The sequence below is a fragment of the Salmo salar genome, chromosome 01 (genome assembly GCF_965601325.2).
Source record: "Salmo salar chromosome 01, fSalSal1, whole genome shotgun sequence".
Lineage (NCBI taxonomy): Eukaryota > Metazoa > Chordata > Actinopteri > Salmoniformes > Salmonidae > Salmo > Salmo salar.
Window position 1 is genome coordinate 77,687,460 of NC_138291.1, and position 104,072 is coordinate 77,791,531.

At 42.6% G+C, this 104,072-nt stretch overlaps 2 protein-coding genes across 3 annotated transcripts; one reads left to right on the forward strand and one right to left on the reverse strand.

Annotated features, from left to right (window-relative positions):
- Positions 1 to 20,700: 20,700 nt before the first annotated feature.
- Positions 20,701 to 83,552, reverse strand: LOC106613040 (semaphorin-4G). The gene is made up of 16 exons (XM_014214923.3): positions 83,424 to 83,552; positions 67,561 to 68,061; positions 39,691 to 39,839; positions 38,971 to 39,033; positions 38,580 to 38,678; positions 38,148 to 38,241; positions 37,758 to 37,871; positions 37,266 to 37,420; positions 36,138 to 36,313; positions 34,894 to 35,038; positions 33,419 to 33,641; positions 33,094 to 33,209; positions 32,743 to 32,897; positions 32,399 to 32,460; positions 27,044 to 30,123; positions 20,701 to 22,066 (listed from the first exon to the last, which is right to left on the reverse strand). Exons 2-15 carry the CDS (start codon positions 67,694 to 67,696, stop codon positions 29,015 to 29,017), a joined length of 2,796 nt encoding a protein of 931 aa, XP_014070398.1. The 5' UTR covers positions 67,697 to 68,061; positions 83,424 to 83,552; the 3' UTR covers positions 20,701 to 22,066; positions 27,044 to 29,014.
- On the forward strand, positions 42,894 to 44,771 carry LOC106613051 (tubulin beta-4A chain-like). 2 transcript variants are annotated; one of them, XM_045722591.2, is made up of 3 exons: positions 42,894 to 42,950; positions 43,100 to 43,208; positions 43,691 to 44,771. In XM_045722591.2, exons 1-3 carry the CDS (start codon positions 42,894 to 42,896, stop codon positions 44,749 to 44,751), a joined length of 1,227 nt encoding a protein of 408 aa, XP_045578547.1. In that variant the 3' UTR covers positions 44,752 to 44,771. The 2 variants fall into 2 exon arrangements, with proteins under 2 accessions (XP_045578547.1, XP_045578548.1); XM_045722592.2 differs by lacking the exon at positions 43,100 to 43,208 and adding an exon at positions 43,448 to 43,550.
- Positions 83,553 to 104,072: the final 20,520 nt, after the last annotated feature.

Consider the following 104,072-nt stretch of genomic DNA (forward strand, 5'->3'; position numbering starts at 1 on the left):
TTTAGATGGCAGTTGTGCAATTTAGTTTGTGTGTTTCTTGTTTGAAGTTGCAATAGTACAATAATCAGGTTATCTTCTTTATAAGTGTGCTATTCTATTTGTGTAATATAGATTTGTACAATTTAGATTTATTTGTGTTTTTTATTAGCAATAGGGTAATAGTGTAATAATTTGATTCTCTTTTACATTTGTATTTATATACTACAATTTGTTTCTATTTGTCTTTGTTACTTTTTTTCTATTTATGAGTTATTTTTGTGTATCATTTTATATTTATATCGTTTTAAATATTATAATTATTTATTTGTGTTGTTCCAAATGTCTGAATAAAAATTACAGTTAGTGCAGATGGTGTTTTTTGGAGGGGAGGGGGGGGGGGGGTTCATCCAGGGAGCCATACAAGCTAGAACCGCCACTGCCTGGAGGGGTATAAAAAAAGGTGGATGAATACAGAAATGAAAGACTTCTTTATTCTCCAAAGGCCACCACTGTGCTAATTTCAACCAAAAACTGCCTGATCTTTACATAACAAAGGCTTCAGTAGAGCCTCATGACAAATGACACATTCTTCCTGTAAAAGTAGCCTGACATATTTAGTCAAAGCAACATTAGAGGGAGGTAGAAGTGAGAAATGGGCATAGATTTTTTTAAACTGATATTACTTCATAATATTTCATATTAAATGTTGTGTCATGTATTTGTACACACTGGTTCACACTGCTTTAATGCTTCACTATATGGCGTTCTGTAGCTTTGTGTAGCAGAACGACCACCCTGTGTGCTAGTACCAAGTCTACCAACAGAGTTACTGTCCTTCACATCACAGTGTGCAAATGATGAGTCCAATTTCTTTACTTTGCTCATTTTTGCTGCCTTGTAAAATACACTTTTCAGATAGCTTATAAAGGATGATGCTTGTTCCCAAGCTAAAAAGGGCCATGGTTTGCGCCATGATAAGTGAGTCATTAGTTATTTGACCAAGTATTGATTGTGAAAGAGGAGAATGTTTGAGAAGATGCCTGCTGCAATGCAGCTATATCACACTGGGCCACGCATCATTGAGTCTACAGCAACGATAATAAATGGACACAAACACTCTGTCCCTCACGTACAGTGAGGGGAAAAAAGTATTTGATCCCCTGCTGATTTTGAAGGTTTGCCCACTGACAAAGAAATGATCAGTCTATCATTTTAATGGTAGGTTTATTTTAACAGTGAGAGACAGAATAACAACAAAACAATCCAGAAAAACGCATGTAAAAAATGTTATAAATTGATTTGCATTTTAATGAGGGAAATAAGTATTTGACCCCTCTGCAAAATATGACTTAGTACTTGGTGGCATAACCCTTGTTGGCAATCACAGAGGTCAGACGTTTCTTGTAGTTGGCCACCAGGTTTGCACACATCTCAGGAGGGATTTTGTCCCACTCCTCTTTGCAGATCTTCTCCAAGTCATTAAGGTTTCGAGGCTGATGTTTGACAACTCGAACCTTCAGCTCCCTCCACAGATCTTCTATGGGATTAAGGTCTGGAGACTGGCTAGGCCACTCCAGGACCTTAATGTGCTTCTTCTTGAGCCACTCCTTTGTTGCCTTGGCCGTGTGTTTTGGGTCATTGTCGTGCTGGAATACCCATCCACGACCCATTTTCAATGCCCTGGCTGAGGGAAGGAGGCCCCTCCATCGTCCCTTTGATGTGGTGAAGTTGTCCTGTCCCCTTAGCAGAAAAACACCCCGAAAGCATAATGTTTCCACCTCCATGTTTGACGGTGGGGATGGTGTTTTTGGGGTCATAGGCAGCATTCCTCCTCCTCCAAACACGGTGAGTTGAGTTGATGCCAAAGAGCTCCATTTTGGTCTCATCTGACCACAACACTTTCACCCAGTTGTCCTCTGAATCATTCAGATGATCATTGGCAAACTTCAGATGAGCATTTATATGTGCTTTCTTGAGCAGGGGGACCTTGCGGGCACTGCAGGATTTCAGTCCTTCACGGCGTAGTGTGTTACCAATTGTTTTCTTGGTGACTATGGTCCCAGCTGCCTTGAGATTATTGACAAGATCCTCCCATGTAGTTCTGGGCTGATTCCTCACCATTCTCATGATCATTGCAACTCCACAAGGTGAGATCTTGCATGGAGTCCCAGGCCGAGGGAGATTGACAGTTCTTTTGTGTTTTTTCCATTTGTGAATAATCGCACCAACTGTTGTCACCTTCTCACCAAGCTGCTTGGCGATGGTCTTGTAGCCCATTCCAGCCTTGTGTAGGTCTACAATCTTGACCCTGACATCCTTGGAGAGCTCTTTGGTCTTGGCCATGGTGGAGAGTTTGGAATCTGATTGATTGATTGCTCCTGTGGACAGGTGTCTTTTATACAGTTAACAAACTGAGATTAGGAGCACTCCCTTTAACCTCTTACATCTAGATGTTCCGCTAGCGGAACACCTGCTCCAATATCCAATGATGGGCGTGGCGCGAAATACAAATTCCTCTAAAATCCAAAAACTTCCATTTTTCAAACATATGACTATTTTACAGCATTTTAAAGACAAGACTCTCGTTAATCTAACCACACTGTCCGATTTCAAAAAGGCTTTACAGCGAAAGCAAAACATTAGATTATGTCAGCAGAGTACCCAGCCAGAAATAATCAGACTACCCATTTTTCAAGCTAGCATATAATGTCACAAAAAACAAAACCACAGCTAAATGCAGCAGTAACCTTTGATGATCTTCATCAGATGACAACCCTAGGACATTATGTTATACAATGCATGCATGTTTTGTTCAATCAAGTTCATATTTATATCAAAAACCAGGTTTTTTACATTAGCATGTGACGTTCAGACCTAGCATACCCCCCGCAAACCTCCGGTGAATTTACTAAATTACTCACGATAAACGTTCACAAAAAACATAACAATTATTTTAAGAATTATAGATACAGAACTCCTCTATGCAATCGATATGTCCGATTTTAAAATAGCTTTTCGGTGAAAGCACATTTTACAATATTCTCAGTAGATAGCCCGGCATCACAGGGCTAGCTATTTAGACACCCACCAAGTTTAGCACTCACCAATATCAGATTTACTATTAGAAAAGTTTGATTACCTTTCCTGTTCTTCGTCAGAATGCACTCCCAGGACTTCTACTTCAATAACAAATGTTGGTTTGGTCCAAAATAATCCATCGTTATATCCAAATAGCGGCGTTTTGTTCGTGCGTTCTAGACACTATCCGAATGGTAAATAAGGGTCGTGCGCATGGCACATTTCGTGACAAAAGATTTCTAAATATTTCATTACCGTACTTCGAAGCATGTCAACCGCTGTTTAAAATCAATTTTTATGCCATTTTTCTCGTAAAAAAGCGATAATATTCCGACCGGGAATCTGTGTTTCGGCAAATAAAGGGAAAAACAGAAAGACGGGGGCGGCCAGTGCACGAGCCTAAGCCCTTTGTCCTCTGATAGACCACTTAGCAAAAGCGCTCGTGTGTTTCAGCCAGGGCTTTGAATTACGTCATTCAGCTTTTTGCCGCCTTCTGAGAGACCATGTGAGCCGTGGGAAGAGTCACGTTAGAGCAGAGATCCTTTGTAATGGATAGAGATGGCAAAGAAGTTCAAGAAATGGTCAGACAGGGTACTTCCTGTACAGAATCTTCTCACGTTTTGGCCTGCCAAATGAGTTCTGTTATACTCACAGACACCATTCAAACAGTTTTAGAAACGTTGGAGTGTTTTCTATCCAAAGCTAATAATTATATGCATATTCTAGTTTCTGGGCAGGACTAATAATCAGATTAAATCGGGTACGTTTTTTTATCCAGCCGTGAAAATACTGCCCCCTAGCCATAACAGGATAACAATTTTTACAGCACTTCTGGGCTGTACAGCGACAAAATTCAGAACACCAAGTCAGAACCGTAGGATAAATACAGGGGGCATATAAGCAGACAATGAAAACTCTTACAATATTTGATGATGACATTTTTCTAAAACAGGCTATAGGCTACATGTGCACCACCAAGTCAGAACAGTAGGCTAAATTAAGAGGTGAAAATAGACCAAAGTATTAGGGTGAGGCACATGGGCTGCTAACATCGTACACAACATACACTTAGTATTACTTTCTTAGCTACAGTATGCATATCTCCCTGGCATATTACATCATTTATGTAAGAGATTGGTATTTTGCCAACATCTATTTAGGCATATTAAAACACTTCCGTCTTTTCCCGATTATGAGTATGATCCGATCCAACTATGAACTGTCAATTGCGGATACGATTACGAATATGAGTATGGTCAGGTCGGCACAGCCCTACTTGTGTGGTGTGTGTGTCTTTCTGTGTGTGTGTGTGTGTGTGTGTGTGTGTGTGTGTGTGTGTGTGTGTGTGTGTGTGTGTGTGTGTGTGTGTGTGTGTGTGTGTGTGTGTGTGTGTGTGTGTGTAACTGAGTTAAACCTCTGTGGAGAGTCCAGTGGAAGATAAACACACAGAGAGAGATCATCTCTAATCCTGGATTGAAGCAGGATCCTTTAGCTCAATTAAACTTCTCTACACACACACACACACACACACACACACACACACACACACACACACACACACACACACACACACACACACACACACACACACACACACACACACACAGACAGACAGACAGATATGCAGGATCCTCACATTCACATACATCACATAGACAAACTTACTAAAATATCTTTGTCATCTGTCCCTCTGATCTATATATTTGTTTCTGTGTTTTATTTCATGTGATGTTACACAATGTTAAGTCTGTTTCCAGTCTGTGTTTTATTCTTAATATTATTTCATTCCACTGTAAACACTCTGCTGGATGGACAAACAACTGTTTTCCACTCAGGAACAATGACAGCAAGTTACACACTCAAAATGTCAACACAACACAAATACACAAACACGCGCACACACGCACGCACGCACGCACACACACACACACACCGTGTGTTTAACTAAGAGCAACAGTTAAAAGTGTTGTCTCCACTGGGGCCTGAAATGTACTTTCCTTCCTGCTGCACACCCAGAGAAACAATGAGCCACATTTAATCTGTGGTCCTTATGTGTGTGCGTGTGTGTGTGTGTGCATCCCAAGATTATTATAGTAAACTGAAACTAAAATGAAAACTAATCATGAAAATAAATGTTTAGTAAACTGATATGAAATAATGAACAAACCTGTTTGAAAAACTAAAACTATACTGAAACTATTATCTTTCACTCCAAAACAAATTAAAATAAAATAAAAACCATCATGAAATATCTACACTTTGGACAAAAATCTATTGGGGTTTTCCATTGGGTTTTCAAGACTTTGGGGGGTTTACAAGCTACTTAATCTGGCCCCGGTTTCCCAAAAGCATTTTAAGGCTAAATTCAACGTCAGAACCATAGGATCCTGGCAGGTAAATGCGGCCAAGCGATGTTTCAAACAGGCCTAGCTTTGTGTGTCACTATCACTAGATATCACTAGCTAACAGGGAAAGAAGCTAGGTAGCTAACTTGATTCTAACTTGATGTATTACTAAAGTTAAAAAGCATTAGATTGGTGTAAACATGAGCGACAGAGAGTTTCGTTTCACCATATTTTCACACCAGTCTCTGCGATATTCCTTTTAAATCCAGGTCACATGCAGATTGACTTCATAATTTAAACAATCTAACCATCACTTTATGTATTACTATCCTCCATGTGCAGGAAGTGACATCCCAAAAAACAAACACAAACTATAAACCCAAGTGGCTCTTAGCCTCCCACACATGCTTTCTATCCTGAACACAGAAAAAAAAGTGTTACATATGGTAATAGTTAAATCATATATACAAATATTTGTATCAAACTTAAACTAAAGAAAAACTAGCAAATCAGGCCTGAAAAATGCATATTTGTGTAAACTTCCTCATTTTCCCCCTCCCTCCCTCCCTCCCCTCCCTCCCTCCCTCCCTCCCTCCCTCCCATTTCTCATTACTAAATTAACCACCGTGAGTAGTAAGGCTGGTCCATTTGTCCTGGCTGGCTGTATGTGAAATCCCTCCCATCAAAATGATAGAAATGTAATCCTCAAGCAGCTCGCCCACACAGATGTCATCCAGCCAGCCAGCCAGGCTAAGAGAGCTTTACTAAACTTTACTAGGGTCAAATCAAAGCATATCAAATTTTGTTGGTCACGTACACATATTTTGCAGATGTTATCGCAGGTACAACAAAATGCTTATGTTTCCAGCTCCAACAAAACAATGCACACAAATCCCTAAAAATTTAAAGAAAGACATCAAGAAATATCAGCACTGGAATATAAATCTATATGTATATGATGGTGTGTATAGACATTATGGACAGTATATGAATAGAAAAGGTGTACAGCAGTAGTTATATAGGATGAGCCTTGACTAGAATACAGTATACACATATGAAGTGGGTAAAACAGTATGTAAACATTATTAAAGTGACCAGTGTTCTTGCATGCAATTCACTCGGAAAGTAGTCAGGCCCCTTGACTTTTTCCACATTTTGCTTTGTTACAACCTTATTCTAAAATTGATTAAATAGTTTATTTCCGTTATCAATCTACACACAATAGCCCCATAATGACAAAGCAAAAACAGGTTTTTATTTAAAACATTTAAAAAAAGGAAATATCACATTTACATAAGTATTCAGCCCCATTACTTAGTACTTTGTTGAAGTGCCTTTGGCAGCGATTACAGCTTAGAGTCTTCTTATGTATGAAGCTACAAGCTTGGCACACCTGTATGTAATAAATGTAAATGTGACACACCTGGATGTAATAAATGTATCACTAGTCACTTTAAACAATGCCACTTGATATAATGTTTACATACCCTACATTACTCATCTCATATGTATATACTGTACTCTATACCACCTACTGCATCTTGCCTATGCTGCACGGCCATTGCTCATCCATATATGTCCATACTCTTATTCATCCCTTTACACTTGTGTGTATAAGGTAGTTGTTGTGAAATTGTTAGATTACTTGTTAGATATTACTGCACTGTCGGAACTAGAAGCACAAGCATTTCACTACACTCACATTAACATCTGCTAACCATGTGTATGTGACCAATAAAAAAATATTTTATTTTATTTGGGGAGTTTCTCACATTCTTCTCTGCAGATCCTCTCAAGCTCTGTCAGGTTTGATGGGGAGCGTCGCTGCACAGCTATTTTCAGGTCTCTCCACTGTCTCCACCTTCTAGCTCTGGCTGGGCCACTCAAGGACATTAAAAGACTTGTCCCGAAGCCACTCCTGCATTGTCTTGGCTGTGTGCTTAGGGTTGTTGTACTGTTGGAAGGTTAACCTTCTCCCCAGTCTGAGGTCCTGAGCGCTCTGGAGCAGGTTTTTATCAAGGACCTCTCTGTACTGTGCTCCGTTCATCTTTCCCTCAATCCTGACTAGTCTATCAATCCCTGTCGCTAAAAAACATCCCCGCAAGACGCTGCCATCACCCTGCGTCACCCCCAGGTTTTCTCCAGACTTGACGTGTGGCATTCAGGCCAAAGAGTTCAATCTTTGTTTCATCAGACCAGTTAATCTTGTTTTTCATGGTCTGAGAGTCCTTTAGGTGCCTTTTGGCAAACTCCAAGCGGGCTGTCATGTGCCTTTTATTGAGGAGTGGCTTTTGTCTGGTAACTCGACCATAAAGGCCTGATTGATGGAGTGTTGCAGAGATGGTTGTCCTTCTAGAAGGTTCTCCCATCTCCACAGAGGTACGCTTCGTCAGAGTTACCATCGGGTACTTGGTCACCTCCCTGACCAAGGCCCTTCTCCCCTGATTGCTCAGTTTGGCTGGGCGGCTAGCTCTACGAAGAGTCTTGGTGGTTCCAAACATCTTCCATTTAAGAATGACAGAGGCCACTGTATTCTTGGAGAACTTCAATGCTGCAGACATTTTTTGGTACCCTTCCCCAGATCTGTGTCTCGACACAATCCTGTCTCGGAGCTCTACCGACAATTCCTTGGACCTCATAGCTTAGTTTTTGCTCTAACATGCACTGTGAACTGTGGGACGGGTGTGTGCCCTTCCAAATCGTGTCCAATCAATTGAATTTACCACAGGTGGACTCCAATCAAGTTGTAAAAACATCTCAATGATGACCAATGGAAACAGGATGCACCTGAGCTCAATTTCGAGTCTCATAGCAAAGGGTCTGAATAATTATGTAAATAAGGTGTTTGTTTTATTTATTTTTGAAATACATTTATGAACATTCCTAAAAACTTGTTTCACTTTGTCATTATGGGATAGTGTGTGTAGATTGATGAGGAATTTTTTCTCTCCATCCATTTTGGACTAAGGCTGTAACATAACAAAATGTGGAATAAGTCAAGGAGTCTGAATACTTTACAAATGTGCTGTACATAGGGCAGCAGTCTCTAAGGTACAGGGTAGAGTACCAGGTGGTAGCCGGCTAGTTCAGGGCAGGGTACTGGGAGGAGGCCGGCTAGTGGTGACTATTTAACAGTCTGTTGGTCTGGAGATACAAGCTGTTTTTCAGGCTCTCGGTCCCAGCTTTGATGCACCTACAGTATACTGTCTCCACCTTCTAGATGGTAGCAAGGTGAACAGGCCGTGGCTCGGGTGGCTGAGGTCATTGATGATCTTCTTGGCCTTCCTGACACCGGGTGAATACAATACTGAAAGAAGAGAAACTATATAAGCGACTCTTCTACAGGCAGTGAGGTCATCATACCATACTGAATACAAAAAAATATACATACTATGTTCTAGGGACTGACAACAGAGAAAGCATCCCGTCATTGGGATTTGGGAGTAGGGTGGATATGGTACTATAACTATAGGCAGACTATGGACAAGTGATTTGAAACATATACTGAACAAAAATATAAACACAACATGTAAAGTGTTGGTCCCAGGTTTCAGGAGCTGAAATTGAAGATCCCATACATTTTTCATACGCACAAAAAGCTTATTTCTCTCAAATTTTGTACACAGATTTGTTTACATCCCTGAGCATTTCTTCTTTGCCAAGATAATCCATCCACCTGACAGGTGTGGCATATCAAGAAGCTGATTAAACAGCATGATCTTTACTCAGGTGCACGTTGTGCTGGGGACTCATCTAATAAACCACAGCAAGATTGTTGACCTGTTGTCTCAATAGTATTCTGAAGTGGCTTCTCTCCATTTTTCTCCCCCATCTTGTTTTTGACTACTCTCTAGAATAGCCAAGCCACATATGAACTCTAGTGGAGAAATTGTAGAACTGCAGCCAAGTGTGATTCTAATGGAAAATCAATAGATGGCGGAATTATCAAACAAATATATTGAGGAGACAAAGTTTATGGGGCTGGACTGTGACTGCACCCAGCTACACACACAGCCAGTGTAACAGGCTGTAGGGTCAGAGGTGGCAGGCATCAAAGATAGACTCAGTAGGTGGACTGGAGGCCGGGTTATTGACTCACAGTCAATATTTGAAGTGCAAAGGTCTCTGATTCACCCCTCTATCTGTCTCTAACACCCTGTCTGCATCCAAAATGGCACCGTATTCAGTGCACTACTTTTGACCAAGGCCCATAGGGCTATGGTCAAAAGTAGTGCACTATACTGTATAGGAAATAGTACAGGGAAAATGAGATAGGGAATTCTGGGAAGATCTCAACTGTAATATCTGAAACCAATCATCAATATCTCAATATAGACCACTATGTCCCCATATTAAAACACGTAACATTTTAGAGAACTTGAGATACATTTCTTCATATTCAATGAAAGACCATTGTGGGGAGAAAACCTCCATATTATTACTATTTATGATCCAGCTAGCTCTCACAGTCTCACGTCAGAATTAGATGTTCATCCATATTTCTCAAATGTCAAATTTCAAAGTTGTTCCAAACATCACATTTCGAGGTGTTTAAGGTTACGTTTAGCCATTAACTCAGAAATCCTAAGGTTAGGTATTAACTCCGAATGGTTAAGGTTTAAGGTTTGGGATAGGCTTAAAACAAAAATCTAAAAAAAGTATTATATCACTGGATTCAAACAGGCAACCTTTGGCACCACAGGCAGATGCCATCCACCATCGCCGTCTACAACGCCCTAGCAAAAATGAAACATATTTGAAATTAAGAGTGTTCCTGGTTGCCCCTAGTGACCGGTTTCTATGTCATCTCCCGTCGTCCTCAGACATAGATGGACGTTGAATACTGGCTTGTATCACGGGTGACCTGGCTGTATGACATAGAAGTCTACACACTACACAGCCATGTCTCAGTGCAACTGATCAGCATAACAAACACCATTCTCTTGACACAGTGTTGCCTCTAGCCAAATCTCAGTTGAAACTATGTGGTAGGACTAGACTACAATCAAATGCCCATCTAGATTGATGTGTTGTTATCTCAAAAGAAGATGGCAGTAAAAAGTGTGAGCGGGTGTGATGTCATGACAGGTGTGGATGTGTACAGTGACGTGTCGCTAAGAGACCTAGCCAGGGGTGTGACCTAATAGTCTAAATCAGGGGTGTCAACTATTTTTGCCCTGGGGCAGATTTCAGTCTTCAACGAGGTCTGGAAGATAGCACTGAAAATTGGTTATATTTCCTCGCAGTCAAAATTGACAAAAAGTAGTCCTCTATCGTTTTGGGAATTTTTTATGCTGTCTGACAGTCCATTATCACTTCTACACAGTTCCGAGTTCCCCTTTATTTTTTACTCAAACCACCCGCGGGCCGGATTGGACTCCCTCACGCTCCAATCTAGTCTGTGCATTCACCTAGCCTGTGTTTTCAGAGCAGTAAAAAAATAAGAGTAAACAAGGAGAGGAGAGACGAGGAGAGCAAGCCACTTTAGACTTGAGATGCAGCCCAGTATTTCCAGTTTGTCTAGATTCAAGAGTGATTAGTTGTCTGACTGCGAGACTGTGACCTGTTTGTCTAGAGAATTTGTGTCACTCAGACTGGTGGTAAGCCTCCAACTGTATAATTTGACAGACAGATACGTGTTGTAACATTTTCAGTTTTTAGGACATCACCATCAGTGTTCTAATCCGTTTTTTTTTGTTCTTTAAAAGAAAATCTGGAAAAGTTCCGGAATGGTCTAATTTTCCCCAAAATTAAGATAAAGGCTTGATTGACAGGAATGTGTGTACGTGTGTGTGACAACTGAAGCGTGTGTGTGTGTGCGCGACGGTGCGTGCATGAGTGCGTGCCTGCAAAAGCGTGTGTGCATACGTGCGTATGTGTGTGTATGCGTGCATACATGCCTGCGTGTGTGTGTGGGTGACAGCTGATCTAACAACAGAAGCGCGTGGCTGTCTAGGAGTTAAACCGGTCATGGAGGGAACAGGGAGGCGTCTCTTGGCATGGCGTGCTACAGCCACAGTGACTGTTTGTTTTGTCCATCGTTACACACTAGTCTTTGTCCAACCCACACAAGAACAGTCACATAATTTCCAAGCCACTTCTAAACAAGTAACAACATTATAACAAATGTCACTTTTTATAAAGGAACTATAATCAATAATACAATGACATGCCCTTTAGCTACACAGACCCCCTATGATTCCCTTCACACTATAAGGGCACAAGGCGAGACCCAGATGCCGACACGGGAGGCAGATGGTTTGAGTCTCTGATATTTGTTATAATTCAAGGGGTAGGCAAGAGAACGGTCGTGGACAGGCAAAAGATCAAAACCAGGTCAGAGTCCAGGAGGTACAGAGTGACAGGCAGGCTCGAGGTCAGGGCAGGAAGAATGGTCAGGCAGGTGGGTTCAGAGTCCAGACATGCAAGGGTCACAACTGGGAGGACTAGCAAAACAGAGAGAAGGGGAAAAAGCAGGGAAACCGGGAAAAAACACACTGATTGACTTGACAAACAAGACAAACTGACAAAAGACAAGCAGGGAACACAGGAATAAGTACCCAGGGACTAATGAGAAAAACAGGTGACACCTGGAGGTGGGTGTAGACAATCACAAAGACAGGTGAAACAGATCAGGGCGTGACACACACACAGAAAACATTAGATACAAAATGTAGATACAGAATGTCTTGTTTCTCATTGACTTGTGTGTCACAGACAGGTTGTTGCCTGGGCTATATCTATAAAGAGAATCCCAGGACCATGTTTTCTGGTGCAAAATACATTGCCCTCAGGCGGAAAATAACAAACACATGGTACAGGTGAGATTAAGCAGGCCTTCTCGAGAAGACACCCCACCCCATAGCACCCCACTATACAGTTTATACTGAGCAAAAATATAAAAGCAACATGCAACAATTTCAAAGATTTTACTGAGTTACATTTCAAATAAGGAAATCAGTCAATTGAAATAAATGTATTAGGTCGTAATCTATGGATTTCACATGACTGGACAGCGGTACAGCCATGGGTGGGCCTGGGAGGGCATAGCCCCACCAACTTGGAAGCCAGGCACACCCCCCGGGGAGCCAGGCCCAGCAAATCAGAATGAGTTTTTCCCCACAAAAGGGCTCTATTACAGACAGAAATACTCCAGGTAGATGAATTATCTTGGCAAAGGAGAAATGCTCACCAATAGGGATGTGAACAAATTTGTGCATAAAATTTGAGAGAAATAAGCTTTTTGTGCATATGGAACATTTCTGGGATTTCTTATTTCAGCTCATGAAACATGGGACCTTCACTTTACATTTATATTTTGTTCAGTATAGGATCCCCACTGGTCACAGGTGCAGCTCGTCACCTGTGGTCAGGAATAGAGGGAGGAGAGAGAGGGATCAAAGAGAGAACAAATGATAACACTAGAGGGTGAAATTATGAAAGTAGGAATATTATTCAAAATTCTTGAAATATGGATTATAATATTGATCAGTAGAATAAAGGATAAACATGAACATTCATACATATATACACTTTCTCATACTCAGCCCGCCTTTCTAGATAGAGATGGCAGGCACCCGGTGAAGGCTTCCCTTTGTGCACACATATATTTCTGTGATAGCTCTGTATGCTACTTGCAGATGAAATGTTCTGCTTGTTTCAGCAGTATTGTGCTTTAGTAGAGCAGAATCTGTTAAGTTTGTCCCCTGCTGTTGGAATTAACGTCACGTTAATGTCAAATTAGTCACAGATACCTGAGGTGCACTGCATGAGTGTCAGTGTGTGTGTGTGTGTGTGTGTGTGTGTATGAGAGAGAGCGAGAGAGAGATGGTGAATGCTTGGTATTGTAGTCAGGTTAAACCTCAATAGTAGATGGTTCATTCACACAGACCCAGCTAGTAAATTGTATTATTGACACTGACCCATCATATACAGGTAACTTCCCATATAAAGGAAACACCAACATAAAGTGGAGTGGGTAACAGGTGCGCTATCTTGCTTTATTAGCTGACTGCTCTGCCATATATGACAATGACTTCAAACGAAATCCCAAGAACACTGGGAAATGGCAGCACTCCAAAATGTTTTCAAAAAGATACAAAGAAACGCATAGTGGTATTCAAAACATTAGTCAACAAACAGTTGTTACAAAGGAAACACCAACAGAAAGTGGAGTGTGTAACAGGTGCCCAACCTCACTTTATTAGCTGGCTGTGCTGCCATACAGTGCCTTCAGAAAGTATTCACACCCCTTGAATTTTTCCACATTTTGTTGTGTTACAAAGTGGGATTAAAATGGATTTAAATGTAGTTTTTGTCAATGATCTACACAAAATACTTGGTAATGTCAAAGTGGAGGAAGAATTATCTTTAATAAAAAAAAGGAAAATAAAACACTAATATATCTTGATTAGATAAGTATTCAACACCCTGAGTCAATACATGTTAGAATCCCCTTTGGCTGTGCTTACAGCTGTGAGTCTTTCTGGGTAAGTCTATAAGAGCTTTGCACACCTGGATTGTACAATATTTGCCCATTAGTCTTAAAAAATGTGTCAAGCTGTGTCAAGTTGGTTGTTGATCATTGCTAGACAGCCATTTTCAAGTCTTGTCATAGATTGTCAAGCCAATTTTAGTTATAACTAGGTCACTCAGGAACATTCAATGTAATCTTGGTGAGCAGCTCCAGTGTACATTTCACCTTGTGTTTCAGGTTATTGTCCTGCTGAAAGGTGAATCTGTTTCCCAGTAACTGGCCGTGATTGGGAGTCCCATAGGGCAGTGCACAATTGGCCCAGCATTGTCCAGGTTAGGGTTTGGCCAGGGTAGGCTGTCATTGTAAAGAAGAATTTGTTCTTAACTGACTTGCCTAGTTAAATAAAGGTTAAACAAATAAATCCCTGAGCTGTTTCCTTCCTCTCTGGCAACTGATTTAGGAAGGATGCCTGTATCTTTGTAGTGACTGGGTATATTGATACACCATACAAAGTGTAACATTAATAACTGCAACATGCTCAAAGGGATATTCAATGTCTGTTTAGTTTTTTTACCCATATACCAATAGGTGCCCTTCTTTGCGAACCAAGGGAAAACCTCCCTGGTCTTTGTGGTTGAATCTGTGTTCGAAATTCACTGCTCGACTTAGGGACCTTACACATAATTGTATGTGTGGGGTACAGAGATGGGGTAGTCATTTAAAAATAATGTTAAACACTATTATTGCACACATAGTGAGTCCATGCGACTTATAATGTGATAATTTTACTCCTGAACTTATTTAGGCTTGCCATAACAAAAGGGTTGACTACTTATTGGCTCAAGACAATTCAGCTTTACATTTTTTATTCATTTGAAAACACAAAATCTCAATATAATCAATTTTAAATTCAGGGTGTAACACAACAAAATGTGGAAAAAGTCATTGGGTATGAATACTTTCTGAAGGCACTGTACATGACAATGACTTCAAATGAAATCCCAAGGACATTGGGAAAGGCTTCACTCAATTTATTTATTTTCTAAGACAAATAGACTTCACCTCATTTCACCTTTCTATTTTAGGCTGGGCATGCTAACATGTTTAGGCAGTTATGCCTTCATCGGATCATTGGGATGTGCCAAAGCTACAGTTTTTTTATGCAATTGCAAAGGTGATAATTACAATTGCCCAGACCTGTGTGAGGGTGGTGCATAGTGGTATTCAAAACATTAGTCAACAAACAGTGACATTATACAGTATATACAAATACATATACACATATGGCTCTAAGTAGTGTTTTGCCATAGCATATTTAATATTGCCAGTGCAGATAGCTGTTTTATGTTCAGATATTCTTATTTTTAAAGATTTTTTTGTTTGGCCCACATACTGTAGGATTTACCACATGGGCACGTAAGAATATACATAATGTTGGTGGAGTTACAATTGATGAACTGTCTCTGGTAGAACTTTCGGCCAGGAAAAGGGTGTGAAGTATTTACAGTTTGCTGTGTTGTTACATTGAGCACATCTTCCACACTTATAGTTCCTTGTAGAGGTAACCAGTTTGAATGGTCAGGCTTTTGGAAAGAATGGACGAGCGTGTCCCTGATTGAGCGTGCTCCTCTATATGAGAACAGAGGGGGATTTTCCGCCAGAGGCTGGAGCATCCTCACTGGGCACATTTTTTATTTACTTTTGTATGAGTTGTCAACTAACGTGAAATCATTGTAAAATCAACAACAAAAAATTACTATGTAATTGGATTTAGGTTAAAAGTTGGGTTAAAAAATTACAAAATGCCCTCATGTTCTAATCCAATCAGTTTTACAAGTTGATTCAATGTCAACACATTTATTTTTGGGGTTGAAATATGTGGAAACAATGTTGATTGAACCAGTATTTGCCCAGTCAGTTTGTAGAATAGACTATTGTTTTGGGATTTTTGATTTTGTTTGAACAATGACTGAATTCATGTTACAATGCACAGCCGTGCCATGCTGTTCTTTTGGGACTTCTGAGCTAGAAGTGACGGTCTGGGCATGTCCTGAACCTGGAGGTGGGCACGCTTGAGGATTGGTCTAGAATATCCTCTGGAACCTGTGTGTCAGCTCTTTGAGTGTAGAGCAGTTGCGACTCATGCGTAGAAACTGGCCAGTCGGGATATCTGTTTTGAGATGTCACGGATGATTACTATTGAAGTGGAGGACAATATTTCTCTCTTGGTTTCTGATAGATGGTAGTGTGGATTTTGATCATCCTTGAATATTTTCAGATCTAGGAAGTTGATGCTGTTGTGGTCACTTTCAATAGAGAATTGGAGGAAAGTCCTTGTGTTGTTCAGATAACAAAGTAATCAAGATTCTCTTTAGATAAACACCAAAATAAAATTATGTTGTCAATTTAGCGCTTCCAAAACGTAATATGGGTAAAAGGGTTATTGTCTTCATTGGGAACACGAGTACATCTGAATCAATTGACAGTCATTTAAGCAGTTGAGTAGATATTGTGTCTTAAAAAGGATGGCAACTTAAAAAACATATTTTTCTGAAAAGAATCTATGAATTTCGAAAGGGGGTCTGTAACTGATTCAATGCCGTTGATAATACGCCTGGGTGGAGGGTGAGCAGGGTTCTTATGCACTTTCAGAAGGACTGGGGTGACTGGATAGGTGACTTTTAGGGATTTGTGCTCACGCTTGGTGATCCAGTTTTGGTCAAATGCATGTTGTAACAAACTATCAATTTCTGATTTTATAGAGGCAATAGGGTCCAACATAAAGTGTCTTAATAGGGCGTTGGGCAACCACAACCCACGAGAACAGCTTCAATGTGCTTTGGCATAGATTCTAAATGTGTCTGGAACTCTATTGGAGGGATGCGAAATCATTATCCCATTATTTGGTGTTTTGTTGATGGTGGTGGAAAACACTGTCTCAGGCCCCGCTCCAGAATTTCCCATAAGTGTTCAATTGGGTTGAGATCTGGTGACTGCCCCACACACACACACACACACACACACACACACACACACACACACACACACACACACACACACACACACACACACACACACACACACACACACACACACACACACACACACACACACACACTTTAAACCTTTGAGACCCCTCTTTCAAAGTCACTAGCCATGGTAGCCAAAATAAGGGGCAACTGGGCATTTTTATACATGACCCTAAGCATGAAAGGATGTTAATTGTTTAATTAACTCAGGAACCACACCAGTGTGGAAGCACCTGCTTTCAATATACTTTGTATTCCTCATTTACTCAAGTGTTTCCTTTATTTTGGCAGTTACCTGTCCATCTCTAATGGTAACTCTTTGCAGATTGGAAATAACAAACGTCTGTGCTGTGCTTGCTTACAACAATATGACTCACACAGCCTTAGAACCTGATTAACAAGCAGTGTTTGGGTTTTCAATGGAATGATGTGGCAGTACTGGAAGACAATGATATATCCAGTGTATGTAAGTGTCAGAATAATGAGTATGTATTATGATTATGAAACCAGAGGGTGTGTCCTCGCCTAGGTTGAGATGAGTCACAATGTCATCCTGGCTTTGTTTTTTGACACTGTCTTTGTGGCAGAGCCATCAGGCTAAACTACCTGAAGATGCCGGAACGTCTGTGCATAAATTATTTCTTCATTTGTGTGCATGTATAGGGTAGGCTACTTTCTAAATGTAATCCATTATAGTTACTACTTACCTGTACAGCATTTGTATCAGTAACATAACTTTGGATTGCCCAAACTCAGTAATGTAATCTGATTACTTTCCATTACTTTTGGATCATTTTCCCTTAAAGAGGCATTAGAAGAAGACAAAAATGACCAATCAAAAGCATTTGGTGTGTCATCATAGGGGTCTTTGACTTGTGGCCAGACTTGCCCAGGAGGAACAAATTTAAAACTGCACTATGCAACTTTTTGGGGCGACCTGACCAAATTCACATAGAAAAGTGAGTTATAGACCTGTCTTTTTTTTTGTGAAAGCAAGTTTAAGAAGTGGTAGATCTGTTCGGTGCACTATTACTATGCTTCCCAGTCTAAAGTTTAGTTTTTGCGTCTTTTACTTTCGGTTTTGTACACCAGCTTCCAACAGTTGAAAATATTATATTTTTGCCTATGGAAAATATATTTCACAGCGGTTTAGATGGTACACTGATTCACTACAATATACTTGCTTATTTTGTCATATAAAAACAGAAATTAGGTGAACTATTAGAATTTTAGCAACCAGGAAATGGCAGAGCGATTTCTGCAAAGTGCACCTTTAAACTTCCGCCTTTTTTCAAAGCCAAATTGAATGTCATTGAGAACAGAAAGGTGTCTGTATTTTTTCACAAAAATAATTTCTGGATTTAAAAGCAATCCAGGAAGTAATCTAATTTTCCAAAAGTATCTGTAATCTGATTACAATATTTTAGATGTAATCTGTTACTCCCCAACCCTGTGTGTGTGCATCTCTTTGTATGTTTGTCTGTGTGTGACAGGTGAAGCATGTGTGTGCGTGTGTGTGTATTGTTTAACCAGCTCTCTCAAGAGACGGCTATGCAACCGCCCAAGGCCCTAGCCTTAGGAAAAGCATAGAGAACAGGGAAAAATTAGAGATGTGAAGGATAAAAGAGATGGAATATTCTACTAATTATTCTGAATCACTTTTAGGACTTTTCACCTGTTCAACCCCTCTCTCTCTCATCTCCTCTGACTCTAGGAAAGGGTCCTAAAATACTCTCTCCATCCATTCCTTAGGGATCCCTAGGTGGTGAATATTTTTGTTATAGACTAGCACTTACACACCTGGTTCAACTAAAAAAAAATATGACCAAGAATTTAATTTGCTGAATCAGTTGTGGTGGGTCGGATCAAACCTTTCAAATAGTTCAGACTAGGACTCAGTATAACTGATGTCTAATCAGTCCTAGTCCTAATCACTCTGAACTACTTTCTGTTATCAGTCTTAGTGAGTTCAGTCTTAGCCAAGTTCACAAGAAGTAAGAGTGATATTTCCCCACTTCTCTGAAACATGGATTGTGCTTCTGGTAAGAATCTTATCAAACGTGCAGGTAGAATGTTATCCTTGAAACCTGGAGGTGAAGAAACCCTGTTTAGAAGGTAACTAAGAATCTCTCCCTCACAATCTCTCTCTGACAGTCCTGTGAGAACTCCATGACAAATTAAAGACTGGTATTGGATCTTGATCAGTAGGCACAAAACATAAGAAAACAGTCCAAAATGGTACTATCTGAACTTGTTTGTGCTCACCCTGATGTTGCAAAATATTTTTCTACAGTGTGCCCTAATGAACACGACCCTCATGTGTCAGAGTTTTGGGCAACATCAGGGTGAGCCGAGTGTCGGTACAGCTTCTCTCTGACCAAGGAGGACTGCTGGCTCACTGTATGGTGAGCCACCGGATAGGGTGTGCTTTACTACGAAACAGTGGAACATTGAGGTTTTCAAGATGGGTTCAAGGTCCAAGGCATTGAACGTAATGATTATGTGTGACTGTGCGTGCATGCCTGCATCTGTACGTGCATGTATGTGTGTGTGTGTGCATTATCTCAACAAGAATTCATACGGTCATACTGCCCTTGTTCGATCCAGGTCTTCTCCATACCTTTCAGTGACTCCCTCTACCAGTGTGATCCCGCAACAAGCAGAACAAGCCGATCCTGTTGGTCTTAGATAAACAAAACGTTCATTATTACATCAGAATTGGTGTGGTTCTGTTGCTGCTTGTGGTACTATAATTAACCAGTAGACTACCTGACAGTATCATAACGTAAGTCTTCTTAGGAGACATATCGGTCTCTGGGTGACAGGCACACATGGTTGCACGTCTATGGGTGACCGACTTATCTGTCCTGTAGTTTTGACACATGTACAGTACATTCTATGACCTATTTCCACAACTGAGTTATTGTCTTACAGGTGCTGTACAGCTGACTTCAAATTAACTATCCCCTTTAAACTCCACCAGGGTGGAACATTGGTACAGTACTTTAGAACCCCACTGACCTGGGGAATCTTTTCTAGATGTACAAATGTAGTCCGTTTCAATCGCTGTGCTTTCTCTTAGCCGCTGCCTTTGGCAATGTCTCTAGAACACTGAATAGATCGACAGAAACACACTCTTCACTGAGTCCCCAAATGTCCTCTAAACAAGACTAATGAGACACACGGTTATGTTTTCAACCGTGATGTTTATGCTTCCCAGAACACAAACAGAACCACCTTGAGACAGCAGCCCTGCTAGCTGAGTATGTGTATGTATAACACAATGTAGCCAGAGATTTGTGGGAGACGAGGCTGGATGCAAACCAAGTCATTTAATAGGAAACGGGCCTAGATGACTGCCTCTTCATTACCACTCTGTAAACATCTGTCAGTGTTGGTCCACCCCAGGCAGACAACACTCCAGAGACCTGTGCATCACTCTAATACTTTACTCATGATGTACCCCTCCCTCACACTGAGTGTTTGGCAATGTTAACTGGCTGGCTTGTTGAGCCTAGCTGATGTAAATCCTCAGGCCATGTTTCAATACCTCCCTTCCTATCTTCCTTCCTTCCTTCCTTCCTTCCTTCCTTCCTTCCTTCCTTCCTTCCTTCCTTCCTTCCTTCCTTCCTTCCTTCCTTCCTTCCTTCCTTCCTTCCTTCCTTCCTTCCTTCACTACCTCGAAGGTCACTGATTCACTCTGAACTGCAATACAGGTCTAAAGAGAGATGAATATGGGCTGACCAGAGCACTGTGTCAGTTATATACACACAAGCAATGATAAACAACAGAAGAGGTTGAAACATATTGTTTATTAGAATTTCAGCTCATCAAAATGAAATGTAAACGAACCAGAAGTCAGTGAGCTGCTACTCAATGTGTTAGTGAAGCAGGAGGACATCTTGTTGTGTCTGCACTGGACATATTACTCAATGTGACATAAATATGTAGGAGGGAGAAAAATAAGGAGAGAGAGACAGGCAGACAGAGAAAGGGGTAGAGATACTGTATAAAGCAAGAGAGTGTGTGAGACAAAGCGAGAGAGATAGAAAGACAGACAGAAACCATTGGTAGATACAGTATATGGAGCGAGAGAGAGAGAAATACAGAATGCTGTGGATGTTGCTTAACAACCCGTGAGAAACTATCTAAACAAACCCACATGAATCATCTGTCACATTTTATTATTTAGGAATTTAAGCCTTATAGCTACGGTGGTATATTCTGTTCATCATGCTGTTGGCTAACCTACCATGCTTCTACAACAGGTTTCCCCAAACCCTGGCCATGGAGAGCATCTGGATGTGCAGGGTTTTTCTTCAATCCATCACTAACATACCTACTAAACAAAATCAATTCATCATGGTCTTCAGTCTGACTCTGGACCATAATAAGTTGCATCAGCTGTGTTGGCGCTGGGCTGGAACGAAAGCCTACACTACTCATAAATCTCCAGGACCAGAGTTGGAGACCCCTGTTCAACAGTGTTATTAGACTACTTGTGCAACACTAATGGACTGAGACCCACATCAGAGCCTCTTACAAATGGCTTTAAAACAACAACGGCAATAGAAGAGCAACTTGGTACAAAATCACAATATAAATGTTTTTCTTCAAAGAACATAGTGGCACTAATAGTGCAGTCCTTTTAGAACCTGACAACAGTTTATGATGGTCCCCCATCCTATTAGTAAGCATCCATGTTATGATAGTTTGTCATCTTTACAGAGAGGGCTATAGAGAGGGCAGAGTAGTTTGAGGTGAAGACCAGGACCATTAAATGCCACTTTCCCCAGTTTGCTCCTGTATCTTGTGGTGAACAGCACAGGTCAGGTTGCAGAGAGTAGTTGTACTGTACCATGACCTATATTACTTACTGAGGTATCCATGTCAACTCCAGTTCTCAGGTTAAGATGGGATAGAGCAGTGAAGTGGTTGTAGAAGGGAGGATTTGACTTTTTCCTCACTCACTCTGTCTTCCAATTGCACTAGAGCTGTGTTTGATTCCAAACGGTGACGTTATAGTGACATTTTGAAGCTACACTATTCCCAGTTGGCAAGATCTTCATGTCATGGAGACATCACACCATATTTGAGAATGGCTGGAGCAAGATCTATTTGAAACAGACAGGCCCCAAACTAGATGGCATCTCTCAGGTCTGTGGAAGAAAGAGACACATCTGTGAGTCAGAAACAGAGATCTACATTCTGGGTTCATTTACTGGTGTTGTTTTGCGTCACCACCCAACAGGGCACAAACTGGTTGAATCAACGTTGTTTCAACGTAATTTGTCAACATATTGTTATGTGAAATCTACGTGGAAAATACACTGGATTTGATAAAAGTATTTAACTTGTTTTGAGGGTGAAATTTCAACCACAGGAATATATAATAATAGTAACAAAATTTCAACATAGGCAAACCTTGTATAAAATATGTTGAATTTGTACCTTCAAACCAACATTGTACCTTCAAACCAACATTAAAACTACAGGCTGGGCAGCACATCCAACTGGAGAATGGGTCTATCTACAGCTACCCTTGGGTCTCCCATCAAGAGCGGTGCACAATTGGCCCAGCGTCGTTCAGGCTAGGCCGTCATTGTAAAGAAGAATTTGTTCTTAACTGACTTGCCTAGTTAAATAAAGGTAAAAAATAATATATTACTGTTCAAAAGTTTGGGGTCACTTAGAAATGTCCTTGTTTTTGAAAGAAAAGCTCATTTTTTTGTCCATTAAAATAACAGCAAATTGATCAGAAATACAGTGGAGACATTGTTAATGTTGTAAATGACTATTGTTGCTGGAAACGGCTGATATTTTATGGAATATCTACATAGGCGTACAGAGGCCCATTATCAGCAACCATCACTCCTGTGTTCAATGGTACGTTGTGTTAGCCAATCCAAGTTTATCATTTTAAAAGGCTAATTGATCATTAGAAAACCCTTTTGCAATTATGTTAGCACAGCGGAAAACTGTTGTCCTGATTAAAGAAGCAATAAAACTGGCCTTCTTTAGACTAGTTGAGTATCTGGAGCATCAGCATTTGTGGGTTTGATTACAGGCTCAAAATGGTCAGAAACAAAGAACTTTCTTCTGAAACGCGTCAGTCTATTCTTGTTCAGAGAAATGAAGGCTCTTCCATACGAGAAATTGCCAAGAAACTGAAGATCTCGCACAACTCTAACCAGAACAGAAAGAGTGGGAGGCCCCGGTGCACAACTGAGCAAGAGGACAAGTACATTAGAGTGTCTAGTTTGAGAAACAGATGCCTCACAAGTCCTCAACTGGCAGCTTCATTAAATAGTACTCGTCAGTCTACCCGCAGTCTCAACGTCAACAGTGAAGAGGCGACTCCGGGACGCTGGCCTTCTAGGCAGAGTTGCAAAGAAAAAGCCATATCTCAGACTGGCCAATAAAAAGAAAAGATTAAGATGGGCAAAAGAACACAGACATTGGACAGAGGAACTCTGCCTAGAAGGCCAGCATCCCGGGGTCTCCTCTTCACTGCTGATGTTGAGACTGCGGGTAGACTGACGAGTTTCAAAATAAAGTTATTTGTTTCTGGCTATTTTGAGCCTGTATTCGAACCCACCAATGCTGATGCTCCAGATACGCCTATGTAGATATTCCATTAAAAAACTGTCGTTTCCAACTACAATAGTCATTTACAACATTAACAATGTCTACATTGTATTTCTGATCAATTTGATGTTATATTAATGGACAAAAAATGTGCTTCTCTTTCAAAACAAGGACATTTCTAAGTGACCCCAAACTTTTGAACGTTAGGATATATATATATATTATTATATATTATTATTTAAAAAAAATAAAAAATCTTGGAGCTAAGCCCTGATTAGCTATGATATTTATTTCACCTACTATTTCCAATGTGCTATTGTGAGAATGATTGTTGAGAGATCGCCACCTAAAAAAAAAAATGGATTGACTGTTGCCACTTTCCCCAGTTTGCTCCTATATCTTGTGGTGAACAGCACAGGGACATACCGGTTACAGAGAGTAGTTGTAATGACATTGACCTATATTACTTACTGAGGTATCCATTTCCAAAGGTAATAACGTCAAATAACAAAAGTAATATTGAATTATGTTTGGTTGACAACAAAATATCACCATTTAATGAAATGAGATGTATCTACTGCTTGGATAGTTCCATCTAAGCCACTGGTTTGATCCCATTCTTTAACTATTCTTTTTGGTTGAGTTGGAGATGTGAATCCAACATAGTATTTGTTTACTTGTCAACAAGTTAACAGGCTATTTATTGTATTTCAAAAGTGATAGTGAATTGTGTTTGGTTGTCAACGCAACAAAATATCAACAGGAGATCTATCTTCTGCTTGGATAGTTCCATCTGTGCCACTGACTTAGTCTGGTTTTACTTGCAGTTTGTCTACAAATGATTCATTGATATCTTGGATTCACGTCTCCATCTCAACCAAAAATCTATGTTAAAGAATAGGACAAAATCAAACCATTTTTTAAGTTTAATTTGATTCCTTCAATTTAGATTTTTGTTTTTTGTAAAGTGAAAAATCTGCATCTCAGTGTAATTCCGTTACCATGGAATTGCCCTAACACATCCATGGCCACATTTTGAGGTTACCGTAACTAAACATCTCTTCCTATGTAATTCTATAAAGCGTGCATGTTGAAAACAGCATGCATAGGTCATCACAAGTCTGTGGAGATCTTCACAATTGCTATAATAATCTGTGCAGAATCTCTAACAGCATTGATCACTTGCACTATGTACTTTTTATGTAATCTCAACTGCAATGCAGGTCATTTGGTTCTGCTACAAAATGAAGCACAGTGATAACACATTAATCTTTTGTATAAATAAACAAAAGATCTGACATTGTTATTCCCATTTGAACTTTGCTGTGCTCTTAAACGGTTGAATGCGCAGTGATAGACATTTGGATGACAACTAAACCAAAAATCGAATTGTTTTTCCATTGGAATTTGGTTGTGCTTTTAGATGGTTGAAAGCATAGTGATAATACATTGGAAATTCAACTAACTTTTGGCTGTCTTATTGAATGGGTGAATATACAATAGGTTGTAATCTCATTGATCAACGTAAACCAAATATTACCCAATTATCCACGTTGAAATGACGTGGTGTCCCCAGTGGGCAGTAGCCACGGGAAACAAAAATAACTTGCATAAAAAAAGGATGAAAAAGGTTAAAAAAAATAAAAAAGATGAAAGCTAGCACAGCGCTATAGATAGCATCACAGCTGTCCCTGTGTGTATGAAGCGGGCTGTAACTCTTCAAACGTATCCTCACGTCATTTGTAGATCCCAAATCTTGATTTAAAATAACCCCTTTGGGAGTATAGTTTACCTACCTAACTAAATAACTGTCACCTTGTCTCATCACTCCTGGGTATATTTAGAGACTAGCTGAATAAGGCTTAATGAAGGCTTCTCTAATGGAGGCTTCTCTAATGGAGGCTTCTCTAATGGAGGCTTCTCTAATGGCTTGTGTTGCTTTTTCTTTCTTTCCTCTCATCTCCTCCATCAATGCCACAGTCATGTGACGTTTGGTCTCCAACCAGCTATAGCCTTTTAGAATTTACTGCAGCATTCAATTCACTGCTTCTTCAGCCCACATCACTGACTCACATTAGAGACCTGTCCTGGCTTGTTAGATTCAATCATACGTGGTGTGTGTGTGTGTGTGTGTGTGTGTGTGTGTGTGTGTGTGTGTGTGTGTGTGTGTGTGTGTGTGTGTGTGTGTGTGTGAGTGAGTGAGTGAGTGAGTGAGTGAGAGCGAGAGAGTGCGTGTCTGCATGTGTGTGCTACTTTCCGTTTTCAGGGTCTAGAGGTATAAGAAGATAATTGAGAACTGAGAGTGTGCATCTGAAATAAATCTATTCAGGAAATCTCTGGTGGAACTCTCTCTCCCCTCTTTCTCTCTTCAATCTCTCTACAGAGAGGTCAGGTGCTCTTGCCAGGTTCACCTGCTCCAATTAACTAGTGCGTCTCACAGAGGAGAGACAGAACTCTAGAGATCAGTGGTGACATGGAGAAAATAGATGAGAAGAAGAGAAAGCAAAGGAGAAAGGACAAGATGAGGGAGGAGGGAAAAAAGATAAAGAAAAATGTGTGAGAGAAAGTGAGAAAGGAGATGGTGAAAAAGGGAAAAGACAGCAAGTGGAGAAAGAGAGAGCGAGAAATGGAGAGCATCCGATTCAGAGAATGGTGAACAGTTTCATCTCATGTCCTCTTCGCATCCTTCACCTGGAGCCGCTAGATTTCTTTACTCTGCTTCACTAAAATCGACCCCCTCTACTCTACCCTCTGTATTCCTAACAACCAACACTAAAAGAAAAGAGGAGAACTGACTAGAGCAGAGCTCCCCTGGATGTCACTATCTGGCCACCATATCAGTTTTGCTGTAACACAGGCTGCAAATATAACTAATCCTAGTTTGTTCTTACCTTAGTTCCCTCTCTTTTAGTAGGCCTATACTGCCCTTCCATTTAACATCAGTGCTTTTATGGGAGATTGCAATTTGTCTGAGTGACTGTATATAATTGTTTAAATGCCAGTGTTGCCCAACCCTGGTCCTTGTGTACCCCCAACAGTACACATTGTTGTTGTAGCCCTGGACAAAGACACCTCGTTCAGCTCATTGAGGGCTTGATGATTAGTTGACAAGTTGAATCAGGTGTGCTTGTCCAGGGTTACAATAAAAATGATTACTGTTGGGGGTTCTCGAGGACCAGGGTTGGAAAACACTGGTTTAAGCAGCTAGCTGGCAGAGTGCCTGTCTTGCTCTATCTGTCTCTATCTGTCTGTCTCTGTCTTTCTCTATCTATGTCTGTCTATCTATGTATATCTATCTATGTCTGGCTGGCTGTGCCTGGCTGTCTATGTATGTATGTATGTATGTATGTATGTATGTATGTATGTATGTATGTATGTCTGTCTGTCTGTCTGTCTGTCTGTCTGTCTGTCTGTCTGTCTGTCTGTCTGTCTGTCTGTCTGTCTGTCTGTCTGTCTGTCTGTCTGTCTGTCTGTCTGTCTGTGTGTCTGTGTGTCTGTCTGTCTGTACAACCAACAAAATACCAGAAAGCAAAACTCAGTCTGCTTACCTCAGGTGTGTAGCCTATAAGTTGTTATGGCCATGAACCGGAAGTGATGTCTGATCCTCTGTGGCTGAGCTGTGATGTCATGGTAGAGTTCAGAACTGGGAATTTTGCCAACCCCAGTTCAGACACATTAGTTGGAGTTGGTTAGGAGAAAGAGAGTCAGTAGTGTAGGGGTGCTGCTACTCCATTAGCTCCAACTCAGTTGATGGTGTGGTCTCTTGACAGGGTGTGATGATGTTGAATCTCCCATAGTCCTGATGTGCTTGTAGTGTCCATTGATTTGAGTACATAATAACCAATGAATGTCTGAAGCAAATGGCATTGAAATTGCATAAAAACTGTTAATACTGTCATATTTCCTATCACAAATATAATGTTCAAAGGGTATTTTCATTGGATACTCTGTCTTGGGTTAAACGTTGCTATATGTTAATAATAATACTTGAATGTGGTTATTACATTTTGTGTTACCATTGTAATCAATAAAGATAATTTACAATGAGAACTTCTAAGAATAAAAACAAATACACTTTTCCCCTCAATGTTCTAATATGAAACCTGCTAAAAAGGTGTAGAGCACACCATCTTAAAACACATCTTGTCCCTCCATCTTGTCCCCACATCTGCCTCCATTTTAAAACACAAGTCAATTCAAGGCCATTGTCACAATTCACAACAACTTCATAATCCCATGAGCCTCTTCTTCTTCCTCCTTTTCCTCCTTGTTACCATGGTCTGTGTTGAGACTTCACAGTGTCCCTGCCACTTGTGTCCTGCCCAGCGAGGAACCTTATTCTGGGGCTGAGATCTGAGGCCTGCTCCCTGAATCACCCCCTCCAGGGCTAGTCTTTTATTGATCCAGACTGAGCCGTATTGACTTGATCTGGGTTAGCTCTAGCCTGCTAAGTTTTGCAGAGTTGAGGTAGGTTCTCTCTGTCTCTTCTAGGCAGGCTTATCTTATGTGAGTCCTCACTGTAACCCATGGCTTTGGGTGTCAAACAGGAGAAAGCGATACAAGAATAGCTCCTAGGAAGGTTGAATATTGTGCAGAAATCTCCTCTTTTGAAACATAGTTGTTATTCCAACACACATGCAAGCGACTCATTAGATGTGTGCCCATTTTCAGTGGTGCAAAAACTTTAAAAAAGGCCCATTGCAGCCGTTTTTATATCAATATCCAATCATTTCTAGGTAACAATTAAGTACCTTACCTTAAAATGGACAAAAACTGCTTTTTTAGCAAATAACCATTTTTCAAGCAAGACTTTTGTTAGGACTGTCTGGGAGTGGTCTGTGTGGGGAGGGGAAAACTTAAAACTAGCTGTTATTGGCAGAGAGGTTAGAAACTCTCTTTGTTATTGGTCTATTAACTAATTTACCGCCTGGTGATGTCACCAGGCAGGCCGAAACTCCCGCCAATGCAAACAGGTTGATTAGACGACTGTATTTCCAACTAGCAAATATCAGGAAATAACACTGATTAAAAAATGTCACACTTTTACAGTGTTAGTTTCATCAACTGTTGTACAATATTATACAAAACACAGGTAAAAAGCATTTTGACTGCACTGGGCCTTTAAGTAGGACAAATGGCAGGCTATCTCCCTCTCTCATAATTCAGTTCAGGCTAGCTGCTGTTATATAGACTTGCCTAGAGCCCATTTACTCTGTGAGCAGCATGGGTCATCCACAAATGATCTCTACACACCTCGGTTTGGGGCCAGTTTCTCAAGTTCCTCCCGATGAGTATTACTGTTCTTGACGTGGAGAAAGAGATAAAGTCAGAGCCTTACAACAGGCCCTTCAGCATGTAATGACCGAGTCATAGGTTCAATTGTCGCTGGGGCCACCAATACAAAATGTATGTACTCACTGATGTAAGTCGCTTTGGATCTGCTAAATGGCCTATATTAATGTCCCAGTTCAGTCCTCCCACCTCAGGGGGAGCTACCTCCCATACACAGATTCCCTCTACTACACAGAGCTCTCGTCCGGTTTGGGCAGCAGCTGTGTGTGCTTCCTCTTCTCTAGGATCCTGTTGAGTTCCTCAGTGAAGGAGTAGCAGAGAGGAGAGCTGCTGTCTGCTTCACTCTGTCTTAACAACACGTAGCTGTTACCGTGCATCCTCCGCAAGACACTGGGTAACGTCGCCGATAGGCCGTTGTGGCTGGGGAAGTCTTGCAAGTCACACTCTGATTGGTTGAGGGCGGTGTGGGGGGTCTGAGGAGGCGGGGGGAGAGGAGGGGCAGGGGGTGGGGGGTCCTTGTTGGGGGACGACTGGCCCTCCCCAGGGACGATCTGGAGGAAGCCCCCTTCATGCGTGTCACCATCCCCCGGTTGTTTGGAGACACCGTTACTTTTACAGATCCCATTCCCATTACAGTGGCTGGAGATGGTCTTGAGCTCTAGGTGGGCGGAGCTACTGTGCCGTTTCTGATGCTGCTTCCTGTGTTTTTTCTTCCTGTCCGCGTGATTGGCAGAGGCGGCGGCGGCAGCGCGGAGAGAGTACTTCCCCCTGTGGCCGCCCCGAAGACAGAAGCCCACGTAGAGGAGAACCACGGTGAGAACCAGACACAGACCCCCCAGGATGGTGATCATGGACAGGTACATAGCCTCCATGCTCCTGGGGGAGAGCAGCTCCGAGGTGGGGGGGAGATGGGCCGGGGGAGGGGGTAGCAGGGGCCTCTCTGAGGAGGGGGGTGTGCTGGGTGGAGGGGGGTCAAGGGTGGATGAGTCAGAGTCCCAGGGGGTGTAGTAGGAGTAGTCTTCCTTGGTGGGGTCCATGGGCGGGGGAGGGGGTTGGGGTTGGGGCATGTCTAAACGAACTGTCACAGAGTACGTAACCACGGCGATCCGGATGCCGTTCTCGAGGGCGTGGCAGGTGTACTCGCCGCTCTGCTCAGGTCGGGACTCAATGACCAGGAGGCCATCGTTTCCCACTCTGAAGCCGGAGTCCAGGCCGTAGCCCTGCAGCTCTGACCCGCTCAGAGTCCACACTGGGGTTGCCAGGTTGGAGCCGAGTTCACACTGGAGCAGCACGTCATCTCCCACCATCACAGACCGGCTCCGGTGCTGGACCAGCTCTGAATGAATGGCAACACACATACAACATGAGTATCCTCTCACAATAAGACTGATATACTGTTATGGATTTCAGAATAGACACTAAAAGGCCCAAGACATTGTACTATGTGTTTGGGAGTTATATGCAACTTCTATACAACTTATCAGACTGCATATACAGTGAGGGAAAAAAGTATTTTATCCCCTGCTGATTTTGTACGTTTGCCCACTGACAAAGAAATGATCAGTCTATAATTTTAATGGTAGGTTTATTTGGACAGTGAGGGACAGAATAACAACAAAAAAATCCAGAAAAACGCATGTCAAAAATGTAATAAAATGATTAGCATTTTAATGAGGGAAATAAGTATTTGACCCCTCTGCAAAACATAACTTAGTACTTGGTGGCAATCACAGAGGTCAGCCATTTCTTGTAGTTGGCCACCAGGTTTGCACACATCTTAGGAGGGATTTTGTCCCACTCCTCTTTGCAGATCTTCTCCAAGTCATTAAGGTTTCGAGGCTGACGTTTGGCAACTCGAAGCTTCAGCTCCCTCCACAGATTTTCTATGGGATTAAGGTCTGGAGACTGGCTAGGCCACTCTAGGACCTTAATGTGCTTCTTCTTGAGCCACTCCTTTGTTGCCTTGGCCGTGTGTTTTGGGTCATTGTCATGCTGGAATACCCATCCACGACCAATTTTCAATGCCCTGGCTGAGGGAAGGAGGTTCTCACCCAAGATTTGACGGTACATGGCCCCGTCCATTGTCCCTTTGATGCAGTGAAGTTGTCCTGTCCCCTTAGCAGAAAAACACCCCCTTAGCATAATGTTTCCAACTCCATGTTTGACGGTGGGGATGGTGTTCTTGGGGTCATAGGCAGCATTCCTCCTCCTCCAAACACGGCGAGTTGAATTGATGCAAAAGAGCTCCATTTTGGTCTCATCTGACCACAACACTTTCACACAGTTGTCCTCTGAATCATTCAGATGCTCATTGGCAAACTTCAGACGGGCATGTATATATGCTTTCTTGAGCAGGGGGACCTTGCGGGCGCTGCAGGATTTCAGTCCTTCATGGCGTAGTGTGCTACCAATTGTTTTCTTGGTGACTATGGTCCCAGCTGCCTTGAGATCATTGACAAGATCCTCCCGTGTAGTTCTGGGCTGATTCCTCACCATTCTCATGATCATTGCAACTCCACGATGTGAGATCTTGCATGGAGCCCCAGGCCGAGGGAGATTGACAGTTCTTTTGTGTTTCTTCCATTTGCGAATTATCGCACCAACTGTTGTCACCTTCTCGCCAAGCTGCTTGGCGATGGTCTTGTAGCCCATTCCAGCCTTGTGTAGGTCTACAATCTTGTCCCTGACATCCTTGGAGAGCTCTTTGGTCTTGGCCATGGTGGAGAGTTTGGAATCGGATTGATTGATTGCTTCTGTGGACAGGTGTCTTTTATACAGGTAATAAACTGAGATTAGGAGCACTCCCTTTAAGAGTGTGCTCCTAATCTCAGCTCGTTATCTGTATAAAAGACACCTGGGAGCCAGACATTTTTCTGATTGAGAGGGGGTCAAATACTTATTTCCCTCATTAAAATGCAAATCATTTATAACATTTCTGACATGCGTTTTTATTATTTTTATTTTTTAATATTCTGTCTCTCACTGTTCAAATAAACCTACCATTAAAATTATAGACTGATCATTTCTTTGTCAGTGGGCAAACGTACAAAATCAGCAGGGGATAAAATACTTTTTTCCCTCACTGTACGTACGTACGCCCACACACACACACACACACACACACACACACACACACACACACACACACACACACACACACACACACAGTCACTAATGGGCCTGTATTGAGCAGTGGGCAAACATACAAAATCAGCAGGGGATCAAATACTTTTTTCCCCTCACTGTATGACTCTAAAATCACTGGTGCATAAAGAATTCAAAATGTTACTTTCTCCCATTTAAAATAATTGCATCGTAATCAGAAAAGCTTGAGCATCTCAAATCCTGAATTGCATAGTATTTTCTAACTTAGTATGTAAAGTACATCAATGTATAAGTCAGATTCTCTTCTGAAAGTTCTCTCCAGACCTATCAGAAATATGATTAGAGATGCTATGGAAATGAGGGTGCTGCAGAGACAGTAAGAGTTACTGCAGAGACAGTAACTCTTATCATTTCTGTAAATTCCTCAACTTTCCAGATAAAATACATCTGCATGACAATACAACTAAGTATGGTCAGATAAGGCCTGTCTGTGTGTGTCTGCATACCGTCTGCTGTGTCGCTGTCACATCCTCTGTTTCCATACAGGACGTCCTGACTCAGGTTAGACCTGACAAGAGAGGAGAGGAGGAGAGAGGAGAGGAGGAGAGACTGTTAGCCTGTCATCAAGTGCCCACACACAACTATTTATGTCAAGTTCACCAGCACAGTCAACAACAAACATTACGCCCAGTTCAGCATTACGCAACAGTTGTGAATGCATTGCAGAGATTGCAACACAGACAGAAGATAAGATAAGTCAAATCAAACACACAGACAGACACAAGGGCACCAGCTAGAATGATATTACTCAACCCCATCACCTGACAGTGACGTGATGACACACACACACCTGTCAGTCTGTGCTGTGATGTCCACACAGTCCTGTCCATCCCAGCCACAGTAAGGGTCCCGGGAGAAGACACAGTCGTAACAGGAGGTGTACCTGCTACAGGTGGAGAGAGGTAGCTGGACCACACCAGAGGGAGAACCTACATACACACTCATCTAGAGGGGAGAGAGAGAGGGAGCGTCTCTGTGTTATTGGAAATGGGCTAGAGCAAAAGCCGACAGCAGTGGATCTGGGTTAGCGGTTCTTCACTTAGAATAACAATAAACAAAACATAATACTAGCCGTGTGAATGAAAATGTGCATCTGTGTGTGTGTTTACACGTGTCTGCACGTCCGTTTGTGAGTGTGTACCTGTGTGTGTGAGATGACCAGGCTATCCACAGGCTGTGGTTGATCAAACAGCTGAAGCTCCTCTATGATGTGTAGATGACCCTTGACCTCCACAGCTCTGTGCAGCCAGCCATCGTCTGAAACAGGAGACAGAGACAGGGTCACAACACACACACACATACAATGGGATGTACTGCACATTTGGTTTGAAGTCTGTTCCATTCCTTTACTGGGATGATTGACTGCCTAGTGACACACAAACGAATCACATGTACGCAAACACACAGCATAACACAAGCACACCCCTTACCCCCATAACCCTCCCCCTCCCTACACCCCCACCAACCTGTGCCCATGAACAGAACATGGTAGTTCTGCCCGTCCAGCCCCTCCACCCTGTGAGCCGCCAGCTGGGTGTAGTCGGTGGTCCTCCTGAACAACAGGGGGCGCTGCTCTGTAGACATGACTTGCTGGGACATCAGAGGGTGTCTCCTCACAAAGTTCAACACGTCGTCTGGCAGGGAGGTGGAGGAGTTGATACCTCTGGATCTCAACTGGTCTGTTATACACTGTAGACGAGGGAAGAGGGGATGAGAAGGATGGAGAGAGAGGAGGATGAGAGGAAGGAGTTGACACTTCTAGATCTCAACTGGTCGGTTATACACTGGAGCGAGGGATTAAGAAAAAATAAATTCAGAAGAGAGAGGGATAGAGGAGAGAAAGAGGTAGAGTTGATGCCTCTGGCTCTCAAATTGCCTGTTATACACAGGAAAAGAAATGGATGGATGGATGAATAAATGAATGGGGGATAGATACTGTACATGGATAGAGAGAGATGAGTGGAAGATATAGCCGTCCCTTACAGTATAGCCTTGTGAGTTTATAGTATACAAGGCAAGACCTCTGAGTCTACAGTCCATAGTAGGCCAATAGCACAGGCGGTTGGTGGCACCTTAATTGGGGAGGACGGGCTCATAGTAATGACTGTAATGGAATGAATGGAATGGTAATCGAACTCATCAAACACGTGTTAGATACCATTCCATTTACTCCATTCCAGCCATTATAATGAGCCGTCCTCTGCTCAGCAGCCTGTGTGTGTATCTGTCAGTGTGTGCATCTGTGTAAGCTGCTTATCTCTCTCCACCTGACTAAGGGAACAACTTCTCTGACTTTGTCCTCTGTAAGATGTCATTGCCAACTCTGCTAAGAGGCTTTGACACTGCCACTACAGTTAAGACCCAGAACCGTTACTTCCTCTAACCAATTTCACAGCTAGACCCGGAGAGCGGAAATTAAGCTTTTCAGCATTGAAACGACACTACTGTAGATCACGACCCGTCTCATTAATGATGTCATGCCTTTGGAACCCATAATAAGTCATCATCATAACTGTCGCCGAGTCTCGGCCCAGCAATAATCACCATAGAAAATGGCTTTCAACGACATAAGCTCCTTCCATTTGATCCTCATCCAAGATGCTGCCACTCAGCTCTATGATCACTTTTTCCATCTTTCCTCTCTCTCCTTCCCAGTCCCTCCTCCTCTTAGTCTGTTTATCACTCTGTTTTTATAAACCCCACTCTCCCCCTCACTCCTCAGTCTTTCTCCCTCCCAACCCTTTACTGTCTCAATCCCTCCCTCTGCCCAGTTCTTCATGTGAGTATTTAGACTCAGTATATTGGATGTTGGGATGCTGAGGGAAGAGGAGATAGATTGGGGGAAACTTTAGATCAGCAACTCAGAAGACCTGACTGGGCCTGTTATATAGAAGTCTGCTTGGAGAGCAAAAGACGAGGCGTGTGCGTGTGTGACACTCACTGATCCAGGTCGTGGGTCAGGGACCTTGCCAGTGAACTCGCTCCATTTTGCTCCAGAGTCCTGGTTCTCTATGTAGGGCCCATCAAAGGCCCGCTGGAGCTCAGACAGAGAAAACTGGCACACTGCCGACGCCTTCACGTTCTTCCTATAGTCACACACACACACACACACACACACACACACACACACACACACACACACACACACACACACACACACACACACACACACACACACACACACACACACACACACACACACACACACACAGAGACAGACATACAGACACACAAACAGTTTTAAGGTTGCCGTAACATACGAAGACATTGAGTTGATATGATCAACAGTTACACTGCCCTAAACAGTTTGTGATATCCCACATAAAGAAATGGGGTTTGGGACTATTCTATCTATTCCACTGGTTTCATTAGGCTGGATAAGATAAATTAAGTCACTAAATTAAGAATTCCTAAAATATTGGAGAGAAAACTAATACTATTTGGACCAGGTCTGGTGAAGAGGTACAAGTGACTGTTCCAATCCAGGAGAGCTCAAAGCTAGGTTCCTAATACAAACAGTGCTGTCTCCAGGGACATGGTCTGTAAACACTACAGCACTCAGAGAGGACACGTCACAAACTGATACAGTATAAACATCTCTCTCTCCCAATGGATATGTTCATTGACCTGGGTCACACACGCATGCACGAACCCACCCACGCACGCACCCACCCACGCACCCACACACGCCCGCCAGCAGTAAACCTTAGGTGTTACTACAGCGACAGCTAAAATAGATCAGAGATTGATGTAGAGAAGATGAAAAGAGAGAGAGAGAGAGAGAGAGAGAGAGAGAGAGAGAGAGAGAGAGCAGGGGGCATGGTGACAAAGAGAAATGTTCAAAGCTAATCAAGAGAAGCTCCGTCTCCTTTGACAAGTAAAAAAGGGAGTGAGGTGAACAGAGAGAGGGAGAACGAGAAGAGTGTAGGCGTGAAGGATAAGAGAAGGTATGAGTGGGAGAGAAGAGAAGGAGAGGTAAACAAAAGAAGGAATGGGGCCCTTTAAGGGAATGGGAAAAAAAGACTGGGAGAGAGCGTTGGTGACCAGAGCTGAGCTACTATATCACCTGATACTCAGACAGTCAGAAGACATTGCGGTCTCTCATACACACAGCCAACCCATCGTTGATATATATATATATATCATATATATCATATATATATATATAGTTCTACTACTACTCACCACTCGAGTCCAAAGATGCCGTAGAACAGCGTGTCGTGAGGTGTGGCCCCCGACAGCGTGTACACACTCCTCAACACGTTGAAGTGGAAGTCATATTCCGGCAGGGAACACACCAGTCTGGCCTTCAGGAACGATGTCCACCTCTTCTGGAGGGTCAGAAGACCTCCACGGTCTCCCTACGAGAGAGGGAGGAGGAGGGGGAGGGGGGGAGAGGAGGATGGAGGGAGAGGGGGGAAGGGAGAGGAGAAGATGAGGGGGAGCGAGAAGAGGACGGGAGAAGAGGAGGATGAAAGAGAAAAAGAGGGAGCAGGAGGAGAAATAAGGTTAGCACTCAACATATGGACAACTTAAACTAAGTCCAGAGAACATACCTTTCTTGGGCACAAAGGAGGGTCAAGGGAGGTTATCATATCTGCAATGTTGTTTACTTTTTCAATCTACAGCTTCTCCGGAGCTAAGACACGAGACAGAGAGCATAGCCATGGGAGTGTGTGTGTGTTTGCATCTGTGTCTGCTTAGCAACAGCACTGCCCTGTGAAAGCCCATTAGCAACCCTGTTGAGAGGGGTGATACACACTAGACATCAAGTGCACTCTGCAGTCAAGAGTGGTATCTGCTGCTGAGAAGCACACACACACACACACACACACACACACACACACACACACACACACACACACACACACACACACACACACACACACACACACACACACACACACACACACACACACACACACACACACACACACAGTGCTCAGAGGGCAAGCCAGAGGCAACGTAGACATCAAAACACACTCTCTCTTTCTACTAAAGTCGAGGGCAAGTGGTTTTTCAGGAGCACAATGCTCAGATGTGTTGACATGGTGGTATCTAAGCCGATCAAATCAGATCCTTTGACACCTGTCCTCAACAAATATTTCACTTTGACATTTTCTTCAGTGTCTAAAAGTCCTTGCCCTGGTACAGTAAGTCAGTGCCTAATGCCCACAGCACCACCCTACCCCGCTCTTCCTTCATCTCTTTCTCCCTCCTCACCACTCTCTCCTGGCTTCATATGGTGTCTACTCCTGGCTCTTCTCACCCTCCCTCCCTCCCAACCCACACCCTCCTCACACCTCTCCTCACCTTACAGACTCGTCCAACCCGTGCCACTCTAATGTGGCTGTAGTATGGTGTCTGCTCCTGGCTCTTCTCGGTAAAGAAGTAGTAGATTTTATCGTCATCTCCGGTGGTACTGCCCTCACTCTCCCTCACCAGGGCACTGCCCACAAAGTCAGCCTCTGGGGAACAAAGAAACACACAGAGTAATGAAACATGCCAACCCTTCACTTAGAAATTAATTAAAACTGTTCATGCAAATAAAACCTATCCTTTTAAATAACAGGCAGAACAGAAGGTGCTGCTTCAGTCTTCTTTGAAGACCTGGTGACTTGAGCATCAAAATAAGCATTTGAATAGATCTTTGAAAAGGACCATAAAGGCCAAAGAACCAGGAGGGAGGGAGGGAGGGCTCATAGGTATAGGTCCTTTGAGAGGATTTGATCCAACCCCAGGGTACTCACCATCTAACCAGCGTGTGTTCTTTGTAAGGATCTCTTCTAGCCCCAGGGTACTCACCATCTAACCAGCGTGTGGGTGCCTCCTCTGTCCTCACTGTGGGGGAGGGGAAGTTACGTCGGACGTCCGGAGAGCCCCGGAACTCATACTGAGACGCTGTGTACATCTGCTGGTCTGGACCAATACAGGAACATCAATGGTTATTGGTAGGTTTACATTTCAGAACAAGTATGACATCAGCATTGAGCATAAATAAAAAATAGTGAAAAATACCACCCCAAAAAATAAAAAATAATAATAATTGTTTTAAAATTTGTGTTCAAATTAAAAATGTATATATATTTTTTTTTACATCTACACCTGGCCAAAACATTGGATCTCATGTTTGGTGACAGAACACATCTCAATAAAGGAAGTCATGTATACAGGGTCTAAGAATGGTTGTCTTACCTACGATGAGGCCAGTGTAGCCTGTAGCAGGTCCATATGGACACTTCTCTCGGCCCTCCTCAAACTCAGATGACACTTTAAACCTCCCCTCATCCTACACATGAGAACAGGAGGTTAGGGCGGCTAGTGACACAGTGCTATAAGGGAAAAGTAGGATACCTAGTCAGTTGTACAACTGAATGCCTTCCACTGAAATGTCTTCCGCATTTAACCCAACCCCTCTGAATCAGAGATTCCTTAATCGACATCCACGTATAGCATAATATGTTTCATATTGTGTCAATTACTGTGGAAGGGGGAGAGAATCGACCGACACAATACCTTGAAGGAGTTTTTCTACTTAGCTAGAATACCAAATAACCCATTGAGAAATTATTATTACATGTTTTTATGCATGTTCATTCTGTGACTTAGTATGTTTAGATTCCTTACTATGTATGCACAGAGAGGTCTGAAGGCGTAAGTCCCACACATGTAGAGATGAGTTGAGTTAAATCTCTGGAGAAACCTGATGTGGTTATAACACTCTGTCTGTTGAGAGAGAGAATACATTAAAAGAGAGAGAAAGAGAGACTGTATGAGACATGAGAGATGGCGAGAGAGGGAGAGAAAGAAATGTTGAGATGAGTAGATTTAAACCTCCTTAGAAGAGAGAGGGAGATAAAGAGAGGGTGAGGAAGAGAGCTGGAGAGAGAGGTTGTGATGAAGGCACTCTGCAAAATAATAAACCTATCACAGAGAATAAGAAAGAGAGAGAGGGCTAGGTTGTGCTCTAAGGAGAAGATGCACACTAGCTGGGATATGAAGAAATAAAGATAGCTACCTTATTGTCTTTCCCTTTGCTCAAACACTGCTGTTTTTGCTCCGCCGAGGCTTCCCATTCAATCTGATAGGAGAAAGAGAGAGAGAGCGAGCAAAAGGGAAAAAGGGAGAGAGTGTTGTTCATGACAGTTTGATCTGTTTAATCTATCACACAGTCTACTACTGGATCTTTGGGAAGCATCTATACTATGTTAGTGGAACGTTAACAAGGGTTCTTGGCTAACTAAGTTTACAACGGTTTTATGGCAGGGTGTCAGGTAAAACAGGGCGTTGAGTTTCTGTCCTAGTGTGGCTAGATTAAGTGACAGAAGATCATCATGTTGTGCCTTTAAGGATAACTAGACAGTGGGCTAATGTTCTTGGAGAGACAGTCACTGCGTCCTAATAATATCTCCCTTTTCCTGAAGTGTACACTCGTTCACTACTTCCCAGTTCCCACAAATCTGAAAAGCATTGGATTGGTGTAGGCATGACCCACATTTTTTATATCAGTCATGTCTTTCAAATCATTGGAGGAAAGTGAACAAGTGCACACTTTGGGAGGAAGGAGTGATAATTAGGACCTAGCCAATGACTCAAGGTGGGGTTGTTTACCTTGCAATAAAGATGTTTAGTATAAAATAGTGGGAGTGGTAGGATCCTAAATCCTCTACTGTAAGTTCCCTGAAATCACACGCATGCACAATCTCGCTCTCTCTCTCTTGCTCTCTCGCTCTCTTACAGTGCGAGCTGTGCTGTCTGAGATGTCTGTGGCGTTGAGAGAGAACGCGGCCCCCCGGGCCCCCACATAGAGAAGACCCCTGTCCTCCTCTAGTAGCAGAGTACTGTAGTTCACTACTGAGGACTGGAAACGCCTGCAGCCCAACAGACCTGGGGGGAGATAGAGGACGGGAGGGATGAGAGGAGGGATGAGAGATAAAGAATGAATAATAATTTATGAAAGTGCCCTCTTACATGTCCACCCAGTGACACAGCTTTTGCTCTGCCGCTCACTGTGTGTGCATGTGCCTGTGGGTGTGTGTGTGCCTGTGGGTGTGTGTGTGCCTGTGGGTGCGTGTGCCTGTGGGTGCCTGTGGGTGCGCCTGCCTGTGGGTGTGTGTGAACCTGACTCAGCAGTATAGCATCTGCTCTAATTAGTTCTCCAGTTGAGAGGCTATGATATACTAATGACCAGACAGAGTGATTAGGGTCGGCATCAGGAACACAGAGATACAATAATTAGCAAATCATTCTAAAACATTTGGAAATATTTAACTTTTATCAATTACAAATTACAAGACCCTCCCCTAGACTGAAATAAAAACACTAAACCCTCCCCTGGACTGAAATAAAAACACTAAACCCTCCCCTAGACTGAAATAAAAACACTAAACCCTCCCCTGGAATGAAATAAAAACACTAAACCCTCCCCTAGACTGAAATAAAAACACTAAACCCTCCCCTAGACTGAAATAAAAACACTAAACCCTCCCCTGGACTGAAATAGAAACACTAAACCCTCCCCTAGACTAAAATAAAAACACTAAACCCTCCCCTAGACAAATAAAAACATTAAACCCTCCCCTAGACTGAAATAAAAACACTAAACCCTCCCCTAGACTGAAATAAAAACACTAAACCCTCCCCTAGACTGAAATAAAAACACTAAACCCTCCCCTGGACTGAAATAAAAACACTAAACCCTCCCCTAGACTAAAATAAAAACACTAAACCCTCCCCTAGGCTGAAATAAAAACACTAAACCCTCCCCTAGACTGAAATAAAAACACTAAACCCTCCCCTAGACTGAAATAAAAACACTAAACCCACCCCTAGACTGAAATAAAAACACTAAATTCTCCCCTAGGCTGAAAAAATCCGCACTAAAACCTCCCCTAGGCTGAAATAAAAAAAACACTAAAACCTCCCGTAGGCTGAAATGAAAACACTAAACACTCCCCTAGACTGAAATAAAAACACTAAACCCTCCCCTAGACTGAAATGTTTAAACCATGTCCCTCCCCAAAATTCCTCCATGTAGGCCTACCCCGTTCTGTAAATTAAAAATGGTCCTCAAGGCAGGTTTTGTGCACAGGTTTTAACTCCATATTAGCAGAGCAAAACAAGAACATTTAAAATGCTTGTTTTGTTTGAGTTCAGGGTTCAGGGCGTGGTGGCTCGCCTGCACATGGTTTGGGTATGATTTTAAATGACTTTGCTGGAGAATATATATATGTTTTTTTCCTAAAACAAAATATGTTGGAATCATACCACTGCAATCCCCTAGTGAACCCAAGATTAGCTGTGTGATAACACATTCTCAGAAAATTGGGATGACTGGCAGTTGAGGGGAAAACAACATTGATAATAACAAATGTGCACAGAATAGAGGATCCAAGGGTACCGTTTTCAAATGAGTGAAGTAACAGCGACAGAACAGGATCTTTTAGAACTCTCCATTGATCAGATGTGGTAGGAAAGGAAGAAGATCAAACACACAGGGATGGATCTCATAAAGATATGTGTTAGGTTGTGTTAACACAGCAGGACTATTTTACACTTTTACATTTCAGTCACTTTAGTCATTACATTTGACATTTTAGTCATTTAGCAGACGCTCTTATCCAGAGAGACTTACAGTTTGTGCATTCATCTTAAGATTCACAGTAAGTACACTTTTCCACTCCTTCGAGACAGTTGGAAAAGCATTCCAGGTGAAGCTGGTTGAGAGAATGCCAAGAGTGTGCAAAGCTGTCATCAAGGCAAAGGGTGGCTACTTTGAAGAATCTAGAATCCAAAATATATTTTGATTTGTTTTAACACTTTTTTGGTTACTACATGATTCCATATGTGTTAATTCATAGGTTTGATGTCTTCACTATTATTCTACAACGTAGAAAAAAGTTAAAATAAAATAAAAAAACCTGGAATGAGTGTGTCCAAACTTTTGACTGGTACTGTAAAAAAGTATGTACATCAAACACCTTGTACCCCTGCACATTGATATGGTACTGGTACTCCCTGTAAATTGCTTAATTCTTGTGTATTTTATTCCTCGTGTTATTTTTTATATTTTAATTTTAGTTGGGAATGGCTCGTAAGTAAGCATTTCACGATAAGGTCTACACCTGTTAATTTGGCGCATGTGACAAATAAAATGTGATTTGATGAGGGATCCATTTGGGATTTGTCATTGTTACCCCTTCCTCCTTGGTACCTGCATAAATCTGACTATGAGGGATTCCTGTCAGATCCACATTATGACCTAAAGTGAAGAACATTACAAAATATTACATTTTCCCTATCATTTATTGAAAGTGCTTCAGCAGTAGCCTATGTACCTAGGGCCTGCTTCATACAGCATCTGCATACCAAATGGCAACCCTATTCCCTTTATAGTGCTCTACTTTTGACCAGGGCCCATGTAGATCACTAAATAGGGAAAAGGGTGGCCTCTGCTAAAGCACCAATTTATCCAGCTGTATTGCTCGCAGGACAGGAAGTTAGCGGGCTAGCCCATACTGCGTGGCTAATTAGCGTTGGAGGCTTACTCACACTGACAATCAAACACAGAATTTAGCAGCTGTCGCTAACACTGCGAGGGGTCACAGAGGACTACGAGAACTATGTATACAATGTTCAGTTGAGGGGTAGCTAGTGGTGGTTCTGGTCCGATACTTCTGCAGGTGCTAACTACTAATCCCTCACTAGGCTCTGTGTGAGTACAATGCAGACCAATAGATTTTAAAGTCAGTGCCGTGCTCCAGGATGCAACCCCACTCAGTCCTACACGCCAAACCCACAGGCGTCCAATAGAAGTGGAAGATAAATTGTCCGGTCAACAGTCCATTCAACACATCCCAAACACTTTACCTTGGTGTGAGACTGGGATCAGGGCTCTCTGACATCCGCAAGCGGATAAATACACATTGCACAAAGGAAAGGATGCGAGAAATCGTTTACATTCAAGCTGGCCAGTGTGGCAACCAGATCGGCGCAAAGGTGATGTATAATATAAAGAGATACAAATTCAACCTCAGTACTCAGTCCCCCCCTCTCTCTATCACTGTCATGTTCTCCCTCTTTCTATCATCAATATCATTCTTTTTCAGTGATGTTTGGTTAGATTTGACTGTGTGCTCTCTGTCCAGTTCTGGGAGGTGATTAGTGAGGAGCATGGAATCAACTGCACTGGGGACTATGTGGGCGACTCAAAACTTCAGCTGGACAAGATCAGTGTCTACTTCAACGAATCCCCGTGTGAGTCTCTCTCTGTGTCTTTAATACAGGAGTCAACATTCTATGTCAATCTCTGTAAACATCCCTTGCATATTTACATTAGTGTATTAATCAAATGTTTAGTGTAGTAACAGTGATCAAAGTAATTCTCATTGCGTTCTAAAATGTATTAGGGAATTTCATGCAGAAATGTACACATTTATCCAGTCCATTCCCCTAATCACTTGTCTCTGTGTGATTGTCTCGCCCCAGTCTCCAAGTATGTCCCCAGATCCATCCTAGTGGACCTGGAGCCAGGAACCATGGACAGTGTGCGCTGTGGACACATAGGACAGCTCTTTAAACCGGACAATTTCATCTTCGGTCAGCGGGGGTCTCTGCTTTGTCATGATGTCACCAAACCAATTTTGCTCACTGTGTACATTAATAGCTGCCTAAATCATCCATAAACCAGCTTAAGTTATCCTTATAACAAACTACCTTATCTCCCCCCCATGCTCTAGGTCAGAGTGGAGCTGGTAACAACTGGGCTAAGGGCCACTACACGGAGGGAGCTGAGCTAGTGGAAGCAGTGATGGATGTGGTGAGGAAGGAGGCAGATAACTGTGACTGTCTCCAGGGCTTCCAGCTTACCCACTCCCTGGGCGGGGGCACAGGCTCTGGCATGGGGACCCTACTCATCAACAAGATCCAGGAGGAGTACCCCGACCGTATGATGGCCACCTTCAGCGTGGTCCCCTCCCCTAAGGTGTCGGAAACGGTGGTGGAGCCCTACAATGCCACCCTCTCTGTTCACCAGCTTCTAGATAATACAGACGAAACTTTCTGCATCGACAATGAGGCGATCTACGACATCTGCTTCCGCAAGCTCAAGCTCCCCACACCCACCTACGGAGACCTCAACCACCTGGTGTCGGCCACCATGAGCGGGGTGACCACATGCCTTCGTTTCCCAGGCCAGCTCAACGCCGACCTCCGCAAGCTGGCCGTCAACATGGTACCCTTCCCCCGCCTGCACTTCTTCATACCGGGCTTCGCCCCGCTCACTAACAGGGGGGGCCTGCAGTACTGTGCCCTCACCGTGCCTGAACTCACCCAGCAGGCGTTCGACGCCAAGAACATGATGGCAGCCTGTGACCCGCGTAACGGGCGCTACCTCACAGCAGCGATGGTGTTCCGGGGTCACATGTCTATGAGGGAGGTGGACGAGCAGATGCTGGCCATTCAGAACAAGAACAGCAGCTACTTTGTGGACTGGATCCCCAACAACATTAAGACAGCGGTGTATAATATCCCACCCCCTGGACTCAAGATGTCCGCCACCTTCATAGGCAACAGCACAGCCATCCAGGAGCTGTTCAAGCGTCTCTCTGAGCAGTTCACCGCCATGTTCCGTCGCAAGGCTTTCCTGCACTGGTACACCGGAGAGGGAATGGACGAGATGGAGTTCACCGAGGCCGAGAGCAACATGAATGACCTGGTGTCTGAGTACCAGCAGTACCAGGATGCCACCGCTGAGGAGGTGGTGTTTGAGGATGAAGAGGAAGAAAAAGGAATAGTCTGAGATCCAGAACCAAAATGTAACTTTCTTAAACCATCAAATAATGGGCCGTACCAACACCAACAAAATCGTAATGATGGTGCAAATGCATCCAATGACATTTTCACGATTTTTTTGTTGCTTTGTCTGAGTGTCTATAGCAGTTAGCCCAAGCAGTGTCCTAAAATGCCTTGCCATCTAAGAAATTGATAGTGACTTCAAGTAGCACTTATTATGTATATAACCCATATTGAAGCCACTTTGTAATTAACTTCTTCTCCTGAATGCATTATGTGTTAGGCAATATTTATATTATTAAAGTTAAGATTTTGTTTTGCCGTACTGCACAATGTTTGGAATTCTATTTCTATGGTTATGGTTGGTGGGAGTCAAAGTTCACCTTTATAATAAACCATTGCATGCATTTATCGTCGCATTTGCAGAGGAACAATAAAATATCATTCCTAATGTGATAAGGAGGTCTAGGCTACAGGTATGCACTATGTTATTTTAGGCATATGTGAAGCAGTTCGCTTGCCAGCCATGGTCCCAGCAATTTGACGCCCTATAGGCAATATCAAGATGTGCAAAAATAACCTCAAGAAAAAGAAAAAAAGGTTAAATGACCAGATTCCCACGTGGTCCATTATATTAGGCAATCGGTACATGGCTATAGGCCTATCAGCCAATAGGATAGATGTAGCATAAAGAAAGCAGAGTTGGAGAGAGAGCAGACACTTGCAGTTTCTTGAGCTACATTTAGCATATAGCCTACATTTTAGGAGCGGAACGATTTGCAGGCAGAGACAAATAAATGGGTAATCAATATTTATTGAAAAAGCGCAACGCTCGCTGAACAATGGTATGCGCACGTTGCGCCTTTTCCTTTTCAATGATGATATGTTTTTATTGCACATGGCCTTAAGTTAGTTGAGCGCCCTCCAATTCTTTCCATTAACAAGACATTGTAGTAAACTATAGCCAAATTATTAGTGATGGACATTCCGGCTCTTTTCAGTGAGCCGGCTCGTTCGGCTCAGCTCACCAAAAAGAGCAGGCTCTTTTGGCTGCTTAAAAAAAAAGTTTTGTATTTTTTCAAGTCAAACAGTTTGATAGTTTGACTATGATGGTGTTAAAACAATTCTAATTAAATCATACTCTACCTTAAACACAATGTATTTAAATATGCATTGGTTTGTTATGAAAAAGAATGCTATTAAACATTTGCATTTAAAGTATAACTTTTTTAATGTATATAAACAAAGTTCATATAAATGTAACAATTCAAAACGAATACAATCTGAACAATAATAGAATATTGCACCTTATCAAAGAAAAATAAATAACAATGTGCAAAACTGCAGCATCCCACTTAAAACATTAAACTGGTCCCTCTTTTCTCTCTCTTCTTTATTGCCATGTTATAACCAGCAGCACACAGCAATGCTGACCATATTTTTCTTTTATGAGAGATTTGCATTCAGAAATGCAAGCTGCCTCACTTGAGGGGCTGATGCGGTTTCTTCTGTCAGTAATTATTTGTCCCGTTTTCAAGAAGACCCTCTCAGAGGGAACGGATGTGGCCACTATGCAGAGTCTCCCTGTCATGACTTTAGTAAGCTGTGGGTAGACAGAGGCCTTGTTCTTCTTTGGAGGGGCTCCTCCAAAAAGGACCGGACCTCCATTATGGCTTCTGTTGAGGGATTCCTTCGTGCTGCATCCCCAGTTGCTCTCTCGTCAAACAGCATCCAAACAGCAGACGTTTGTGGCACTACCGCTGGTGCTTCTGCTCCATCTGATCCCTCTTCTTCCTGTTGCCCTGGTGCCTGAGCCAGCTGACCGCTGGGGCTGTCCCTCCCTGAGGCTGAGGTTGTTCTTTGAAGAGCCTCATCAATCGCTCTGGCATCACTGAAGGCTAACTTCTTAAACCTGAGGTCAATTGCAGCGGTTTCTGATAGCACGTGATTATACTCCATTCTGTGGAACTTTCTGTCCAATGATGAACATAGGGTGTCCATCAACTCTGTCACGTCATGTGGATACATTTGCTTGTCTCTGGCGGCTGGCTGTGATTCGTCGCAGACCCTTACACAGGAGTATCCTTTTTGAGACTGTCACATAGCTGAAAAGAGAGTAACTTATTAGTTCAGGTTCATGTTTTGTCTCCTGATACTATATTCTCATCTACTGCTCATATACATATATAATACTGGATTAAATAATGATGTAGTTATAACTGCTTACTGTACCTCTCTCCACTGATCTCCACAGTGACCTGCTCAAAGGGTTCCAAGACTCTGCACACCTCCACCACCACCTCCCATTCCTCTTGGGTCAGAGCATCAACAGGTGCATTGACAATGGCCAGGGTAGAGATGATGGCATCCGTTGACTCAAGAAACCGCTTCAACATATAAAATGTTGAATTCCACCTTGTAGTGCAGTCTTGTTTAGGCCTCAGCTTAGGCATCCCTTAGGCATCCCCATCTGGAAGTATTCCACAGCTGCTTTCACTTTGTCCACAGTGGGCTTCATCACCTTCAGAGCATCTCTTACAATCAGGTTGATTGTGTGGGCAAGACATGGATGATGGGTCCATTTTAACATTTTAATGGCTTTGGTTATGTTAGCTGCATTGTCGCTAACACAACAGACCACTTTTCCATCTACTTTCCATTCTCTGGCCACTCTCAACAGTTCCTCTGCCAAGTTCTCTGAGGTGTATCTGTAGCTGAACTCAAAGCAGTCCAGAAGACAGCTAGACATCGAAAAATCTTCAATGAAGTGACATGTAACCGACACGTAAGAAGTGGTTACCCTTGATGTCCAGCAGTCAGTGGTAAGACAAACTGCAGTAGCTTTTTGGACTCTTTCCCACACTGAAGCCTGTGTGCTCTCGTACAGTTGTGGAATAAGTGATTTTGAAAGGGTTTTCCTGCTTGAAATTGTGTACATTGGATTTAGACTATTGCTATAATTGGCTAGAAATCGGTGGCAATCATTTTAGCCAATGCAATATCAATTTGGCCTTGTTCTGCTACAGACACAGACTTTGGCATAAACTGGTCCATAGAAGACTGTTGCTGTGGGTAGCGGAGTAGGCCTACTTGACTGAGTGGATACATCTCCACATGTGGAGGTGCTGGCTCCACCACTATCACTAGCAGGCCTGCTAGTTTCTCGAAGCTCCACTACAGCTAGCTTCATAATTGGGTGCACAGTTCGCATATGCCGCTGTAGGTTGTGCGTAGAACCGGCTTTATATGAGATTTAGTTTTGGCAAATTCTACACTGTGCTCTAACATTGTCTACATTATTAAAATGCATCCAAATGCTACTGTGCTTCCGAATCATTTTCCAGCGGTTGTTTTCACAGCTGTCCTTCCTCTCTCTCCTCGGCTGCTAAGTGTGTGACTGTGAGTGAGTTGGCTCGGCCCTCCCTCATGCATCTTTGGTTCATTGGTTGACACTGCGTGTCTGATTGACAGGAACAACAGGTGAGGCTGTTAGTCTGAGCAGACAGTCAGAACGAATGTGTGCGCTTGAGCATTTAAGCCTATATTATTTTACTTATTTTTTCGTTCTTTGAATTAGTTAATTCTATTCATGAAAATCTTTTGATTATTCATATCTTTATTTTTTTATAAATAGATTCGGCTCTTCTGATATGGGAGTCGGCTGCTAACGTTCACCTACAAGAGCCCGACTCGTTCGCGAACGACTCATCACTACAAATTATATTTAAGTCAATTTCCTTGGAAAGATAACTGCCACGTGATTCTCCGCCCATGCATAGGCAGCCTACTCTATTGTATTGAGACCACACACATAGGTGCACTTGATCTTGCATGCCCAACTAGGCAAGGAGAGGTAGACTACAGAACATGAAGCCAATGATGAGGGCGAATAACGCGACAGATGTGCATTTAATACAATTGGTTGGCCTAGGCTACAGCATACAAAGTAGAAAGACAATTTCCAAATAATCAGCTGGACAAAAAAAAGTTGTCTGACCGCCGCAATGATCTCTGTCGGGACCTGCAGGCTCTCTAGCCTACATTCGGTAACAGTAGTCCTAGTCACTGCAGCCTAATATGTTAATTTAACTTACAACTTAAAAGTTAATTGAACTCACAAATTTAAAAAGACCATTCTGAATAGAGGCACATTCGAGGCTCAGCCCCAGGGGTCAATTTTAGGAGGTCCAGGAAAATGTTTGCCTTTTCTAAACACATTACATGGAGACATTTGTAATATTTTTTAATACCACAAAAATTTACGAAATGACACTGACAAACTTAGATAACTAAAAACAACCTTGTCTTGAGTGTAACCAATAGCCTACGCCTACGGAAAGAGGGGAGACAAACAGATTGTACCATATGACATCCATCTAGCCTGGTGGAGGAAATGATAGTCCTAAAACAATATTTCAAAAATAAATAAAAATTCCTGAGGCACAGACTCAATGATAAAGACTGTGAAGGCTGGGCTTAGTCTCAGAAACCCGACCAACAGGTAACCGCAGTGCCTAAGGTCATGATTCCCACACAGACTGTCTTGTTAAATTCTAAAAGGGAAAAACAAAATGTTCCCGGGGAGGGTCCTTTTCAGACAGACAACTCTCCCAACAAATGGCATGTAGGTAGACATGCTAGAACATTGAAATTCAAAATGAAAGTGGCTTTCAGATGTATATTTTTAGGCCACCCGTGGAGTAAATGTCATTCCGGTTCATCTGTTCTGTTGTATTGTCATCACATGTTAAGGTTGAACACTGAGTTCCTCAAAAGCCTGTGCCAAAAAAAAAAAAATAAGTTGGAATAGTTACCACTTTATTACTTTAAGTAATCAGCAATGTTAGTATTATTAATATTATATTAGAATATGTAATATGCATACATATTTAAGGAAGATTTTAATTTGCAGTGTACAAGCTTAAACATGATGAACAGAAATTACATTTACTCTAACGGGTGGCCAAAAATACATATATGAAAGTCACACCTCCAATAAGCCACACCTCCAATCTTCTGATAGGCTGCCACCTCTACAATATATTATTAAAAATGTAAAAATAATACCTTTACAAGAGGGATTCGTCAAATACCCTTTTCAGAGGGGTTCCTCAAGGAACCTTTTTGAACTGGAAAGGTTCCCCCAGTGTGGCAATTCTTTCAGGATCAGTTTAGCCTTTTGTTCACAACAAATAACATCACATGGACAGGGGGAATCTGATGCTAGATCAACATTTTCTATCCTGATTCCTGGAAAGAGAAGACTTGTGGACAAGAAATGTCTGATTTCTTCACCTCGTGAAGGTACTAGCAGCTGGTATATTTTGTTTCATTTGTATTAAGAAGATTCTTATCTGCAACTGTGGCTGAGCACTCACACACTTAGTCATCAACAATAAATGTACACTCTTAGAAAAAGGTTGGCTGTCCCATAAAATAACCCTTATTTGTACCTGGTATAATCATTTTGGTTTTCATGTACAGTGGATTGATTGCAAAAGTATTCACCACCCTTTGCATTTTTCATATTTTGTTGCCTTACAACCTGGAATTAAAATTGATTTTTGTAGGGTTTGTATCATTTGATTTACACAACATGCCTACAACTTTGAAGATGCAAAATACGTTTTATTGTGAAACAAACAAGAAATAAGACCAAAAATATGAAAACTTGAGCGTGTATAACTACTAACCCTCCGTCCCAGTCTCAAATCTCTGGAAGACTGAAACAGGTTTCCCTCAAGAATTTCCCCGTATTTAGCACCATCCATCATTCCTTCAATTCTGACCAGTTTCACCGTCCCTGCGATGAAATACATCCCCCACAGCATGATGCTGCTATCACCATGCTTCACTGTAGGGATGGTGTTCTCGGGGGATGAGAGGTGTTGGGTTTGTGCCAGACAAGCTCAATTTTAGTCTCATCTGACCAGATTACCTTCTTCCATATGTTTGGGGAGTCTCCCACATGCCTTTTGGTAAACACCAAACTTGTTTGCTTATTTCTTTCTGGCCTCTCTTCCATAAAGCCCAGCTCTGTGGAGTGTATGACTTAATGCGGTCCTACGGACAAATAATTCAATCTCCGCTGTGGAGCTTTGCAGCTCCTTCTGGGTTATCTTTGGTCTCTTTGTTGCCTCTGATTAATGCCCTCCTTGCCTGGTCTGTGAGTTTTGGTAGGCAGCCCTCTCTTGGCAGGTTTGTTGTGGTGCCACATTCTTTCCATTTCTTAATAATGGATTTAATGGTGCTCCGTGGGATGTTCAAAGTTTCTGATATTTTTTTATAACCCAACCCTGATCTGTACTTCTCCACAACTTTGTCCCTGGCCTGTTTGGAGAGCTCCTTGGTCTTCATGATGCCGCTTGCTTGGTGGTGCCCCTTGCTTAGTGGTGTTGGAGACTGGTGCCTTTCAGAACAGGATATATATATATATATACATACATACATACATACATACATACATACATACATACATACATACATACATACATACATACATACATACATACATACATACATACATACATACATACATACATACATACATACATACATACATACATACATACATACATACATACATACATACCATACATACATACATACATACTGCTCAAAAAAATAAAGGGAACACTTAAACAACACAATGTAACTCCAAGTCAATCACACTTCTGTGAAATCAAACTGTCCACTTAGGAAGCAACACTGATTGACAATAAATGTCACATGCTGTTGTGCAAATGGAATAGACAACAGGTGGAAATTATAGGCAATTAGCAAGACACCCCCAATAAAGGAGTGGTTCTGCAGGTGGTAACCACAGACCACTTCTCAGTTCCTATGCTTCCTGGCTGATGTTTTGGTCACTTTTGAATGCTGGCGGTGCTTTAACTCTAGTGGTAGCATGAGACGGAGTCTGCAACCCACACAAGTGGCTCAGGTAGTGCAGCTCATCCAGGATGGCACATCAATGTGAGCTGTGGCAAGAAGGTTTGCTGTGTCTGTCAGCGTAGTGTCCAGAGCATGGAGGTGCTACCAGGAGACAGGCCAGTACATCAGGAGACGTGGAGGAGGCCATAGGAGGGCAACAACCCAGCAGCAGGACCGCTACCTCCGTCTTTGTGCAAGGGGGAGCAGGAGAAGCACTGCCAGAGCCCTGCAAAATGACCTCCAGCAGGCCACAAATGTGCATGTGTCTGCTCAAACGGTCAGAAACAGACTCCATGAGGGCCCGACGTCCACAGGTGGGGGTAGTGCTTACAGCCCAACACCGTGCAGGACGGCATTTGCCAGAGAATACCAAGATTGGCAAATTCGCCACTGGCGCCCTGTGCTCTTCACAGATGAAAGCAGGTTCACACTGAGCACATGTGACAGACGTGACAGTCTGGAGACGCCGTGGAGAACGTTCTGCTGCCTGCATCATCCTCCAGCATGACCGGTTTGGCGGTGGGTCAGTCATGGTGTGGGGTGGCATTTCTTTGGGGGGGCCGCACAGCCCTCCATGTGCTCGCCAGAGGTAGCCTGACTGCCATTAGGTACCGAGATGAGATCCTCAGACCCCTTGTGAGACCATATGCTGGTGCGGTTGGCCCTGGGTTCCTCCTAATGCAAGACAATGCTAGACCTCATGTGGCTGGAGTGTGTCAGCAGTTCCTGCAAGAGGAAGGCATTGATGCTATGGACTGGCCCGCCCGTTCCCCAGACCTGAATCCAATTGAGCACATCTGGGACATCATGTCTCGCTCCATCCACCAACGCCACATTGCACCACAGACTGTCCAGGAGTTGGCGAATGCTTTAGTCCAGGTCTGGGAGGAGATCCCTCAGGAACCATCTGCCACCTCATCAGGAGCATGCCCAGGCGTTGTAGGGAGGTGATACAGGCACGTGGAGGCCACACACACTACTGAGCCTCATTTTGACTTGTTTTAAGGACATTACATCAAAGTTGGATCAGCCTGTAGTGTGGTTTTCCACTTTAATTTTGAGTGTGACTCCAAATCCAGACCTCCATGGGTTGATAAATTGGATTTCCATTGATTATTTTGTGTGATTTTGTTGTCAGCACATTCAACTATGTAAAGAAAAAAGTATTTAATAAGATTATTTCATTCATTCAGATCTAGGATGTGTTATTTTAGTGTTCCCTTTATTTTTTTGAGCAGTATATATATATATGACCTCAGTGTGTGTGTGTGTGTGTGTGTGTGTGTGTGTATATTATATATATATACACACACACACACACACACACACACACACACACACACACACACAAACACACACACTGAGGTCATGTGACAGATCATGTGACACTTAAGTAAAGTCCACCTGTGTGCAATCTAACTAATTATGTGACTTCTGAAAATACATATGCACACACCACTTTTGCGTATTTAATTGTTTCGAATTTTTTGAAACAATTTTTTTCATTTCACTTCACCATTTTGCACTATTTTGTGTATGTTCATTACATAAATACAAATAAAAATCTATTTAAATTGCATGTTGTAATGCAACAAAATAGTAAAAATGCCAAGGGGGTGAATACTTTTGCAAGGCACTGTAGAACCATATGTGGAAAGGGAACCAAAAAGGATTCTCCTTTTAGGTTCTTAATAATCACTTTTTATTAACAGAGTGTACTGTGTAGCTCCTTATCCTCTATGGGCTAGGCGGGACGTAATCGTCCCACCTACGTAACAGCCAGTGTAATCCAGTGGCGCGATTTTCAAATACCTTACAAATCCTATTACTTCAATTTCTCAAACATATGACTATTTTACAGCTATTTAAAGACAAGACTCTCGTTAATCTAACCACACTGTCCGATTTCAAAAAGGCTTTACAACGAAAGCAAAACATTAGATTATGTCAGCAGAGTACCCAGCCAGAAATAATCAGACACCCATTTTTCAAGCTAGCATATAATGTCACAAAAACCCAGAAGACAGCTAAATGCAGCACTAACCTTTGATGATCTTCATCAGATGACAACCCTAGGACATTATGTTATACAATACATGCATGTTTTGTTCAATCCAGTTCATATTTATATCAAAAAACAGCTTTTTACATTAGCATGTGACGTTCAGAACTAGCATACCCCCCGCAAACTTCCGGGGAATTTACTAACAATTTACTAAATTACTCACGATAAACGTTCACAAAAAGCATAACAATTATTTTAAGAATTATAGATACAGAACTCCTCTATGCACTCGATATGTCCGATTTTAAAATTGCTTTTTGGTGAAAGCACATTTTGCAATATTCTAAGTACATAGCCCAGCCATCACAGGGCTAGCTATTTAGACACCCGGCAAGTTTAGCCTTCACCAAAATCAGATTTACTATTATAAAAGTTTGATTACCTTTTGTTGTCTTCGTCAGAATGCACTCCCAGGACTGCTACTTCAATAACAAATGTTGGTTTGGTCCAAAATAATCCATCGTTATATCCGAATAGCGATGTTTTGTTCGTGCGTCCCAGACACTATCCGAAATGGTAAATCAGGGTCGCGCATGTCGCAATTCGTGACAAAACATTTCTAAATATTCCAATACCGTACCTCGAAGCATGTCAACCGCTGTTTAAAATCAATTTTTATGCAATTTATCTCATAAAAAAGCGATAATATTCCGACCGGGAATCTCCTTTTCGGCAAACAGAGGAAAAAACACAAAGACGGGGGCGGCCAGTGCATGCGCCTAAGCCCACAGTCCCTTGATCGGCCACTTGAGAAAGGCGATAATGTGTTTCAGCCTGGGGCTAGAATGACGACATTCAGGTTTTTCCCGGGCTCTGAGAGCCTATTGGAGCCGTGGGAAGTGTCACGTTACCGCAGAGATCCTTTGTAATTGAATGAGATGTCAAAGAAAGACAATAAATGGTCAGACAGGCCACTTCCTGTAAAGGAATCTCTCAGGTTTTGACCTGCCATTTGAGTTCTGTTATACTCACAGACACCATTCAAACAGTTTTAGAAACTTTGGAGTGTTTTCTATCCAAAGCCAATAATTATATGCATATTCTAGTTACTGGGCAGGAGTAGTAACCAGATTAAATCGGGTACGTTTTTTATCCAGCCGTGTCAATACTGCCCCCTAGCCCTAACAGGTTATCTAGCGACTTATCAATAACAAGTGCCTCTCTATGGGCCGATTTCCCTGGACTAAGAAGCACTTCCAAGGTAAAATCTCTACTGTTTGTTAGTTTAGTACGGAAAACCACCCTTATATGCAGTGGAGGCTGCTGAGGGGAGGACGGCTCATACTAATGGTTGGAACGGAGTGGATGGAATGGCATCAAACACATGGAAGTTACATTTACTCCACTCCAGCCATTATCACGAGCCTTTGCTCCCCAATTAAGGTGCCACCAACCTCCTCTGCTTATACGTTTTATATGTATTACACTACGTTGCTGGAAAACCTTGGTAGAGCATGGGCAAAGTTAAGTCTTGTGATGACAATGTGAATTTACTTTCTTTTTCTTATACTAGGATTGAAATCCTATCTTTCTTCAGGTTTTTTTACTTCCCAGTGACTAGCATTGAGATTAATCAGACACAAAGGACAGGTTCCATATTACATTACTTCTGTATGACAGTATTACGAGCCTATTGTATTCTCTCCCGGAATCGTGTGAGATCTTCTGTAAGCAGAATTGTGAAAGACAATGCCCCCCCCCCCCCCCCCCCCCCCCCCCCCCCCCCCCCCCCCCCCCACACACACACACACACACACACACACACACACACACACACACAGCGGGACAATGTCTGTTGCAGAGACAATGCCTGAGTTTAGGGGCGGACTTAGTGATTTGGAGACCCCAGGCAGAGACCAGTCAGGGTAATCCTAGCATTTTGCTTCACTAAGGCAGAAGAGAGTATGAAGGAAAAAAAAATACAGATAAACTCTTCGTAAATAGTATGGTCTATAGCATATCATGAGGTATTCTTTTATAAATATATACAGATGAAGTCGAAAGTTTACATTCACTTAGGTTGGAGTCATTAAAACTTGTTTTTCAACCACTCCACAAATTTCTTGTTAACAAACTATAGTTTTGGCAAGTTGGTCTACTTTGTGCATGACACAAGAAAGTTTTCCAACAATTGTTTACAGACAGATTATTTCACTTATAATTCACTGTATCACAATTCCAGTGGGTCAGAAGATTACATACACTAAGTTGACTGTTCCTTAAAACATCTTGGAAAATTTCAGAAAATTATGTCATGGCTTTAGAAGCTTCTGTTACGCTAATTGACATCATTTGAGTCAATTGGAGGTGTACCTGTGGATGTATTTCAAGGCCTACCTTCAAACTCAGTGCCTCTTTGCTTGACATCATGGGAAAATCAAAAGAAATCAACCAAGGCCTCAGAAAAAAAATGGTAGACCTCCACAAGTCTGGTTCATCCTTGGGAGCAATTTCCAAATGCCTGAAGGTACCACGTTCATCTGCACAAACAATAGTATGCAAGTATAAACAACATGGGACCATGCAGCCGTCATACCGCTCAGGAAGGAGACACGTTCTGTCTCCTACAGATGAACGTACTTTGGTGTGAAAAGTGCAAATCAATCCCAGAACAACAGCAAAGGACCTTGTGAAGATGCTGGAGGAAACAGGTACAGTAAAACAAGTCCTATATTGACATAACCTGAAAGGCCACTCAGCAAGGAAGAAGCCACTGCTCCAAAACCTCCGTAAAAAAGCCAGACCACGGTTTGCAACTGCACATGGGGACAAAGATCACACTTTTTGGAGAAATGTCCTCTGGTCTGATGAAACAAAATTAATACTGTTTGGCTATAATGACCATCATCATGTTTCGAGGAAAAAGGGGGAGGCTTGCAAGCCATAGAACAACATCCCAACCGTGAAGCACGGGGGTGGCAGCATCATGTTGTGGGGGTGCTTTGCTGCAAGAGGGACTGGTGCACTTCACAAAATAGATGGCATCATGAGGATGGAAAATTATGTGTATATATTGAAGCAACATCTCAAGACATCAGTCAGGAAGTTAAAGCTTGGTCGCAAATTGGTCTTCCAAATGGACAACGACCCCAAGCATACTTCCAAAGTTGTGGCAAAATGGCTTAAGGACAACAAAGTCAAGGTATTGGAGTGGCCATCACAAAGCCCTGACCTCAATCCCATAGAAAATGTGTGGGCAGAATTGAAAAAGCATGTGCGAGCAAGGAGGCCTACAAACCTGACTCAGTTACACCAGCTCTGTCAGGAGGAATAGGCCAAAATTCACCCAACTTATTGTGGGAAGCTTGTGGAAGGCTACCCGAAACATTTGACCCAAGTTAAACAATTTAAAGGCAATGCTACCAAATACTAATTGAGTGTACAGTATGTAAACTTCTGACCCATTGGGAATGTGATGAAAGAAATAAAAGCTGAAATAAATCATTCTCTCTAATATTATTCTGACATTTCACATTCTTAAAATAAAGTGGTGATCCTAACTGACCTAAGACAGGGAATTTTTACTAGGATTAAATGTCAGAAATTGTGAAAAACTGAGTTTAAATGTATTTGGCTAAGGTGTATGTAAACTTCCGACTTCAACTGTATAGATATTTTTTGTTGTTGTCGTAATTATTATAATTATTATTTAATGTTACTTGTTTCAGGTCAACGTCAAACAAATTTTACATATGTAGATATATTTAAATGACAAAATGAAACAAATCATAACCAACAAACACCAAAACAAATAAAAAAACATACAAAAACAATAAGAATTACACATTCCCTTTCAGTTCTCTGCTCTTAATTTTTCATTGCTTTAATCTTTTTTTTTCTCATTCATATCATTAACATTTTCGTTACATACAATTAATAATTTGACTGTCACAAAATGTGTTGCTGTAGTACAAATAGCCATTGGTCCATTCTTATATGAACATGCCCTCCAGCTTTGTTTTGACATTTTCTCAGAACATTTTAATTAATGGGAAAATCCAAAACACATGGCTATGAGTGCATTCTTCCTTCTTACACTTACAACTGGTATCAGAGAATTCTGCTTTCATTTTATTACATATAATTGGAGTCCTATGAACCCTTTGCATAATCTTACATTGCATCTCTACCTTTCTGGTACCAGAGGTGGAAAATGCTAATCAGAGATACCACGAGGAAAGACCTTGTTATTTATAAGGGGAGTCAGTGCAGTAAAGTAATCCTTTCTCCCAAGGTGTTTGCAAATCTCTCTCCAGATCTTAAAGATGCTGTTAAGAATCGGGTTATGTTTCACTTCTGTGCTGACTGAGTTTCTATCACCAGTCATAACACTGATTAATGAGTATGGAGATGTGAAACAGGAGTCATTACTGACCCAATTAGAGCAATGTTCATCCTGAGCCATGTTATGTGAGCATGACATGCCCAGTTATAAAATAGCAAATTAGGTAGTGCCAGGCCTCCTAAATTATACGGCAGCTGCACTACTAATTGGTGGTATTTTTCTGTGCTGTGCCATATAAAGTCTGAGAGGTATTTATTGAGTTCATTACAATTATTTTTTTGTTATATATAATGGCATCATCTGGAGAAACAAAAGTCTGGTGAAAACCTTCATTTTAAATCATATTAATTCTACCCATCCATTATGATGGCAGGTCTATCCACCTATCTAGGTCTTCATTAACTGCCCTAAGTACAGGTGCAAAGCAGCTGTTAGACAGGTTAGCTGCTATTAGACAGGTTGTGACGTTTATTCAACATTTTTATACCTAGATAAAAAAAAAAAATTGTCCATTTGAACGGAAACTCATTCAAAGTGTTGTTGTCACTCAAGCTCCCTAGGGGCATAGCTTCTGATTTATTAAAATACATTTTGTAGCCAGAAAAAGGAGCTAAACCTCTTAATTAAGTCAATAAGAATGCGAATAAAGGTTTCTGGGTTAGAAATTAATAAAAAATCTCTATATGCAATGATATTTTGCTATCTTTTTTAAATTTAAACTAGGCAAGTCAGTTAAGAACAAATTCTTATTTACAATGACGGCCTACCCCAGCCAAACCCGGACGACACTGGGCCAATTTTGCGCCGCCCTATGGGACTCCCAATCACGTCCGGTTGTGATACTGCCTGGATATAATGTTGTTTTTTCAATCTTGACACCTGTTAAGACCTTCCTGGGTACGTAGAGCCTCTGACAGGGGCTCTAATACCAAGGCAAATAACAGAGGTGACAGTTGGCAACCATGGCGCGTCCCTCTACCCAGAATGAAAAAGTGGGTGACTGCTTTCCGTTTGTTATCACAGTGGCCTGGGGGGCATGGTATATCAGCTTTATCCAGTTAACGAAATTCTCTCCCACTTCAAAGTACTTTAAATAGGTATGGCCATTCTACTCGGTCAAATGCCTTCTTGGCATCCAATGAGAGAGCAGTGTCTCGATGTTGTGATTGCTCAAAGGGTTGTATTATGCTGAGGTGATGTCTGACATTTGTGAATGAATGCATTTGCATTATAAAAACAGTTGGGTCCAGCTTTATTAAAGTTGGTAGAAATATTTCTAGTCTCCTAGCTAGGATCTTAGATAAGAGCTTACCGTCCACATTAATAAGCGACACAGGCCTATAGCTAGAGCAATCTTTGGCTGGTTTATTTTTCTTAAAAATGAGAACAATTTTAGCATGGTTTAAAGTGGGAGGGAGCATGCCCCTGGCAAAGGAGTCTGTATACATTTTGAAAAGGGGTTCCGTTATGAAATATTGACAATTCTTATAAAACTCTGGTCCAAACCCATCAGGTTCTGGCGATTTCCCATTTGTAAGGGTTCTAATCGCCTATTTCTTCTTTGGACATCTCCTTGCATAATAATTCTCTGTTTCCCACATGTTATGTTGGGAGAGATAGTTTGTCCAGATAGGATTGCATGTCAGCCAGATTATTCCTGGAGTCGGAGCTGTAGAGTTACAGGTTGTAGTCCCTCATAATGGTATTTATTTCCCTAGTGGTGAATCGTTCCACCGCCGATTGATCCTTTAATGAGGGTACAGCCTCTGTTCTTTAGCAGTCTTAAGAGGAGTCAACTTGGTTTATTTCCATGTTCATATAATCTGTGTCTAGCCTGGAAAATATATGCTTCTGCTTTGTCTGTAAACAGTTGGTCTAACGCTGATCTTGCAGCTTGTAATTCTTTGAACAGCTGTTTGGAAGAAGTCCTTTTAAATTAATCTTCAAGTTGCCTTACTTAAAAGTAAGTCCAAATGTAGTTAAAATGTTTTCTTTCAGTGCCTTGCCTGCTTCCCAAATTATTGAAGGAGATAGGTTAGGGGTGTCATTATTCTCCATATAGAGATTCCATTGTTTCTTTAAAAAGACAGTGAATTCAGGTGTGTTAAATAGCATAGGGTTTAAATGCTACCTTCTTTTAGATTGCTCCCTGTCAGGTGGGAAAATTACCATGCTGACCTGGGAATGGTCCAACAAACACATGATTTTGATATCACAAGACTGTGTTCAGTCTAAAACCAGTTGTGAAGTTAGAAAGTAGTCAATTCTAGAAAAAGATTTATGTCTGGCAGAATAAAAAGAAAAGTTATTCTCATTTGGATGCATAATCCTCCAGGCATCATGCAGACAGAAATGATTTTTGATTGACCAGTGGGTTCAATGGACAATTATAATCTCCTAAATTACAAAATGGTATCGCCAGTGAGGCCGCATCATTTACAAGTTTTGCAATAAAGGTATTTAGGTAAAAATGAGGTGCATGAATTGATCCCAGTTGATTATGCTCGCATTCCAGTGTAAAAGGGAGATTTTTGTGAATAAGAATGACAGCCCCTCTGCTTTTAGAATTATAGGATGAGTACAACACTTTGCCTATACAGTCTCGTTTTAATTTCTAATGTTCCAAGTCAGTCAGATGTCTGTCCTGTAGGAGAACAATCTGTACCTTTTCTCTTTTAAGCTGAGTAAATACTTTTGTTTAGGCGAATGAATTCCTTTCAAAAGAATAGTAGTTATCTTTAAAATCATGGGGGTTTGCTGCTGTTACAGAATCCACAACAAGCAATGGAAGAGCAATAAAACCCATCTGACAATATTGAACATATTTGGCCAACATTAAGATAAAGAAAAACAAACCTTAAACATCCAAAATTACATAACAAAATATAAAAACCTGACTAAATTATAATCAGTATGTGATAGTGAAGGAGGGTAAGCTGCGGGGGAGGTGGAGTCTTGACCGCTTCTGAAAATAAATATAACGTGGTCTAGGTCATCGTCTCCTATGAGCATCTTCATCATTGGACCAAATAAATATTAAGATTTTACCATTAGCTACCCTGGTACCGTCTACCTTCCAAGAGGCCTTTACCCAAATGGAAGTAGATATCAATGCAATTAAAACTGCATTCAATTGTGCATTCAGTCAGCAAAGCCATTAGCTGAAAGATAATTAATATTGAATTAATTATTATTATAACCTAATAATACTAATGATAAAGTCATAATAATAAGAGTGCTGGGAAGGAGAAATGAAAATTAATGATTACAAACTTCCCTTAATTAAACAAGCTCCTAGTTTAATAAGAACACAATAGACTTAAGAAAGAAGAGGGCTTCTTAATCGAATGTCAGAACAAATCCCATTCTGCTTCCTATTATAGACAGCAAAGTCAAACAGAACAACCTCTCAATATTTGAATCCCAGTCAGAGCCAGGGCGAGTCTATAGTGGCTCATTAATCTATCAACCTTAATTATTCGGCCCATATTATGATTGTCGTCCGACCACTCAAGTAATTTTATCCCTCTGAGCTCTCAGCTCCAACATAAAAAACATAGTCCTAATAAATTGAACCATTCATGGGGAGTAAAAAAAAAAAAAAAAAAGAGCGGGGTCTTTGGAACCTTTATCCTGAGAGCGGACAGACACCCAATCAATCTAAAAATCCAAACAAAATCGACCCGTACAATCGGCTACTGTTGACCATGGGTGCGCTCGACCCCACCCGCCTCGAGCCGTTGGTCGGCTGAGGCCCCTGCCCCCTGGGTCCAAAGGGATTCTCCAGGGATGAGAAAGACGGCGCCCGGCCGGCCGCCCCGACGGGCATAGAGACGAGCGCACCCACAAACCCCACTTCAACATAAAAGTAGCATCATACGTTGAACCAAAATAAATCGGATCTATGAATAGTTAAATATATTTTTCATCCAAACAAAACATTAACAGTACCAGTCAAAGGTTTGGACACACCTACTCATTCACTCATTTTCTTTATATTAAAAATGTTCTACAATATAGAATAATAATGAAGACATCAAAACTATGAAATAACACATATGGAATCATGTAGTAACCAAAAGAATGTTAAACAAATAAAAATATATTTAATATTTTAGATTCTTCAAAGTAGCCACCATTTGCCTTAATGACAACTTTGCACACTCTTGGCATTCTCTGAACCAGCTTCACCTGGAATGCTTTTCCAACAGTCTTGAAGTTCCCACATATGCTGAGCACTTGTTGGCTGCTTTTCTTTCACTCTGCGGTCCAACTCATTAACAAGGCACACCTGTTAATTGAAATGCATTCCAAGTGACTACGTCATGAAGCTGGTTGAGAGAATGCCAAGAGTGTGCAAAGCTAGCACAGACTGAAATATGATCTGGGATTCATCCAATGGCATTGAGGAGTATACCACCGGTCATCGGCTTCATCAATAAGTGCATCGATGATGTTGTCCCCACAGTGACCGTATGTACATATCCCACCCAGAAGCCATGTATTACAGGCAACATCCGCATCGAGCTAAAAGCTAGAGCTGCCGCTTTCAAGGAGCGGGACACTAATCCGGACTCTTATAAGAAATCCCGCTACACCCTCAGACGAACCATCAAACAAGCAAAGAGTCAATACAGGATTAAGATTGAATCCTACTACACCAGCTCTGACACTCCTCAGATGTGTCAGGGCTTGAAATCTATTACAGACGAAAAAGGGAAACCCAGACGCGAGCTGTCCTGTGAAGCGAGCTACCAGACGAGCTAATTGCCTTTTACGCTCGCTTCGAGGCAAGCAACACTGAAGCATGCACGAGGGCACTAGCTGTTCTGGATGATTGGGTGATGACGCTCTCGGTAGCTGATGTGAGCAAGACCTTTAAACAGGTCAACATTCACAAATCCGCAGGGCCAGACGGATTACCAGGATGTGTACTCAAAGCATGTGCGGACCAACTGGCAAGTGTCTTCACTGACATTTTCAACCTGTCCCTGACCGAGTCTGTAATACCTACATGTTTCAAGCATTTACATTTAAGTCATTTAGCAGACGCTCTTATCCAGAGCGACTTACAAATTGGTGCATTCACCTTATGATATCCAGTGGAACAACCACTTTGCAATAGTGCATCTAAATCTTTTAAGGGGGGGGGGGGGGGGTTAGAAGGATTACTTTATCCTATCCTAGGTATTCCTTAAAGAGGTGGGGTTTCAGGTGTCTCCGGAAGGTGGTGATTGACTCCGCTGTCCTGGCGTCGTGAGGGAGCTTGTTCCACCATTGGGGTGCCAGAGCAGCGAACAGTTTTGACTGGGCTGAGCGGGAACTGTGCTTCCTCAGAGGAAGGGAGGCGAGCAGGCCAGAGGTGGATGAACGCAGTGCCCTTGTTTGGGTGTAGGGCCTGATCAGAGCCTGAAGGTACGGAGGTGCCGTTCCCCTCACAGCTCCGTAGGCAAGCACCATGGTCTTGTAGCGGATGCGAGCTTCAACTGGAAGCCAGTGGAGAGAGCGGAGGAGTGGGGTGCAAGCAGACCACCATAGTCCGTGTGTCCAAGGAAGCGAAGGTAACCTACCTAAATGATTACCGCCCCGTAGCACTCATGTCGGTAGCCATGAAGTGCTTTGAAAGGCTGGTCATGGCTCACATCAACAGCATCCTCCCGGATACCCTAGACCAACTCCAATTCGCATACCGCCCCAACAGATCCACAGATGACACAATCTCGATCACACTACACACTGCCCTTTCCCACCTGGACAAAAGGAACACCTATGTAAGAATGCTATTCATTGACTACAGCTCAGCGTTCAACACCATAGTGCCCACGAAGCTCACCACTAAGCTAAGGACCCTGGGACTAAACACCTCCCTCTGCAACTGGATCCTGGACTTCCTGACGGGCCACCCCCAGGTGGTAAGGGTAGGCAACAACCCATCTGCCCCACTGATCCTCAACACTGGGGCCCCTCAGGGGTGTGTACTTAGTCCCCTTGTGTACTCCCTGTTCACCCACGACTGCGTGGCCTAACATGACTCCAACACCATCATTAAGTTTACTGACGACACAACAGTGGTAGGCCTGATCACCAACAACGATGAGACAGCCTATAGGAAGGAGGTCAGAGAACTGGCAGTGTGGTGCCAGGACAACAACCTCTCCCTCAATGTGAGCAAGACAAAGGAGCTGATCGTGGACTACAGGAAAAAGCGGGCCGAACAGGCCCCCATTGACATCGACGGGGCTGTAGTGGAGCGGGTCGAGAGTTTCAAGTTCCTTGGTGTCCATATCACCGACGAACTATCATGGTCCAAACACACCAAGACAGTCGTGAAGAGGGCACGACAAAACCTTTTCCCACTCAGGAGACTGAAAAGATTTGGCAGATCTTCAAAAAGTTCTACAGCTGCACAATTGAAAGCATCCTGACCGGTTGCATTACCGCCTGGTATGACAACTGCTCAGCATCTGACCGTAAGGCGCTACAGAGGGTAATGCATACGGCCCAGTACATCACTGGGGCCATCCAGAACCTATATAATAAGCGGTGTCAGAGAAAAGCCCATAAAATTGTCAGAGACTCCAGTCAGCCAAGTCATAGCCTGTTTTCTCTGCTACCGCAAAACAAGCGGACCAAAAGGCTCCTTAACAGCTTCTACCCCCAAGCCATAAAACTGCTGAACAATTAATAAAATGGCCACCGGACTATTTACATTGACCCCCCATTTGTTTTGTACATTGCTGCTACTAACTGTTTATTATCTATGCATAGTCACTTCACCCCTACCTACATGTACAAATTACCTCGACTAACCTGTAGCCCCGCAAACTGACCCTGTACCCGTACCCCCTGTATATAGCCTCGTTGTTATTTTATTGTGTTACTTTTCATTTTTTACTTTAGTTAATTTGGTAAATATTTTCTAAACTCTTCTTGAACTGCACTGTTGGTTAAGGGCTTGTAAGTAAGCATTTCACTGTAAGGTCTACACTTGTTGTATTCGGCGCATGTGACAAATAAAGTTTGATTTGATTAAAAGAGGTGGTTGGGTGTTTTAAACAGCCTTTCTGAATCTCATACTTCCCAGTCCTACTTTAAAGAATCTCAAATATAAAATATATTTTGATTTGTTGCACACTTTTTTGTTTACTACATGATTCCATGTGTTACTTCATAGTTGAAGTCTACTATTATTCTACAATGTAGAAAAGAGTAAAAATAAAGAAACACCCTTGAATGAGTAGGTGTCAAAACTTTTGACTGGTACTGTATATGCAGTTAGCCTATATCGTCCCGTTTGAATGACATGAAGCATGTGACCAGAATGCAATAGTCACCGTTAGGCTATTTCGCCAACAAATCATATCCAGTTGAAGTGCGTAGTCGTACAGTATACTTCACGACATTACATCATGAGTCATGACTGTCATTTCCTTCAGTTTTTAGTGAGTGCTTTATATCCATTTGACTGTAGTGTGTCCGCTCCCTAACATGCATGCCTGCCCCTGCGTCACTGACCGATTCAGAAATAAAAAGGTGTGGGCTATATGTTCCCAAGCATCCCCCGGCATGTAGGCCTACTTTAGAGGCAGGTTGATTTAAACCAAATGAGAATAGTAAATATTCTATAGCATTGTCAATTAGACTACCTGGTGATGGTTCATCGACCAAATTTAATTTGAGTCAATAGGAGGTGGTAGGCTACTCACATATTATGCCAGAGTACATCTTCTGGTGATTCAAATGTCATAAGCTGCCACTTTTGTATCAGGCTTAAGGTTGCCGGGAATATCATGGAGACCCGAATCCTCTTGCTTATCAGCTCCTCACAGATTCCGTTGAAGCCCCGGCGTTTTGCCCGTACACTGGCAGAGAGGTCTTGTTGGAAAGAAATCCCAACGCCCTCGTATTAGAGTGGATTTTGTTTTTGCCACTGACAGGATTGTCTCTTTATCGGTGTAGTTGTGAAGTTTAATGTAGACAGACCTCGGTTGGTCTCCTCTCACCTGCCCGGGACCATGGTGCCCTCAGTCAACTTTCATGATGCCCTTTTTCGTCTCCAAGCCAAGCAGAGTTGGTAGCCATGTACAAAATAATTGGATCGGACTGACCCCTTTGGTTCCTTCTCTCAGATTTGAAATGTTAATATTGCCTCTGCGACTTCTGTTCTTAAAAGTAGACAACGTTTCAGTCCGTTTTTCCACCGTTTTCGCCAGTGTTGTAACGCATACAGTTAGCAAGGTGGCGGAGTCCTCACCGGTGGAAATGCGCTTCTCTGCTTCCTCGATTCTCTTCACATTAACATCCAACTTAGTTTCAATTGTAACAAGGGTGGTGGAAAATATATTTAATTTCTCGTCAATTATATTGATCAACTTTTCTGTCATCACTTTGTAACTTCACCAAACACAGAACGTGTCAGTCAGCTCTGCTATACTGTTTGCGGTGGCTTTGTCCGCGACCCTAAAAGTTGTCTGTTTTTCTCCGCTCTGGTTAGTGTTTTTGGTCAACTCATGAATAATAAACTAGATGTCACATTTAGATGCTGGAATCTCTTGCTAAAACTTGGGTTACACACAAAATAAAGACAAAGTATTTTCATGTTGACCAGCCAGCACGTCGGTTGGTTGTGAATCCCATGTACTCTAACTCAGGCGAGCAGAACCTTGAGACTTCCTTAATATTAAAGATTGCTCACCAATTGTTGTTAACAAAGAGACACCCCCCCCAACCTTACCACTCTCATTCTGTCCTGCCAACATGTATATTATGCATGTCCTTGTTCAGCCATGACTCTGAGAAGCATAGTATATTACAGTTCTTAATGTCCCATTGATAGGATAGTCTTGAACGGAATTTGTCTAGTTTATTCTCAAGTGATTGCACATTCGCCAATATAACAGGGAATAGAGGCGATTTATTCACTCGCCACCATATCTCATCAGGGTGTCCGCGCGCCGGCCTCTATAGCGCCATCTCCTTCTTCGAGTGTCGGGATTTGGGCCTTGCCCGGAAAAATCTATATGTATTTTGCCTCCTACTCATTGAAGTAGAAGTGTCCCTGTCCAAATCAAGGTTAGTGATATCTGTTCTCATGTCCAGAAGCTCTTTTCGGTCATAGGATGGCAGAAACATTATGTGCAAAAAAAGTTAAGATCAGCTAAAAACAAATACACAAAATAGCACAATTGTTCATGAGCCCATAAAAACGGCCTCTTTCTAATACAGAAAGATCAAATCCATCGTCATTATCCCAGAGTACATTAGGCTGAAAAATCGAAAACATCCTGAGACTGAGAGGAGGAGACGAGATAAGTCTAAGTTATAGTCACAGTTGTTCTCTTATAAACCCACAAAGGTTTGATAGAGTACACCTCTCCCAGTTTGGTCAGATGAGTGTAGCTCTCTCTCCCTCCCCAGATTAATGAGAGAGAGGGTGAGAGAGAGAGAGAGAGAGAGAGAAAGAGAAGGGATGTGGGGGGTTCCAAAACAATATTGTTTCCTTCTATGCGTCTGAGGTGGGTGTGTGTGCTTACCGCTGGTAGTTATGGTGATTCTGGGGGTGACATCCAGGTCTATGGGGGGTCTGAATGGGTATCCCACCGTCACACACACACCGTAGCTCAGGAGGAGGAGCAGTGCGGGCAGGGTAGCACACACACACACTGCCATCTCCACACACACACCCAGCCAGAGGGAGAGAGCTGCCCTCCTACTACTCCTCAGAGAGGAGGAAACACAACACACTCACTCGGGAAAACACACACTCATGCACATGCATTCACATAAACACACACTAGCGAGCTGCCATTCTCCTACTATTTAGAGTAAAGAACTCACACACTCACACCAACTCAAGCAAAGAAACACGATCGCTCCCACACACACCGCTGGAAGGCAGTCTACTCTCTTCTCGGCAGACACACACACACACATATATACTCTCTAGCACACACACGCCAACAGACACTGGAAGTCTCTCTCGCTCTGTGCTGAAGCCTGAACCAGCTGGGTCATCTCCTTGCTGCAGGTTCCATCTATAGAGAAAACACAACAACAAGATAACTGTTAGACTTATCCAATATCATATACACATACAGTACCAGTCAAATGTTTGGACACACCTACTCATTCGAGAGTTTCTTTATTTGTACTATTTTCTACATTGTTGAATAATATTGAAGACACCACAACTATGAAATAACACATGGAATCATGTAACAAAAAAAGTGTTAAATAAATCAAAACATATTTTATAATTTGAGATTCTTCAAAGTAGCCACCCTTTGCCATGTTGACAGTTTTGCACACTCTTGGCATTCTCTCAACCAGCTTCAACTGGAATGCTTTTCCAACAGTCTTGACGGAGTTCCCACATATGCTGAGCACTTGTTGGCTGCTTTTCCTTCACTCTGCGGTCCAACTCATCCAAAACCATCTCAATTGGGTTGAGGTCGGGAGAATGTGGAGGCCAGGTCATCTGATGCAGTAATCCATCACTCTCCTTCTTGGTCAAATAGCCCTTAAACAACCTGGAGGTGTGTTGGGTCATTGTCCTGTTGCAAACCAAATAATAGTCCCAATAAGCGCAAACAAGACAGGATGGCGTATCGCTGCAGAATGCTGTTGTAGCCATGCTGGTTAATTGTACCTTGAATTCGAAATAAATCACAGACAGTGTCACCAACAAAGCAGCCCCACACCATCACACCTCCTCCTCCATGCTTCACCGTGGGAACCACACATGCGGAGATCATCCGTTCACCTACTCTGCGTCTCACAAAGACACGGCAGTTGGAACCAAAAAGCTCTTCAGACCAAAGGACAGATTTCCACCGGTCTAATGTCCACTGCTCATGTATCTTGGCCAAAGCAAGTCTCTTCTTCTATTGGTGTCTTTTAGTAGTGGTTTCTTTGCAGCAATTCCACCACAAAGGCCTGATTCACGCAGTATCCTCTGAAAGGTTGATGTTGAGATGTGTCTGGTACTTGAACTCTATGAAGCACTTACTTGGGCTGCAAACTGAGGTGCAGCTAACTCTAATCACTTATCCTCTGCAGCAGAGTCAACTCTGGGCTATCCTTTCCTGTGGCGGTCCTCATGAGAGCCAGTTTCATCATAGAGCTTGATGGTTTTTGCGACTGCACTTGAAGTTTTCAAAGTTCTTGAAATGTTCCTGATTGACTGACCTTCATATCGTAAAGTAATAATAGGCTGTCGTTTCTCTCTACTTATTTGAGCCGTTCTTGCCATAATATGGACTTGGTTTTTTACCAAATAAGGCTATCTTCTGTATACCACCCCTACCTTGTCACAACACAACTGATAGGCTCAAACGCATTAAGAAGGAAACCAATTCCATAAACTAACATTAAATAAGGCACACCTGTTAATTGAAATTCATTCCAGGTGACTAAATAAAAAAATTGTATGAAATGTATGCATTCACTACTGTAAGTCGCTCTGGATAAGAGCGTCAGCTAAATGACTGAAATGTAAATGAAATGTAAAATGAAATGAGGTTGGTTGAGAAAATGGCAAGTGTGCAAAGCTGTCATCAAGGCAAAGGGTGGCTACTTTGAAGAATCTTAAATATAAAATATAGTTTCATTTGTTTAACACTTTTTTGGTTACTACATGATTCCATATGTGTTATTTAATAGTATTGATATCTTCACTATTATTCTACAATGTAGAAAATAGTACAAATAAAGAAAAACCCTTGCATGAGTAGGTGTGTCCAAGCTTTTGACTGGTACTGTAAGTCTGATCTATGTTAGATATATTTTATAACTCCAACAGACAGAATATCAGTAACACACATTGAAATATTCAACAATCATTATCATAACCACAGCAATCATTACTATTACATTATAACTGTATCAATTGCATGTGTATTCGTCAACCCATCACTGTGTAATATGTATAATAAACCAAGTAAACACTTACAGATAAGATAGCGATGGAAAGCAATCGAAATCCAGAAGCATGAAATTAGTGTGAGCGTTAAAGCACTAAAATCCACAGAGAAAAGGAGAGATAACATTCACATTGGTTGATGAGACGGAGGAATGACAGCTATCTACACGTGCTTCTACAGGCTGCAGAGGAATGAGAGAGGGACAGAGGGAGAAACGTTTCTGTTGTGTGGAGAGAAAGAACGTAGAGTCAGAGAGAGAGAGAGAGAGGACAGAAAGAGAGTAATAGAATGATCCTGCTGCCCACTATAGTAGAAGGGGAGATCTCTTATTCTATCAGTCTGTAAGCTAAGAGAGGACAGATGGAAAAGTAGTTTGATGGGTGCAGCATAACATAGAGCAAGTCTCTAGCTTCCCCTTTAGCTCTCTTCAGTTCTATGGCTTTAGGTCATAAGGAATTACATGCTGTAAAAACACTTGTAGACCTCCTGTGGAGCAAGGCTCACCCGGTTTCATCTGATTTAGCAGGGTGCTTATCTTTCCCTATTTCTGTCTCTCTTGCTGTCTCTGGGCGATTCCATGCCAGTGTAGGCTGAAAATAGTTTTGGTATCTCAGATCGTTCTGGCAATTCTCAAAGAAACGTCATTGGGAGGAAGGATTTTTGACATGCTATTTACAGTTTTTTTTTAATCAGAAAATAATCATAATGAAAGTGGCCCTTTTTAGACCTATACATGCCTCCTGTAAGAGCCTATGAGCCAAGAACCGTACATTATACAGACCAGGGCCCAGCTTCCCAAATGCATCTTAAGGCTAAGTTAATCGTGATAACCATTGAGCTAAATGATGAATTTAGCCTTAAGACACTTTTGTGAAACTGGGCCCAGGGCTCTAAAGTGCGACAAAACATTTTGTTGTGCAAATTTTATTTTGGGAGCACTGTGCGACCTATGAAAAGAACCTCCCAGATAATAATTGTTCTAATGATAAGGTTTCACTGTACTGTTGTTTCCAAGTTCCCTAGAGAAACAAGCTAGTGAAGACTGGTTAGTGTCACGGTTGCACCATTACTACAGCAATAACGGCCTGCTTCCAGACCAACCAGATCAAATGATCTGACACATATTACGGCACTATTATTTTTCTTCCTATAACGGATTGCCGGGATGGCATTTTACATTCATAAACCATGTTGTGGGCCTTCTAAAACTACTTACATGTCGACATTGTTAACCATTTGTTTATTCTTTGTTTAGTCATGTTACCTCATTGGATAGCTAACAACCTGGTAACTTCACCAGTGTATTTGGGGGGGAGAGAAAGAAAGGAAAAGGGATAGCTTCTTCAGGAGATCAATGGTCATAGCAATGAATGAATGACAGGTCTCTTGCATGTTGTCATCACAAACTTGACTTTTTTAAAGAAACAGTGTAGAATATTTTATGTAATGCATTTCAATAGGAAAAATAGTTATTTTACACAATGTAGAAACCTAATACTCCACAAAGGACTTTAATTTCAATGGCAGGTATTTGTAGCAACATTTGAACTTTTATAATAAACTAACGTATTTACAGTTTTACATGTTATATTCTAGGGTACAACATGTGCTTCAAAAGTAGCTTGAATTCATGTAGGACCAATATAGGCGAGTGCACCTACATTTCATGTGGTATTCCTAACTTTTTAAAGTTGTGAGCACCAGTGCTACCAATCTTTTATTTATAGCCCTGATACAGACAATATCTTGGAGTCATTATACTCCATATAGTGTGCTGTACATAAAAATAAAAAAAGATCTCAAAAGTAGCCTTTTGATTTAGCATGTTTTTAGATATATTGTTTGGAACAATATACTCTTCAAACACGTACCATTTCCAGAGTGGGCTCTCTGGTACTTTTAATGATATGAGCCATTTTATACATAGCAATTGACATTATAGGTCATTAGCCAATCCCAGTCCTCCTTTAGGATTGCACATTCAGTAAATCACCAGCAGAGGGAGTTCCCTTTGAATCCATTTTCTCATTCACTGTGTTGGTGGTGCTCATAAAATGTATGATACCTTCCGAATTAGCAGAGAGCTCACTGGGAATGTGATGTAGTTCTATATTGTTGCAAGCGATATGTCCTAAAATGAAAAACATTTAAAAGAGTACTATCGAGATATTAATAAATGTTAAAAGTTGAATATATTTGTGTAAATGTATATTTCAGAATCTAGACATACTCCTTATGTTAGAGCACAATGTAAGGAGTGTAATGACACCATTTTAAGACTACCTTCTTTAGCTAAGATTCTTGAATCCTTGGTTAATGTACAACTTTGTTCCTTTTTATCTGAATATTCTATTTTTAAAATAAACCAATCAGGGTTTAGGCCTGGGTATAGTAGTACCACAGCAACCACGCAAGTTGTTAATGATCTTGACAATGCCTTGGATGCTAAAAGAGCTGTGTTGCCTTGTTTATTAACCTGTCAAAGGCGTTCGACACTGTTGATCATTCTGTTTTGCTGAAGATGTTATCAAAAATAGGCCTGGGATATACAGTCTTTTTATGGTTTCAGAATTATCTTAGCGACAGAAGTCAGGCCATCTTGACAAAAGGTGTTCCTCAGGGTTTGATTTTGGGTCCATTATTGTTCACCTTGTATATTAATGATATAGGAAACACTGTTAATACTTGTAACATTCATCTCTATGCAGATGACACAGTTTTGTATTCCTGTGCAACCTCGGTGCAGCAGGCCATTTGTGAACTTCAGCATGACTTTGATTCAATTCAGAAATCACTTACAGTTCTTAAATCTGTGTTAAATACAAGTAAAACCAAGCTCATGCTGTTCTCTAGGTCACAAAATGTTGACCCTGAGGACCTGCATATTTGCGATACAAATGGAGCCCAAATTGAGCTAGTTTCTCAATATAAGTACCTGGGTGTCAACAATACAAACGAGATGATCGTGGACTTCAGGAAACAGCAGAGGGAGCACCGCCCTATCCACATCGAAAGAACAGTAGTGGAGAAGGTGGAAAGTTAAGTTCCTCGGCATACACATCACAGACCAACTGAAATGGTCCACTCACACAGACAGTGTGGTGAAGAAGGCGCAACAGCGCCTCTTCAACCTCAGGAGGCTGAAGAAATATGGCTTGTCACCTAAAACCCTGACAAACTTTTACAGATGCACAATCGAGAACATCCTGTCAGGCTGTATCACCGCCTGGTACGGCAACTGCACCACCCTCAACCGCAAGGCTCTCCAGGAGGGTGGTGCGGTCTGCACAACGCATCACCGGGGGCAAATTACCTGCCCTCCCAGACACCTACAGCACCCAATGTCACAGGAAGGCCAAAAAGATCATCAAGGACAACAACCACCCAAACCACTGCCTGTTCACCCCACTACCATCCAGAAGGCAAGGTCAGTACAGGTGCATCAAATCTGGGACAGAGAGACTGAAAAACAGCAATCACTAACTCAGAGAGGCTGTTGCGTACATAGAGACTCATATCACTGGCCATGTGTATGTAACCAATAAAATGTGATTTGAAAGATTGATGACAAGTTTTCCTTAATAACGCATATATAAAATCTGACTAAGAAGCTAAGATTGTTTTTTTATATCGAAATAAATCATGCCCCAGTATTGAAAATAGGAGAAAGATTGTTCAAACAACGCTTCTCCCTGTGTTGGATTTTGGTGATATTGTTTACATGCATTCGGCAACCTCTGTTTTGAAACCCTTGGACGCAGTCTATCATTCCGCAATATGTTTTATCACAGGGGACAATTTTAGGACTCATCATTGTAGTCTGTATAAAAATGTGGGATGGACCTCTCTGTCTGTAAGAGAGCTGCATTCTCTCTTTTATTTAATTACAAAGCAATCTTACAGAAACTGCCTCCGTATGTAACTTCATTAATTAAGTTCCCAGACCCGTTCTCAGGAATGGATAACACTAGAGATCCCGTCTGTCTCTACATATGTGGGAAAATCTGCAGTTTGTTTTTTGCCCCTAATTTGTGGAACAATCTGCAGAGTTCACTGCAGTTACATGTGCTGGTGCCATGCAGGAAGTTTACGTTATTGATTATATTGTTTTATACACGTGTATGTTTTATTATTCTGTTTTTATTGTAAATGTGACTCCCTGTTTAAATAAAGGTTAAAAAAAATTAAGATGTCTGTCTCAGGTATAGGTCTAAAAATGGCCTAAAATGTCCACTTTCATCATTATTTACCCCAAAAATGGTTTGTAATACAAATGTAAAAAGCATGTCATAACATCCTTCCTTCCAATGAAGTTTCAATGTGAGATTTGCCAGAACAATCTGATATACCAAAACTATTTATACACTGGAGTGGAACCGCCCTTCTCCATCACACACACACACACACTACTATATACTCTCTCACAATAATAATAATAATAAGCATAATTTGGTGGGTGCTTATATTTGTCCCATTTCACACATACAAGTGTGTATTAATTAGAGGTCGACCGGTTAATCGGAATGGCCGATTAATTAGGGCCGATTTCAAGTTTTCATAACAATCGCAAATCGTTATTTTTGGACGCCGATTTTCTTATTTTCAATGACGGCCTAGGAACGGTGGGTTAACTGCCTTGTTCAGGGGCAGAACGACAGATTTTTACCTTGTCAGCTCGGAGATTCAATGTTGCAACCTTACGGTTAACTAGTCCAACGCTCTAACCACCTGCTTTACATTGCACTCCACGAGGAGCCTGCCTGTTACGCGAATGCAGTAAGAAGCCAAGGTAAGTTGCTAGCTAGCATTAAACTTATCTTATAAAAAACAAATCAATCAATCATAATCACTAGCTAACTACACATGGTTGATGACATTACTAGTTTATCTAGTCTGTCCTGCGTTGCATATAATCGCTTAGGTACACGTTGCTCCAACGTGTACCTAACCATTAACATCAATGTCTTTCTTAAAATCAATACACAAGTACATATTTTTAAACCTTCATATTTAGTTAATATTGCCTGCTAACATGAATTTCTTTTAACTAGGGAAAATGTGTCACTTTTCTTGCAGCAGAGTCAGGGTATATGCGGCAGTTTGGGCCGCCTGGCTCGTTGCGAACTGTGAAGACTATTTCTTCCTAACAAAGACAGCCGACTTCGCCAAACGGGGGATGATTTAACAAAAGCGCATTTGCGAAAAAAGCACAATCATTGCACGACTGTACCTAACCAAAAACATCAATGCCTTTCTTAAAATCAATACACAGAAGTATATATTTTTAAATCTGCATATTTAGCTAAAAGAAATCCAGGTTAGCAAGCAATATTAACCAGGTGAAATTGTGTCACTTCTCTTGCGTTCATTGCACGCAGAGTCAGGGTATTTGCATCAGTTTGGGCCGCCTGGCTCGTTGCGAACTAATTTGCCAGAACTTTACATAATTATTACATAACATTGAAGGTTGTGTAATGTAACAGGAATATTTAGACTTAGGGATGCCACCCGTTAGATAAAATACGGAACGGTTCCATATTTCACTGAAAGGAAATATGTTTTGTTTTCGAGATGATAGTTTCCGGATTCGACCATATTAATGACCTAAGGCTCGTATTTCTGTGTGTTATTATATTATAATTAAGTCTATGATTTAATAGAGCAGTCTGACTGAGCGGTGGTAGGCAGCAGCAGGCTCGTAAGCATTCATTCAAACAGAACTTTAGTGCGTTTTGCCAGCGACTCTTCGCTGTGCTTCAAGCATTGCGCTGTTTATGACTTCAAGCCTAGGCTTGTGTAACCGATGTGAAATGGCTAGCTAGTTAGCGGGGTGCGCTCTAATAGCGTTTCAAACGTCACTTGCCCTGAGACTTGGGGTAGTTGTTTCACTTGCTCTGCATGGGTAACGCTGCTTCGAGGGTGGCTGTTGTCGATGTGTTCCTGGTTCGAGCCCAGGTAGGAGCGAGGAGAGGGACGGAAGCTATACTGTTACACTGGCAATACTAAAGTGCCTATAAGAACATCCAATAGTCAAAAGGTATATGAAATACAAATCGTATAGAGAAATAGTCCTATAATTCCTATATTAACTACAACCTAAAACTTCTTAACTGGGAATATTGAAGACTCATGTTAAAAGGAACCACCAGCTTTCATATGTTCTCATGTTCTGAGCAAGGAACTTAAACGTTAGCTTTCTTACACGGAGAAGAAAATAAAAGTGCAATATGTGCCAACACTTTGTTTTTGCATTATTTAAACCAAATTGAACATGTTTCATTATTTATTTGAGGCTTAATTGATTTTATTGATGTATTATATTAAGTTAAAATAAGTGTTCATTCAGTATTGTTATAATTGTCATTATTACAAATAAATAAAAAAAGCGGCTGATTAATCGGTATCGGTGTTGAAAAATCATAATCGGTCGACCACTAGTATTAATTCACGTGTGTATATGAAATATGTTTTTGTCCTATCCCAACTCTCCCTGAGACACCCTCGGAGAGTGCGGTCATGGCCAGGGTCTGCCATTATTCACGGCAACCCTGGAGCAATTAAGATTAAGTGCTTTGCTCAAGGTCGCAGACTTTTCACAAACAGGTGCATGAATGCACACGCAAACACAGTGCTATAAACACCCTCAGTCCTTGCCTTCCTAATGTTGTCTCTCTTTGGTGTAAACATTCACACTCTCTCATTCCATTAAACAAACTCACCGGAACTCTCGCTCTTACCCCCATTTACTCTCTCTCACTCACACGTCCAAGAGTAGCCTGCAGAATCTCACTCTAGACATCTGTACTGTATCTGAAAACATCACAACACTCCACAATGCTGTCATGACAACAGATTGCGTTGCTGTAGCTAGCTACCTCTCTACCTCTGGATCAGGTAAGCAGTAGACCGCAGGTGTAGAACATAGAAATAGAGCAACATACCTGTAGATCAGGGGCACACAGAATAGAAATAGAACATACTAGAAGAGATACATAGTTCCACTGATAGAAGGCTATAATATTATGCTATAGTTCTCAAATAGTGCAAAGAAATGTGCATAAAATGCCACAGGGAGAGTCTGATTGTTATCATTTCCCTAAAGTTTCCAATCAGTCAGCTTGTCAGAGATGAGGAGCTCTTATCTTAACAGAGGGAAGGCTGAGTCAATCACAAAGTGCTGCTGGGCAATTCCACGTTAACAGAATGACGCTGAGACTCCGATTTTTCACTTCAAATGAAAGCCAAACAAAAACCATTGATTGCAAAGTTAAACAAACCAGTGATGGGGTCAATTCGAATTGAAGGCGCTCAAGTCAGGAAGTGATTTTAATTCAAAAACGGTGTAAGAGCTGTTTGAAAAGACGGCCTGAAATTTGGTGGGATGGAGTTTTGGCCTGTCTAGTGACATTACCAGGCTGTAAATTAGTTAATAGACTCCCTCCCCACTCAGACAGTCCTTGCTTGAGAAATTGCTCTTTGCTAAGAAGCCATTTGTTTATTTTTGACCATTTTAATTAAAAACAAATCACAGTAAGGTGATTGTTACCCAGAAATAATTTGATATTTAAACAAAAACGGCTGTATTGGACTTTTATCTAATCCGAACTAAGATTCAAAGATATCTGCAGAAAGAACGGGGTGTCAACTATGACATGACACCTTAAGTTTGAAAAAATCTATTTTGGTTATTGAACTACAGTAAGTAAGGTGGATTAACACCCTGTAACAGAATTATGGTAACAGAATGACATCATGGGTCCCTGATCTGTACTATACAGAAATGCATAATTATGAACGTCATTCTCTTCATGGTGATGTATCCTGAATAGGTACACAAAGGTAGAAAAATGTAATATCCTCCATAGCATGTTTGGGTATTATTCTACACAGTGGCTATTATTCTAATGAGCTCCGGTTTTATTAATGAGGTCTATGTTTCACAAGGTTGGACATCACAGTAGAGCACAGTTCAGTACAGTGTAGTTCAGTACAGTATAGTGCAGTACAGTTCAGTAAAGTACTAAACTCTAAAGTACTGTATTGTACTGACCTATACTCTACTCTACCTTTTTACTGTACTGTGGTTCCAGGTTGCCTCTGAGAATAACATTGACGTATACACAGACACTGTGACTGAATTCATCAGGAAGCGTATAGGGGATGCTGTTCCCACTGTGACTATTAAAACCTACCCAAATCAAAAACCGTGGATAGATGGAAGCATTCGTGCAGAACTCAAAGCGCAAATCCCGGCATTTAACCATGGCAAGGTGACTGAGAATATGGTCTAATACCAACTGTGTAGTTATTCCCTCCATAAGGAAATCAAACAGGCAAAACGTCAGTACAGAGACAAAGTGGAGTCGCAATTCAACGTCTCTGACACAAGATGTTTGTGGCAGGGTCTACAGACAATCACGTGTTACAAAGGGAAAACCAGCCACATCGCGGACACCAACATCTTACTCCTGGACAAGCTAAACACCTTCTTTACACACTTTGAGGATAACACAGTGCCACTGACGCGGCCTGCTCCCAAGGACTGTGGGCTCTCATTCTCCGTGGCAGATTTGAGTAAGACATTTAAAATGTGTTAACCCTCGCAAGGCTGCCGGCCCAGACGGAAGAATGATGTTCATTAACTATAGCTATGCCTTCAACACCATAGTACCCTCCAAGTTCATAATTAAGCTTGGGGCCCTGGGTATGAACCCCGCCCTGTGCAACTGGGTCCTGGACTTCCTGACGGGCCACCCCCAGGTGGTGAAGGTAGGAAAAAACACCTCCACTATACTGATCCTCAACACAGGGTCCCCACAATGGTTTGTGCTCAGCCCCCTTCTGTACTCCATGTTGACCCATGACTGTGTGGCCACGCACGCCTCCAACACAATCATCAAGTTTGCAAACGACAACAGTAGTAGGCCTGATTACCAACAATGACGAGACAGCCTACAATGAGGAGGTGAGGGACTGGGCAGGGTGGTGTCAGGTTAATAATCTCTCCCTCAACGTCAACAAATTGAAGGAGCTGATCGTGGACTTCCGGATACAGCAGAGGGAGCACGCCCCCATCCACATCGATGGGATGGGGGCGTGTAGAGAAGGTGAAAGCTTCAAGTTCCTCGGCGTACACATCATTGACAATCTGAAATGGTCCACCCACACAGACAGTGGAGGTGAAGAAGGACCAACAGTGCCTCTTCAACCTAAGGAGGCTGAAGAAATTTGTATTGGCCCCTTAGACCCTCACAAACTTTTACAGATGCACAATTGAGAGCATCCTGTCGGGCTGTATCACCACCTAGTAGGGCAACTGCACCGCCCACAACTGCATGGCTCTCCAGAGTGTTGTGCAGTCTGCCCAACGCATCACCGGGGGCAAACTACCTGCCCTCCAGGACACCTACAGCACCCGATGTCACAGGGAGGCCAAAAATATCATCAACCACCCGAGCCACGGCCTGTTCACCCCGCTGTCATCCAGAAGGCGAGGTCAGTACAGGTGCATCAAAGCTGGGACCGACAGACTGAGAAACAGCTTCCATCTCAAGGACATCAGACTGTTAAATAGCCATCACTAGCCGGCTACCACCCGGTTACTCAACAGTGCACCTTAGAGGCTGCTGCCCTTTGTACATAGACATGGAATCAATGGTCACTTTAATAATGTTTACTCATTTAATTTGTATTATACTGTATTCTAGTCAATACCACTCCGACATTGCCCAACCTAATATTAAAATATGTCTTAATTCCATTATTTTCAATTTAGATGTGTGTATTGTTAGATACTACTGCACTGTTGGAGCTAGGAACACAAGCATTTCGCAACACCAGCAATAACATCTGCTAAATATGTATATGTGACCAATAAAATTAGATTTGTATTGTCCAAACTTCTAAGACCCCTTCTCCATCTGTTTGACCATAAATCAAAGCCTTTACTTATTCCTAATTTTTAGGATGGAAATTTGTTAAAAATGTATACATCTTAATTTCTCTAAAACATAGACTCAGCTTTCATTTAACACCAAATTTGATGTGCTCCTATGAACTTCACATGTTAGTGCTCATGGGGCTTTTTACATGGAAATGCCATCCTGCATTCAGATGGCCTGTCAACAAACAAAAAAACTCTTAAAGATGTGACAGAGGAGGAGAAAACGTCTTTATCAGTTCCTCACTGTCTGGAGGGAGCCAGGATCATCAGACGGACGGACAGACAGGGTAGTGTAAAGAAGTCTCCATAAAGCACACAATGTCTTAGTTCTGACTCCTCATGGACTATAGGTTTACTGACAGTCAAGTGTATGAAAAAGATTTATTGAGTGCACACGTGTGCGCAGACACAAACTTGCACGCTGCACACACAGCAGGATGTGTGGATAATGCTGAGCTACTGACCTGTAAACTGCTTCATGAGAAAAATATATACATTGATAAATCTCAATGATGTAACCACAGGCAAAAATCAGGGAGGGGTGAGAAATCTACACTTCTCTACAGAAGATAATCCCATCCACCCTTTGCCCTGTTTGCCAGTCTGCCAGCCCAAAACATACCCCATGCTGGCTCTTACCCTCGCGCTAATCCAGTGGTTGTCAGAGTGGGTCAACAGTCATTATCCATGGGGTATTAGCGATTAGCTTACGGGACTCATCATTTACAGTAGGTTCCGACTATGACCCACTGTGAGATTCCTTAGAACTCATCCACTAAACCGAGTTTAGAGTATTAGGCAATTACTGTGTGTCAATGAGCTCTGTCTAATGAGGATATAGCGGATTGGATAACTAAGGCAGCTCCATCCAAGATGCCCTCGCTCACATCTCAATATAAAGCCTTTTATCATGAATGTATGAACTCTTTATGAAGGACCAACGATGGATAGATAACTTATAATGACAAATATATCCAGCCCCCTTTCACATCTTGGTATAAAGCCATATTATACAGACAGTCTTTGTGTGTGTGTGTGTGTGTGTGTGTGTGTGTGTGTGTGTGTGTGTGTGTGTGTGTGTGTGTGTGTGTGTGTGTGTGTGTGTGTGTGTGTGTGTGTGTGTGTGTGTGTGTGTGTGTGTGTGTGTGTGTGCCAGCCTTCCTGATTAGTTCTACATCTCTTATCTATAATCCTTTTTCATTTATGATCCTTCCTTCTCTGAAAGTTAAAATAAAATCCTTGCGTCTGCGCTCGTGTACACGTGTAGAGACAGACAAAAAAAGATGACAGTCGATGCCATTGAATTTACATAGAGCCAGAGAGACAGTGTTTTTGGAAAAAGAAAAATATATGGGAACAATTTAATGAATGTGAACTGTTTTTCTCTCACACAATACACTCCCCCAGCTGGAACATGCAAATCTATAACACCATTGACTAATAATAGTTTCCCTTTATTCAATGGAATAAAGAGTAGGATCAAATCTGTGTATGACACTGATGGTCTCTACAGTATAACATAAAGAGGATAACACAAAAGAGGATGTATGAATTATCAATTAAAGTTATTGAAATGCAGCTAACAGAAGAGACAGAAAAAAGACAAGATACTGACTCGGTACTGGTACTCCTTGTATTATATGGCCTTGTTTTTGTTGTGTTAATATCTCCTTTTTATTTAGAAAATATTTGTCTTACTTTTTAACTCTGCATTGTTTGGAACGGGCTCGTGTAAGTAAGCATTTCACTGTAAAGTCTACACCTCTGGTATTCGTAGTATTAGATGCATTAGATTTGATTTATTCCTCCTCTAGAATAAAGAATAACTTTAAGACCACTTACGCACTGCTTATAATGAATAAATGATTTGTTAAACACTTATGGAGTCATTACCCAACATTATTAACTTCACATTCTCCAATCAAATTGGAAATTGTAGCATTGATTGCACTTGATGTCATTGATACCTTCAGTATGGAAGAGTGTAGTAATGATCTGATCATTACCAATCTCATCACTGCGTTTTTAGATGATACAGTGGACCTTGTTCCAAAATGTACAATCTCCTCCTCCCTTCCTTGAGGTAGGCCTAATCCTTGATCTTCTATGACTGTAATGGTGGGAATGCATTTGAAGTGGTACCTTGCTGTCACCTATCCAGTAATGTTAGATCTGGGGCCTATGTATCAAGTGTCTCAGAATAGGAGTCCTGAGCTGGGATCAGGTCCTCCCTGTCCATTTAATCTGAATCAATGTGATCTACCTGTGGTCCCTGGTGCTCTGATGTGATTGTCATGCTAGGTTACCTGGTATCCCATGCTAACAATGCTGTCTGATTATGACTCACAAATCATTGTAATCCATAAACACCAATGAACGAAACACTAATCTGTTATCTGGCCTCGTGGGTGGGCATATGAAGCAAACGTCTAGCAACCCAACATTTGCAAGTTTGAATCTCATCACGGTCAACTTTAGCATTTTAGCAACTTTTCAACTACTTAATAGCTTTTAGCTACTTTGCAACTATGTAGCATGTTAGCTAACTCTTCCCCAAACCTTAACCCTTTTAGGTAGAACTCAAACATCTAGCAACCCAAAGGTTGCGAGTTCGAATCTCATCACGGCCAACTTCAGCATTTTAGCAACTTTTCAACTACTTACTACTTTTAGCTACTTTGCAACTATTTAGCTAACCCTTCCCCTAACCTAACTCCTAAATATAACCCTAACTCCTAGCCTAGCTAACGTTAACCAGCTAGATCACGTTAGCAACCTAGCTAGAATTCGTAACATATCATACGTTTTTCAAATTCGTAACATATTGTGATTTTGAAAATTTATAACATATAACATGAATTGTAATTCGTAACATATCTTACAAAATGGTTGATGGATATCCACAAATTAATACATATCATATGAAACGTAACATATACTAAATGGAGTATCTCGGATTTAGGTACAGAATAATACGAAATGCTCTGAGACCAGGTTGACATAGGCGGCTAGTCTATTTGCCTCTCAGAATGGGCATTTAAACTCCACTATACATGTCTTGGTAATAGAATAACAGGTAGACACTAAATTGATTATGATCAACTGTCTTGAGTGGATAGCCTTTCACCAGTTATTTAGACAGAAGTCCCAAACGCGCTTTTCTGTGACAACAGGGCAGGAAATTAATCTAACAGAGCTCCTATAAAAAGCGATTAGCCTATACTAAATCAACTAGCATGTAATCGATTTGAGTTCGTTTGCTGCAAGTAGCCAATATTTCTACATAGGCATAGACTATCAATGAAAAACAACTGATTTCCTGTCAGCGTCTATGCAGTTAGGTATAGCCTACTACTTTTTATTGAACACCAGTATCGTCATTTGTCCATTGTCTCGATCTTTTTCCGCATCTGCCGTAAAGTCATGCTGTAGGCTACTGTAACGCGCCAGGTAACCTATCCAAAACGCAGCTAAATTACTGTTACAGTCACAAAGAGCTGCAATACATGGAGATAAAGTCATTCTGTTTTACCTGAAATAATGGGGGGATTCCTTGAAGAGACGGGATATGGTGTTCGGTGTAAAAAAAATCCCAATGCGGTGTGTTTGTAATCTACAGTGGACTTTCACCCACAGCAAACTGTGGCAGCCTGACAAACAAGAGGTGTAGAACCTTCGTCACAGGTGACCACGCCTCTTCGTGAATGTTCAGGAATAAACTAAAACTGTCAGTATGACAAAACTTAAGTTTGACAGATGCTATAAAATATCAGCAAATTAATTCAATAAGGTTCCGTAAATGTTAGCATGTAGTTCTTGATTTTTTTCTGGCTTTTTCCATTCTTCTATTACATTTACAAGTTGACAACTACAATATGAAGATATCAATGGGTAAATTTGATCAATAATCATTCAGAAAGGTGTCTGTGTAAATGAAATACAAAAAACAGCAGTGTGTCCTTCCTTAGCTTAGCTGTACGCCTACTATGCACTTACAGTGCCTTCAGAAAGTATTCATACCCTTTGATTTATTCCACATTTTGTTGTGTTACAGCCTGAAATCAAAATTGATTAAAAAACATTTTTCTCGTCCATCTACACACAATACCCCATAATGAGAAAGTGAAAACATGTTTTTATAAATTTTGGCACATTTACTGAAATGAAATAAATGTAAATATCTCATTTACATAGGTATTCACACCCTGAGTCAATACATGTTAGAATAACCTTTGGCAGCGATTACAGCTGTGAGTTTTTCTGGGTAATAACACGACTCAGGATAAGACCCAGATGCAGACACAGGAGGCAAACAGTTAGAATCTCAGATGTTTATTACAAAAGAAGGGGCAGGCAAACGGCAGGTCCAGGGCTGGCAGAGGTCGGTAATACAAGACAGCTTCAATAAGGGACAGAACGGCAGGCACACTCAGGATCAGGGCAGGCAGAGGTCAGTAATCCAAGACAGCGTCAAACAGGGACAGAGGTCTGTGAGACAGAGGTTTGATCCTAGACACATGAAAAGTGAGATGTATATGGAGGGTGCAGGGCACCAGAAGACGAACAGCAGAGGGGCTAAGAATCTTAGAGATGGGGAAAGGGCCGATAAATGAGGGGAAAGTGTACGGGACTCCGACCCGAGATGATAGCGGGGAGCAGGGGTCTGGTGGCAGTCTGTCTGTCGCCGATACCTGGAAGTGGTCTTGAGAAGAGCGTACTGGGCTCACTTCTAGGTATGGCGAAAGTGATCGGATGAACATCTGGGCCCAGGGTATGCTGACCTCTGCCTCAGGGAAGAGCAGGGGCTGATATCCCATGGAACACTCAAAAGGCGAGAGACCAGTTGCCAAGCAGGGAAGGGTGTTGCAGGCATATTCCACCCACACGAGTTGCTGGCTCCAGGTGGTGGGGTTGGCGGAGACAAGGCAAGGAAGAGCTGTCTCCAGGTCCTGATTGGCTCGCTCCGACTGGCCATTGGACTAGGGGTGAAAATTGGAGGACAGGCTGGCCGACGACTCAATGAGGGTGCAGAACGCCACCAGAACCGGGACGAGAACTGAGGACCGCGATCGGAGACCATGTCCACCGGCATTCCATGGATCCGGAAAACATGCTGCACCATGAGCTGTGCCATCTCCTTGGCGGAGGGTAACTTTGGAAGGGGAATAAAATGGGAGGCTTTGGAAAACCTATCCACCACCGTAAAGGATAGTGGTGTTGCCATCTGATGGATGGAGACCAGTGACGAAGTCCAGGGATATATGGGACCAAGGGTGGTGAGGAACAGGGAGTGGTTAAAGGAGGCCAGCCGGAGCTTGCCGCAGCGCAGGCGGCAACATACGCGGAGATGTCAGGAACCATGGTGGGCCACCAAAAACGTTGTAGTACAAAGGCCAGGGTCCGACGGGAGCCAGGATGGCAGGCAAGTCTGGAGGAATGAGCCCAGTCTGGGACAAACATCTGGTTAGCCGGCGGCCCTCCTGCGCCTGTGCTTCTCAGTTCATCGCGCAGACAGGAATAAATATCAATCCGGGAAGAAGAAGGGTGGGGGTGTATGTTTCATGATTAACTACTGAAATCAAATTTTAGACCTTGCAGTGGAATGCTTACTTATGAGCCCCTAACCAACAATGCAGTTTAAAAAAATACAAATAAGAACAATAAATAAATGTTACAAGTAATTAAAGAGCAGCAGTAAAATAACAACAGCGAGACTATATAAAGGGGAATACCAGTACAGAGTCAATGTGCAGGGGCATCGGTTAGTTGAGGTAATATGTACATGTAGGTAGAGTTATTAAAATGACTATGCATGGACAATAATAACAAAGAGTAGCAGCGGTGTAAAAGAGGGGGGGGGGGGCAATGTAAATAGTCTGGGTAGCCATTTGATTGGGTGTTCAGGAGTCTTATGGCTTGGGGGTAGAAGCTGTTTAGAAGCATCTTGGACCTAGACTTGGCGCTCCGGTACCGCTTACCGTGTGGTAGCAGAGAGAACAGTCTATGACTAGGGTGGCTGGTGTCTTTGACAATTTTTAGGGCCTTCATCTGACACTGCCTGGTATAGAGGTCCTGGATGGTAAGAAGCTTGGCCCAAGTGATGTACTGGGCGGTTCGCACTACCCTCTGTAGTGCCTTGCGGATGGAGGCCGAGCAGTTGCCATACCAGGCAGTGATGCAAACAGTCAGAATGCTCTCGATAGTGCTGCTGTAGAATCTTTTGAGGGTCTGAGGGCCCATGCCAAATCTTTTCAGTCTCCTGAGGGGGAATAGGTTTTGTCGTGCCCTCTTCACGACTGTCTTGGTGTGCTTGCCCCATGTTAGTTTGTTGGGGAAGTGGACACCAAGGAACTTGAAGCTCTCAACCTGCTCTACCGCAACCCTGTCGCTGAAAATGGGGGCGTGCTCGGTCCTCTTTTTCCTGCAGTCCACAATCATCCCTTTGTCTTGGTAACATTGAGGGAGAGGTTGTTGTCTTGGCACCACACTACCACGTCCCTGACATTCTCCCTATAGGCTGTCTCGTCGTTGTCAGTGATCAGGCCTACCGCTGTTCTGTCATCAGCAAACTTAATGATGGTGTTGGAGTCGTGCCTGGCCGTGCAGTCATGGGTGAACAGGGAATACAGGTGCGGACTGAGCACGCACCCCTGAGGGGCCCCTGTGTTAAGGATCAGCGTGGTGGATGTGTTGTTACCTACCCTTACCACCTGGGGGCGGCCCATCAGGAAGTCCAGGATCCCGTTGCAGAGGGAGGTGTTTAGTCCCAGGGTCCTTAGCTTATTGATGAGCTTTGAGGGCACTATGGTGTGGAACGCAGAGCTGTAGTCAATGAATAGCATTCGAACATAGGTGGGGTTTTTTTACCAGGTGGGAAAGGGCAGTGTGGAGTGCAACAGAGATTGCATAATTTGTTGATCTGTTGGGGTGGTATGCAAATTGGAGTGGGTCTTTGGTTTCTGGCATAACGGTGTTGATGTGAGCCATGACCAGCCTTTGAAAGCACTTCATGGCTACAGATGTTAGTGCTACTGGTCGGTAGTCATTTAGGCAGGTTACCTTAGAGTTCTTAGGCACAGGCACTATGGTGGTCTGAAATATGTTGGTATTACAGACTCAGACAGGGAGCGGTTGAAAATGTCAGTGAAGACACTTGCCAGTTGGTCAGCACATGTTCGCAGTACACGTCCTGGTAATCCGTCTGGCCCTGCGGCCTTGTGAATGTTGACCTGTTTAAAGGTCTTGCTCACATTGGCTGCAGTGAGTGATCACATAGTCTTCGGGAACAGCTGGTGCTCTCATGCATGTTTCAGTGTTATTTGCCTAGAAGCAAGCATGAGAAATAGTTTAGCTCGTCTGGTCGTCTCGTGTCACTGGGCAGCTCTCAGCTGTGCTTCCCTTTGTAGTCTGTAATGGTTTGCAAGCCCTGCCACATCCGACGAGCGTCAGAGTCGGTGTAGTACGATTCAGTCATAGTCCTGTATTGATGCTTTGCCTGTTTGATGATTTGTTGGAGGGCATAAGCTTCTGGGACAGAGTCCCTCTTCTTGAAAGCGGCAGCTCTAGCCTTTAGCTCAGTGCGGATGTTGCCTGTAATCCATGGCTTCTGGTTGGGGTATGAACGTACGGTCACTGTGGGGATGACTTCGTCGATGCACTTTTTGATGAAGCCAATGACTGATGTGTACTCCTCAATGCAATTGGAGGAATCACGGAACATATTTCAGTCAGTGCTAGCAATCACAGTACTCATGGTGTGATTGTGATAACATACGGGAACTCAGGTCCTTGTGTTCACCTGGCCTAGAATACCTCACAATCAAATGGTGACCATATTACCTCCCAAGAGAATTCTCTTTGGTTATAGTCACAGCCGTGTATATTACTACAACGGCCCTCAAAGTACTTCACTGGACTTTATGCAAACTGGAAACCACATATCCCGAGGCTGCATTTATTGTAGCTGGGGATTTTAACAAAACAAATTTGAGGAAAACGCAACTGAAGTTCTATCAACATATTGACTGCAGTACTCCCGCTGCTAAAACACTCGACCACTGCTACTCCAACTTCCTGGATGCCTACAAGCCCCTCCCCCGCCCTCCCTTCAGGCAAATCTGATCACGACTCCATTTTGCTCCTCCCTTCCTATAGGCAGAAACTCAAACAGGAAGTACCCGTGCTAAGGACTATTCTACGCTGGTCTGACGAATCGAAATCCATGCTTCAAGATTGTTTTGATCACGCGGGCTGGGATATGTTCCAGGTTGTATCCGAGAATAACATTCACAAGTATACTGATACGGTGACTAAGTTTATCAGGAAGTGTATAGGAGATGTTGTACCCACTGTGACTATTAAAACCTACCCTAACCAGAAACTGTGGATAGATGACAGCATTCTGGCAAAATTGAAAGCGCAAACCACCGCATTTAATCATGGCAAGGTGACTGGGAATTTAGCAGAATACAAACAGTGTAGTTATTCCCTCCGTAAGGCAAAACATCAGGCAAAACATCAGTATAGAGACAAAGTGGAGTTGCAATTCAACGGCTCTGACACAAGTCGTATGTGGCAGGGTCTGACGCAGACACCGACGTCTTGCTTCTGGACAAGCTAAACACCTTCTTTGCCCGCTTTGAGGATAACACAGCGCCACCAACGCGGCCCGCTCCCAAGGACTGTGGGCTCTCCTTCTCCGTAGCCGACATGAGTAAGACATTTAAGCGTGTTAACCCTCGCATGGCTGCCGGCCGAGACTGCATCCCTAGCCGTGTCCTCAGAGCATGTGCAGACCAGCTGGCTGGAGTGTTTACGGACATATTCAATCTCTCCCTATCCCAGTCTGCTGTCCCCACATGCTTCAAGATAGCCACTATGGTTCCTGTACCCAAGAAAGCAAAAGTAACTGAGCTAAATAACTATCGCCCCGTAGCATTCACTTCTGTCATCATGAAGTGCTTTGTGAGGCTAGTTAAGGATCATATCACCTCTGCCTTACCTGACACCCTAGACCCACTTAAATTTGCTTACTGCCCCAATAGATCCACAGACGATGCAGTCGCCATTGCACTGCACACTGCCCTATCCAATCTGGACAAGAGCAATACCTATGTAAGAATGCTGTTCACTGACTATAGCTCAGCATTCAACACCATAGTACCCTCCAAGCTCATCATTAAGCTTGACACCCTGGGTCTGAACCCCGCCCTGTGCAATTGGGTCCTGGACTTCCTGACGGACCGCCCCCAGGTGGTGAAGGTAGGAAACAACACCTCCATTTCACTGATCCTCAACACTGGGGCCCCACAAGGTTCAGCCCCCTGCTGTATTCCCTGTTCACCCATGACTGCATGGCCACGCACGCCTCCAACTCAATCATCAAGTTTGCAGACGACACTATAGGATTTATTACTAACAATAACGATATTGCTTACAGGGAGGAGGTGAGGGCTCTGGGAGTGTTGTGCCAGGAAAACAACCTCTCACTCAACATCAACAAAACAAAAGAGATGATCGTGGACTTCAGGAAACAGTAGAGGGAGCAACCCCCTATCCACAGCAACGGGACTGCAGTGGACAAGGTGGAAAGCTTAAAGTTCCTCTGCGTACACATCACTGACAAACTGAAATGGTCCACCCACACAGACAGTGTGGTGAAGAAGGCACAACAGCGCCTCTTTATCCTAAGGAAGCTGAAGAAATATGGCTTGGCACCTAAAACCCTCAAAAACGTTTACAGATGCACAATTGAGAGCATCCTGTCGGGCTGTATCACCACCTGGTATGGCAACTGCACCGCCCGCAACCACAGGGCTCTCCAGAGGGTGGTGCGGTCTGCGCAACGCATCACTGGGGGCAAACTACCTGCCCTCCAGGACACCTACAGCACCCAATGTCACAGGAAGGCTAAAAAGATCATCAAGGACAACAACCACCCGAGCCACTGCCTGTTCACCCTGCTATCATCCAGAAGGTGAGGTCAGTATAGGTGCATCAAAGCTGGGACTGAGACTGAGAAATAGCTTCTATCTCAAGCCATCAGACTTTTAAATAGCCATCACTAGCACATTAGAGGCTGCTGCCTTTATACATAGACTTGAAATCATTGGAGATACCTGAGGAGATTCGATGAGGAGAATTTGCATGGACTCACTGTGGTTACCTGACACTCGCAGGGCGATAGGAACCGTATTGTCAGTGACTCTCCCAATAGAGCTCCCATCCAGTGCTCTGACCTCCAAGGGAATGGAGAGGAGTTGAGTGGGGATTCCCAGCTCTGACACCAGGGTAGTGTCCATAAAACTCTCGTCAGCCCCAGAGTCAATGAGTACCCGGAGAGATTTTGACCGGTCACCCCACAGCAGGATGGCATGGAGAGGGGTACGAGTACTGGGAGATTAGAAATTCTCTGTATGGCCCACCAGCGTACTACTGATGAGCCTGGTCTTTTAATTGACAGATAGAAATGAAATGACCGGTAGAATCATAATACAGACAGCTCTTGGCGTTCAGTCTGCGTAAATGTTCAGCAGGAGACAATCTAGCTCTGCCAAGTTGCATAGGCTCCGGAGGAGCTGAGTCAGCAGACCTCGGTGATTCCCGAGGGAACTCGGGTAACCTCGGATTCTCTTGGTAATGGAGACGCTAGGGTTCTTCCGGGATTCCTCGGAGGCAAGCTGGGATCCTTGGACAAGCAAGTGTGACTGGAAACAGACCTCCTCTCCCTCCTACATTCTCGTAGATGCCCATCGATCTGTATGGTCAAGGCGATGAGAGAGTCGAGATCAATTGGCAGCGCCCAGGCTGTGAGCTCGTCTTTAACCTCCTCCAATAATCCATGAAGGAACGTCTTGAACAGGGATTCCGAGTTCCAGGCACTCTCGGCAGCCAACGTGCGGAAATCGACCGCATGGTGTGCCACACTACGGGAGACTTGATGTAGTAAGAGTAGCTTCCGAGCAGCCTCTCTACCGGACAATAGAGAATCTAACACCTTTTTTTTAACTTCCGCCATGAACTCCTCCAGACTGAAGCACATGGTGGATTGTTGCTCCCACACCATCGTAGCCCAGGTGAGAGCCCTCCCGGCCATCAGCTATCTTCGAGCGGTCCTAGGGAAAAGAAGAGGGCTGCAACTCGAAGATGAGGGAGCACTGGAAAAGAAATGGCCGACAGGTTCCTGAATCTCCGGCGTAGCACTCCGGAGGAGGTAGGCAGGGTTCTCGGGAAGCCGGGATGAGCTGAGGAGACGCGCTGCTGACACCGGGGTTACTGAGAGGGTGGGAGGTTACTGTGGTGGCTGGCTGCCTAATAGACAATCCGCAGAATTGCTCCAGCAATGTATTGAAAGTGCGGTCATGGAGTTCCGCCAAGGTCTGGAAAACTTCCATAAGATTTTTAAGTAACTCCTCCTGTCTTCCAATGGTGGATCCTTGAGAGGAGACGGCATTGCGAAACTGGTCTGAGTCTGCTGGGTCAGTCAGTCCCAGTTCGTACTAAGACGACTCAGAATAAGAGCCAGATGCAGACAGTTCAAATCTCAGATGTTTATTACAAAACAGGGGACAGGCAAACAGCAGGTCCAGGGCAGGCAGAGGTCGGTAATCCATGACAACGTCAAACAAAGACAGAACAGCAGGCACGCTCAGGGTCAGGGCAGGCAGAATGGTCAGAAACGGGAGGACTAGAGAACAGAAACTAGAGAAACTGGAAAACTGCAAGACAAGATGAACTGGCAACAGACCAACAGAAAACGCAGGTATAAGTACATAGGGGATAATGTGGGAAAATGGGAGACGCCTGCTGGGGGGTGGAGACAAGCACAAGACAGGTGAAACAGATCAGGGTGTGACAGGTAAGTCTCTAAGAGCTTTGCACACCTGGATTGTACAATATTTGCACATAATTTATTTTTTAATTCTTCAAGCTATGTCAGGTTGCTTGTTGATCATTGCTAGACAGCCCGTTTCAAGTCTTGACATAGATTTTCAAGCCGATTCAAATCAAAACTGTAACTACACCACTCAGGAACATTCAATGTACCTGTCATCAACTCCAGTGTATATCTGGCCATGTGTTTCAGGTTATTGTCATGCTGAAAGGTACATTTGTATCCCAGTGTCTGTTGTAAAGCAGACTGAACCAGGTTTTCCTCTAGCATCTTGCCTGTGCTTAGCTCTATTCTGTTTATTTTTATACTGAAAAACATCCTAGTCCTTGCAGATGACAAGTATACCCATAACATGATGCAGCCACCACTATGCTTGAAAATATGAAGAGTGGTACTCAGTGATGTATTGTGTTGGATTTGCTCCAAACATAACATTTTGTATTCAGGACATGAAGTTCATTTCTTTGCCACATTTTCTGCTGTTTTAACTTATTGCATGTTTTTTAATATTTGTATTCTGTACAGGCTTCCTTCTTTTCACTCTGTCATTTAGGTTAGTATTGTGGAGTAACTACAATGTTCTTGATCCATCCTCAGTTTTCTCCTATCACAGCCATTAAACTCTGTTTTAGGTGTTTTAAAGTCACCATTGGCCTCATGGTGAAACACCTGAGCAGTTTCCTTCCTCACCTGCAACTGAGTTAGGAAGGACGCCTGTATCTTTGTAGTGACTGGGTGTATTGATACACCATCCAAAGTGTAATTAATAACTTTAGTAAGCTCAAAGGGATATCTAATGTCTGCTTTTTTATCCCTCTGTCAATAGGTGCCATTCTTTGTGAGGCATTTGAAAACCTCATTAGTCTTTGTGGTTCAATCTGTGTTTGAAATTCACTGCCCGAATGAGGGACCTTAAAGATAGTTGTATGTTTGGTGTACAGAGATGAGGTAGTCATTCAAAAATCATGTTAAACACTATTATTCCACACAGAGTGAGTCCATGCAACTTATATAACAGAGTCCATGCAACTTATATAACCTGTTTAACAAATTTTGACTCCTGAACTTATTAGGCTTGCAATAACAAAGGGGTTGAATACTTAATGACGCAAGACATTTTAGCTTTTCATTTTTAATTAATTAGTAAAAAAATTCAAAAAACATAGTTCTACTTTGACATTATGGTGTATTGTGTGTAGACCAGTGACACAAAATTGTTATTTAATACATGCTAAATTCAGGCTGTAAGACAACAAAATGTGGAAAAAGTCAAGGGGTGTGAATACTTTCTGAAGGCACTGTTTGTGCATCAATTCAAAACACAACTGGAACTTTACTGACACCTGCTGGGTGAAGACAGACATTATTGGCATTCAGTCGGTCAAACAAAGCCTATTGGTACAGATCATTACAGAAACAGAGGGTCAGAGCTGAAAGGGGTGTGTAGAGGAGTTCAATGGATGCCCTTGGCTAACTTCAAATGTGTAGAATTGCAGGAAATTTGCTTAAAAACAGCTAAATTCTCTCTGTCTCATTCTCTCTCACCCAATCTGTTATCTTGGAGGGGGGAGCCCCCTGGAGGTCGGTGCCCCGGGTCCCCAAATGCGGTAGTTCGGCCCTGCAGCAAATGCATTCATATGTTCTGACTGCCATCTTATTCTGATTAGGCCTATCTTCACTAAAGCTTTATACAGAAGACCATTAATTTTCATTTAGACTGACCAGGTGAACGCTATGATCCCATATTGATGTCACCTGTTACATCCACTTCAATCTGTGTGTAGATGAAGGGGAGGAGAGACAGGTTAAAGAAAGATTATTAAGCCTTAAGACGATTGAGACATGGATTGTGTATGTGTGCTATTCAGAGAGTGAACGGGAAGACAAAATATTTAAGTGCCTTTGAACAGGGTATGGTAGTAAGAAGTGCAAGACTGCTGGGATTTTCATGCTCAATAGTTTCCCGTGTGTATCAAGAATGGTCCACCACCCAAAACACATCCAGCCAACTTGACACAACTGTGGGAATCATTGGAGTAAACATCAGTCAGCATCCCTGTGGTACGCTTTCGACACCCTGTAGTCCATGCCCTGACGAATTGAGGCTGTTCTGACAGCAAAAGGGGGTGCAACTCAATATTAGGGGGGTGTTCCTAAAGTTTTGTACACTAAGTGTATATCAAATATTACCCAACTACAAGATGAAGTGTAAATACTTTTTAGTCTACATTTCTTTCAGGGCTAGGTTTTATTTAAATGTTACCACCCACCAGTATTGCATTGTTTATTAATCAGACACACCTGCAAATGTCTTCCTCTTCAAGAGTTGTGACCTAAAATAGGCGTTGCAAACTTGGGTTTTTGCACCTCCACTTTTTTTTTACAGCAAGTTAAACTTCTTTTTGAGCTAGTCTGTATGAAAAAAAAGATATTACCATTTTATAAATGGTCAAATTGCGTGCCATATTATTGCATTTTGGAACCCCACTCCCCCATTTCCTCAAGATGAATGGTTTTGACCATGCTTCACCTTGACTTTCCCCCCATCTTAGATATCTACTGGCCCTCATCCTCCACATACAACACCCGTTCAGCCAGTCACATTCTTTTAAAGGTCCCCAAAGCACACACATCCCTGGGTTGCTCGTCTTTTCAGTTCGCTGCAGCTAGTGACTGGAACGAGCTGCAACAAACACTCAAACTGGACGGTTTAATTTCAATCTCTTCATTCAAAGACTCAATCATGGACACTCTTACTAACAGTTGTGGTTACTTTGCGTGATGTATTGTTTTTTTATTTTTATTTGTTTATTTCACCTTTATTTAACCAGGTAGGCTAGTTGAGAACAAGTTCTCATTTGCAACTGCGACCTGGCCAAGATAAAGCATAGCAATTCGACACATACAACAACACAGAGTTACACATGGAATAAACAAAACATAGTCAATAATACAGTAGATCAAAAGAAAACAAAAAGTCTATATACAGTGAGCGCAAATGAGGTAAGTTAAGGCAATAAATAGGCCATGGTGGCGAAGTAATTACAATTTAGCAAATGAACACTGGAGTGATAGATGTGCAGATGATGTTGTGCATGTAAATATATGTAACGCCCTGGCCATAGAGAGGGGTTTTTGTTCTTTATTTTGGTTAGGCCAGGGTGTTACATTGGGTGGGTGTTCTATGTTCATTTTTCTATGTTTTTGTATTTCTTTGTTTTGGGCCGTGTGTGGCTCCCAATCAGGCACAGCTGTAGTTCGTTGTTGCTGATTGGGAGTCACACATAAGTAGCCTAGTTTTCCTTTGGGTTTTTGTGGGTGATTGTTTTCTGTTTAGTGTGTAACCGGACAGAACTGTTGCTGGTCGTTTTGTTTATTTTATAGTGTTCATGCGATTCATTAAATCCTTTATGATGAACACATCCTCCGCTGCACCTTGGTCTCTTTCTGACGACGGCCGTTACAATATACTGCTGTGCAAAAGAGCAAAAAAGTAAATAAAAACAATATGGGGATGAGGTAGGTAGTTGGATGGGCTATTTACAGATGGGCTGTGTAAGCTGCTCAGATAGCTGATGCTTAAAGTTAGTGAGGGAGATATAAGTCTCCAACTTCAACAATTTTTGCAATTCGTTCCAGTCACTGGCAGCAGAGAACTGTAAGGAAAGGCGGCCAAACGAGGTGTTGGCTTTGGGGATGACCAGTGAGATACCTTCTGGAGCGCGTGCTACGGGTGGGTGTTGTTATGGTGACCAGTGAGCTGAGATAAGGTGGAGCTTTACATAGCAAAGACTTATAGATGACCTGGAGCCAGTGGGTCTGGCGACGAATATGTAGCAAGGGCCAGCCGATGAGAGCATACAGGTCGCAGTGGTGGGTGGTATATGGGGCTTTGGTGACTAAACGGATGGCACTGTGATAGACTGCATCCAGTTTGCTGAGTAGAGTGTTGGAGGCTATTTTGTAAATGACATCGTCGAGGATCGGTAGGATGGTCAGTTTTACAAGGGTATGTTTGGCAGCGTGACTGAAGGAGGCTTTGTTGCGAAATAGGAAGCTGATTCTTGATTTAATTTTGGATTGGAGATGCTTAATATGAGACTGGAAGGAGAGTTTACAGTCTAGCCAGACACCTAGCTATTTGTGGTTGTCCACATACTCTAAGTCAGAACCGTCCAGAGTAGTGATGCTAGTCGGGTGGGTGGGTGCGGGCAGCGATCGGTTGGAGAGCATGCATTTAATTTTACTAGCGTTTAAGAGCAGTTGGAGGCCACAGAAGAAGTGTTGTTTGGCATTGAAGCTCGTTTGGAGGTTTGTTAACACAGTGTCTAAAGAAGGGCCAGATGTACACAGAATGGTGTCGTCTGCGTAGAGGTGAATCAACGAATCACCAGCAGCAAGAGCGACATCATTGATATATACAGAGAAAAGAGTCGGCCCCAGAATTGAACCCTGTGGTACCCCCATAAAGACTGCCAGAGGTCCGGACAACAGGCCCTCCGATTTGACACACTGAACTCTATCTGAGAAGTAGTTGGTGAACCAGGCGAGAGAGTCATTTGAGAAACCAAGGCTGTTGAGTCTGCCGATAAGAATACGGTAATTGATAGAGTCGAAAGCCTTGGCCAGGTTGATAAAGACGGCTGCACAGTACTGTCTTTTATCGATGGTGGTTATGATATCGTTTAGTACCTTGAGCGTGGCTGAGGTGCACCCATGACCAGCTCGGAAACTGGATTTCACAGCGGAGAAGGTACGGTGCGATTCGAAATTGTCAGTGATCTGTTTGTTAACTTGGCTTTCGAAGACTTTAGAAAGGCAGGGCAGGATGGATATAGGTCTGTAACAGTTTGGGTCTAGAGTGTCACCCCCTTTGAAGAGGGGGATGACCGCTCAGCTTTCCCCAAAAATATACACTGCTCAAAAAAATAAAGGGAACACTTAAACAACACAATGTAACTCCAAGTCAATCACACTTCTGTGAAATCAAACTGTCCACTTAGGAAGCAACACTGATTGACAATACATTTCACATGCTGTTGTGCAAATGGAATAGACAACAGGTGGAAATTATAGGCAATTAGCAAGACACCCCCAATAAAGGAGTGGTTCTGCAGGTGGGGACCACAGACCACTTCTCAGTTCCTATGCTTCCTGGCTGATGTTTTGGTCACTTTTGAATGCTGGCGGTGCTTTCACGCTAGTGGTAGCATGAGACGGAGTCTGCAACCCACACAAGTGTCTCAGGTAGTGCAGTTCATCCAGGATGGCACATCAATGCGAGCTGTGGCAAGAAGGTTTGCTGTGTCTGTCAGCGTAGTGTCCAGAGCATGGAGGCGCTACCAGGAGACAGGCCAGTACATCAGGAGACGTGGAGGAGGCCGTAGGAGGGCAACAACCCAGCAGCAGGACCGCTACCTCCGCCTTTGTGCAAGGAGGAGCAGGAGAAGCACTGCCAGAGCCCTGCAAAATGACCTCCAGCAGGCCACAAATGTGCATGTGTCTGCTCAAACGGTCAGAAACAGACTCCATAAGGGTGGTATGAGGGCCCGACGTCCACAGGTGGGGGTTGTGCTTACAGCCCAACACCGTGCAGGACGTTTCGCATTTGCCAGAGAACACCAAGATTGGCAAATTCTCCACTGGCGCCCTGTGCTCTTCACAGATGAAAGCAGGTTCACACTGAGCACGTGACAGACGTGACAGAGTCTGGAGACGCCGTGGAGAATGTTCTGCTGCCTGCAACATCCTCCAGCATGACCGGTTTGGCAGTGGGTCAGTCATGGTATGGGGTGGCATTTCTTTGGGGGGCTGCACAGCCCTCCATGTGCTCGCCAGAGGTAGCCTGACTGCCATTAGGTACCGAGATGAGATCCTCAGACCCCTTGTGAGACCATATGCTGGTGCGGTTGGCCCTGTGTTCCTCCTAATGCAAGACAATGCTAGACCTCATGTGGCTGGAGTATGTCAGCAGTTCCTGCAAGAGGAAGGCATTGATGCTATGGACTGGCCCGCCCGTTCCCCAGACCTGAATCCAATTGAGCACATCTGGGACATCATGTCTTGCTCCATCCACCAACGCCACGTTGCACCACAGACTGTTCAGGAGTTGGCGGATGCTTTAGTCCAGGTCTGGGAGGAGATCCCTCAGGAGACCATCCGCCACCTCATCAGGAGCATGCCCAGGCGTTGTAGGGAGGTCATACAGGCACGTGGAGGCCACACACACTACTGAGCCTCATTTTAACTTGTTTTAAGGACATTACATCAAAGTTGGATCAGCCTGTAGTGTGGTTTTCCACTTTCATTTTGAGTGTGACTCCAAATCCAGACCTCCATGGGTTGATAAGTTGGATTTCCATTGATTATTTTTGTGTGATTTTGTTGTCAGCACATTCAACTATGTAAAGAAGAAAGTATTTAATAAGATTATTTCTTTCATTCAGATCTAGGATGTGTTGTTTAAGTGTTCCCTTTATTTTTTTGAGCAGTATATTTATTAATTCATGTAATTTCCGGTCACAACTTACAGACTTGTTTACCTGCTGCTGTGTGTTTTGTTGCTAACCTTACTTTGCTACCTGATAACTTTACGTTTTTTACTTTTTAATTACCGTTTATATTTTTCGTTTTTCCCTCGCTCTACTTTTTTTCATTCAACCTTTTCACTCCGGACACTTTATCTGGACGTGGTTCGTCAGGACCTCCACCAGCCGAAGCTAAGTAGTAACATTAACATGATTCCTTCTAATTGCAGTCGCAGTACTCATAGTATACAGGAGAACGATCGCCTTGCGGGGAGGATAGCTGTGCTGCAAGCTGCAGTGTAGGAAAGGATGAAACAGTGTCTGTGCCACCAGTAAGTACAGATGGTAGTATAAATCCCCACACACGGTCCCCGCAGCCAAACAACTTTCTCATGGCTTCTGGAGGGAAATGCTGTAGGAATGCTCAACCGGTGTCGCTCATTCAGCCGACAGAAACTTTCAACCGGTTCTCCCCATTAAGCAGCGAGTCAGAATCAGAGGCCGAGCCTTCTCTGGCCTCTACTCCTCCCGTTACTGGGTCTGAGACGCCGAAGCCTCCCACCATTAGCTCTGACAAATTGAAAACCCTAGTCATTGGCGACTCCATTACCCGCAGTACCAGACTTAAAACGAATCATCCAGCGATCATACACTGTTTACCAGGGGGCAGGGCTAACGACGTTAAGGCTAATCTGAAGATGGTGCTGGCTAAAGCTAAAACTGGCGAGTGTAGTGTATAGGTTTATTGTTATCCAAGTCGGCACCAACGATGTTAGGATGAAACAGTCAGAGGTCACCAAGCGCAACATAGCTTCAGCGTGTAAATCAGATAGAAAGATGTGTCGGCATCGAGTAATTGTCTCTGGCCCCCTCCCAGTAAGGGGGATTGATGAGCTCTACAGCAGAGTCTCACAACTCAATCGCTGGTTGAAAACTGTTTTTTGCCCCTCCCAAAAGATAGAATTTGTAGATAATTGGCCCTCTTTCTGGGACTCACCCACAAACAGGACCAAGCCTGGCCTGTTGAGGAGTGATGGACTCCATCCTAGCTGGAGGGGTGCTCTCATCTTATCCACGAACATAGACAGGGCTCTAACTCCCCTAGCTCCAAAACAAGATAGGGTGCAGGCCAGGCAGCAGGCTGTTAGCCAGCCTGCCAGCTTACTGGAGTCTGCCACTAGCACAGTCAGTGTAGTCAGCTCAGCTATCTCCATTGAGACCATGTCTGTGCCTCGACCTAGGTTGGGCAAAACTAAACATGGCAGTGTTCGCCTTAGCAATCTCACTGGAATAAAGACCTCCTCCATTCCTGCCATTATTGAAAGAGATTGTGATACCTCACATCTCAAAATAGGGCTACTTAATGTTAAATCCCTCACTTCGAAGGCAGTTATAGTCAATGAACTAATCACTTATCATAATCTTGATGTGATTGGCCTGACCGAAACATGCCTTAAGCCTGATGAATTTACTGTGTTAAATGAGGCCTCACCTTCTGGTTACACTAGTGACCATATCCCGCACGCATCCCGCAAAGCAGAGGTGTTGCTAACATTTATGATAGCAAATTTCAATTTACCAACAAAAAACGATGTTTTTGTCTTTTGAGCTTCTAGTCATGAAATCTATGCAGCCTACTCAATCACTTTTTATAGCTACTGTTAACAGGCCTCCTGGGGCATATACAGCGTTCCTCACTGAGTTTCCTGAATTCCTATTGGACCTTGCAGTCATGGCAGATAATATTCACATTTTTGGTGACATTAATATTCACTTGGAAAAGTCCACAGACCCACTCCAAAAGGCTTTCGGAGCCATCATCGACTCAGTGGGTTTTGTCCAACATGTCTCCGGACCAACTCACTACCACAGTCATACTCTGGACCTAGTTTTGTCCCGTGGAATAAATGTTGTGGATCTTAATGTTTTTCCTTATAATACTGGACTATCGGACCACCATTTCATTACGTTTACAATCGCAACAAATAATCTGCTCAGACCCCAACCAAGGATCATCAAAAGTTGTGCTATAAATTCTCAGACAACCCAAAGATTCCTAGATGCCCTTCCAGACTCCCTCCGCCTACCCAAGGACGTCAGAGTACAAAAATCAGTTAACCACCTAACTGAGGAACTCAATTTAACCTTACACAATACTCTGCAGTCACACCCCTAAAAACAAAAAAACATTTGTCATAAGAAACTAGCTCCCTGGTATACAGAAAATACTTGAGCTCTGAAGCAAGCTTCCAGAAAATTGGAACGGAAATGGCGCCACACCAAACTGGAAGTGTCACGACTTCCACCGAAGTCAGTTCCTCTCCTTGTTCGTTCGGCGGTCGACGTCACCGGTCTTCTAGCCATCACCGATCCACCTTTCATTTTTCCATTTGTTTTCCCACACACTTGGTTTACATCCCCTCATTATTTGACGTGTATTTAACCCTCTGTTCCCTCCATGTCTGTGTGTGGAATTGTTCGTTGTTTCGTGTATGTGCACGTTAGACTGGTTTGCGCTGGGTTAAGTCAACCCGTATTGTGTTTAGTGTTCTTAGTGCCGTGTGTTTTGTTCGCGAAATAAAAGGCTCCGTTTGCTACCCAAATTCTGCTCTCCTGCGCCTGACTCCCTTACAGCCAGTTACACATACCTAACAGGAAGTCTTCCAACTAGCTTGGAAAGACGGTATCGAAGAGCCGTCACTGCTGCTCGATCATCCTATTTTTCCAACTTAATTTAGGAAAATAAGAACAATCCGAAATGTATTTTTGATACTGTCGCAAAGCTAACTAAAAAGCAGCATTCCCCAAGAGAGGATGGCTTTCAAATCAGCAGTGATAAATTCATGATCTTCTTTGAGGAAAAGATCATGATCATTAGAAAGCAAATTACGGACTCCTCTTTAAATCTGCGTTTTCCTCCAAAGCTCAGCTGTCCTGAGTCTGCACAACTCTTCCAGGACCTAGGATCAAGGGAGACACTCAAGTGTTTTAGTACAATATCTCTTGACACAATGATGAAAATAATCACGGCCTCTAAACCTTCAAGCTGAATATTGGACCCTATTCCAACTAAACTACTGAAAGAGCTGCTTCCTGTGCTTGGCCCTCCTATGTTGAACATAATAAATGGCTCTCTATCCACCGGATGTGTACCAAACTCACTAAAAGCAGCAGTAATAAAGCCTCTAAAATCTATAATCTAAAACATATTTTGATTTGTTTAACACTTTTTTGGTTATTACATGATTCCATATGTGTTATTTCATAGTTTTGATGTCTTCACTATTATTCTACAATGTAGAAAATAGTAAAAATAAAGAAAAACCCAGGAATGAGTAGGTGTGTCCAAACTTTTGACTGGTACTGTATTTAGGCTACTAGGCTATGCTAGGCTACCTTGTAACAGAGATTTTAAAGGAATTCAATACTTTCTATACCGTCTCTGCCTACCAAAACATGCACATTATTTAAAGATGAGTGAATTATCAACATGAGGTAACCCACGAATCACACAGTGAGTGCAACAAATTTAAAATAGAACCGAAGAGCATAATTGTCTGGAGAAACGGCACTGCCGGAAAACGTTTTCAATCACGGGGCTTTCCAGGAATTTGCGGTTCACCTTCAAAATAAAAGTCCCTCATTGATTGTGATGTAAACGGATACAAATAAGTGGAATCATGCCATATTTGGACTAGATAATGCTAAACAAGGTTGGGATGTTGTTACCTAATTTTACATGAAATAAAATAATGAATTAGTTTGAAAATAAACCGAAAAAACGGCTCTTATTGCAGTACTGTCAGTATTTTGTGCGTATTAAATATTCATATTGCACTGTACAGCCTAAGCTATGTATTGTGCACCAATGAAAATGGGGGTATCAGCCTACTCAGTGACACCCACAGAACATAACTATGTAGAGTTCACACAAATATTAATGTCTTAGCTCTTATTGTAGGACTTCGACTGTGGAAAATCACTTTTCTAGTCAGTCTATTGTGGTTATTGAACATTCATATTGAACTCTACAGCCTTACCTATGGATTGTGCACCCATGAAATTGGGTATCAGGCTACACAGTGGCACCCACAGAACACAACTATGTGTTCTACAGCTGCACCATTGAGAGCATCTTGACTGACTGCATCATCACTTGGTACGACAACTGCTTGGCATCCGACCACAAGGCGCACTGGGGCCGAACTCCCTGCCATCCAGGACCTCTATACCAGGTGGTGTAAGAGGAAGGACCTAAAAAAAAAGACTCCAGCCACCCAAGTCATAGACTGTTCTCTCTGCTACCGCACAGCAAGTGGTGCCGGAGCACCAAGTCTGTAACTAAAAGGCATCTGAACAGCTTATAACCCCAAGCCATAAGACTGCTGAACAGTTAGTCAAATGGCTACCCGGACAATTTACATTAAACCTCTTTATTATTTATTTATTTATATTAATTGTTTTGCACTGGCTCTATGCACACTCACTAGACTCTACCCACACACTCACACATACAAAACTGACATACACACATGCATATTGACGCCCCCCCCCCCCCCCACACACACACATAGACCAACTTTACATATGCTGATGTTACTATTTTTATTATCTATCCTGATTGACAAGTCACTTTTACCCACATGTACATACTGTATTACCTCAATTACCTCAACTACCTTGTACCCCTGCACATTGACTCAGAACTGGTACTCCTTGTACAGTGCATTTGGAAAGTATTCAGACCCCTTGACGTTTTCCACGTTTTGTTACGTTACAGCCTTAAATATTATTTTAAAATATATAAAAAATACTAATTAATCTACACACAATACCCAATAATGTTGGACATTTATTAAAAATAAAAACAGAAATACCTTTACCTCTCCTTGAGGTGTCTCTGACTTGAGGTGCGCGGGGTGGAGCCGTGGAGTACGTCCAAATGCCTGATTGGTTGGAAATGAGATAGGTGACAGATCTGAAGGCCAGTCAGGTTCAGAGGGTCTGCCTTTTTTACAGCTGCTCTGAACGACCAGTTGAAAAATGGGGAGGGGTTGGGTTGTGGGTTCAAAATGCACCACTGCTCTTGAAAATACACCACTTATTGCTTCAAGCTACAACCCGCCACACCCATCAAACAGAGGAAACATAGACTACCTCAAAGTTTGTTTAAGAATGCTGAATGATGCTTTTGGGAAACTTGTCATTCAGTACAACCCGTTATGCAACATAGCAAATGTTCAATCGAACTGAACAAACCCCAGAACTGACTTTCTCATAGTTGATCTACAAAAAAATTACCAAGCGTGGCTACTTTCTGAACTGATAGAGTTAGACCAACACTTTACAGTAATACAGAAATTATTGGTATTTCATTTGCGGTTGGGATATACTGACCAATTATCAGGAAAGTTTGGGATGTATTTTCCCTTAAAAATTTACCAGAAACAACTATTTCACAGTTATTTCTTTAAAAAAAAATTATGCCCCTGGACCCCCCTAGACAGGTACTGACCCTGAAACCCATTGACCCCAACCCACCCAATATGACAAAGTTACGCCCTTGAGTATAGCCGAGATGATGAGATTATTATGTACAACAGTGTGACATTATTTTATTTGTCAAACGGCAACCAAGCATCGATCATCATGTCACCAACATAAGACTCTCAATATTTATTGAAAGGAGCATCAATCTCATCAACGTGTACTGTCACCATCCTGTGAAGTTAACCATAACTTATTTAATATGTAATAAACG

Coding starts and splice junctions, on each gene's coding strand:
- LOC106613051 (XM_045722591.2), top strand. CDS start 42,894: ATGCGAGAAATCGTTTACATTCAAGCTGGCCAGTGTGGCAACCAGATC. Junction 42,951..43,099: donor GCAACCAGATCGGCGCAAAG/GTGATGTATAAT, acceptor CTCTCTGTCCAG/TTCTGGGAGGTGATTAGTGA. Junction 43,209..43,690: donor CTACTTCAACGAATCCCCGT/GTGAGTCTCTCT, acceptor CCCATGCTCTAG/GTCAGAGTGGAGCTGGTAAC.
- LOC106613040 (XM_014214923.3), bottom strand. CDS start 67,696: ATGGCAGTGTGTGTGTGTGCTACCCTGCCCGCACTGCTCCTCCTCCTG. Junction 38,679..38,970: donor GCAAAGGGAAAGACAATAAG/GTAGCTATCTTT, acceptor CTCTCTCAACAG/ACAGAGTGTTATAACCACAT. Junction 36,314..37,265: donor GGGTTGGACGAGTCTGTAAG/GTGAGGAGAGGT, acceptor CCTCTCTCGTAG/GGAGACCGTGGAGGTCTTCT.